Source organism: Manduca sexta, chromosome 17 (assembly GCF_014839805.1).
Source record: "Manduca sexta isolate Smith_Timp_Sample1 chromosome 17, JHU_Msex_v1.0, whole genome shotgun sequence".
Classification (NCBI taxonomy): Eukaryota; Metazoa; Arthropoda; class Insecta; order Lepidoptera; family Sphingidae; genus Manduca; species Manduca sexta.
In genome coordinates this window covers 4,127,378-4,241,385 of record NC_051131.1, presented here as the reverse complement: position 1 = coordinate 4,241,385, position 114,008 = coordinate 4,127,378, and the positions used below count along the sequence as shown (strand labels likewise).

Sequence of the window (114,008 nt, the reverse complement as noted above, 5' to 3'; positions counted from 1 at the left end):
CGACATAATTGTGTCGACTGTCGAGCGGTAATAATCTCTCATCAGTCGACATTCTATTGGACCACATTCCACTTACTACTTACTATCAAGTGCAGTAGGGTCACTTTAGTGTGCACGGATGAAAAAAACACATTTAAGCGCCAAAGATTGGCAACAAATGTTGATCGCTATGCTTAAGTATTAACTACGCCACAACATGATACGGGTTATTAAAATATTAGGGCAGGGACAAACTAATATGTGATTTATGAATGTAAAATGAGCTGCGCGTCCTTACGCCCATACCTTTGATAAGGATATTTGTTATTATTTTGGCTTTTTCCACTTAAACATTCGTGTTCAATTCACATGTCATGACGAATCCATTTTGTTTTGCGATTTTTATGATAGGACTATCAGAAGGCATCTGGGTATAGATTTTGAGTGCTACCCAGCCGACGCAGGGTCTACAGTGTCAATACACCAGTAAAAGTCAACATATCAATAAGCAGGTAAGTATATTAGGTATCGCAATTTATTTTAAAAACTGAACTGAACTTTGTTACGTTGACTTTAAATTCATATTTGACGTTTATTTTTCTGGTGGTATTCGAGACTTACATACATAATTATATAGAACAACGGGTATACGAAGTTTTTTAAAAAAATAATTGCGAAAGGGTTTGAGATAAATAAAATATGCTATAATTATTTTATAAAACAATTTATTTTCTTTATAAAATGACTACGATTTCTACATAGGTTGGTGAAGTTGAGAGATTTATAAACAATAATGTAATTGTATAATTTATAAAATATATATATAGTACGTGAAACGAAGTATAACAATGAAGGGCATTCCAATTTGCAAGCCCACCACAGATGTGTATTTTAAAACAAAATACTACCCTGTGCCAAATTTTAAATTAAATATTAGAACTGCATTTTCACATAACATTTAACAGCTATTTTTTTGATTTTATAATTTAAATTTAGATTGAAGCATGTATAAATAAGATAAATAAAATAAATAACAATAACCGAAGACACCAAGCAACTAGATGTAGAACAATAAATAAATGCAAATGTATTTTATGTGAAAATTTCAGTTCTAAGCTCATTTCATCTGCCACAATAGAGTGCACATGAATTTTGCGAATATTAATACGATATTTAATCGATGACGACACAATAATCTAATTATATTGCAAACGTGGCGGAAGAATCAAGAACCGTAACAAATATTACGGCCTCAAGTTTCATATCGCGTAAGAAACTTGAGTTTTCAATGTACGATTTAAATGTAATTAAAATGAAGTAACAATAGCACCATATTCCGATACACTGTGAGCGATTAACGATATACAATATGTACGGAAAAGTTATAAGCATGCGGGTAGTCTCTCCAGCAAATCAAGATATGCCTTCGAAATCTAGAAAACCGACCGCACGTTTACATCTTGATTCATGCAATTAAATGTATATTTGCACTTAACCCATTATAATATTACTGTTTATGCTAAATCATGCTCTTAACCATCGCAGTAGAAATTAAATCTAATTTTATTTACAAAACTACAAAACGAATAACAAAAACATTCATCTAAACCATACAGAAGTCTTAAAGGATACACTCGATTTCTCCAACGATTATATGATGATAATCGATATCGACGTGGAACTTGGTCCTTATAAATATTTGGTAATAGTATTGATTAAAATTACTTTGGTCTTTACTTGATTGACATGAGACGTTGATTGGGTTCAGCATCTTAGAGTAACATTATTTACACGACCACTTCAACAATATTGTTTATCAGTTGTTATTAACAACTGAATAAAATATGGCATTACGTGTTGCTAGTTTTCGAGTTTCACTCATTATTCACAGGTTCTCATGAGGTAGACATATCGACGTTTCCCAAGTAGTAGACAATCATCACGAGTTACGTTTACGACGTGGTATTTGCGTGCGCCATTATGCGTCACGCAGAATGAATAGCTATTGATTTCAACAAGATTTATCGCCAACTGAAACTAATTTATTGCATTCAACAACCGGATTTTAAGATTTCGAATTTAGTTACAATTAACCAATTACATCGTTGTCTGTACTCGTAAAGTAAAACCATTTATGAAAGTATACTTAACATCTACTTTTAATCTACTAAGGAACCGTCGAGATGTTTGTATGCTTTCATGCTATCAGTGTATCGGATAGAAAGGTGGTGTTATTGATGGTAAGTGGTGACCGCAGCGAGGGAAGTTCGGCGGGACGGGCGGCAGGTCCCGCTGCGTCCCTATGTGGAGGATCAGGTTCATCCCAATCACGATGTGGTAGATGAAGTGGCAATGGAACAACCAGTATCCTGAAACGTAAAGTTTTCTTTTAATTTATTGTACTGCAAAGTTGTTTCACTGGATTCCGTGATGAGAAAAGTGAAGCCCAAGGTTAATGTTGAGCTGCAAAGAAGGTATCCCTTGACGATCCGCACAACTATGTCGGCATGTTTGAAAGCAAACAAAGCATGAAGAAGCAATTAAGACCCTATGTTTTGGGATGGAGAGACCACGTATGTCAGCTAACTGCTCCACAGCTTAATAGGAATTATTAGTTTCTCTTTTGACTCGGAAGCATATTTTACTGCACGTGTGTAGGAAGTACCACTAAATCATACATTAATGGATGCGCGTACAATGGAAATGTATGCTAATATAAAATATGGATGTGTTCATTATTTTTTGCTTTCCTCTGCGATTTTGTTTGACTTTGGAAAGTAACTTTAATGATGTTTCGTTTTAGCTAGTTAAGTACGTAAAAAATATTTTTCTACCGAAAATGAATTTCACGTCCGTCATATGTATTTTCCGTGAAGAGCCCCTTGGTACCTACCAAAGTACCTACGTAAAAAATTATGAAAAACATAGCTTTTATTTTTTTTAGTACCTTTTACGTATGGAGAAATTTATCTTCTTGACCGTACGACATTATAATAATAGGAATATACTATTGTATCGTAAAAGCTTTTTAAGTGTGTTTTAAAATCCAACGCTGCATTTATGATGAGATTTCACTTCTTAAAGATTTTACTCCTTTACGTAATACTGTAGAATTATACTACCTGTTTCAATAAAATTATTATTGTTAATAGTATATTTGTATCCACTCGAATAGCGACCACCACACACTAGGTTTAAAACTTATCATAAATCATAGTGACTCAAATAAGTGTGCCGTGTTCCATGATCAGCCTTCGTGATTGTTTCCAAGAGGCCAACATAATCAAGTGTCGATGGATAATTATCTCTCGTCAACCGATCCTCTGTCGGGAAGCCATTCCACTTACCATCAGGTTTAGTGGAGACACTTCGCTGTGCCTATAAAAAAATAATTGTGTCAAATTTAAGCCTACCAAATTTACCTGGATTATCAGCTTTTAGTCTTAAAACGACGTATCCGTTGTTAGGTACAGCGAGGGTGTCCTTGAATGGTGGTAGATTGTACTGCCTATGTAGCAGACCCTTCCTATCCAAGTCAAGAGCGTGTTTCAGATTGATCTTCTTTATGTTTTTGTCCGGCGATCGGCCCATACCGATGACGTTGTAAGGTGTGCCGTGCAGGTGGAATGGATGAGAAAGATTTGGTGACTGTACTGTAAGAAGAAAGCGTTACTAATTTAATTCATTTAGTTATTAGACCGCTAAGGGAACATTTACGCTTTTTTACAAATCCAGAATCTACTGGCTTTCAGTATATCGGCTACCAATTTGAGAAGAACAATAAAGAAATTTAGTTGTGGCTTGTTTGTTTCTTTTTCATTTACTAATTGTTATGAAATTGTATTAGAATGCGTTACTTCTAATATTAAAGATTCACATTAGATATCTAACTTAAAGTGGTCATTTTAAAATGGAAACGCCTGTCAATACGGTTTTAATATTAAGTACATATCTGTACCTTCATCAACCAGCACGATCTCAACGATAGAATTTAGAGGAACGTCAATCATATGAGTGCAGCGACAATCGACCGGGCAGTTAGGAGGCCTGTTGTCTCCATTACAGAAGAGGTCTGGGGATAGCTCGTGCATTTGTGATAGCGGCGGGGCGGGAGGCGCGCTGTATGATATCTCGTCGACCAAGCTCAGCACGTGGTCTCCGCCTGGTGCCACTGGAAATAATATTTAGATTAGTTGTAAATAAGTCATAAAATATTATTAAGATGTTTTCGGTTGATATTGTTAAATTTTGTAGTTATTTATTTAAGCTACAAAACAAACCACTTATTATGCAAATATAAATTTATGTTAAATACTTTATATCATTATTATTATGTGATAGTATTATGTAAATGTTAGATGTTTGTAAAATTTAAACATTAGTTAAGATCATAATTTAGTTATTTAACATACCTAAGAAGTTTCTGTACGTGTTCTCCTTGAAGAGGTCTTTTGGTTTGTAGAAGTGGAAACGGAACGGTAGAAATATTTTCACGTCTGGCCTCTCTTGCAGTAGCGCTTGGTCCACGGGTTTCGCTGATTTTAAATTACTCACACAGACTGCGTCATCCCTTTTTATGTGACACATTGCGTCCAATGGGTTCATTACCTACATTTAAAAAATACGTCAATTTCCTTCTTAAGAAAGATCACAATTAAAGCATAGCATATTTGTAACAGTAAATTATGTACAAGCAATTTAAATTAGTAAATTATGAAATGTACAACCTGATACTATTGTGCGTTCTGTTGTCTCTATGTAGCTATTCGTTTCCCTTTAACGAATCCAACCATGTTCCTCTAGCTAAAATACGTATACAACCATCGTGCTTGAAACAATATATTTACACAAATATGTACATAATAAGTGAAGTAACTTCTATGATACGTGCAAGGTTAAGAAAACACATTTTATTTTTCATACATTTTATTGAATGGTATAAAATTTCATACTCTTAAAATAATATGATATAATGTTATACTTTGCTTTTATCATTTTGCAATACATTATTGTTTTGATATATGTATGATTTCGTTGTTATTTTGTTTATTCGATAATTACAAACTAGGCATGGCCAATGTTTTATACAATTGCTAAAGTTTTGTTATTTTTTGGAAAAAAATCACACACTGTTTCACAAATAGCAATAGTACTAAATACAATTTTCTTAATATAACGGTAACTTGTGTGGTAACCAGTAAGTACGTCTACTTTCTACAAAGTTTCTAGTTATATACAGTCTTTATTTGTTTATGGATGTGTGACAGACTTCTCGAACTACGTTTATGTGTATTTACATAGTGATGCAGTTATTTACATCTTCGTTAGACATATGTATCGCATGCATATTGGTTAGAAATTTGACCAACATTTAAAATTCTAAAGCAAGTACATCTTATAAGTAAATTTAAAATATATACAAGTAATAAATATCAATCATGAAAATTATAATGGCAAGTTGTTAGTTACTGGGCGAACAAGACAATGTTACGTTAAAACATATGATTTACCAGCCTCGAAGAACATATTTTAGGCGATATTATTATTAATTACGTAAATATCACCGAATATGGCATAAAAAATTGAAATCAACACGTAATAACAGCGTATCACCGTTTAAATAAAATCACAAACCATCAAAAACTCCCCTAGAATCATTCTAATACAAAATAAACACAAACGGCGGAATCGAGCACTTCGAATCCACCGGACACATCACACAAAACAAACATAAATTTACACTTAGTTAACATTATTAAATCAACTGCGATGTACTTATCTTTGCACATGGTAATTGGGATGGTGTAGGAACAGTTTAGTGGAGCGGGATGGGGGGCAAGTGGTCTCCGCAGGTGGGGAAGCCGGGAGGCACTGGTGGCAGGTCGGCCTGGGTGCCCACTTGGAGCACGAGGCTCATGCCGATAACGATGTGGAACAGGAAGTGACAGTGGAGGAGCCAGAAGCCGGGGTTTGTCGCTCTAAAACGTAAGATGACGTAACCGTTGTTCGGAACTGCGATAGTGTCTTTCGCTGGGGGCAGGTCTCCTTGCTTGAGGTGACGTTCGAGCAAACCTCTTCTGTCGAGGTCGAGAGCGTGCTTCAAGTTAATCTTTTTAACGTTCTGGTCGGGCGACCGGCCGATACCGATCACGTTGTAAGCGTACCCGTGCAAGTGGAACGGGTGAGATAAGTTCGTTATTTGTACTGGAAAGTGAAAAGCGTACGATCAGCGATTTGCATTCTTAATATGAATAATTACAACATGAAAATTACAAGGAATTGAAACTAAATAATGATTACACAGGAAGAGATTCCTAGCGATCGTTACCGCAGCAGCTTTATTGTGTTTTACGATTTTATACGGATAATTGACAGCTAATAAATTGCAATTTCACTCGTGATGATAGAAAGTGGTAATTTTCTTCTGAGTAAAGATATAAAAACGTATAATCTATTTAGTTTCAGCAACGGTTACGTACCTTCATCTACTAATACTATTTCCACAACAGCATTCAATGGTATGTCCACTTTGTGTGTGCACATGCAGTTCTGTCCGCAGTTAGCCGGTCTGTTATCACCGTTACAGAATTGTTCGGGGTTGATGTCATCGTACTGACTGAGCAGAGGCGCGGGTGGAGACATGTACGAGATTTCGTCTATCAAACTTATCACGTGGTCACCGCTGGGGGCAACTGTCAAATAACTCAACTTAATACCAAAATCCACACTTACTACAATCTAAGTGCATATTAGGAAATTGACTTACCCAAATATCTGTTATAAGTGTTCGGTTGGAATAATGTCTCAGGTCCGTATACGAAGAAACGGAACGGCAAGAAGATTTTAATGTCAGGCCTTTCCTGTAGGATAGCTGGGTCAATGTGCTTCGCGTTTTTCAATTGGCTGACGCAAATCGCGTCGTTTCTTGATATATTACATCTTGCGTCCAAGGGGTTCATAACCTGATATTAGTGGGAAGAAAGGTTCGTGCAGTTACTAATATACGTGCAATATACACCGCCATTGTCTACTGTTCTAAACTACTAATTATCTACTAATGTTCCATTTTGATACGTGCGTCGCATCCGTGTTCAGTATCGATATTAAATCTAATATTCTCAAGTATGTTACATTGTAAAGTACTGATAGACTGACATATTTACAAAACCAGTTGCTAACCAGCTATTAAATTAGGCTGTACAGATATGGTCAAATTCATCAGCGGCTATAATTTGATTTTTAATTTATACGCCGCTGTGAAATTTGTTTCACATCGAGCCGATACCAGCATTTAAGTTTAAGCAACTGGGTTCTTAGCTGACAGTTCGGTTAAGTTTAATCGAGGCTGTCGTGTCGGCACTAAGAATCCAGTATGCAATATCCGCTGTTTAATAACTCAGGCGGTATCGAGACTCGTACCATACATTCTATACAACTTATGACAGAGGACACTGGGCGGAAATCCTGCGCCATTAAGGAAACATCCGTATGTCCTGATTTTGTTGCACAATCAGTCTATGATACATTTTTGATGGAAAATGTCGTGTGAGTTAAGTTATTATGACCACACATTTCCACGGCAAAGTTCGTAGATTCGTGATAGTGGCGAATATATTATTTGACTAAAAACATCACTAATGCATAAATTACATAATGCTGCTTTCATCTCACTTCCTTTACCAGCGGTATTTTGCAATCTAATATTTTCCATCAGTACTTTTTCTAAACCAGTTTCTACGCCAATATCTATATCAATATAACTTTTAGGTGATGATACTGTATACAGACTACAATTCTGATCATATATTTACACATCATTGATCTACTTTCAACTACTTGGTTTATATAATACAGTATTGAGTGTACATTTTATTGTACTTACCACTCCCTGAGGGATGCCGATGTCATAAGTAGGTGCTGGGGACGAGGGCTGGTAGGGTCCTCGTGCGTACCTGAGGATTCCTAACTGTTGGGCCCTCTTTATACCACATTCTCCGAGACCTCGGACCTGGATCCAATATGCTCCAGGAATATTGTTCGCTTCGATGACAAAGTCGTATCGTTCGCCTGTAATTTTAATATTTCGGCTGCTTAAACCTAATGACTCATTACTCGCACAATCTCAAAATATATATCTTTATATTCCGACTTGTCAAGGGTATAAAGATACTCTTTAATACTATACATATGTAGAATTAGTAAAATTCAATAGAATTAATATAACACCCAATTATCTTTACCTGTCGATATCCCAAAAAGGTGTACAATTAATATCAGTTTTACATGTGGATGAACTCAACTATGGACGGCCACGATTCTTTCCGCTGGCTTATTAGCTCGATAAATAGAAAATTAATGAATGTTGTAAAGAGGAAGCACGTTCAACGATATTATACAATTGTTTACGGATGAGTGAATACTTTACCCGGCCGAATGCATTATTACGACATAATAGATAGGCGTGTCTTGCAAACTAGTCTATTATCATGATTACTAAGACGGATAGCAAATTTTTTGCATGCTGATATGAAAATTGCAATAACAATGACGCCAGACCACGTAATACAATTGTTTTTTCCTCATATTTTGTGCAAAGAAAATCTTACAATGAACTTATCGAACGCGAGCATCAAGATGAAATTACTTAGATTATTATTTGGTAGTTACAATTTTAGCATAATTTAGTAAGTCCCTTGCATATATTACAATAAATTGTGTAGCAACTAAGAATAATATTTAAATTATAATATTTTCATGTGCAAATTTGAATGTTTAAATAGTTTTGTAATGGCACACTTGTGATTCAAATTTCCTCGGTAGTTCGAGCTATACAAATTTGTTTCACGTGGAAGTAAATTAATTCTGTTGCAATTGCTTAAAACTGGCGCAAACAATATTTAAATTAATTCAAAAAGTAGATATAATTTGAATATAGTTTACAACTTCCTGGTTTGCTTACCTGAGAACGAGATGATAGTGTTGACTTGTACAGGCTGCACCGGCTCACCGTCAGTTGCGATTACAGTTAGGTTATGGCCTTCGAAAGTCACTTGGGCCGGGCACACAGACGCGAAAGCATTGATCATTCTGAACCTGTAGCGTCTACCCGCTGTGATCGTGAATGTTTCGAGCGGGGTGTTCGTCATGAACCCGGTGTTGGGATCCCTGAATTGTCCTTTCCCGTTAATTAATACGGATTCGGGATCTTGACCGGTATTTACGGCGAGACGACCGGGATATCTCTCGGCAGCGTCTTCGTGCAGCCAATCGCTGATCAGCATTACGTGGGTGGTCAGATCGTAGTCGTATAGGTGACTATTGGGGTCTTTGGACGGCGGTTGGCGCACTACGATGCTGCCGTACAATCCGTCGAGTTTTTGAAGACCGGTATGAGCGTGCCAGAAATGAGTACCAGCGTTGCCTTGCCATTGGTACCTGAAGTTGAAATTATTATGGATCAGTTAAGTTGTTACTGTTTTATAATGATTATAACCTTGATTAACTGAAAACAAATAAATAAAAGCAATGAGTAGGCAACAGTGTACAAGTAGAAATAGAAGACTAAAAATTTAACATAGTTAAGATGGCAAAAAACGGGGTTCGAAGACAGAATATTTTACTCTATTTCGATCTATTTACAAATTATAAAAGTATGAGTAAGTTACTACTTCTCTGGCTCATAATATCGATTTTATTTACAGTCGATGTATATGTATCAACTGACCTGAACGTGTTCCCTTGTTGGATCGGACACTGCGTGACAAACGGCACACCGTCGTAGTACTGGGAGCCTCTCTGCCAAATTCCGTGCCAATGGATGGTCACCTCCATACCCTCCATGTGGTTCTCAACGTCGATAACTACTTTATCGTTTTCGCAGACTTGAATGGAAGGTCCGGGAAGCATTCTGTTGGCCGTGAGGATACCTCTCTCTACGCCATCAGCGAGGACGCATTGGCAATGAGACCAAACTACGTTGGTAGCGTTTGGAGTACATACTTGGCAGGCTCTGTAACAAGATATTGGTTATCAGCTGTGGCGTAGTAAGGGTGCCACTGAGAACGTTAAGAAGTGTCGTCTCACGAATATTCTAGAATATTCCAGAAAAAATCTTAAGGAGTATTTTAGGCATGATAGTTTCAATACATATTTAAATATTTCCTAAGTTTCAAAGAGCCCTCATGAGTCAGTGACGAATAGTATGACCTAAGCAAAACACCACATTATTTCTTTATCAATGGTTGATTACATGATTTCTTTCGGCTCGTTTGCATAAGTTCTGTCGTCACCTATCAATTACGTGCCCGAATGGTATTTGGCTCAACGTGTACTCAGACACGGCATTGAAACTAATATAGTTCGTGTGAAACAAAGCGTAAAATGTGCGAAATGGAAAAGTCGGTCGTCAGGTCACTTGTTTTAGCCACGTTTCTGCGTGAGCCTCTAAAAATACTTTTGATTGCATCTACGGATCGTGGCGGCGATGGTTCTGATTACGGGTTTATAAAATCGTTATGAAATTTGAAGTATACTTAAGATGTTGTCGATAAGTCGCTTGGTATTGTTAACGCGAACGGTTAATTAAAGATCAATTACATTGAAACTTCTTGAATGGACTTCCGAAAGTGAATTGATATTAATCCGCGATTCGCAAACATTGTTACGAAATGGCAACACAATAGCAAAGTCACCTGTAATTTATTAGTATAAAGCGACTTCCGACGACAGAAAAACTGCGTAATCACTTTTTGTGAAGACAAGATATTGTTTCAAGACCTCGTTAGCAAGGGTTTCCCGGGAAATATGCTTCACTGCCATTTTACTTTTACAAAATAAAGATTCATATGGAAAATTCAGGGTTACTGTTAAATAAAGAAGTGTACTTTACAAAAAGTAGTTCACTAAAGTGCTTCCGGACATTAAAGGGCAATTTAATATCGTTTAAATGTTACTCACGCTCCCAAAACAGTGTACAGTTCCAACGTAAAGTGGTAATAGCAGATCCTTGGCGGTTCATTCTCCCTGCAAGCTCTGGCGCACTCATCAGGAGCGGATAAAGCTGGGTTCCTCCTCAACTCAGCGGTTGCGCTGCTAGTAAAGTCAAGATGTTTCAAAGACAATTTTCCATTGGCGCTCCTTGCGATTGAGGGCAGGGGGTTGTTTCTTACACCCCCGCTGAGCGGACCGCTGCCGCTGTGGCCGTAGGGGTTTGATGAGGGTCCAATGGTGCTTCCAATGCCTCCGAAAGAGGAGCCGAATGGATCATCTGCGGTAGGATGGGTCTGGACCAGTCCGTGTGTGGAGGAGAATGAATTAGAACTCTCACGGAACGGCGTCGCTGTCCCTGCCTGCCACCATGATGCAGATGTCGATTGGTCGTCTGGCACGTTGATTGCCTCTGTAAGAGAGAAGAGAGAACTTGAAAAGTTATATTCGTCAGAGTTTGATCGAATTGACATCTATTTTAAACGTAGTGTCTGAGAATTTACATAGTCAGAGATTGTTGAAGTTCCAGAATAAATACAAGTGCAGAAAAATCTTAAAAACATTTACAAATAATCATAACTTTGCTTTTATAACAACTCTTGAGTCATGGCGCTATAACTGTCAAAGATATATTTTAATAAATTAATGAGTCAGAACGATTAAAAATAAAGGATATGCAATATCTAAACAAACCATTAGACTTAACCGTGGACGTGTTGAAATACATCCGCTTTGGTTATTAAATTATTCTAAATCTGCTTCAATGTTGTGGTCTATAAATCGTGATTCCCCAATAAAGATATGTGCTACAGATACATAGCCAGTTCGTAAAAACGGTATTGCTGCATACCCAATAACAGCGTGGGATATTTCGTGAATGTACAGTCACATTGCAGGTGCCTAAGCGATTGTGGTTACATTAATTCTTAGATGTTTGGTGACATGAGGCGAGTTCCGAGTAGGCACACAGCCAAACCATTTATCACAGTATGAATTTAGTTGACTTGCTAATATCAGATTTATACGAAAATATTAACTTTACGTTAAATAGAGCTTGTTTAGCATTTTTCCTATTTTCTATCTCTAATTTAAATTATTTTTCTTTTATTTCTGTTCCTGTAATATGGGACTCAGTCGGGGCCATTCCTAACATAAATTGGATCTTGAGTCCATAATTGGCTATAAATAGTTCAGATACCTGTGGTGTGTACACTAAACGTTCCTAAGGCGTCTCGTGGTAGCCGCATAATATATTCGCGCGATTAGTTTATTAGATAATGCCTTGTCTCAGCAGGTGCGTCGAAGCAAATTCCTGGCGAGTAAGCATTATAAACGTACACTGATTTTTCCTGTCACGAACATCTAAGGCTTGATCCATATTTGAGTTTCACTTCTATCGTTTCGCAAATATAACGAGCACAATTAAACATTATTATGACTTGACTAAGCGAGTAATGACATGCCTTAACCTGATATTGTCTTATTGTAATTCAGCTTCCATCTATTAGTTTATTGTGCAATGTCTATTTATCTGTTGGAGCGAGATTGTTTCAAATGCGGCTTGTACGTAGCCTAAATTTTCGCAACAAGCTCAACAGGGACTCCGGTTTTACGTCCTTAAATTAAAGGACTTTTACTTCCTCGTTCAGAATCTGTTACATTTTAGCGTAACTTTAATTGAACATTATGCAGTCAGATACAGCCGTCGTTTCGACACTATTATCCATTTTCTTACCCAACAATTTATTAAAGGCTAAAATTGTCTGTCATTGGTATTTTTTTGTGGTGTTAGTCTAGTTCGCGAACGGGCCTTGAACAAAGCGTACTTTTATTTCCTCGTTACTAAATTTTGTTAACGTTCGACACCAAGCAATAGCGATTGGTTACGCTGTCGATGTATAACAGTTTTGATGGCGACACCGTTTTATAAGATTACAGAAGGATCTTATTTTTAATTTGATTGTTATTGGTCAACCTTCTGAGAGAAGTGCAGCGACTAATTGAATTGCGTGATACGATATTAGAACGTAACTTCAGCGTTACATTGTTATATTATTTATTTCAACTTATAAATTTGCCAGTGTTATCGCTATTGTTAGATGTTAGAAGTTCCCATATACTTCCGATTTCATCACAAAATCACCCATTTTAATCATTGCTATAAAAATCTAAATACTACTTAATATCATTGATTTTCTAATATCTATCACAACAAACAACCATTACGAACGTAATGCTTTCGTCGTTAATAGTACTTGCGGTTGGAAGTTGTAAATAATAGTAAGCTGTATTTAACCACTCGGAAAATTTTAACTCCTTCAATTTTATTTAATGCCGTTACTTTATACAAAACCCAGTGATTAGCTGCATAAATATACCTCCGGTAAAGTTTGTGCCCGCCCATGCCCTTAGGGCTATCTGGTTCATATTTATTGAGATACCGCACTATAAATCGTATCCAATCACTGGGCAAGAATTAGGGCTTAGATAGACGGATTGCTTCCCGTTTCCAATCCATTGCGATTTGCGAATTATGTTTTGGGACTAAGGTTGCAACTTGAATAGTATTATTAGATCGGAACTCGGAAGGGACTTGTTTGTGTGTTTGCGGGCTTTCAAGGTTTTATACTTTGTCGACCTACCCGCAAGATAGATGATCTAAAACCTTGATGTTTATTTTGAAGCTAGTCGCGTGTCAGGTAATCAGCTACTCTAGGAAATGAATTTTCAAACCTTTTTTACTGACTACTTACTATGTGAGGAAGTAATTTCCAAAAGATCCTAGTACAGCTACTAGTTTTCGCTGTGCATTGTCTATGAGTCAGTTACTATGTGTATTATTAAGTAGAAGGTAAGTAGGACCAGAGGCGTTGTAATACGGGTTGTTTATTTAGTCCGTCTAAAAATAATTTTCCTTAAACCATCCTAATCACAATCTTCAATCCGATTCCGAGAATGAACTACTCAAAACAGTTCATTTGTAAGTATGCAAAAAATCTTTGTTCTGATTGATAAATTTTTGAGATAGATCGAAAAATCGATTGGAATCGTTTATTGAAAATAGTGGTAAGGCGTATATCATCATCGTGCGTTTTTGATACATACTTCCTCTACGTGTTATACTTTCCCTGTAAAAGTATACTATTCCCGACTGCCTTACGTTTACGCATCACACCAGAATACAAATACCCCGTCTGTACATGCCTTAAGTTGCATCGTACCATCGTCACGCGCTTTTTGTAATCACTGATTGTCTTCCTGCCGGTAATCTTCTGGCATGTTACGAACGTGTTTAACTGTAATAGTATACTAATAGTGTCGTTCGTAATTACGTGATGTGATGAGAGTCTCGTGTCTATTTGTGCGTCGATGTAATGACGTCGTTTATTATAACGTAGCATCATGTCCGTGACGGTTGTAGACTTTTACAAAGGTATGAGGTTGAGAAGAGAAAATTAACTAAATAGTACTTAGTAATTTCGTGGTTACAAAGATTCAAATGTTAATGATTTCTTATTTTTACGCGAAAGTTAAGACATTAAAATTAAACTAAAATATTAAAACCGCGATAAAATCCGAAAAATAGTTTAATTTTAATTAAAATGTTTTTAAATTTATTGTTTTCTTTGGATTTTTATTAGAATAAGTGGTCTATGGGATATTTGGTGGAAAGGTTCAGATTTATCTTAAAAATACAAAAATAATTAGAAACTCTTGAAAATATTACTTATCGTGCAGCAAAATGTGAATAAATATTATTGAGTCTACATTGTAAGTCAGGAATTTGTAGATGTATATTAGAATATTCAACACTCCTTTTAGTTGTTTTAATTTATTCGTGAAAATGCTGTTAAATTAAACAAAGTATCAATGATGTTGATATTCTCTTGATTGAAAAACGTTCAGTTACGTAATAAAATCACTAATAAATCTTCATAAACAAAATCAATTTGTCGCGAGGTTTGAGTTTATAAATATTTATTTAATCGATCCAACATTGCCAACATGTGTTGGATAAGAATGTATTTATGTCATTCCTTATAAGATAACAATCTGCAAATACAGTTGTATTTGCAACATGCTCCATTATATTTATGATGGAACTCTACGACCACAAAATTACCTTTGAGAATTTTATTAAATGCCTTAAAATGAAATATTCTTTATATTAAAGTGCGTAACAAAAAGGACTTGTAACATTGAAAAAGGCGCTGCGTGCTTGCGTTAGAACTCTTAGTAAGTTTTAAACTATATTTAATTTTCAATTTGGCTCTAAATTTATGTTTTAGACTTTAATTCCGATAGTTAAGACTCAAATTTCTGAAAATATTGTCTTAAAATATATTTTTGTTAAATGGGATCAAAAAATTTGCAAGAGAATTTTTTTTCTTTTCCGTTTGAAGCGAAATTGGCTTATCTTGTTGTCTACTAGTATTTTCACGACCTCGTAGTTTTATTGTATTATATAAAAACACTACTTCTTATCTTCACTTGTCATCTACACTAATCATGTCTTGAATGAGAAATCATTTGATCCAAATCCCACCAATGTTGGTGCCAATTTGACATTCAAATACTGTGCGCGAGAAATCGCGTTTGCATTCAATTAGGTGGTTTGCGATTCGTCGCGACTGTAATTTTACGCTGTTTCGTTTTGATCTAATCGCGGTACACGCATTACTTTTTCATTTTGAGAATTAGAAGAAACTTTTTTATTATGCTATGGATGATAATGTAATATGTAGAAATCTGTAACTGCTAATTTAATAACAAAATATGTCCATTATCAATGGTTTCAGAATGAAGCAATTATAATGAGACTGAATTGTTGTACTATGAAAAATTGCGCCTCAGTCTTCGTTAGGGATGGTAATGAATATACCTATCGTTCATCAAGCATACCTGACAAGTTCTCTATAGAAATTTTCAGGGTGTGTGAATTTTACCAACCGCACTAGGCTAGCGTGGTGGACTAAGGCCTAATCCTTCTCAGTAGTAGAAGAGACCTGTGCCTAGCAACGGAACCGTAAATAATATAGGGCTGACATTATTATTTTGAAACATATTTTTGTCCTATGATTTGCGAGTTCTTTACTGTAATAGAAGAGTCACAATAATTTTATCCTTCTCCTTGGTCGCGTTCTTCATTATTTAAGGTCGTGTCCTTGAACGGCCATCGTGGTTTTATGTATTAAGTCTTTCCATTTTGTTCTGTTTTCGGCTTCTTGTAAGGCAATAAGGCAGTTGCAACAGACAATCTAGTGATGGCAGTCACTTGATCTACCTAACGGCTAGGTGTTCGGCCGCGAGGTTATTTCCTTCTTCTTTGCCCCCCCCCCAACAAACAACTTGGCAACGTTATTTGTCTGCCGGCGGGCATTATGTCCAAAATAACCAAGAATTAGATATCAATGTGTAGTAGTGCTACGTTATATATCACTATGTCTATCACAGTAATACCACACTTTACTAATGGTAAGATCATCAGAGAAAATAAACACAATTGTAACAGAAAAAGACGAACTTTCTTTTGCCTTCCTAGTGATTTGGATTGTCGATGATTGATCGAAGTGATTAGTAACTGAGCATTTTCTAGGGCATTCTACATGAACGGTATTCCCTTGTCCTTAGTCGACATGGTTGCTCACTAACCGTTTAAATACTCAATTGCCCATACTTTTTCTTCGTAGGTGGATATTATTCGAGGAAGTAACGCACATTATTGTTACTGATTGCTACCCACATGTATTTAAAACCCATACGCATTGTTCGAAGGTCAATTTAATATTAATTAGTGTTTAATGTAAATGGAAAGGTTCCGCCACGAAGCCCGCGGCCTTCCATCTATTGGGACATTTTTTATTATCAACCGGATACTGAATAATAGAAATAAAAACTGCGTGATTAATACTTTAGTTTGACAAATCATTAGAATTTGTTGAGAACGCTCTAGCAGAAGCGAGAAATTTTGCCGTCGTAAGGAAAAATAACGTTTCTATCAACTAACATGTTTGCTTAAAATTTACTTAAATACATTATTGTCATCAATAAAAAAGGCAAAACTAACTTGCTTTTTCTCCTTATAATTTTTTTGTATAAACGTCTTTGGTGCTTATGGCGACAGAGTTATGTAACATAAGTACATTCTTACAATACTACGATACGAAGAACATCCTTCTTAATATTATAGGTTGTAAAGTGAGTTAGATTGTCCTTCTCTCTTGCTACAATTTATTTATTTATTTATTTGGACAAACAGTAGTTGTTACATTGTAGCATGGATACAAAAATCGTTACAAAAAATATAATTCAATGTACAACACTTTAAGTTGTCACAGCATGCACACACAATAGGGTTATAAATCGATATCCTGTTATATAGAACTGTTGGGTGAAGAGCAATATGCTTCATCCTGCGTAAAACCGTTTTGTAGAGCGATGTACCCCCAATTTTATATTTGAGAAATGAGTTTATCTTGTTTAAAATGAATTCAATTAATTATAGAATTACATTACTTACGCAGCACCTGATAGATATAGGTTAATTATGTCTTGTCCATGACATAGTTGTTTTTTTGTTTAATGTAATTCAGTACATTCTGGTTTTTATAACAATCCGGAACTTATATGCTGTTAAAGTGCCTAGTTAATAGATTTTTTTTGTAATTATTAAGTTCGTCCATATTTCAAAGAATCCTTATAGGAACTAACAACAATATATTTTTATACTAAACGTAAATGACAAGTAAAAAATAAGTGAAACGGAATGTAGAGAAAAAATTAGATACAGATTGTATTTTGTCTTTAACGTTTTTATCTCATTTAGCCTTTATCCGTTTAATTTATTTGTAATTAGGTGACTTAATCGATATTTTGTTGTATATTACGACATTTACATTGAACTAAATCGATTTTACTTGTCTGAGAACGAACAATCGGGAGCGCTGAGGCGGAAAACAGTGAAAGTAAGTCTTTAAGAGCGTCCGCTTTAGAATCATAGCGGACTCACTATTTACTAGAGATGTCACAAAAGCCTTGTAGAAGTAAGAACAGTTACCGATATCATTGTAAAAAATATAAAAGGTTATGAAACGGCATTGGATAACGCTTTGGATTTTCATAGTTTACTTATATACATTTTTTTTTCATTGTATCGTTTTTTATTTTTATGGCGATTCTGTATCTTCTATTGTGTACGATACGTTATTTCTTATTTTTTTTTGTTTTTTTATATTGAATTTCACGCGACAAATAAACATGAACAAAAATTAGAATGTTTCAGAAATTTATATAAAGGTGAACACAATTTTTTTATAAGATTTTTAATTAGTGTAGCGTTTAGAAGAGTGACAATTTTGAGGATTATAAATCTTATCTGTATATAACTTCGAATATTTCTAATAATGTTTGAACGCCCATTAAAAGTCAATGCAGAATTAAATTTGCTGAATGGATTTGGATGAAATGTGGTACACGGATAGACCAAGTCCTGGGTTTATATAGGGTATATTTTATTCCGATAGTTGGTCCCCGTACGAAATTTCGAATTTTATAATCGGTATGTATAAGTGGCGCTGTGATTCCTTACAGTGATTTTTGTAGCAGAAAATCGTTTTCACTAGCAACATAACATACAACAAACATAATATATTAGATAGTAATTTATTTCGATTAATATTTTCTGTAGACACACTAATGCGTGCGCCGAATGATGAATGGAAACTTGGGCGCGGTTTATATTGTTTTTTTTTTTTACGTGGATGACAAAGTGATCCAACCGCACCTGACGTGGAGTGGGGTCCGATAGAATGTCGACTGACATGAGATGAATACCCTTCGGCAGTCACAATTATGCCAGCCTGTTGGAACCATAGGCTCATCCCGGAACGCACATACGTGAGCCACTATGGCGGGTTTTACCTCCTTATGTACGGTGGTCGTTATCTGGGTGGATATAAAATATATTTATCACCAGCATAAAAAATGCTTAACAAGTTTGAAGCATTGACATTATAAATTCTTTCGACATGTTAATTACAGATACAATTATGTTGGCATGACAACTGATTGCTTTTGCTATTCACTCGGATCACATCATTACATGTCCGTAAAGAGATACGTGTGCACTGTGCAGTGTACCGTGTCGCTACGGTCATTGGCGACATTAAACGGGTCCCGTATCAATTTCAAACTCAACGCTGTGCGATTATTAAATTTTAGTTGTATAATTAATTTGATTTATGTGCTTTCATTGGTTATTACGTGATATTTTTGCTCTATTTAACATTTTGTTTACATTGTGAAAGTTAGAGATATTAATGCTTGTCATAATGTTTATTGTGATACAAATCATAATATTTTATTGACATAAAGTTATGCATTTTTTTTAATTTAAATACTCATGTGAATTCGAAAGTTTGTGATATTTGGACTATAAATGTTCAGATTGATGGAAGTAAATGTAGAAACTATTGTATAATGTATAAATGATATAATTTGGCATATAAATAGTCTAAGTCTGAATCATCTTATTCACTGGAATTTATACTGGAATAGTGGAATCTATTTTCCGGGAATCGCATTCAGCGTGACGGAGCTACGAGCTTTTGTTATTTGATAGAATTTAAATAATATGGATAAAACAGTACTCTCAGCTGAATTGTGAGATTGTATTAAGGTGGTTATAGTGTTGGTTGCAAATTTAAATTATCTAGTGAAGAAAACAGCAATTCTAGTGGCATTTTCATCATGAAATTAACGAAACAATATCTACATTATTAAAAAAAATTAAACAACGAAAGTGATACTAACATATTAAATAAATATGATGTTTGATTTGTTTTCTGTATGCATTCAAAATTTGAAATAGTTAGCTATTAAAATATGGTTGGCGTATCTTTGTTTGGTCCAGCTCTTCAAAGATCTCTTTGCTTTATCATCGGATTAGCAAGTCTGTAAGCTATACCTTAATTTGATTGAGTAGCGAGAGATCTGGCTTAACAACAAGTAATATAACACCAAACGCTACTGGGCGTATCATGCATTGGAGTGCATTAATCCACAGCCGAATCGATTAGTTGGATATTTTTTATAGAAACAAAGTGACATGTTCGTAGAAAATGTTTTGATTAATGTGTGATGTGATATGAATTACTAAGTTGTAATTACGTCTATAGGACTTGATAATGTCATTTTTTAAAAACTTTATATCGTGGCTATAAAGCAGAAAATTATTGTTTTCTGGTTACATACAATGTTTAGAATATTAATTAACAATACTAAACATAACGTTACTATGATTTGACGGTAAATATATTTTTAAGCTGCCAATATTACGCATAATATAATAGTTATAAAAACCCAGTTTTTTAGTTCCAATTAGGAAGCGGGAACAAAAAATATGATTAATGAGCTGGTCTTACACTAATTGCTAGTATTAATAACATCGGAAATGACGATGTTGTTTTGACTAAAATCAACAAAATCCATTAGCGACTACTGTGCATAAGTGCATAGCTACTTATATGGAAAACACATTTGCAACTTGGAATCTTGATTCAGATGTTAGATTTATAAGTTTTTTATACATTATATAAGGCATAGTGCATACTACCAATTCGAGTTAAGCACTTTGTGGTGCATGGCGCTCGTCACCTGAGATTATTTAGGCCTCATAATGCCTAGTCAATTACACTGGCTACAATGTTCTACAAATCGGAACACTACAATGCAAACAATGTTGCTTGACGGTAGAAACAGACATTGTGGTAATATCTACCCAGCCGAATCTAACATAAGATACACCTCGAAAATGATGTTCATGATATTACGTTATAAAGGTCGTTGAATTAGATTTAATATAAATACATATTAGTTAAATGTTAAATAGTTTTGATATATAATGAATGTTATTTTTGAACCCATTTATTTCCTAGTCGATTGTTTTAAATGTGATGTTTCGATACATGTTCGATTTTATCTCTGATTTGAACTGTGTACTACTTCCTTGTGTCCTTGTATTGCGTATCAATAATATGATCATGAAGTTTTATATTCGGCCTAAAGTTTAGGAATGTGTATAAGATACTTGATTTACATCAATACTAATATGCAAAGCTGAAGACTTTGTTTGTTTATTTGAACGCGATTTTTTTTTAACTATTAACCGATTTAGATTTTTTTTTCACTAATAGGAAACCTTTTTATTCCGGGAATATATTTATTATGGAAAACCTTTTCCAATCGTGTGGAGCCACAGGCCAAAGCTAGTCGTTTATAAATTAATTAAAATAATTAATAATATTTAAATATTTTACTAGTTGAAATATATGTTTATTATACTTTGAAATGAGGCTTGCAGCCTTTTTATACTTGAATAGGTTGTGTTCTGCCTATGTACATCAAGTTTACGAACTGCCACCATTTAAAACACTACATACTATTTATGTTATAGGTATAATTCAATTATCATTTTTTCGTTATATGTTATCTAAATATTTGTAATCATTAACACTTAGTTTACAACAAGTCAAGGAAGCCCGTGGACTCGAAAGTTGAAGCCAAGAATCTCGGGTAGGGCCGACACAATATTTACGTTACATAACCATTTCTAGTTTTACGCGCATTAACCATTAGAATCGATATGAACCTAACAATAGTTGACCAGAGAAAGTTCTCCAATAACTTTTTAAATAAGATTTGATTTTAATTATTTGGGTCTCGGTCCATTATAAATTATAATGAGATGTATTATTGTGGGTCGGTAAAAAGTTTCGTAGCGAGAATTTAAATTGGTTTTATACATTTTCTAGACTACGATCGTGACCTAATTATTTTTTATGCTGTGTGAGAGTGAATTTCGTTTGATATAGAGTGTTTTTCTCTTGTATTTCGATAGACATCAAAGATGCCCCGTCGTTGTAATCACAATAGTTTAATATTCTTCGTGTATTCTACTAGTTAGTTATTATCTCTATAATTCTATAATATGTCATCACTGATAGATACGTTAGCTAAATGAATCACTTGGAATGTACAGGGCCATTTCGACATTGCGTTTATAAATGAAACCACATACTCGTCTTTACCTCTGCCAACATTGTGCCAAATATCTATAAATAACGAATACTTTTATTAAAAATCCATGATTTACTATTCTGATTTTATGATCATACTGTAGTTTGGTGCGAATATATGTACTTGAGTTTAATTCTGAATTAAAGTGTTAGGTTGCCGCTGCAACGAATTCCCTTAGAAGAGTAGTTATGAAGTTAGGGGGTGTAAAGTCAAAATAACTTTTTATCGATATTTATTTTGTTCGAAACTTACTATTTTTTTTCTACGGTGTGAGTAACTTATTGTAAAGTGTTATTTTCAAGAAGATAAATATGTGGTTTCATTTAGCAACGCAATGTCAAAATGACCTTGTAATTTTTATATAATAATATCCACGTTGTATGCCATAGATTAGTCTCAATGTGTAGACTATTAGGGACTGTTTTGAATGATAATGGACCCTCCGGAAACAGTAGAGGTCTCATTAAGTGTTGCGTTCACCATCCGGCATTCGAAACACACACTGCGCGTTGTTAATTGAGTTAAAACTTCTCATAACATTATGCATGCACAACACTTGCACAAAACCCAGACAAGACGTAAGATTAATTGAATTACGAAAGTATCTGCAGTCAGAAACTATTTTCCAGACTTTATTAATATTCTAGTCGGAATATAGTGAATTAAATCTGTAATAGTCTGTGCGCACGCGCATCCGATGGGTATCAATGAACCACTTTCACTGTGATGTCTTGTTTTATTTGTGTAAGGAATTTGCTATTGTTCTCATAGGCTGTTTTAATCAATGGTTTATATATTTGTAAGAGTAACGTTGCTTATCTAGATTTATATTAAAAAGCTGAAGTGTTTCGTTTGTTTAAATGCAGTAATTATTGGAATTGTGATTCTGAGAATTATTTTACTAATCCGAAGCTACATTACTTAAATCTGTTTGCTTTCAACTAACTTTAATCTTGGAAACAGATTTTTATGTAAGGGAAGCTACGAGCAAAAGTTAGAAAATAATATGTAGGAGTAAATTTTTTAATAGGGGGTTCATTAACCAATAGAATGGTACACTTTTCCTAAGTGATATAAAATGCGCAAGGAAACGCGACCAAAAGCGAGTAGTATGAATTTATAAAATATTTTATAAAAAACAATCAAATAACGGCGCCTGCGGCGAATTCCGGCTTCGCGAGCTTGTTCCATGAAACGATTATCAAGCCAGCTGATATATCTTATAAAAATCACGACAGACGTTCACAATCCTCCTAATATATTTATTGTGCACGTTAATTGTTTTTGGTGCCAGATTTTTGTTAATACGCTACAAACGAGCAACTCGCTCGAAGGCTATTTTGCCTCTAAAACCACAATAAAACCTCCAAAATGATGTTTGATAGCAGATATAGACTTTGCAGTACCTAGCCGGACTCATGCGTATGAGACTTAGAAGTAGGTAGTTTTCTGTTATAATGAATGAATGAATGAATGAATGAAACTCTCCAAGTCAAATTTTGGCCACGGCGGCCGATCTCAGCGGAGATTAGCCAGGTGCGCAGGATATATTTTAGTGCACAAGTGTGTGTGCAATGCACAGGTGCACTCTCTGTTCGTTCACTCTCATATTGCGGTAAGATGCCGATTCACCATGACTACAGATTGATGGCGCAAGACCAACGTCTTTAAGTGCTTTCCGTGGCACGGGGGTATCACACCACCAAGTTCCTGACTTCGAGTTAAATAATATCAGCCCTGTATTATATACTTGCCCACTGCTGAGCACGGGCCTCCTCTACTACTGAGAGGGATTAGGCCTTAGTCCACCACGCTGGCCTAGTGCGGATTGGTAGACTTCACACACCTTCGAAATTCCCATAGAGAACTTCTCAGATGTGCAGGTTTCCTCACGATGTTTTCCTTCACCGTTAAAGCGAACGATAAATTCACCAAGAATACACACATGATTTTAGAAAAGTCAGAGGTGTGTGCCCTTGGGATTTGAACATGCATACATTCATTTTGGCAGTCCGTTCCCCACCCAACTAGGCTATCGCCGCTTACAGTTACAACTGAGTAATTTTTAAGGTGGAAAAATCCAGTCACAAATATTTTTGGCCGACCCGGGATTCGAACCCAGGACCTCAGCGCCGTAGTCATATCCGTACCGCATTACATCTACGTCATAGTGGCAGTCCAAGGCACTCTGTTATATTTTTTATGGCCAGGTTTCGCTCGCGACTTTCTTGGTGATTTGGAAATAACTTCCATACACGAAATATACGTGACATGTGAATGTCTTGGACAGCCATAGATGTTGTAAGAAATCGTGGTGCGATCGCTACACAGATGACCTTAGTTTTATCAAAAAGTTTTACATTTATAAAGTATCCTTGAATAAATGATAACGTAATGCCTAATTTATTGTGTATTATTTATTCTATTTGCCTTGGCATTGGTTTGGTATTATACGCACGCAAGATTTCTACTAAATCGAGCATTTGGAGTAGTTTACTGGTCAAGGGGAATGTAAAATTTAATCAGAATACTCGCGTTGAGCAAATCTTAGGTGTTTAATCTTACTTCGATTTTCGGTTATCCTTAGTTTGGAGTTCAGAGATCATTCCCCTTAAGAGTCGACACAATCATGGCCTGTTGGAACTTAACAGTTCTGCCAGTTTTTCCTTTAGCCTTGAAAATGAGTCAGATTTGCAAAATCACTCTTTTTGCTGTACATAGTTATCAGTTGCTATTGTTATGCAAGTTACATGGAATGCTAACAGCTAATTGCGAAACAATAAACCTCGCACCATCGCTCACCAAACCTAATTTCACTGACATGGAAAATATCGACTGACATCACCCTCTTTGATTCATTTAACCAGTTATTAAGTCGTTACGTATATACTTCAGCCCAAACCGAAAATACTAGCTCGCAAACTGGTTATAGAAATTTAACCTGTATTAGCTCTAACACGTAATAAGGGTTTCTAAGAATTCATCGTAATGTATTACTGTGTAATGTTTATTAATACGGTAATACTTTTCATAATTACTATTATTATCAATTATAAGGGCGTGAAAATGGTTTAATTTGACACTAAACATCTGGTATGGACGGCTTTTTCCAAATGAGTTGCCGTTACATTTATATTTCACGTCAATTGTTTTGCATTATTGTTTTCGCATGAAAAGTGTCGGAGAGGGAGCGAATTTCCGCTATTTGATATGTAATTCGCACCCCTTGGTTGACGCTAGTTCTATTGTGGAAAATGAAATCGGTATTTTCTTTACCGATTTGGTTCGAGTTATCATATAATGTTTATATTAGTATGACTGTATTTCTGGGTAGATAGATAGTGGAACTTATATAAGTATAGAAATTTTGTAAGTAAAATGTAGGTATCATTTATTCGAAAGAAGCAAAGCTAGAATAAAATTTGTGATATTATGAGTAATTCCACTGAGGATAAAGGGTATTTCTTCACAGCTCCTAAACGTTGTGTTTTGGCAAAAAAAAAAATTTGCGTTTATTTTTTACAAATAAAACACCGCAGTCTTGTCTAATGGAATCAATTATTTTTTAAACAATATGTTGCATAACACATTTTATAACAAATGTAATTTTTCATGCGCGTGTGCCAATGCGAGGTCTACTCAATGTTAAATACCAAACACATCAGACCCGTACGAACGTCAGTAACATTTCGTGCAATTCGAATAATTAGCGCTTGAATTCAAATCTGTTTTCCCACGGTTTCACATAATTAGCAGGGGCTTCATTTCAGTACAAATTTTCATTAAAATTGTTAATGGAGATGCGAGATTCAACTTTCCTAACTTCTACTTTAATCGTAGGTAATAACATCGAAATTGTAATACCTAAACATTCTGTATAAATTACATATTATTATGTTAAATTCTGTTCGCAAAGTAAGCAGTTTTTCTATTTATAGTAACTTTTAAGACAATAATTTATACAGTTGATTTATTTGAAAATTCTGTAGGAATAAAATATAAACCCTTTTATACACTGTTTCATTTCTCGTTTGCCTTGCAAATGCTAGGTCACATTCTTCATTTCTATCTGACTCATGTTAGGCAATTTTTAATCAAAGTCGAGCTATGTTAATGACCGCCTGAAGCAGTCCACCTGTCTGCGGCGCTGAAGGTCGCCAAATTAATGATTCTTCTAATAAAATTAACTAGTGATATTGTTTTAATAGCATTTAATGTTGGTGCTAAATAATCAGTCTTAATAGTTTGTTTACACAGTGCGAGTTTGTGAGCTGTTTAGTTATTGTAGTATAGTTACTTACCCTATATTTGGTATGCTAGTTTGTGTCGTGTGCGAGTAGTTTTAACAGCTATCTCTATAAAGTTAAAAAATAAAAGACATAGATGGCAGAATTAGCTGAATGTTTTCAAAATATATAGCAATATAACCATAGAAAGACACCTTTATAAATGCATAAAAATCCATGATGTATTTTGCAAAAATAAAAATTACTCAAGAATTCATTGCAAAGTTACTTTTTTATAGAATTGGTATTTTATTTAAAATTGCGTCTTGTTACGTGCAACCCTCCCAAGAAGCGAAACTAAAATGCTTATTAATAATAATTACCTTTCTTTGTGTTAAGTTTGTTAACATAATGTATTATGCGATACATTATTACAGGTCATAGCGAGGTAAATCTTCTAATGATATGTACAGACATTTAAAATGACCGCAGAAAATTTATAAAAAATGCGGCCATTGGTTTAAACACATTGTATGTGCAGATAAAAATATTTTCGTGCAATTTATTATGTCGGTTATTGCAATACTAATACAGCATGAAGCCTTAATAAATCGAAATGTTTATAACTGCACTAAGAAATAAAATTAGTATTTTCGTGTGTATGTGTATTGTGTAAATAGGTATGTGTGGCTTTTGGCATAACTTATAGGTGGTGTAATAAATATAACTTTTGATCGGATTTTAATTCGTTTTCGTTGTGGAAGTGAAACGTAATAACATAGGTGACGTTCAAAAAATTATATTGTAGACGTTAGCCCTCGTATAATTATTCTTTGGTTATAAAATTATTATTTTAGTTCTGTTCGTTTGAAAGTCGTGTCTTAAATATGTTTAATCGAGCAACAATTGTATTTAGGTTGAAATATTTTACAATGTTCTCCGTCCGCTCCGTGACCACGAAGGCTGCAAAGTCTTCGAAACGTCGGAAGAAATTAATAATATAAAAAATCGCGATAAAATCTGGAGAATAGTTTTATTTCAATGTCTAACATTCACGTTAACATAGGAGATCATTATGTTTTGTTTAACATCAGGCACATGTAATTTTATTGTTACCAGTTCCAATAGATCATTTGTCAGGTTGACGCTCGCTATTACCTGAAAAGAAAAACATAATAATTAAACTAAAATCGAATAGTGGATCTCAATAAATTATACGCTTAACAATATTAAATAAAACCTCAAAGTAAATGCAACTTTTTGCTTCGTTATGAAAATATAACGCTTAAGCGAATTTAATTTCAGTTTCATTATTTTTTATAACACAAAAACTACTGAAGGTAATAAAAAACTAATTGAGTTTATTTGTTTATACAAACGATTTTGTTGGTAAGGTCATTGGCATTGTGAAAGAGACCCCTTGGCTAATTGATTTTGGCATTGAGCTTAACCGCTTTTATAATTTATGTACATTTAAAAAAAATAAGTACCTTACATTGTGTATTGCAATATTTTTTTAACGAATGATGTGCAATTGCAGAGGACGCAGTCAGCTTCAAATTGTATAAATAATTATTATTTTAGCAATAAAACGTATCATAGTAGAAGAATGTTATTATTATTTTTCATTTATTATTAGTTTTAAATTCATTCAATTCAGCATACGTTTTACGTGCACCCGAATTTGATATATCAGACTTGACACTACTCTAAAATGTTGCTAAAATATGAATATAGGTATAAAATTAAATTTATTTTGTAAATCCGTTCAGTAAAGCATGTCGTTGCATACATATTCAATAAGATTTAGTATTATGTGACTCGAAAACATTGTCAGATGTCTGAAACTGTATTATTGCTACGACATGTCGCCGGATATGCTTGTAGAAACTTCTGGTATCAGTTTCGGTTTATTTTTATGTCCACTTTCCCCGATGCGGTAACTATAGAAGGAAAAAATATGATGGACAGATTTTGCATAGAAATTTAAAAAAATAAATATGTCTGCGAAGTTTCGTATTTCGTGAGTCGTGTCAAATTGGAAATTTAATTCTATATTTTATTCGATGAAACTTTAGGTTTAGTGTTTGTTTTGTATAAAATATTTATGACCTTACGTGTTTTGTATTCAAATAGAGACGTTATTTAAATTAACAGTCTTTTGCTGAATTATAATATTTTTTTAAATTTAAACATCTGTCATTTATTTTAAAATTATTTCTTTTATTTGCTTTAAATTATTTTTGTTTAGAACTGTGCTGTTATATCTCAAGATTATGAATGATAGAAATATTGTCTCATATACATATAAGTATAAATGGCATTTGCTTTACAGTATTTATATTTTATTATCCAGTCGGATATTCAAAGAACTTAAAAATATTTTATCGACAATGCATTTTCTCACAAAGGTGCGATTTCATGGAGCAATCATCTCCAACATTACTGTTCTCTGATAGACAAATCTAATATAATTTCAGCTAATCATAGACTTTCGAGTTTCACTTTAAGCTTGTGATGATTGAGTACTTGCAACATATAATTTGGTAGACTCAAACGGACGTAAACACAACATAAATGAATGTTGCCACATAAAAAACCTCCTTATAATTAGAATAATACCAACACGGACATTATGCCAGTTAAACACTTGGTTTTTTACACGCAAATATGTCCCAAGGTGCGTGTAAATATCGTGTAAAATTACAATATAATTATTGTTCAAAGTTGTTTGCAAAGGCCGGTCACTTTTTAATAACGACAAAAAAATTGTTTCGCAACTCGATCGCCATTGTCCCCAACCTTAATTCGGTGAATTCGTGTTTAGACAGGCCAATCGGGACAATTGTGTGAGTAAAAAGTTTTGAGGTAATAAATAAAATACGGTCAAATTGAGAACCTCCTTTTTTAAGTCGGTTAAAAACGGCAGCGTTATGCAAATACGTTCCTCATTGCGCGAACGGTTCACGAATGCACGCAATTTTCATTGCAGTGTTTCTTTGTTTATTTAAACCGAGATTATGGTAACGCATAAGGTTATTCGCATATGAGTTATTTTTAAATGGGCGCGGTGTCGTAAGGTATCGTTTCGGAATACGGTTGGCAAATAAACCGCACTTTTTTATCTAATTCGGTGTTATCGTTTTGTCACGTCGTGGATGGGCCTTGACACCGCATTCATTACTCCAGATTTCGCAACTCAGGGCCGCCCTTCTGTGTCTAGTAATTTGCACCAGTTTCACATAGCAATTAGTAAATTGTTACGATGTTAAGCGTCATTAATAACTGCACAGTTTATATTTCAGGGTTGGCCTTCGTTATACTATTCATTATTGTATTTGCATATCGTATAGTATTCATTATAATATGCATATGAACGAAAGTGGTTGTTATTAACTTTAGCTCGCAGCTCTGTCTGTTTGAAAATCTGAGTACTAAATAAAAGTAACCTATCGTAATCATAAACCATTTAGTTTTCTATGTATGAATTTTCAAAATCAAATTCATACTTTCATTTCAAAGAATAAAGTGTTAAAAATGAAAAGAATGCCTAATTAGGTATATTGGGTTCTTTCAACTTTCGTTTATAATTTAGTTTTAATTAATTTATGCTTTGTGGATAATCGTAAAAATAATTAGGCAAATTAAAGATAAATTACAACTTTAAATATTGCTGTAAAGGTTTAGTTTTCTCTGGCTGGAATACTACAAACTTCCGTTGAGCGGTAGCAGCCTTCAAGCCAATCAAATAGTAATTAAAATTCTGATAAAATATCGATTGTAAATGCGTGAATGAATGTTTGAGGCAATGATAGACTACTTAAGTTGTAACAAAGAACTGTACGCGGAAATAGTAGACTTATATAGAGGCTTGAATTTAGCCATAAATATAATATTATGTTTAAGAATTTGGAACTTCGGCGTTCCGTGTTGCGTAGATTCTTTGCCGAAAATATTAGCCTAGTAGTCTGCGTGTATATTCGAGTTTCTTTTTGTTTTTATGGCAATAATAGTTTGCCAATTTCAAGTTAGCAAAAAAGTATCTTGATATTTGCTTCTTACTATTCAAATTCTTTTATCTTCAACTGTCAAATTATTCAGCCGAATTAGAAATTCGACTTAGTCGTCGACATGTAAACGAAGTGTGCGCGGAGTCTAGACCTTTTTTTAAGTAATTATAATCAACTAGAGATACGTATTTCTCGATGTTTATAATTATGCCGGCTGTCATGCAATGCGATAATGATGGAATAATGTCACTCCTCACATTAAGGCCAATGAGTTGACATAAAGATCTACGTAATAAAATTCTTCACACTGGGGCCTTATTCTCTATCCCGCACGTTATTTTGACAGTGTGTAACAAGCACGTAACACAACGCATCATGTTTAGGACTATAGAAATTTGGCTTACAGAATACCATTCCACGCACATTTCTCGAAGATAACATGACACGGCCGCGTTACGCGTTTACACTATCATACACAATAAGGGCCCTGATTGACAAACCGTAAGAATTATGTAATTAGAAGAGTGACGCTAACGTAGAAAGCAATTGTATGGTTTATAGTATTTTGTTTGGTTATAATCTTTTTGGTCTAGTGCCAAAGCACATAGATTGGTAGGTCCTAAGATTGATTACCAAATCTGGCATTACTTTTTAATTTTTAGAACATTTATCTCATCACGTTATTACTAAGACGAGGTTGAATATAGGCAGGTGGTTATGTGAAAAAAATTATATAAGTATATTCTGAAAAATGTCTTAAATATGTCGATTGTCCCACCCCATACTCATGATAATGCTGAATTAATATATTTTTTTAAATAATGCGAATTTATGTACGATTTCTGTTCGATGAAAGTGCATTTGAAACAAACGTATTAACTTGTTTGTTATATAAGATGACATAATTTAAAAAAACGACATTGACCTCACGGCTTTAAGCACAACCAATAAATCACAGGCTTGTCAGTTTTAACAATATTGATGGAGATATGAGATTTATTGAATGATTTATAAAAAGATTTCTCTTTTGGGTAAATAAAGTTTAAAGTTCAAGAGCTCGTATAGCGTATATTCTAAAAAAAATGAACAATATGACTCATATTTGATAGATTATATTAAGCCTTATGCACTTTTACGGAACACCTTTTTTAGCATACCTACACAAGATAACTATTCATATTTATAGGTAAACAAGGGTTGTTTCTCACAAACAAGTGCAAAGCTATAATAATACAGTATGGTATATAAAAATTTCCTTCAATCCTTGTATAGGCTAAGGCGATATCATTAACCGTTTATATTTAGGTCAAAGCGTCTATGTGTTCCGACGAGTAGCCCAAGTTGCTCATCTGTCACGCAATTTCTTCGTACAGTAAGCCTTTGTTTACTTACTTAATAACAGAGCGCTGTAATGTAGGCGGAAACCAAACGATATATTTTATCGATAAATCTTTATGAGTATAAAAAATCGATTGCCATAAGTGGTTCCGAATGCATTACAAGGTCGATATTTAAAGTATTCATGCGAACGTAATGCTTATCGACTATCGCCATCGATTATCTTGTTCTAACATTGTAAGCGGATAGTGACAGCTCCGTCACTCAGAATAAAATCAATTCCTTTGCATACCATCGACGCCCTTGTCTCTTACGAAATTGTATTACAGCAATCAACAACAAAGTTCTAGTAATCGTTATCGATATCTGAATCGAGTTGCTTTGTTTTAATTTAGCATTTATTCGCGACACGCCTCGAGCGAAATGTTTAATTCAGTTCAGATAAGTCGATAGCGAATTAACGTCACAACTTCACCATATCAACTATCGATAAATTGCTGTGCAAGTTCGATAATAAAGTAATGAGTGCTTGTGGAGATATAACGGCATAATAGCGAAGGAGTTAGCCGGTGCAGGACTCCGGTTCACACGATTACGCCTCGCAGGCCTCCTTCAATTGGTGGTTTCGGTCAATAAAGCCTTTGGCACACGATGATTCATAACTTTATCGTAGTATCGAAGCCGTGGGCAAAATTTAAGACTGTAAATAGCAAATTAAGGTCTACCTTCCGCAATATAATAATATATAATAATATATAATATATAACCGAATTGTAGAAAAATCTGATTGTATTGACATATTTAACGACTCCCTTCCTATCTTCAAAAAGAAAATATTGAACTCGCTTGTTGAAACCTAAATTCAGTTTTATATTCAGTCTTATATTTAGAATATACTGCACTTATGGTGCAGCCAATTGTTAATTGTTATGTATTTAAAATGTTCATGCTGTGACAGCCTGTAATTGAAACAGCACTGCAGAAATTACTTACCGAATTCTTAAAAAAAAAAACTATGTAAAGTGTATGTTTTGTTGGCTGTACAAATAAATAAATAAATAAATAAATAATGTTGCGCGTTCATTAATTTCTTCTGTGTTTACATTCAATTGCAGCCTGAAAGAGTTTATATACCTGGGTTTAGTTGCATACTTACGTTGTGAGGTATCTCTTATAGAACCGGTTTTATCACCTACATCTAAATAATTTTATATTGCTCGTTAATAGCAGCTGAGATGTATTAAGTAAGGCTTACTGAAATCTTAGTCAAAAGCAGTTTTGATTTACCTTGTGGTACTTTTTCGATGTAAACTGCATTTTCGTATAAAAATAGTATTTATATGACAACATGATTAATGCAATATTTTAATTTATTTACAACAAAAATATCTGTCATGCTGGTGTTACAAGGATTTTTAAATCTGACGGAAAATCGACTTCAATAACTTTCTGATGCCTTTATCACTTAATCAAGTTCTCATAAATTATTAAAAGCCGTTTAAATATATAATGAACTTGCAATTTTCCGGCATAATCTTTGTTAATGTTACAATCATGGCAAAATAGTTTCAATGGATGTCCTTAAAACTCCTTCATAACTCCATCCTTAATTAATCAACAGGAATTGAATCTTGTTTGTTTTGACATTTACCACCATTGGCATATCCTGTTATGCCGCTGATTTATTATATGACGTTAATTTAATCAGTATTTTGTAGAATGTATTGAACGATAGTTTAGCGTTGTTTTTAATCATTTCAATTAGTGAAATGATATAAGATCTATATTTTGTAATTCTAGTATTTTGGGCTGACATTGTTACTTGGTGCCAGTTCTTCTTCAGAACTTTATCGGCGTAGTTTCTTTATCATTATAAAAAATAGTATAACTTTTTGAAATGTCTCTTCTCCAATCCGAGTCCAAATAACTTCCTATTACTTAAGCATCCTGTCAACTAAGCTCAGTAAAAATGTCAACCAAGCTCGCTTTCTCTTTGTGGAGTCCCTTTATGTTTCATATTGCATAAAAGATTAGCCGGCCGACATAACCGTTTTAATTGAATATATCATGCGAGTGTGAGCCATTATTTTGATCTGTCACATGTAATGAATACTCAAATCCGGTTCCGGTGAGAGTGCCAGTGACACATTGGATAAATGTGTGGTACTTTTATGTAATTTAAATGTTACGTCTTCGTACCTTCAAACTAAAATCAGGTTTAATGATGAAACTCTTAAGATTCACTTATACCAGTTAAAAAGTGCGTGAATGTAATTATGTAAAAATGAGTGTTTTTCCATTGAGTGACAAATACAGCAAATTACTTTCTATTTACCTACGTCTTGTAGCAGGGAATTTTACCCAAATAAACATGACTTAGAACTATGGTAAAGAGCACTTCTAATTCATGCAATAAATGTGAAACAATTGTCAAAAACCATTGGAGTACGCTACAGAAGCAGTTTCGTATAACCGGTCTTCTTTACCTCACTGAGTGGAGGTCAACAGTTACTTAACACAATCTTATTAAACCTACATTAGTCAAATGAGATGTTATCAATGCTTTATATTTTCTGCTGCAGTTGTGCACGTGATAAACATACAGATAAGCTGCAATTATCAAGACAAGTCCAAATAGTGCTGTAATTCGCACGTTTTACTTATACTTAGCATTAGAGAACACGAGCGAAACTGCAAGTCCATTCATGTTTTACTTTATTACGAAATAAAATTCTGTTTTCAAGTTTTAGTGTCCGGGAGTTTATCGAATCTAGATCTACATAAACTTAACGTAACCTAACGATCATAAAAATAAGGCTCAATTCTCTAACGTTTTATAAAAAAACGGTGCATGATGTTTAAGGGATCAAGAGAATTAATCACGTTCTAGAAAACTTATTATACTTCTTCTAAAATCATTAGGTTTTACTATGCTTATAACTCTTTTTATGACTAATTATATGCTTACTTGCAGCTAAAGGCGTGTTTTGTATAAATGTTTGAACTATCTGTAAAGGGAATAAGACTTTGATCTTCAGCTATACCTCATTAACGAGGATAGTAAATCGTCATTGTCGGACACCTCGTGATCATGCGTTCTCTTGGTCAGCTCCCCAGACGTGGACTCTGTATTTTATGTATGTGATGCCAGACTGTTTCGCACGGATCAGTAACCTATCTGGCAAGAGCGGAAGCTGTCATAACATTGTCAACACTGTGACACTAGAGCGTGACGCGCCGCGACCGTGGGCTCTTTGCGTGCCAGCGGAAACGCGTATTAGTTAATCTTCTGATTTACCTCGTGATTAAAAACAATAGAAGCAAGCAACGCGTGAAACCACGAACGACGTCTCTAAACGTTCATGTTTGCTAATAATTTGTTAAACGACCAGAACAAAGGATTATTAGCGTTTTCGACGTGTTACATTGTTCGAATGACTTACGTGGCTTTAATTAACGTGCCTGGTGAAATGTTTTTTTTTTCTGATAGTTTACACATTGTTAACATTTAGGTGAATCGGTGAATCACTGTAGTGGGCGTGGGATTGTTACCCGACCCGTTCTTACATAGATTCATAGAGATTCATAGATTTGAAATTAAATGCTGATAATTTTAGTACAATTTGTTATTGATAATAGAAACAAAAATTTAATTCTTTTTGAAGTATATTTATATTTAACGACTTTAAATTACATGTTAGTTTGAACATAAATTAGGAGTTTAAAAAATGTTACTTAAGCAATATACGCACTAAAGCTGTTACCAGTTCTTTTTAATTAAAAAATCGTGATATGACATGTGGCAAGTATTTCAATCACAGGATATGGATAATTCAACTTACTACTTGGATTATGGATGGATATTAAATGATTTTTGAGAAAATATTTAAAAAAATTTAAGACCATTGGATAAAATAATACAATGAAAAAGGTAATAGATAAAATGTCTTCTTTAAGGCGATACCTCAAGGTCCATTTTCATACATTTTGTTTCGGCTTTAATCTGGGTAACTAAACAAGTATTGGCAAGTAAAGAATTTAAATTCACGTCTAGTTAGTGATTAGTTCTCGCAGTTGAAAGAAAAACGTAAAAATAATTAATAATCATGGATATTTCGGCCTTTAAAATTTAATATGACGAAATTTTAAAGGCAGAAATATCCATGATTATTAATTATTTTTACGTTTTTCTTTCAACTGCGAGAACTAATCACTAACTAGACGTGAATTTAAATTCTTTACTTGCCAATACTTGTTTAGTTACCCAGATTAAAGCCGAAACAAAATGTATGAAAATGGACCTTGAGCTACCACCTTATTGAATTTAGTTCGAATACTATATACATACTGACATAAAACAAAATGATTTGATTACAATGAACTACTCTATAAATATTTAATAATTGAGTTTGGAATTTAGTAAGGCCTTAAGCTTTTTTAAGGCTTCATTCACTAGAAAAAAAACCTTGTTAAGTAAAAATGTGCCACGAAGGAACCAATTAGCTACACAAAATTTCCACATGTCAACGTAAAGTAGTAAGAAGGTGGAGTGTAATATTTTGTAATGGGATTCTTTATAAATACCAATCGTTCTATTTAATTACTACTATTTAGCTGAAACTGGTACGGGGAATAAGTAACACCAGGCGAATATTTTGTGCGTCGATCTTAGAGTGCAACAACGTATGAGTTGAGACGACGTGTACACACGTCACATCGTAAATGTAACGTCATAATACGTTTTTATTTCGACTTGACATTTGGTAAATATCATTAATTTTGTTTATAATTTTATTTATATAAATAGTATTGAATGGCAAAATTTTAAAGAAGTAACGATTTTAAAGGAATTTTACTTGTCTGATTATCTTACAAAATATTTTGTCAAAATAACGTTATACATTTTTTGTAACGTTATAAAGTAACGTATAACGTTACGTTTTTTATAACGTAAAAAACGAAACATTATACTTAAGCCTAGCAAATGATGTGTTAAGCGATACGTCATGCAATAAATAAGCTCATTACCAAGTGGCATTTAGATCCCCGATATCATGGCGATGCATGTGAAAGGACTTGACGTTAATAAATTTAGGCTAATGATATCTTAAACTTTGTTTTGTGAAAAGCAATTTGACAGAGATTGCTGTTGACATAACATTATCATATTATCCTCTCGATTAGACGAGGTCCTTTCATCGTATCTTGTTTTTAGCCGACTTCAAAAAAGGAGGAGCTTCTCAATTCGACTGTACGGTACCAACTCCAAAATTGGTAACCAGTATATAGGTAATGTTGTGTATGTACTTATTGTTGAAGACTTTTATTATTAATATGTTATTTATTAGTTTCACTCATACATAAACGTATTTAATATAAATTATAAAATAGGAGAGAAATGCAGTGTTGTGGTCATGCCTATAGTGATGTAACAGGTAATGTTAAATTGTTTTTTGGTTTTTAGTGGTTTTTGAAGGCGGTTTTATTTTTTGTTATATGAAGTGAATTTAGGCGTCGCGCTAACCATATTACTATGACTATACTATTATAAACTTGCTGGAGCAAGATAGCGTCTGCGCGGTGACTTGTGATGTACACGGAAACACTAATCCCGTATAAGTCAGTAAGTTTACTTATTATTTTGATATTAATTACCACACTTTATTATGCCAATTTGTAGTGCTATTTATTTTATAACTGAATAACAAATCGTATTGTAACATTGTCATAAATAGTTTAATATCGTATCCATTTATTGTTTTTATGATAAATTGTCTACACTTATTACGAGCTCGGTGTATACAAGTTTATTTCTATATGGGTATTAAATTTGCATGGTGAAAGCTAACTGTTCTTTTACGGACTGCGGTATGGTAAGCGTTTCGAATTATTACATCGCTTATTTAATAACTTTTATCGTATAAATGCTGGCGAGGCAAATTAATATAAACTTAGAAGTTTAGAAGTTATACTAAAGTTTTTATGTTAACCTAATACGTTCATCAGTTGGGAGTAAGTTGGCAGTATTTTACACAATGCAAGAAAAAGTGAATGTTCTACATTTTTGTGGGATTTGGTTAGTCCTAGCAAGTAAGTTCAGCGAATAGTTATCGGTATTAGTTGCAACTGTAGCTACTTTTTCGTGGTTAATATGATGTTTTAATGTTTATAGAAATCAATAAAATAGTTTAACAAATTAACACTTAATATAAAAGAAACAAACAAATACCTTTACACTCATATATCACGCATTTATCCCCAAAGGGGCATGCAGACGCGCAACCAAGGCACCCACTTTTCGCCAAGTGTGTTTCGCCCCATGATATGATAGGGGGCGAGCCTATCGCTATATCAAGCACAAATTCTAGATTCCGGGCTGATACTGAGCAGAAACGCTCAAATATTTCCAGGATTCAAATCCAGGACCTCAGAGCGCTGCCGTACTGCGCATGCAGTACAATTACGCCACCGAGACAAATACTTACCTTTAAATTATTGTAAATTCCATAATTTTGTTGCAATGTAGCACGACGAAATAACCAATTAAAATAGTCTACGGCGCTGTGCATACATTCTTTTTAACATGTAGATAAAAATCCAATTAGCAACCAGAAATGTATGGACGTTAAAATTCTAGTCCTAGAATATACAGTAAATACCAACAATGTAGTCTAAAGACACGAGTTATTTGCGGTCAACCTTTTCTTGGACATTGATTGTTATTTGTCTCAGAAAACAGGCATTATGGACTGACTTCTTTGGCTTGTCCAAGGTTTAAAATCAGTAACTTTATTTCCAATGATTTTTGATATTATTATACACTTAACTAATTTATTTAATTCCTGTTTTCTTTCTAGATAAGGTAGTTAAATTATTGTAATTCATATGATGTTTATTGTTACTGAATTGAAATATTAAAATTAAATTTAAGATAGTTCTTAATTAATTGAAAAAATTAAGGGCAAATTTGTTAATTGATTACAAACTATATTGTCAAATCACAATGACACGTTGATGGGTGAACAATAAGATTGTGAAATATTTCACACGTGATATAAAAATAACAAAGCGTCCATTTCTTGTAATGTATGAAGGCCTCGGACTAAGGTCTTTCGAGCCAATTTTATTAAAGGTGATGAAATGATTACACATGGTAATTGGCCATATTCGTTATTGTATTTCTAATTTAGGTATTTTTTCGGTATACTTTTCTCTGGCGTGGGAATCGCGGTACAATTGCTACGGCTATTAGTTTACCTTTTGTGGTGGCCTAGTTATTAGGCCTCGGAGACTTCGTCCATTATTTCTGTTAAGGCATTTTTTAATCTGAATTTTTGTCACGAGAGTTTCTCATGCCATTGTAGGAAGGAACGTATATTGTGATAATGCCAAAAAATAACGATTTTAGGACTTCAAAAATACGCGAGCTGTTTCATGTAATCATCAAAATTACGTTTCCAAAACTTATTCGTCAACAATAAAAATTCAAAAACATGTTACCTTACTTCATCAAGTAAGGTTTTATAATTTATTTTATACTTATTATTTTAATTATAATATATACGTTATAAGATTTGTACGATAATCGGTTTATGGTTGTCCATGTAACTGAGGATACGCAGTTCCGAAACGGATTTTGTAATATGAAAAGTTTTTCGACCATCACATTACGATGTCGGTTTAATTTATTCTTATTACGCAATATTAATAATCACGATACCACACTGAATTCGATTACAATGAACAATGATGCTATAATGTATTTCTTTTGTGGTAAAAGCGTATAAAATAGGTGTTAGCCACGTAACTTTTAAGGATACAATATTATAATGCCAAAATATTATTAGTTCTTAAATTATTTTATTTTGAAGGGTGTTATTTTGTTGGCAATTTTAACAGTTATTTATTAGTTATTAGACGTAATAACGTAACTAGTAAAATTAATATTACTTGAAGAAAACTAACAACAAAGATGTCAGCATTCGCTAAACCCGAAAATGACTTGCAAAAGAATTGATGACACTATTTTCATTTTAACAATTGCACACGCGTAATTATTGGAAAATACTGTATTATTTATCGATTACACATTGAACACAGAAGTATCAATTACTTGTTGCGTACTTGAATTACTAGCAGAGAGCTCAATAAGCATGAAACATACTTACAGTCAATTAGTTTACCAATTATTCATTGCGCCTGTATCATTTTGATTGATTCATTTACCGTTGTAATGTTAATGTTGACATTACAGAATGCAATATCAGTTGTTTATTCGCAAGATTACTTACAATTTGAATGTCTGTTTACCTGATATTTCAATTTGCCATTATTTGGCTTCTAATCGTGTCTAAAACAATGTTATACTTTGCCATTTGATCGAAATATTTTCCAGGTTTCAAATGTGACCCAAACGTTGTTTGTCAGATGTATTTTTTATTGTATTAATAATTTCATACCTATAAATTACTTTGGTCTCTTTTAAATATAATTTATGACATATTATAATTAAGTCAATACTACTTTAATTTACGTAAAGATTAATCAATCATTATTAAAAACGCATGTAATTACGTGGTTATTTTTATCTATGTTTCTGTAAAGGACGTCTATCTAGATATGAGATAAACAGCAATGAGTCAACGTTGATATCGAAAGGAAGTCGACTGGTTAATTGATGTAGTAGCCTTAAGTCCTTGTGATATCAGCATGCCTGAGTCCAGCAAATTATTAAACATAAGGTCGAGAGTTATTAATAATTTATATAATTACCATACAATACGGATTGTGACAAGATATTTTTATTGATGTATTCACTGGATAAAGCATAGTTTTCAACAATTGTGATAAAGTGTAACTATTTAAAAAGGATTTTTAATAATATTTTACATGCCTTAGTTACAAAGATAGTTAGTGAGTTAGTTATTGCGGCATCTACTTGCACCGTTTGACCGTATTATGCAAATCACTGTTTTGTCAGTGGTTCCACTGCTTGCATCCGAATTACCAATTGCTTTTTTTACCATGAGATACGTTTGTTAGCTTGACAAGGGTTGGATTATACAAACACAGGACTTTCGGACGAATGCTTTAGACGCTCGCAACCATTGGAAAGTAAGCGACAATGCTGAGGGTAACCTACTAAAGGGTTTCGAACCTCGATTCAGGACGGCCACTGGGAGAGGATGACACATCAATGATTAGGGACCAATTGCTAACATTATTTTTCTTTATCAATCATGCATTTCCTGATTAGTTATAAAGCTTAACTTGTAGATTATTTAACTGATGCAACCCAGTAGCTGTTCGGATGCTCAAATTTGATAGCTGTCTGGTAGAGTCAGCTTGCTACATCTACAGCAGTTACTTCTAATACTGCGACCAGTTTCTAACTAATAATGAAAGAAGCTCGTGAAAGTTATTTCAGCATTTAGTAACGTATGAATATGTCAATTGCAGGGCAGTTTTTGCCCATTAAATTTTCCCACATATTATATATACACTGGTAGGCTTTTAATCATTAGCAATTATTTGTTGAGAGCAATCGGATTATACAAATGTTTCTCTAATACAAAACGATTGTAGCTACGTGACGTAAGGTACATTTAATTTTGATTCGATCACTTAAATTCCTAGTAGATTGTCAAGCGAATTAATACTAAACCCACCGTAAAATAAAGAAAGACTCAATTATTTCTGCATCTGTAACAGATTCATCACAAATCTGTCAGCCATCAATCATAACAGCGGAATCCGGTGTTGTATGAAGCCGCGCTATATTTTTAACATAGCAATTAGATTTTTCGCAACATTCGGTTGCGTCAAGTTCTAACTAGCGTCAGACTAATCGCTCGCTACTTGTAACACAATCTTTTCTTTATGATGTGAGATAGTATTTATTATTACTAAACTAGTAATGAATGTTTCACACCTGAGTTGTTACTTGAGATGCGGATGTAGTCTTTTATCCAAGCATCATATAGGTGTGTAGGTAATTTCTATGCGAAAGTGGTCTGAGTGTCATCATTCTTTTCTATCAGCAGTAACGTTCAAGCGTAATTGTGATATAAAGGCCTTTGTAGCTACTTCACTGGGCATCATAGCCCATCTAGTGACCCATAAAAATCTGATCATCCTTATGAGCACTGACTGTTTTAAATGCAAGAGCTTTAAAGCAGATTGTCATATCATGAATGGACAGCTTTGCATGGATTAACTTCGCTACTTTACAGAAAACGGATACAGTTCGACTTATGATGTTTCTTTTATTCTGACTGAGATTTTTTGACGCTTAATCTCCTTTTCCTTTCCTTCTTTAGTGTCAGCGCGTCTGTGGTGGTTAAGTGTGGTCGTCACTTATCATCAAGAGACCCATTCGCAAAGTGATTATACTGTTGTATAAATAAGGAACGCTTTTTTCCTTTAATTATTTGTCCATGGTATTTAACATTATTCAATTTGTAGAGAACATGAAAGTGTTTATTTTCAATAAAAAGTAATAAGGTCATTGCTCCGCTCGGCTGGAGATCTTTTCCGAAGAAAAATAATAAATATGACGTGTATGCGGTATCATTTTAATTGTAATTGATTTGTTATATTTATACTCGTAAGTGTTTAATACCAATAAATGAATTTACATAATCAATGTAGATATTAATTATTCTTAATCCGCGACGTTATAAAGCAAACAATTTTTATCGAGATCAATAAAATATAAAAATATGATGTTTCATATTTAGTTCATTTATCTCTTGATAACTACAATTCTTTGGCCTAATATTTATTAAAACCTTGATCTATAGCTCTATTGTTGTGTGATAAATTGTTATATTATTGACGTTTCGAATGTAATGGATCCAATAGCAGCTTGAAATTTTGTTTAGACACGTATGTTCACACGTTGACGTCGCGCAACGTGACGTCTGTCGCGTGTACAGAACTGTAGGGTAAGCGGTACTGTAACGGACAGTTTAAATATTTGAGGAAATTATTTTAAATGTTTTTGAAAGTTACATTTTTGTAGCTATTTTTATGAAAGGTAAGGAATATGGGACCGATTAGAGTGTTTGCTAAACATCTGTTTAGGCCATCGGAAAAATCATTCGCCATACAGCAAGTTGTCATTTCGTGCTGGCTTTCTGTCAAATAATGTTATAATCTCGGTCGATCTGTCCCATGTATGGTGTAGACATGTCTACAGCATAGGTCTACTACTTTTAAAGTTCGTCTTATTATTTAATTGTTTATAAAAAATATTTAAAATCATACTGTCTAAGAAACACTTTTACCCTTAATACTTTAAGTTCCAAGTTCGCTCCACATTGACAGCAGGTTTCACTGTGTGTCACATTATTTTTGTACTAGAATCGTGCAACAACTTTCGCTAAAACTTAACATTATATTGTTTTTTCTACTCTGTTTGCCGCGTGAGTAATGGGCTGGCCCTGTTTTGGTCACTTGACAATATAGCTGTTATGATTTATGTTTTATCTTAAATATATCTATTTATGGGGATATTTATTTTCTTAGGGCTGTTTGTTGGTGATAATTAGCAGTTTTATTTATAAAGTTGTTTTAGCGTTAAGTAGTGGTTAGGAATTGCTTAAATAGGTGTCAAAAACATCACCGGTTTTCTAGTTTAAACCTTATTAAGAGGCGAGATGGCGAGTTTTGAGTTACAGCTGATCGAGTGAATTTGTGTTTTAACTAAGCATAGCTTTGCGAATTATTTATAAGTAAAACTGTAAAAGTATAATTTGTGTCTATTTGTAACAATATTAAATATGGAGTGTATTCGAATTTCGGAATATATTGTAGAAGTTATAATATTAATGAATAATATCAACCCTGTATTATAGTATACTACTGCTAGGCACGGGCACCCTTCTACTACAGAAAGCCTTAGTGCACCTCACTGGCCTAGTGCGAATTGGTAGACTTCACAAAGTCTCAAAATTCTTCCCCAAAAATTCTCAGGTATACCGGTTTTCTCACGATGTTTTCCTTAACTGTTAAAGCAAGCAATAATTCACAAAGAATACACACAAAACTTATGAAAAGTAAGAGTTGCGTGCCCTTTGGTTTAGAACCTGCAAATATATCTCTCGTTAGTTCGTTCCACTATCAACTAGGCTATCACTGCTCGTAGCATTGATTTATATTTATTGAAAATTTTTGGCTGAAACACTGAGCTCCTATTGATTTTAATATCTCATATTTTGTATAATGAACGGCTATTTATTGATCCATATTGAATTTAAACTTTAAAAGTGATTGGCCTAAGAAAGATTCACCTAAATTTAACTAGATATATACGTAAATACAATCCATATTAGTTCTAAAAGCCACAAATCTTTAAGTCCACAATAGTATAGTAAACAGTAGTCATGGGAACCACAAGGCATTTAAGTTTACCTATTCAAAGTAACACTTAGTCCTCTTTGCGACCTTCGCGGTAACACTCTATATTCATTCACAACACAGTCTTTGTAACTAAGTTTTAGTTATGTAAATAAACTGTGATAAAAATAATATTTCAATTATTTATAATTTTAAACTAACAAAAATATAAGTTGTGATTTTCATCATCATCATCATCATCATCTCAGCCACAGGAAGTCCACTGCTTAACATAGGCCTCCCCCAAGGATCTCCACGTCGACCTGTTGGAAGCGGCCTGCATCCAGCGACTTCCTGGACCTTAGCCAGGTCGTCCGTCCACCTTGTAGGTGTGATTTTACTAAAGTTTAATATAGTCTATTGCGGGACACGTTGGCAAATTGATATTAATCGTAATTATTATGTCGAACTACATTCGTAAAAAAATTTGTTAAATTTTATTTTATTAAGCAGACAGTTTTAAATAAGGCAATTAAACATTGTATTTCTAAGGCATTCGGTAGAAGACAAGTCATGAAAAAAGTTATAAATTATCAGATTTTCTAACTGTGTTCAAATTACTCGACTAAGGAATTTAATGCTATTCAATTTGTAGAAAATATGAAACTGTTTCATAAATTTTCAATAAGAAGTAATTTAAATAAGTTGTATCTCCGCTCGCCGAAAAGATCCCGGAATAAGCCTCGGTATACACTTTTCAAAAATCAAATGTACAATATTATGTTAATCCAGGAAATGTTCTAATTATGTCACAATATTCATCCAAAACTGTTCAAAGGTTTACGTGTTTACTTATAACAAACATCTACACAAACTTTCATATTTATTATATTACTAAGATTACGTGTTAAGCATAAAGTTAATTTGTATCCGCTTAATATAAAGCCATATAAGCAGATAATGAGTTATTAACAAGCCAATTTACGAGGAAAGTAGTTGTATAGTATATGCTACTATATATAAACATAGTATGTATAGAGATGTAGAGAGATAAGTCTTTTAAATGTATAATGCCAATTACCTTCACAATCATTTATTTAAATAACTTTGTTTTAAATATCTGGCTGGTTGAGTTGATTATAAAAAAGTATTTATTTGATTAAAAGTAAATGTGTTTATAATCCTGGCTGGGCAAATAATTGTAAATCATTACAGTACAGTTACAGTATTAACAACAAATAATCATAAATATAATGACGCAACAAAAAAAACAATTAATATTTTTATTATTACTTATCAGAGAATTGTAGCAGCCTGATATCTATACTTTATAGATATTGAAAAAAAAATGATATAGGGGGCTTTCTTAGAACAGCAGAAGCCAAAACAACAGATTTTAGATTTTTTGCTTGTTTGTCTATATGTTTGTACACATGTTACGCAAAAATATATTTTGGTAAACATAATCGATTGCTGGCATGGTGAATAATGTTATATGCTACCACTGGCGCGTGCCATAGGTACGCCACTCCTGCTCTAAGTAGGTGCCTTATACCATATTTTTCGTATATTAATGTCCTGTCGATGAAATAAATACTGACACCGTTGAAATATTATGTAAAAGGTCTCGTTTTGCCAAAAAAGTATGCACAGCCTCGATGATTGAGATGTTATATCATTTCGCTTCTACATTTGGTCCGCGGAGCCTTTTTCGTGATGTAGAATTTCTGTTTGGTCAGACATAATCTTTAAATACACTGAGTTATATTTCAATTTCGAATACAGTTGATTGTATTAAGATTTACTTAAAAAATCGTGAAAAAAGGTTGATAATATAAATTAAAACCTTTTTTAAAATTAAGACGGTATTTTGGATTATAAATAAATGGCAAATGTTTATTTAGACTTTAAGTAAATTATAATAAAAGTAAATAAACTGTATATGTAATATTTAGGTTATCGCGTAACTAATATAATTAAGAAGTCTTCAAAATTTATAAAACGATGGCACCATTTAAGATAATTAAAAGGTACTTACAAAGAATATTTTTGTTTCGTATTAATTGATGCCTCATTTAGAATACTGGCGACAAATTCGTGCACAAATATGATTATGAATGAATAGACCCGGTAAAGCTGTGTACACACTAGTATTCGTGACTAGTATCCTGCACTCAGCAAGTCAACCAAGGGTGATGGCTAAAGCGCGGTGAGAACCTGATATTTTCCACTAATGATCGTACCTACGAACAATTGTTTCACAGTATAACTTATTTAGAAGTAACTTACAGAAAAGCACAATTAATTAATGTTCCATGTATAGATAGAATTTAATCGTTGAAATAGCTTTATAATTTATAACATTTTAGAAATTAGTTCTTATTATTTTTTTTTTATATATTGTTACCAAAACCAAATTAAATATTCCATTCTTTCATTTCTTTGAAATCAGTAGATATAAATGTTGTCGACAATAAATGGCATTGATACCTAATAGTAATGAATTTAAGGGATATTTTTAATAAATTCTTCTTTCATTTAACTAATCAGTAACGACAGCAGAGAATAAATACTTGTACTTTAAGGATTGCACGTCTCAACGACACGGATGTGGTGCAAATAAAATCACATAAGATATTCTGAGAATACAGCTATTAATAAAACGATTCTTCATGAGAAAATTGAATAACAAATTCATAGAAGGGTTAAAACCACGGGAACACTGCATTAACATGTAATATGGTAATTAATGTGTGATTAATAACCGTACACTAATGATTGTTTATAGCTTAGACAGATGTGTACTTACAAATCATCATGTAATAGCATATAACCTGTTTCGCAATAAAACCTCAATGTATACCTTCCTCATTGGTTATACAGAATTTGTAATTTCTCTCTGCGACTTCGGTTTTACTTATATCCACATTTATCTAGTTTTTAAAAGTAGTGCACAATAATTAATTTTATTGGAACAATTAACATTAAAAAAGGCTTGTATAAATGTGTCAATAGCTCATACAATCTATTGCCATACATTACATTAAATAATTAACAGTTTCTCGTTTCGTATCAACGAATTAAAAGTAAGGACATAGCCTTCGATTGAAAAATCTCATTTTTAATTTATGAAATTACTTTTTAAATTTCTAGTTCATTTTTTTTAACATTCCCCGTGGCACAGCGAGTATTCAGCGATTTCGATTCTTCGAAACGAGTAATCGAAAGGGTCGATTTTTAAAAGTGGGATAATTTACAGGAAAGTATTTTCTTTATTTTGTGGTAAAAATACATCTTGATAATCAAGATTTAAAACTTTTTTATTCATATAGGGCCAGGAATAGTCCCGTATTCAGTCATGCACACATATTTGTGATTCAATGTCTGCTTTATTATAGTTTACATAAGGCTGCATTGTACGTATGTCCTTGGACAGTTCGTATAAAAAAATATTAGATTTTGGTGGGAATTTTGACAGCGCAGTGTTTGACTGTTTATCATTGAAACAAATAACTTATGATTTGGCCGTATGTTTTTTGACCTTAGCCAGTTTTCTATAGGACGAAAAAACACAATACATTTTATAAAAGTCGGATATTCCTAATTTGAAATTGGCATAAAAAAATTGAATGAACGTTCAATGAACACCAATAATTAGTCGCAGAGGAGTAAATTACACATAATGTATGCAAAAACATTCAAGTAACAGGTTTCATTCTTTGATTTTTTAAAAAAGGTATGAGATTTTTATTAATTTGTCGTAATTAGTAGATAAGATGTTTTACGTGTAATTACAAGGTATGTTGTTCGCACAATCCTGTCACAACTATTGTTCTATAACCATAATGTCATAACATCTCTGAAGAATTCTCACACAATAATGTTCTTGTATTGTTTCCGGATGTAATTATGTTTTTGTTGTTATTAATTTCTCCCTCATTTATAACATATGTACAACAAACTGTTGGGAAATGAACATACTTAACATACTTATTATGTAGTAATCATATCTAGGCACACTGTTATGTATGTTATACAGATCAACATATAGTAGAGCTATTTTAACGAAATGAAACATTGTCATATGTTTGATTCATTGGTGTAATCAAATAATAAATTATTGTCCAAATATAATAATATCCTTTCTGTTTTATCTACTGTCCCTCTGCTGGGCAATAATATCCTTTCTGTTTTATTTACTGTCCCTCTACTGGGCACGGGCCTTATATACTACAAATTCTTACACAGAACTTTTCTGCATATCTATGCAGATTTTCTCACGATGTTTTCCTTCCCCGTAAAATAATGACATAATTCACAAATACACGCATAACTTCAGAAAAGTCAGGTGCATGCCCTTGGGTTTTGAATCTGTGGACATTCGTCTGGGCAGTCCGTTCCACTACCAACTAGGCTATCGCCACTCGTCTTAATATATCGGCGGTTAAAAGGTTAATTGCATTAAACGACATTTTTTTGCGACACTAAATTTCATACATAATTAAAATCAGCACCTTTTTCTATGTTTTTTTAACCTAAATTAAAATTTTCGATAAAAATGTCGAGTAAGTCGATTAGCCTTTTAACTTTCGATATGTCTGCTTAAAAATGTATAATCGATTTAAATTGTAACAAGATCTGACACTATAATTAACTCATAGTTAATACTAGACGGATATTATAAAACATAATGAATGTATATGAATATGAGTTATGCAAACAGCCAAGGCTTTTAAGTAATGTACACATAATTTTAGCATATAATATGAGCAGTTCTACTTTACAAACGATATTGCTCAAAAATCGGACAGGCTATAAATATGTTGCTTAGTCGTAAAGTTTTAATTAATAATTTATTTTATACTTTCAAAGACAAATATCGTCGCCGTCGTGGGTATAAAGAATTCAATCGCATTTCGCAAAGCTAAACACGCCTATAAAAACTTACAAAACGTGTGACATACCACTATAAAGATTTAATGAATTTGTCTGTATGAGTGTAGATTTTTAATAAGTACCGAGTGTCCTAAGGCCGTTGAACTCGCTAAATCTTTTTGAACTTTTACACTATAAGCATATAAAAAGATGACTTAATTGAACGTTCTATAAATACACCGATTTAATTATCATAACAAGTTTTTAGATCAGTTGGGTAAAATTAGATATCGAGTTAGTTTCTCTGTTCTTACCGACTCATGCTTAACAAGTCAACCTTAAATGGGGATATGAATAGACCGGGACCTCAACACGAATAGTTGCGGGCGCGACTTAGTTTTTGCAATAAAATCAAACGCCGCGTAACTAACCCGAAACTTGCACTCGTTACAAACGTTCTAGTTTCGAATTCGATTGTTAATACAATTTGCCGCAAACAAATCATTACTAACGATACCTTTTATTCGGATTGATCGTGTGTTTCATTCGATTCGGCTGTCGTTGGGTTTTTGTAATCGAAAACTGGTCCCGGTGCGGTAAAAGTTGTTCCCATGACATCTATCAATATTGACAGCAGTCCGAGCTTGTAAACTAAGTATAATTTCACTTAGTACATAGTTATTTAGCAAGGTCTTATTACGTATATAACCTAAGCCAAATTCGTACATTGAATAAATATGCAGTCAAGTAGGTTTTACAAGTATTGTCGAAATGTGTTCAAATGACGAATTATAGTGAACCTGACCTCGTATGTCCATTTATAGTCGTTAATGACAATCGGCTATAACCATTGTAATTGATGATGCCTTCAAAGAATATAATCAGTCCGGTAATTTCTGATTTAAACGCACGAAATGGTAATGCTGTGGTTCATTTATTTATCAGGGTTATAGGGACTTAATATTGAGCAAGGTGGACTATTGCCGTAGATGGTGTGGGTAATGATATGATGCAGACACACCTTTAAAGAGGTTTAATAGAAATTGAAGTCTGTGCCATTAAACGTATTCATTTCTATGTAATGTTGCAACAGGCCTCGTTTATTTGTATGTCATTTACCGCCATGTTCAATAACCAACGGTTTTTTATCTTAAAAATTGTCTGATTGGTTAATTTTGAAGAAAGCTTTTCTGACATGCTTATAAATGACCTATTTTGATTGGTTCATTCTCGGATTGAATATTGAGATTGGAATCGTTTATTGAAAACGACTTTTAGAAAAACTATGTTTTTTAATTTCCAGGAATTCTATAATCTATTTAAATTTAGAATATAATTTATGTAAATTAATATTGATAAAATATTTTTAATTGCTTTAATAAATTATTAAAGTGATTGGAAATTTAAAATTGTAGCCCTAGTGTGATGAAGTTAGTTGAGTGATGAAAATTTTGAAGAATTATAGTAAGTATCATATCCAGGCATTATAATCTAAAGTCTCAGGATGATAAGAGTGGTGCAGTAGGGATGAGTTATGTGATATAGTAATAACGTAACGATTTATTGCTATAATTATCGATAGAGGTTTTTAAAACGAACTATTACTTTAAACTCATTCGATGTTAATATTTATATTTAGTTATTATAACAATAGCATATTTTGACAGCTATCTATGATACACAGCAACCTACATGCAAAACTTTTTAATTGGAACTTCTTGTATCTCTGCCCGTAACAGGCTGTATAGGCAACACCCATATCATTCGTATAAAAAAATAACGAAGTAATTTACTACGCCACTGGCTTGAAGACACGGATGATCGTATTTATTCGCGTAATGCGTGTTTATTGAAGTGAATTACCGCGCCTTTATTTGGTTCGAACAAGACATATTGAATAACATTTCTTGTCTTGATAATTGCTGATGTAACGTGTTTGGTAAGTGATGTTTTTATCAGTATTTAATATAACGATACAGATCTTCCTGGTGTTATAAAAATGTTAGCTAACTTGTTATAGCATAACATTAATAAATGATATACTAAGAAAGACCTTTTTTCGCGGGAAACAACGCGTTATCGCTACAACCACTTGGAGGATGAGTAGAATGGTGATGTCGGTTTCACCGGTCTTACGGTACAATGTCGACGTTCGGGAGTATAGCATCATACCAAGAAAGACCTGAGTAATAGATCTATAAGATAGCATTAATAAATATTATAAAATTAGCGAAATCAGTTAATTAATAATCTTTGAACATTTCAATTTAATTTGATAGCTGTCATTCATTTTAGACCAAACACGGTGTAAACTGGCACTACGAAGTTACTCCATACTTAACTACGCGAGGTGCGAGATTTTTAGTAGGAAATTGCGGTCCTAAAAATTATCATGAAGTAATAAATTCACCTCCTGTCAAGTGAATTAGCTTTTCAAATATGTAAGTTAATGCGAAGAGAACTAAGCCTGTTAGATCTAAAATTAATGTAAGTAGTGCACCATATACAGCCAAAATCACTTTGATTACGTGATTACATATTTTCCGAATTAGAAAGCGAAGTTGTCTTATTCAGCTGTTCGTAGAAAATTTTATGTTGGTAATTTAGTTTGTACAGTCAGCGACAACAATACCTTTGTCATCGACAATTTTTTTTTCCATTTTAAGTGATGTAAACCTTTTGTAGGTTATTTAAGTGATAAAATATATTGGTAAGCAAGAGTAGGAATACTATTTCCATTGATTTAAAGTTTTAAATTTGTTAAGTTGTTTTTGTAGCCGACTGTACTTCTAATCATCATTTTAATCGCATGTCTAAATGTCACTCGAATGCCATGTTTAAAGCATTTTGTAACTATTGTATAAAACAATGGTGTTCCAATTTAAATACAAGGTCGGTCAAGTAATTTGGTCATTGGCAAATCTTACGCTCCGTACCCATTGACAATTGGGGTATTTAACTTTATAAATGTTTTTTTTTCTTTTTTTTTTTATAAATGTTTGTGTAAGCTCGGTTTTGTTGATTATATGGTCAATTATGTGCCTTAAGGCCTTGTGTTTAGACTAGTTTCAAAATTGTCGTGAAATTTGATGAGTTCAGCAGTATTACGAAGTTCATTTTGGCTTTTCAAAAAGTCAATGTTTCAGTTTAAATAAAAGAATATCAATAATTAGATAAGATTATGGTAATATTAATAGTAAACAAGTTTGCACATACTACTATGCTTTGATGTAAGCTCATGGCCAATCAGAAATAGAGTGAGCAAAAAAAATTACGACAAGGTGTCGCAATTATGATTTTATCTTTGATCTCGCGATTAAATATATCCATCTTAAATATTTTTTTAAACATTGTCCTTCGCTACGTTATGCTATGTATACTAACCTTAATTTTATTTATGATTTAGTTTCAATACAATATTATAAATTGCTCATTGGATACGAAATCAGTAACCCACTTAACATAGCGTTAAAGTACTGATAATTTGTCATTTTGTGACAAAAATGCAGTAAACAGCCCTGCCCCTTCGCTCTGATATCGCCCAAACAACTTGAACAAGATAGATAGCTGTATAAAGCCGAGATAACATTAATTTATGCAAACAAACGGCGAGAACATAAACAAAAACGATTGATTTCGTACGATATAAACAATGGGCCGGGTTTTAATCACTGGATTGGTGGAGTTTATTTGCCTAGTGGGCAGTGGTCACGTCTTAACTCGACAATGTTCCGTTTCCATAATGAATCATAACAATTATCAGTCAGCCTCCGGTTTTCCATATAATTGATTCTTATCCTTGTTCATAAATTGTTAAAAGCAATTGTTACTTGCTTAAACTAAGTTAGATGGTTTGTAGAGAATGATCAGTGACTCGAGTTATACATATCACCTTTATCTACATATGGTAAAGAATAAATACATGTGTAATAGATATAAGCTCCGTTATGAAAATGTTATTCCGAGCAAAGGTCAATGGTAGTTGTAGTCATGTGAACGTGCGGACCGGACTTAAGTTGGGATTAGTTTGCGTGAGAAATATGCATTGTTCATTAACAAAACACGCGTGGGCTCGGAAAATTAAGAAACGTTTTCCATACTTTACGGCGTTAAAGTGTCTATCTATTGCAACATTGTAAATATAGTAAGCAATAAATAGTTCGCTCTAGATAAAACCGAGTCAGGGTGCTAAAACCCTATCTATAGATCGAAATACGGCTATCAATAGCTCTATGACAAGGGCGTTGTCGACATCCGTCTTTCGGTTTGTTTGTGATTTGAAATCGATTTGATTCGCTTTTAAAATTGTCATACAACGAAAGGTTTCAATACCGTGACCGTGCTGCGCCGTGTCGTAATAATTTTAACTTTAACACCTGGGGCCGAGTTGCTAAATTCGTTCGTGCAAAAATAATGTGGAATGCAATTGTCGTGAACCGAGTCGACACATTCACGGTGCGCGGCCTTGTCCACAATGAGGTGCACCTTTAATGGTCCGGAAATTATAAACTTTTTGTAATGTTCAGTAGATTTGATATAATATAATTTGGGTTTCTGCGGTTTTCCCTTCGCTCCTCACGTCTGCGCCCGCGCCGGAATTGGATAGTTGATTTCGTAACCGCACAAATAATTACATTAACGCGGTCTACACGCGTTTTGCGTGGTTATTAAAATTCCTTGAGGCTTATCTTTAGTCGATTTGTTATAACATTACTGCGTTTAGACAGCTGGTTGTTACCTGGAAGAAAAAGAAAAGTTTGTTACATGACTGAAACGTGGCGTGTACGTCTTAAGTTTAAATAATATTATGTTTCGGTTATAAGTAGTTACTTAACGCTTAGATATTTTCTTTAAAATTTATAGCCATGTTACTACTGGACAAGAAGGTATATCGTTTGACTCTCAACATTTGCAAATACTCTGCATTCGTCTGCGAGGTTTAGGTTCATGTTATGTAGTGATTTCATTGTTGTCTAATGAGAAATCGATCATAAAGCTGATTGTTACTCTTTCGACAAGCAATTTATATACTCAAGGACTCATTTATAATTAAAGTCTATTAACGAAGCAATAATATTTAAAACTTAAACGCTCACTACAATTTAATGGTATACGTGAATGTACCACGTGGTTAACTTTTTGCTATTGATTGTAAATCTAAAAGTATATGAGTGCGTAAGACCTGTTCCAAGTTATTTCTCAACCTTGTCACCGGTGCTCCAGTGAGCCAGGCAAACCCGTTGCACCACCAGTCAACGCACTCAACTGCACTAGTTTGGCGAAAGTAAAAGTCCAAACGAGAACGCACTCGGTCTTGAACTGGTGGTGCGATTTTTTTACGCAACCGAGGAAACGCACGCCGACAGGAACCAGGTGAGATGAAGTTAACTTCCACTTGATTGATTTACGGCGTATCTATTCCTGTGTAAGGCGCGACTAGAAATCGTTACCAGTCTCGCCTTGCGTGGAAAATAAAAAGCCACCCCACCGGTCAATTAAACACTTTCGTCTTCTAATTATCCGATCATTTAAAGAAGAAGCGAAACGTGACATGGCATAAGTTAATTAACGATAGCAAAATAGTGAAAATTAACTTTTGATAACATTCAGTAAAGCAGGCACGGCGAGAAAATGTTGAATTAAATTCTAAAAACAGACTTTTATATCGGACAGTCGTTCATAAATTTTATTTATTTTATTTTATTTAAACTTTATATACAGTAAATGTATACAGGTGGACTTAATGCCTGAGGCATTTTCTAACAGTCAACCTTTGGGTGATGCAGAGATGAGACAATGTGGGTGTAGGTATATAAAAATAAATAAGACAATACATATATTATATAAAACAAACATTCTACTTAAATACAGATATACTTATACTATAAAATATATACTTAATATAAAATAAAATAATTTCCAGAGACGTTTATGTTTGAGAATCTGCTACATTATTGGCGAGGAGCATCCGAACTTTAGATTTGAAAGTGAACCTGTTAGTGGACGTCCTGATTTCCGAGGGGAGCGTATTCCAAAGTAGTATAGATTGGTAGTATAAATGATTGATAGTATAAATCTATGTAATTACTAATTATACATGAGTTAGTTTAGTGCGTTAACAACTTTAAATAAAAAACAAATAGTTATTTTGCCTACAGAGCTATTATATTTTATTTTAATAAAAAAAGCGGCGAGTATTTCAGTAATAAAAATGTTTTCGAGAATTTTTCATTTTTGAAATGTAAATGAATTGTTTCGGTTTATTATTTGGGTATGATATGGTGAAAAACTCATCCACAATCAGAAGAAATAATCTCTGTGAATAGGATACCGTTATTGTGACCACTACTTAGCCTTTCGTGTACATGTGTGAACTTATATTAAAAACTAGCTTCCGCCCGCAGCTTCGCCCGCGTGGATTTCGGACTTCAAAAATGGAGCCGGTCGCGAACGTTCGAGAATGTTCGTTTTACGAAGCTACTCGCTAGGTGATTCGCTAGCCTCTAGGTGCCAAGCAAGCCGCCTGTGTGTGCGTTCGCGACCTTATATATATACAAAAATAATCATTATAGCATGATTCAGTATTCACGCGTGATGGCTTATTATTAGCGTATTTCCTGTATAACATTGGTGTTTCTATACCGATTTCTATGATTCTTTTTTATGGAATATTTAATAATGTTAACTTTTTTAATTAGGGATGACTGAGAGTGTTATAAACGTAAGAGTAGACAAATATAATGAGAAAGCTTCGAACTGCTAAGCTATCGGGAGTTACATGTGTTATTGTGAGTCAACCATAAAAGATAGACATATGCTGTCGTGGGATATTTTTTACATAATTTTAAGGAGAACATTTCCGTCATACATGATTTCTGTGTAGCTTTAACCATTAAGGTTGCACACGCGATGGAAGCTTAAAAAATGGAGTAACTTTTCCCGTTTTCCCAACATTTCCCTTCACTGCTCTGCTCCTATTAATTGTAGCGTGATGAAAAGTATACTATAACCAGCACAGGAGTATGACAAATAATTGTACCAAGTTTCGTTAAAATCCGTCGAGTAGTTTTTGTTTCTATAACGGTTATACAGACAGACAGACAGACAAAAAATTTACTAATTGCATTTTTGGCATCAGTATCGATCCCTAATCACCCCCTGATAGTTATTTTGGAAATATATTTCATGTACAGAATTGACCTCTCTACAGATTTATTATAAGTATAGCTAGATAATTAAAGTGTTTGTCTTAAACATTATGGTTTAGTCACTACAAATGTGTACATGTACTTAATCATTCCTCTCTCAGTGTATTTAATTGTCCTTTTCCCAACCTTGGCTGTTTTGCAACTTTAAAAGTACAAAATTGTTTTAAAGCTGCAGTAAGTAGCGTTTATTGTAACACGCTATTGTTATTTCGTAATTCCACGTACGGCGTAATTAGGGCTATTACCACATGATTTATTTGTAATAAGAAAAGTTTACAAAAATACATGTTGGTTGTATTATTTTTGACCGTGACGCCGTCTACAGGATTTTGGTGTGCAATGTACGCGGTGATCATATTACGTTTACCCCTTCTAATATAGCTTGAATACGTGAAGTTAAGTAGCATCCAGACTGGTGGTGGGTCTCTCATATGTAAGATCCCGCCTGGGTAGGTACTACCGTAATGTCTATTTCTGCCGTCATGTAGCAGTGTGGAGTCACTGTTGTGTTCCGGTGTGAAGGACATTGTAGCCAGTGTAACTACTGGACATAATGAGACTTAACTCACGTCTCAGGATGGCGAGCGCATTGGAATACCGAACAATACTTTGTATTTCAAGGTGTTGGATGGTGTTTCTTCTGTTTAGGTCGTATCGCTTACCATAAGGCGAATGGCAAGCTGGTCTGGTCATTCAAAGCAGCAATAAAAAAAAAAACTTCACGTACCCGTCCCTTGGTGTAATATAGGGGCGAAGACAGCATATCAAACCCAGCTTACGTGTTTTTCGGATCTTTATTTTTCGACGTGTGTATTGTAAATAATGATAATGTTAATGTGTTATACGAATTTATAGTGCTGTCTGAAATAGAATTACTCAATGTCTGACATAATTTATAAGCTTGTTTGATTATAATACGTGTTTAAAAAACTGACTTCGAATAATGGTGTTTAGAACATGCTATTCACATAAAGAACTAAAACCGGACAAGTGTGAGTTAGACTCGCGCGCCGAGAGTTCCGTACATTGTAGGTGAGGTAGCTAAGTATGTAGGATCCAACTTCACATCGTTAGTAAGTAGATTTGTTTTTTTTTGTTAGTAAAGAACTATTGCATGATCCATATTTTGATTTTCTCTGAAATCGCAAAATACGATATAAACGGGCATATCGTTTGACTGCGATGACTTACAAGTTTGATGTTTTCACAGCTATAAGAAACTGCAGACACAAGTTTTTATATAAATTTCAATTGGATGCCATGTCACGTTCCTGAGAATAAGGGTATTGATAGACAGACTACAAAGTGATCTCAAAGACGTTCCTTTTAAGGTACACTCGGTATATTTATGTTTACATATGCGGAACTCAACTGAAAGACGATTTTAAATGAAAAAAAAAAAACATATCGTACTTCATTGAGATATCATTGTCAACGTAAGTATAAAAAAAAAATGTTAAAGAAAACAATAGTCTTACAGAATAATACCAGGTTTTTAAGTAAATTTGGCGAAACGATACCAATTCATTGTTTTATGAAACAATTTTATTGGTTTAGTAATTTCATTGCACAGAGTTTCGTAAGGTACTCTCGATGCAAAAATCGGTTGCATTACTTTCAATTTTATTTGTACATTGACGCTTGTTATATAAAAACTCGATGGTCTCACTTTCTGGACTTAGCTGATGGTAAAAGTACAGATTTTCATATTTAAATATTGTATTTTTATTTATTCACTCATTGCCAAAAACAATTACATGAGGAACAAACGTTCCGCTTTACAAACTGTACCAAAACCGAAAGTTTTGCATAAAAATAACAAAAGCCAAGCGCTGTTAATAACAGTAACATTAATTGTACGGTCATTATAAGCATTGAGGTTATCCGAGCAGTTTTTACAATGTTTGAGGTTATGCTAATGCGTATTATCCAAGAGGCGATGCGCACGCTTGGTGAGGTTGCGAGAGCGGCTGACCGTTGCCCGACCGGCCGCAAGGTCTTAGCACCGTTCGGGAAATTTGAACTTGATTCTTCGGCGATTATAAATATAGATTAATCTATAAGTTTTTTTGGAGATCTGCCGTGTTTATCACCGGGGGTACCCTGACAACGGCGTACAAGCGATCCCCCGGCATAGCAACCACGGCAGGGAGGGGAAATGTTCGCGAACCCTAATAGGCTTTAATGTGTATTTAGCAACCGTGAGGACACACTGAACTCTGTTCCTAGGGTCGCAGGAAATGTGCTCCCATGCATGGGCGTGCATTTGGTGTGGAGACCAAGCGCACAAGAATTTCCTTGGGGAAGTATATTCTATATGATTGTTATAATACTAGCCCTGCATATACTAACCGTGCTAGGAACGGGTCTCGTCTTTGTTGAGGCATTAGTCCACCACTTATAATTATATAATTGATTATATAACCGAATTGTAGAAAAATCTGATTGTATTGACATATTTAACGACTCGCTTCCTATCTTCAAAAAGAAAATATTGAACTCGCTTGTTGAAACCTAAATTTAGTTTTATATTCAGTCTTATATTTAGAATATACTGCACTTATGGTGCAGCCAATTGTTAATTGTTATGTATTTAAAATGTTCATGCTGTGACAGCCTGTAATTGAAACAGCACTGCAGAAATTACTTACCGAATTCTTAAAAAAAAACTATGTAAGGTGTATGTTTTGTTGGCTGTTCGAATAAATAAATAAATAAATTTTGGATGTGAAATACATACTTCACTTCCAAAATTAGTTTTACGTAACGTTTCTCATATCATAAGAGGATACACTGATTAATACTTCACTAAGATAGTGGGCGTATAGTGCCTAAGATCGTTAGTTTATATTACAAAACACTATTGTCTTCAAGTTTTTATAAACCAAATGACGAAAGCTTTTACCGTGTACCGGTAATGTATTGCTGAGCTGTAATATTCAGCCTGGTTTTACTGTTCAATAAATGATAATGATCGTATGTTTATTGCTTGTTTCCTAATATCGATAGTTTGTAAACAAATTATAGGACAGTTACATAAAGATAGTGAAAGTGTTAATAATCTAGTGTGTAAGACAAGTAAAATTGCCTACGTATTGTCGTGGCATAGCAAATAAAATCGAAACCTCGATATAATAGCAGTCAATAAAGTAATAACGACTTTAATTAACGTTTCGCGTTCACTACGCGCCTTGCTAAGATGTCTAATTTTATTATTGAACTATAACGTCAATGTAGTATTTCGATATTCGATTTATATGTTTCCAGTTACTCGTAACGAGCATGAGAACAGTGCGTTCTGGTGCACCAGCTGTTCTCGATATTATAAAGCAACTAGATCGGTCCAATAAATTCCAAATCACATTTCTGAATTGAATTTATTGCCATTTATGTGTCGACTAGATGCCGGTTGCGAAATATATGTAGTGTGATACAAATACGTGATTTTTTCAGTACAGTGTATGGGCTGTAACCTGCCCAATTTGGTTTACTTTTAACTGTCAGAAAAAGTGAGCATTCACGGGAAAAACTCGAATACTAACGTATCTGAGATATCAGTGCAGTCTAAAGAGGCAACTGCATGAATTGACATGTCCATTTTCTGAAATGGCCAATTGACAAGCCCGTGTGCTGGATTTTTTCGACGGTTTCGTCGACCGCTATATGAAGTAACAGAAGATATATGATGATTTACGCGATTAATATCCAACCAATCTAATCGCGGTTCACTAATTATGCTGTCAAATCGAGTTCGATGACAGGCGAGACAAGAAGTATAGCTATTGGATGCCACGGTCAACCGAGTGGTCTTGACCCGGCCTTGTGTCAGCTGAACCGATGTAGGCAGCCACCATAACAAAGAGAAACCACGGGATGATTGGTTCAAATTGTCGGAGCGCTTTCTATGAACGTTTTAATCGTATTTATCTATTGTTTCTCGTTAAATATTGAACTGGCTGAAACCGCTTTTTGTTTTATTGGGATATGGTTATTCGTGACGCAATATCTGATTGTTTGATTAATGAGAATATTTTAGCGACTTTAACTATTTCCTGGCTTTATTTGTGACTGGTTATTTAAAAGATTAATTATGCATTAAACGGTTATTAAACCATTACTTATTGGCTTTAAAAATATTATGTAATAAGCAACATCTATGTACAGACAATTGAAATGTGTAAATGTTTGAATATATTTAATACTGGATAATGATATAGCCGAATTTACGGATAAATGAGTATTTATCTGGCTATAGTATCTTCTTAAGGCCCGCGCAAACGACCTTGAGCATTTCGTGCTATACTTGTTGCACACGTTGGCAGCGCAGAAGTTAAGGAATATGCAATGATTTACAAATAAATCTTGAAAAAACATATTTTAGGTCTTTTTAAAAATTGTATACTACCAAAATATTCCTTATTAAATTGGCTATCTAATAACATTGCTTTCAAATTAGAATAGTGTTTAATTTAAGAGAAAATGGACAGAATCAAAAATTTTAGTGGCATTTTCACAATGAAATTAACTGAACAATATCTAAATTATAAAAAAAATATACAAAGTAAAGATAACAAATTATAGTTATATTATGATCATTTTTTGTCTATACGTATTATAAATTTCGAATAACTTCTAATAATACGGTAGCGCGGGATTTTGCGGGGAAGCGCCTTAAGTGTTTATTACTTATTAGCATTAAAGTGTTAGTGGTTAAATACAGTTAACTAGATATTTTAAATATTGCAAATTACTTTCAAACGGAAGCAATTTTTTTTACTTATTTTGCAATTATTATCTAATTTAAGTTTAACCGTGCAATTAAAGTCGTATTACTTCGTTTTATTGTTTAGAAAATTTCGCCTACTTCAAACCTTTTTTTTCTCTTTTTATTTGTAAGTAGGTTCGCAACATCAAGCTTCCTGTTTTGTTTTATTTGGTCTATAGGCGTATGTCGGTCACTTTCCATGATCCTCTATGACAATTTAATTTCGGGTCTATTTTTTACTGACATGTAATTATGTATTGACTTTCTTTACAACGCAATGGCGTGATTACATTTTCAATCATATAAAGTTATTAAGGTTGAAAATAATTCATGATTCTTTGTCATTATTGGTTACTGAAAACTATTGTTGTGTCGTGGTTCGCACGGCACAGCATCGTGCTTAGAGGTCTGTTACGGCCTTGAGATGCAGTCTAAGGGATTTTCGTTTATTTTATTTTTATAAAATAATAGATTTTTGTACTTATTTATAATGTTAATGTTATTTTTTTATTTAAGCGTTTGTACCTTTGCGTGTAATATCTGTGACAAATAAATTAATTTTCTTTTGTCTTTTTTTTAATAATCAAAAAATATATAGAAGTTGGCTGACTTGTTTTACATTAAGTAAGATATTTAATAAGGCAAGGAATTATCGTGCAATTATCGTGTGTATTTGTTTTTTATAAAGAAGAGATATAGATTGTCAGAATATATTGAGTTCTCGATTAAATGGCTTTTCCTTGCGTAATTAATAATTAGAATTAAAATATTACGGTATTATTAAAATACATAATACAGTAAATAATTTTATCAATCACTATAACAACAATAAATGCACAAAACAATAACAATCCAAGATTAAATCAGCAATGTTCAAGCATTAATACGGTTAAGTGTAATAAATATGTTTACCTAATAGTAACAATAAGTTAAATGAAGCGTCAACGCAGGAAAGGGAAATCTGACCGCCAGCGGCCGCAGTCGTCTCTTAGAGAAAGTTTTAAATTATACAGCGTAAGTAAACTGGTAACACTGATGGCAACAAGAGGTAGACATGATACAAACTTAGCTCACATTAAGGATGGTAACATGGTACACATGTCATACTACTCTTCGTGGATTGAAATGATTTATTTGAATCCGTAAAATGTTATACATTATTTAGATTCCGTCAATATTAACTCTACCATCAGTTCGGAAAGTATTTCTCACCAAAGAAGAACGAGCAAGAAACTCTGGTGTCGCTCTCGCCCATTTATCTCCAAACAGAGGCTCAAATGGTCCACCAGTTTCTGTCGTGTGAATTTGTCCAATGATGTGATAGGAGACAAGCCTACTGCCATATTGGGCACAAAGACCAGACTCCGGGTTGATACTGAGAGAAAAAAACAAATATTACTTTGCCCGACCCGGGGATTGAACTCGAGACCTGAGCACTGCAGTTATACGGTAATACAACTACCCCATCGAGGTAGATTTGCACTCGGTAGACTGTGGGTTTAAAAGAATAAAAACTGTTTCATTTCCTTAGTCTACTTAAATCTGGAGCACATAGACTTTTGCATGATTGTTGCATATCTGCTGAAATGATTTGGCTGCATTTTAGCTAACCGTCTGGCGTTAATTCCCTTGCGGAAAGAGGTAGGAAGTAATATGTACAAAAACTGATGTCTAAAAAGAAATTTAGTTTGAACCCGGTCTCCAAAAAAATAAGCTTCTTTGTCTACTCTACTTTGCTAAGTCAACGTAATATTACGTTAAGCAAAAGACACAAACATTTAAATTTACTCATTAAACTAAGATAAAACATTGCTCCACATGCTTTTACGATTTTTCATACATAATTTAGGACAGTTTATATTGAAATAATCGTGTTGAATTTAAAAAGTCGCGTACCGTTAAGTGCAAAGTTTGCCTTAATTTTCGAACATATTGCGATGACCGCTTGCATTGACACTTCCAAGTTCGCACTTCTAGCGAAAGTGAAATCATTGTGCAACTTGGATTTGAGTTCGACGTAAAGCCACACATGGTTATATCATGTCTATCAGTGATGTTAATTAGGCGCCTAAAATGTTTGTACAATGCATCTTTAGTTGCGTCATTAGGATTTAGATAGTACATTTTCGTAGTGTGAATAATAAATTTGGGAAAGCGTAATTTCTACTCGTAATTAAAGAGTTTAAGCAAGCGTTGAAGTTGTGAAAACTAAAGTAGAAAATAATTTCATTTCCGCTTTACTCGATTACATATAAATTATGCACGCAATTACGTCGAAAAATTAATTAAAAATTACGAGATATTGTAAATATTTACAGTGACGATAATAATTGGATTTGGAACTGTCATAACTAATTCCAATCCGCTGACATTTATCCTCAATTAAATTATGATTTCAAGAACTGGTTTAAAAAGTATTCCGTCAGACGTATTTGATTTATCGAATCATCACTAATTTCTCATCTATACAGTTATAGAAACTGGTTTGTATAAAACATGCGACCCACAATCAATAAATGTAGACGCATCGATTATGAATGAAGTGCTGCGGAATTTCAGAGTTTATTATATATTACCTGTTTGATAAATAAGATATAAATTGAATAAGACTTCCACGTGCTTTAAAATAACAACGGATATTATTAAACCATGTTGCGAATTAAAGAAATTTACAAGGAGACACTTCGAAACATGAAGCCAATCATATAACAAGACATTATACTAATTCAACCATAACACCTTGTAAATAGAGAATTCTTTCTGGTTATATCATAAATAATGTAAGAGCGCTGCGATTTACAAATTAATTAACTTTTTAATATGCTTTAATAGTTACCGTATTTAAGGTTTATCACATTATCAGAACCCTCAATTACTCAGAGAAGCAACAATTTATCCACTAGACTATCACGGTCTATATATTTTTTTATTACAAGCCGCGTGTTGCGCAAGAGATGTTGGCACGCACCGGTAGCAATGCTCTCTTATGTTAAGCCCTATTGTCCATTCATTCTTTGTACGCAGAAGTGCTAATTAGTGAGTTATTTTTCTAGGAAATGTTTATTTCAAGTCTAGATAGTCTTTTGTTTTCTTTTTGTACTAGCGCAGTTTTGTTTCGTTTTCTACTAAGGTATTTTCGTTCATTTCTGTTTCACCGCTTTGTAGACAATTGTTTATTATCAAACTCATATTTTTTCCTCATCAATGCTCTTGAACTGATTACCTTGCTGGACCGTTTTCTATACAATTGTCACGTAATATCGCTGCATAAGAACCGAATACCTTTATGATGTTTGTTTTATTATGCTGTAATTGGTAATTAGATTGTGTTAAATTCTTAAGGCATTGTTTATATTTTATAATCAAGTTATTTATAAATTCAACATACGAGTACAATTGCAATGTGACTGCAATTAATAGTTCTAAATCACGATATATCGCAAATAAATAAATATGTACAAGTAATCAGTTTCACACGACCGATATTTACGTTTTTTTTCCTTGCATAACATGAACATTGGTTGTAAACTGTCGTTATCCTAATTAAAATCTATGAACATTCTTTTAACATGCTGCAAATTAGTAATGCATGCTGCAATGGTTTGCTAGGCAGGAATTAATGGTTCTTATCCACTTGACGAAATGTTTCACGGCTCAATGCGCTAAGGAATTGGGATAAAAATAATTATAGGATATGCTATATACGTTGCGACGGTCGTACATACCGTCAATAGATATTTATCACGAAATATTGAATGTTATGTAAATTGCTCTGAATGATAGCTTCGTTTTGTAATCTATAATGATATTAAATTATTTGATATATTGACTATAAATTTGTTGCATGTCAATCCGTTAAATAGTTTATAAAACTCGCAATCGTATTTATTTATTTATTTAGTATATATCATAGAGGTCTGTTTTATAACTGCAGGAGATTTTTTAATGTTAAGCTTTTTGTGTAACGAACTATGTTGCCTTGATTATTATAAGTATTAATTCAATTTACGATATGTTGTTTTTAGATTGTTAAAAACTGTAGATTTTAAACATATTGTCGTAGAATTAGCAAACGCATACTGTTTTTATGATATTTGTATAAACACGACATAAATGATCACAAGTCATTATAGATGCAAGAATCGCAGTTATTAGAGTAATCATACGACGCGAAGACGCAATAGAAATTTTTGATAATTATATACACTGGAAGGTCTTCGACACGAAGATTAACGATCAAGAATTTGCTTAACCGCATGTCATTTGAGTTGCTTCAATCTGCTTCATGCAGATTACCTTTATGATTATGTGTTCTGTCTCCGTTAGATTATCGCCTAAGTAGGCAATAGTTGCAGATGTTACTTGGACTATTAAAGAGTCTAGTAAATCAAACATTGGATGAAATACTGATACTTTACTGATGGTAGGTCTCTTATATGTGAGAGTCCGCCTGGGTAGGTACGATCAGCAACAAAAGTCGATGAACAAATACTAATTTACAAAACACCTGAACATTGAAACGGACCACAAATCACTTACCAAAGACGAGTACAGATTAAGGTTATCATTTCAATGTTACAAAAGTCGCTAAACATTTTGTAACTTGACAATGCATTAGTTGATGAATCTCATTATTGAATCTATACTTCTATACTATTATATAAAGCTGAAAAGTTTGTTTGTTTGTTTGACCGCGCTAATCTCAGGAACTACCGGTTCAGACTGAAAAAATATTTTTGTGTTGGATAACCCTTTGTTAGTGGAGTGCTATAGGCTATATATCATTACGCTATGACCAATAGGAGCGGAGCAGTAATGAAACATGTTGCAAAAACGGGCAAAATTTATTAGTTTGGAGAGCTTCTGTTGCGTGCGCTGCTTAAACGGTTAAAGTTATGCAACAATGATGTATGACGGGATTGTTCCTCTTAAAAAGTTCTAAAAAATATATAATAAAACAAAGTCCCCCGCTGCATCTGTCTGCCTGAACGTGTTAAAAACTACCCAACGTATTAAGATGAAATTTGGTATGGGGACAGTTTGAGACCCTGGGAAGAACATAGGCTTACGAGAAAATATATAGCGTGACTTTTATAAGGGAAAACTTTAGCCTGAAAAACTTTATATCGCGGGTGGAGCCGCGGGCAATAGCTCGTACACCATTAAAAAATATGAAAAATAAACTGACGTTTACGTTGAATCCTTCGAGGAGAATCTCCTGTCAGAATAATTTTGAATTTACACATTTGTTTTTTAAACCGGCCAGTGCTCTATAAAATAGGATGTTTAAAATGTAACGAACCTATTCCTATTAATGTTATAATATTACTTTCTAATATATTATGATGGTTTGTTTATACTTAAAAATTTATAATTCTGGTTATTAACTTCAATATATACTATTATATAAACCTAAAGGGTTTGTTTCTTTGAATGCGCTAAACTCAGGAACTACTTAACTGATTTTGAAAATATTTCACTAATAGGAAGCTACATTACTCTTAAGCCCTACACGCTACTTTCTATCCAGAGTAAATATAAAGCACGACTTTTATCTTTGAAAAACTTTTTCACGCGGGCAGAGTAGCGAGCCAAAGCTAATATGTTATAAAATAACAATTTAATTAACATCCTGGACTGTTGTATTTATTCGACAATGTTTTGATAGTAAAAAACGCGGTGCGCTGCGCTTCGCGATATTGGTGTCTTGAAGCTTGATGGGTTCAATTTAACGAATAGAAAAAAAAGCTTGCATATAAAACAAAGAATTTGCTAATTTCAGCCACATTTGTATTTATTACAGATCATAAAAATTGTCGCTAGTAATGTTTAGCAGTTAATGGTTTGACAGCGTTCAGCTACTTTTGTAGTTCAATTATGTCAAGTTGTTTTGTTTTTAAATTAATCAGCAACTTATGGTAAATGATAATGATTAGGAAATATTGGAAACAAATTATGTTCAACGACTTCTGTTGCTGACTGTACCACCGCAATGTGTATTTTTGCTACCAAAAAGCAGTATGTAGGCACTGTTGTGTTTCGGTTTGAAAGATATTGTAGCCAGTGTAACTACTGGACATAATAAGAGTTAACATCTCAGGTCTCAGGATGGCGAGCGCAGTGGAATACCAAACAATACTTTGTAATTCAAGGAGTTGGATGGTGTCTCTATTGTTTATGGGCAGTGGTATCGCTTACCATCAAGCGTACAGCAAGCTTGTCTAGTCACTCAAAGCAATAAAAAAAAACTAGATACAATATTAATTTCTAAAAAAACTGCAATGACGTAATCACTTTCCACTTAAGACGTGAGTCGTGTCATATGACCGCGCAAAACGCATAATAAAATGAACGAAGAGCGATCTATCCGTATGTATATAGCATATTCTATAACACGACTAGCTCCCGCTCCGCAAAGGTTTAAAACCAAACGGCCACAGAATTAAAATAAGTCAATAGTGTCAATGTATAGCATGTGAATGGATTAGAGAGTTTTCGAATGTACATTTTCGGTGAAAATAGCGTGTGATTAGAATTTAGGTGTAGGTGACCACGATTTAATTATAATCTAGTTTTTGTGGTGGTTGTGGAAATGCCTTGATTGTAATCCGACTTCACAGGAAAGTTTATGCGTAACCTATTTGTAAATGATAGTTAAATATAGGGTAATTTAATTATTGTCATTGTTTTCTTCGTTCCTTTATACAGTGAAATCCATTTGAGTACCATAATTATAAGAGTCTTATCTCTATTTCTACAAAACATAAAATAACATTAATTGATCTTTATCAGATTTTTCTAATAGCGTTCCAGATGGCTACAAAACTGTAATAAAAAATCTAACGTAATCTTGTTTTTTAATTGTTCATAATGTAACTCATAGTCGTTAATAATTATTAAAACCTTTGCAATTATTTATACTATTACGCAGTTTAAGTGCTATGATATACCTTATAACATAAATCTTGCATAAATGGCTCTTAAACAATTACGACTAATGTGTTTGTACGTGTCTCGTAAAAATGCGTCTACGTAATTGTGCCGGAAAAAGGAAGAACAATTTCTTTGGCCCACGAGCGATTGTGCAATCGCGGACTAAGTCAATCTATTTCAGGCAAAAAGCCAACCATAATGGTATGCAAAAATATCGAATTATTTAAATAATTCGTATTTTATATTTTAAATAAATTTAGATTTTAATATGTCTGCCCGAGATAAATGTGGCTTTCAACCTCTTGTGGATCTATTTTTGACATAAAGTTATCAAAAAAATATTGAATTATCTGAATAATTTCATATACTTTTTGGTCCTTGGTTGGTTGTGATAACTTGTAAAAGTTCAAAGTATACTAATTAAAGTGATATTAGGTTTTTTACTCAGTATCAGTCCGGAGTCTGGAATTTGCGTGTAATGTGACGATAGGCTCGCCCTCATCATATCATGGGACAAAATACACTCAGCGAAAATTGGGTGCATGAGTTGCGCCTTGCCTAATCCTTTAGGTATAAAAGGCGTGAGTGTTTGTGCTAGTTAAAGTGTCCAACAATGATATGTTTTATTATCATGCATATGTTGCAATTTTTAACGACTATGTAACTTATCTATTAAATATAAAAATAGTTTTGTGATTATTCATCGTGTAGTTTCTAACCAGGCATTCGTTACGCACATATTCTACGGCGAGCAAACAAGAATTAAAGTTACCTTGTATAAAAGGATTTTCCTCAATAAAAATTTAATACTTCAATGTCTACGATTAGATCTCTAAACAATTCCGAAGTAGTCAAATAATTCTAACTCGCGACATGTATGCACGAACTGCTTTACTTAAATGAAAGATAAAACAAAAATATATTTGTAAGTTGAAAAATATATCCTTTAGGTATTTTCCTAAAGAGAATTTAATATAAATTAAGATCGATATACATAATACTTTCCTTCTTCTTTGTGAATTATCGCTTGCTTTAACGGTGAAGGAAAACATCATGAGGGAACCTGCATACCCGAGAAATTCTCTATAGGAATTTTGAAGGTGTGTAAAGTCTACCAATCCGCACTAGGCCAGCGTGGTGGATTAAGGCCTAATCCGTCTTAGCAGTAGAGGAGGCTCGTTGCCAGCAGTGGGACAGTATATAATACAGGGCTGAGATTATTATTATATATATTATACACATATTAAAATGGCAGACAGATGACGTATTGTATACGTGCCGATGACGTTCCTTTTTCATGCTCGCGAAGTCTACGCGGTTCCTGCGCGTATATTTGTTTGTAAAAGGAATAGTTCGGTTACGCCCTATTAATTGCGAATTTATAGTACGTTTGTAGCTCGTCGTCGGCTTTTTAAACTCGTCATGTTCAAAGGCTCTCAACACCTTCAAGGAAGCATCCTATACAATGAACCATTAATCAACATTTACAAAAGTTAGACAACGGAATAATTTATTTACAGACGTGTCAGCATTTCTTGTGTTATGTAAATAAAACAATTTTATTGAATGCAAATAATGTTTGGCATTTAAATAAAAGTTTTTATACCTTAGACTGATTCATTAATCATTAGCTATTTTTTTACATAATTTATTAACACAACAGTTTGCGGTTTCTGTTATAAAAAATAATATCGTTTAGTAACACTGTTTAGATACCAATACACAATTAATTATGATTATTATTAGCGTTGAAGCTTGGTATGCGGAAACACATTTAACACAAACGTGTCAATTACGAATTGCACTTAATTAAACAAAGATTGCCTTCAAACCGAACACGATCGGTTAATTAACGCGAAAAGTTTGATTGAAATCGGAGTGTGTCTTGTTACGTGTATTTACGTAAGAAAAAAATGTTTTCAACTGGGCGTGTTACCTACTGTTACCTATGCATTCATTATAACGGAAACCGGTTGTTGTACAATTGCACGGACCGTTTTAATTGTATATAGATGATAGCTCTATTAAACAAAGTTTTGTTGGAACTCGTTTTTTTGTGTTACGTTGTAAAAAGGGGTGTTATTATACTAATTACTGATAACTGTAGTTTGTAAATTTCTTTTCTTATTACAAATGTATAGCAAGTTTTTGGTGGGGACAGTACTGAGTTATAATATAATTTTAATTACACTACAATTATAATAAGATATAATTTGATTGAAATATAACTATTTTATGGATTTTATGGCTGTTTTTTATATTGTTATTTTCTCCCGGAGTTTCGAAGACTGTAGTCTTATGTCCCTCCGTGGCTATGACAAAACTTCCAAATGGATTTCGATATGGAGATAGTTTGAGACCCTGGGAAGGTCTTAGGTTACTTTATTCCTACTATATCCTTTTTTATTAATTGAGACCTTTATCCTGCAAAATTGTTCACGCGGGGAAGTCACGAATAAAAACGAATGAGTTATAATTGGTTCTAGTTACTTTATAAAGCATAACTAGCATAAAAAAGAGCTTTTTGTATACATAAGAGTAGATTAATCCGAGAACAGGCAACGAGGCGATTTGCATGTCGTTAATGTACATTTTCTAACTGTTAAAAACTAAAGGAAACATTTATATAAAGCCGGTAGTGATATGTAGCTAAGATATATTAAGCCAGGTTTCCACTATAAAAAACGGAAGCGACTTAAATATTCAAGCTTAGTTGTTTTAATACACCTGTTTTAGATGCTGTTATAATGTAACGGATTTTTTTTAATAATAACAAATTATAACACACACACACACACATACCCACAAACATCACGCTTTTATCACCGAAGGGGTAAGCAGAGGTGCAACCATGATGTGATTGAGATGAGCCGATCGCCCATATCGAGGACTAAATCCAAATCCCGGGCTTATAGTGAGTATAAAAACCCAAATATCAGTGTAGTCACTGTTGTGTTCCTGTTTGAAGGATTAATCGCCATATCAACTATGGGACATAATAAGATTGAACATTTCGTGTTTCAAGATGATGAGCGCAGTGAAATGCCAAACAATAATTCAATATGTTGTCAGTGTTTCTACTGTTTATGGGCGGTCGTATCGCTTACCATCAGGCGAACGGCAAACTCGTCTCGTCATTCAAAGCAATAAAAAAAAGTTAGAGGAAATTATATATTGGACCATCGACTGTTCATTTATTAGCGGATGTCTGTTGATCTAACAAAACTTCCTATTAGATTATGGAAAAGGAAGTATGTACGTACTTCCATATAAATTTGTTAGACAATTAGGATGCTTGTAGCGAATGCAATGCTTAGGAGAGTTGGCCTTGTACCCATTACTAAATGATTGTTGTGGATAAACGAATGTATTGACGTGCAGTTTAGTTATAGACTATGAAGTTTGACGACTATTTTATATACTACTGTTTATTAATAAGTAACATTTGTCATTGATACTAATTATAAAAAATATATTATTAGGGTCAAATCGTAATGATGTTAGTCAAATGATTAAAAAGAGGGGTAAACTTTCTTAGATATAAAAGGAAATAAAAACTTTATGATCTTGTATTAGTACCGGAATTATTGCAAAAAAAATTTGGCTCTATTATCGTAAACCTAGAGATTTCGCATATCAATTAAACAACAAAATATTCCGAAATTGTTTTAATTATACTAATCTGATTCGCGGAACTTTCTTATTGGAATTTAAATATAACAATACTACTAGACGTTGTATGCTCGTCGTAAATAACCGAAGTACAAATTGCGACCGACGATCGTCCATACAAATACATCTAATGCCAATCATCAATGAATAATGCATGCAGGTGGATTTAAAGGCGCAATGTTACGTCGTGATGGGAATTTTAAACAAATTGTACTACGACTTCTTGGTATGGAAATTATTTGAGACTGGGTATTGCTCGCGGCTTCGTTTGACGATTCTTTCTGTTACAATAATCCCAGAATCATTCTAGCTATCCACAAAGTCATCTGTAATACGCAAGCGCCTTAAAAAAATCGTAAGCCATCATGGGAGTAAATTATAGAGATGAAAATAGTCTATATGTAAATCCAAGACATGGTCTATTCATGTGCCAATTTTCACCTAATTCCGTTCAGCGGTTACTGCGTCTTCTTCTAACAAACATCCAAACATTTTATAAACATTCATAATATTTGTAATTAGTAGTAATGATATGATCGAAGTATATTCAGCAAGTACGATCAGATTAAAGTATGTATGAATGGCTTGTGAATGTATTGATGTTCATATTAAATTATGTTCGTAATTTTGATCATCAATCAATCAAAATTAAAGTATTGCTAGGGGCTACATTTTTTCTACCGTTGAAATTCCAATAAGTTTGAATAGTTACGTGTTCTTAATTAAAACTGCCAGTAACTAAATTTATAACATGTTGTTTTACTATTTAGTACAAGAAGTGTATTTATGCATATTTTAATTGAAAAATTTGTACCTTCCCGCATTGAAATTGACCACATAATGATGTTATTATATTAGACTTTTTTTTATCAATAAAATATCAGACAATTGACCTTATTTATTATCTCGATAAAAATTAAATTTAGAACTTCTAAATTTAAACTCACATCTTCATTATATTCAAGTCGTAGGTACAGCTGTCGTTTCAACACGATCTTAATGTTCTAAGCAAAAAATAAAAGTGAGCATTGAAAATGGAGCTATTTACCTACATTATTGCCTATTTATATTTATTGCGTAAACTAATGATACATTAAAGTTCGTAACACAATACTTCAGTTTTGCAATAATCCAGAGCAAAGGTGAAACCGTCTGGGTCGTAGATACGGAGAAGCAATTTTAAACTGTGTAAAAAGGTATATGGGATAATTATGGTCAGTGGCGAGTAGTTATAGCGTAATGCGAACAAGTACCAAATTAAGAATAAACTAGTTCACTATATTTAATTCTACATGGTGGTAGGATATATTTTATATCCGCCCGAATAGCGACGTACACACGCCGTTAAAAACCGTCATGGTGGCCCACGTGTATCCCGGGACGAGCATGTGGTACATCCGGTTCCAACAGGCCGGCATAATTGTGACTACTGTCGAGGGGTAATCATCTCTCGTCAGTCGACATTATATTGAACCACACTCCACTTACCATCAGGTGTAGAGGGTTCATTTTCCGTCCCCGTATTTAAAAAAAAAACATTTCGCGTATTACGATGTTTTGAGTAATGATAAAATATATTACTTCTCGTACACCTGTCCTTTATCGACATCAAAGTAGTCAGCGCAAGCTATTACAAGCATATTGCAGAAATGATTTGGTGACAGTTTTTGCGACCGGCCGTCACTCTGACGTCTTTGATGTGACAGGCAAATCGTTTTAGAAATGGCCACACAAAATGTTTAACGATTTAAGAATCGAACACAAGAGTTTAAAGGCCATAATACGGCCTTAAATGGGTCTCAACTTTGAGTAGCATCTCAAGTAGAGATTTTATGTTTTTAATTACTCAATAAACAAAGCATTAGTAATCATTTAACCCGGCGAGCGTGTGGCGGGGTATGTCATACCCCCCATGTTAATTACTGGCGTATATTTTTTGTGCCTGACTTTCAAACTTATAGTCTCTTTGAGTAGCTGGAGTTACAGGGTTGCGGAAGGTAATAGTGGGGTGATCACAGTGTCGCGGCAACCTGCATTCGAGTTACACGCTTGCAAACTGAGTTCGGGTACGTGATACCCCGCCTCATAGCTGGTGTGACAAAAACTAAAATTGCTTTTTCTGCTATTTTAACTTATTTTCTTTGTTTAATTGTAGATTTTAATAGAAAATGAATGTTGAAAATAGAAAAAAACAACTTCGGTCCATGATAGAAGATGTACTTACTAGAACAGGGTTTCGCAAACTTTTATTTAGTGCGGACCACTAATGCCACCTGATGCGACCAAAGTCGTAATGTTTGGGTTGATGTTGTTCAGTTGGATTCTTAAATTTGTTTTTACTAGCAGTTTACTTCTGTATTTATTTTTTAGATATACAAGAGTGCAAAAGCGTGCACTTTATAGTTTTTCTTTTAACTTTTATTTTACTTGCGGATGCCCTGAGAGGGGCCCACGGGCCCCCAGGGGTCCTATGTTTCGTGAAAATCAGGGCAAAGACACTAAATGGACCGATTTCATCCGTAACTTAGGCTTGGCTTTAGTTTACGAACACCTGAAGATGTGAAATGACAAAAATATATATTCCGATTTATATACGTCAGAGAATTTCTTCCCAGATCAACGAATCACTTTCATCGACTCAAAATGTTCCTGGTCATTTTATTAGATGTAGAGATTACCCCAACAAAAATAATCATAAGACAAAATACTCATGAACAAGCTGAGGAAAGGCTATTAGTGTGGAGCATGCAACGTTTTTTTGCAAAAACTGCACAGATTTTATCTCCAGTTCCTAAGATGTTCCTAAATTTTTTTGTGATTTTTTTTAGTTTATAAAGAAAATTATTTCATATTCTATCATACGATTAAGTTTTTTTTATCATAAAACTGGTTTAACTTTAGTCCATTTTAGTTTTTAAGAGATTGAAAGTGTTTGTTTGAAATTCAAACTGACTTATTTCCATCGAGGTAAAAAAATAAAATTGTTAAAATGGCGCGATTGTTTTATTTCCAATGCGTTATGATGGTATTGTCTTATTATACCAAAAAATAAATAGTATAATACTTCTTCAGAAACAAGTTTTATAGCCAATTTTTTAAGGGGTATGTCATACCCTGCCTCATACTCCTTGTTACATTTTTTCACCACACGCTCGCCGGGTTAAGAGCTTCTTCTCAGCTGAGTTAGTGTTGTTGAAAAAACAATGTAAGCTATCAAAATCCGTCATATGCTGCGACTTAAGATATGATTTAAGATGTTGATATCTGTTTACAAAGTAGCAGTGCTTAAGATGCTGACTTTAATTTGACAGCGTTTCAGCTGATATCGCTTCAGTGCAAAATTCAGTTGCATCTATAAAAAGGGCTCTTAATAAAACATTCTGTAACTCGACAAAGGAGAAGATAATATTTCATGATTATTCATAAGCCCCGTGTGAAATATGGTAATCCAAGACATAATCTGTTCAAAAGCCAAATTTAATTCGGACCCGTTTAGTGGTATCTGCTCTTACCTATTACAAATAAACAAACATACAAATTTTCATACACTACCGTATTTTTAATATTAATCATTTTTTTTCTGATGATTCAATGTGATGTTAAGATTGTTATATAAGTAGGTACATCTATTAAAGGCGAGTACGTCCAAGATGTTATTTTCTACGAAACAAGATTTCTAGTTAACGCCTTCTAAACCGCATCACACTTGATCGATAGAAATTACGGTTTATCGTTTCTGGGTATTGGGAGTATGTGTGAATTGCAATATTGGTTTTTTATTCTTCTTTCAAAAAATACTTTATTCAGGTGAGCGGATGAACTATTGAGCTCATTATGTCAGTAATGTTAAGAAGGCACCAAAACTTCCCTTAATATGCAAAAAACTGAGGAACTATTTCAGATTCTGTACCTTGAATTCACCAAAGAGTAAGTGGTACTTACAACACGGGAAATATTTATCACTATTCTGAGAAGGTCGAAATATATTTTTTTAATTATTTCCACAAGCTAGTTTCAGTATTCCTGATTTGTTCTAGTCCTAAACAAGACCGTAAAATTTAATAGAGGTTATTTCATTCTAGTTTTACGAATGATGCATAATCTTTAGTTTAGTTCATTGTTTAGTATGTCGGACACGCAAATCTCCGCTGTCATACCACGTAAAACGATGCAAGCGGAATTTATTAAATTTATGCTAGGTAAACGTATCTAGGCCTACAGATGCCGCTTCCTTTGAATTTCACTTTCGTTTGATTCTTTGCGTAATCGTGTTTTCATTCGTGCACTACTTTCTGACCGCGACTTAGTTTTGTGACGTAATGGCATAAATTTGCTTCTATTAGTATGTTTCTGTTATATTTACACTGTAATTCTTTATGCAATATCTTGAATGCGTAGAAATATCAATCAATTTAAGGCTTTATTAGTTGTAAAATATGGTGTAATATACGGAGATTCCTCTTTAAGATTTCTAACATATTAGTATATATTACACGCATTAGTGCGATATTACAAATGTCGGCCATAAAACCTCAAATGCATTATGGTCTATTTTCCAATGTATGCAAGCGAAGATGCAATTTGTACTAATTATTTGGAAAACAGAAAAACGAGCGCGCACGCGATCGCAACCGGTCGCACTCTCGCTTATCGTTCAATCTCACTTTTTATTTAGATTAATGGGTACATATCGCACTCGAACCATTCCTGTTATTCCTCACGTATGAGTTAAATGAAAGTGCGTTTCATCCAGTGTAGTATAGAAGAGAGTATTTTTTAATGTTATTACACACAGCGCTAGTTAACATTTGTCACTCATAGCCGTTTCCAATAAAAGATCCTAATCTTAATATTCAATCCGATGTCGAGAATGATCCAATCAAAATAAGTCATTAGTAAATGTCAAAAAATACTTTGTTCTAATTGGTTGATTTTCGTGATGGATTAAAAAGAGCGATTGGGATAAGTTATTGAAAACGGCGGTTAGAATGTGATCGTTCAAAATGTATGGGTTATGAAAAGTGCTTTGTTTATTTTACCTTACTTTTTGTACTAAGATAAGCACTAGATAAATATTAATAGCAGCAACATTAGCGTATGATGAAACCCCATATAGAACGGTAAGGTGCTTGAAATCGAAGGTTTTTGTATCAGTTACCCGAGATTCGTCGAGTAACGGCTTAATCGATCAATGCAGGATGTATGTGAATAACCATGAAACTTGAGAAATCGGACACGTTACAACATTTACGTGTAGCCTTGCGGTACACGCGGTTAATGAATGAAAATTCGGACAACCGAAATTATTGTTGAATGAAATGTTACTCACACGTGTGACAGACGTTTTTAATATTAATTATATATTTATAGGCTTTGGAGTAAAAGTAACAACTAAAGTATAAGCCATAAATGTTGTCCAATTTGAAACTTAATAGTCAGGGGGTGGTATTCCGTTTACGAATGCAAATTTGTCTTGCAATGATGGGTATTGAATTGATGATAAGCTTTGATAGCCGTCAGTGGCGAAAGGTGAAGTTTCCCGAAAGGGAACCCAAGATGATATATTGGTACCAATATGCATAAATGCAGTCTGCTAAGTCGTCGTCAGTCGTTCCGATGATAATAAGATTCTATACAAATGAAAGCCGGTAGGAATCTGACTATATGGACTCTTCAGCACTGATAGCCATATAAGTAAGAGCAAAAATCAAAATTTATCCTGCGATTACAAATAGGCAAATTTAGACTATTTTCTGATGACTTTTATCTATATTAAGTCCAAATTTGTCCAAGAAGGACCGATTAAAAAAATTGCATCACTAGCAATGTCAGATGCATATAAATATGGACTTATTACTTTCTCGCCGGTAAAATAAAAGTGATAGTTGGTGAAACGCAATGTCAACAATGATTTTTGTAGCAGATATACGTATCCCGTTACGTGCTTTCGCGGGCTGCATATAAGGCTCTGCATATACGATGTTCATAAAAAAAAACATCATTTTATATTGTATATTGCTCTTTAGCTTCATTTAGTTTTGTCTCTGAATTTAATTAGGATCTTGCAAACTAGACTACCACATACACTAATAGGCATTTTCATAATAGACTATAAAAATATTGTACATATATTTGCACTGTTTTAACCGTCTTCAAAAAAAGGAGGAGGTATATTTGTTCATGGCAGCAATTTTAATTAGGCACCAACTCCAAAATTGGTATCCATACCTGTTATGTGAAATTATTTTTTGCTTTTAAGTGGTTTTTGAAAGCGGTTTAATTTTTTGTTAAAATGATTAGTAAATTAATTGAGCGATTTATGTCATGAAAATTTGGCAAAATTGATAGTAAGTCTAAGCATTTGACAATGGTGCCGCACAACTTCGCCATTTGCAAGCTTTGCCTATCACTCTGTAGTTTCTTTACGAGGTGTCACAAACACGGAACCAGCCTTTATTAACTGAGTCACGCATTGTGTGTAAAAACTCTTTGTGCCGAATTTCTATGGAGTTTCTAGTCTCGATACCTTTTTTACGAACTGTCGATTTCTTCGTTATTTTCATTTTTTTTTTTAATTCTTATCAAAGTAAAAGTGTTTGTACGGTAAATGCAACGGTACTACAGTTTAAGAGAGGTTCTATAAAAAGTTATTTGTAAAGGAATGTTAACTATTAATTAAATCGGGCTGTCGGAAATTCGGACTTGTAACGGGTTTTTGGCGTTAAAGACTATATTGCCGTGCGTGATGATTGTAAAATAATGATTAATAATTAATGTGTTTAATAATAAATTATATTGATGGATAACAATAAAAATTTGCCACCAGGATTATATCTCTCCAATTTTTAATGTTAAATAAATAAAGCATATTTTTTTCAAATTAAATAAAATTTGCATGTAGTTACTTAAATGATATGTGCTCTACTTTTACATATTGGGCTTGACTATTGAGTTTCATTTAAATTTTAGTTATTCCAAAAAAGCAATTTATTTTTAAATCTTTTTATTCAAAACATTTTAATAAATAAGAAATATTTTTTTTTCACTTTCACTTCAAACAATCAATTTTTATCTTTATTATGTTGCAATTATAATCAATTTAATACAATAATATTACATTTATTGTGAATGTAAACAAACGCAAACAATTAACGCGTCAACATCGTTCTCATACAAATCGCGCCCAGCCTTGTCTCTACAAACTAGTATAGCATGTACTGTACGAGTTTGAACCTTAAGTACCGCCCGTTGCTGGCGGTATTGAGTTTCATAAATATCGTGTGAACATTTTAGGCTTCGATGATTGTTTAACGTTCCGTTAAATTCTTATAAGGTATTACGAGTATCAGGGAAAGTTATGTGACAGCATTATTAACTTATTTATACGGAAAAACTACGATATCATGCATGTTATGAATCATCAATATCGTAATTTGATCCTTATTGCATAATACATAAAGCACATCGCTATAAGACAAAAACGGAATCATGTGGGTAGTCAAATACTATAAAGCGATACACAGACTTTACTAATGTATCATAACATTGTGTAAGACAGACACCGGATTTAGCTTGCGGTCGCACAACGCGAACCTTATGTGTATTTTGTAATACTCTTGGTTTATTCGTTAAGGTAATGTTATATGGGTTACCTTTCTTCCGCTTGGGCACCACTCTGACACCGAGAGCAAGCTCAGTCACTAGACACAAGAATAGAGTCAGTAAACAGTATCTTCCACTGCACCCCATGTTATCACACAAAGTTTATCGCCTCGATGTCGTTTGTATTATAAAGCCCTCCAGCGGCTGCGCATTTACCCGATGGCACAAGTTTTCTGGTGTAATCCTAACTGACACGAAACACGCGCACTGAAAATTATTTAAGTCGACGACGGTACCGACGAACGCACGCTCGGCGAATGCACGACGAACGAGTGAACCGCCCGACTACCCTATATTTTGACTTATAGCAATTTGGAAGTGCGAATTCCACTTGTATATAAAACCTTTCGCCGGCCCGGGGCGGGCGGTCATTGGTCGCGCGGCGGCGGCGCGTGGTGCGAAGGTGAAGGGAGCTGGAAGTGGCAGCCCCCTCCACGCGGGCGAGGGGGGGGTACGGAGCCAGGGTCGGCAGACACTTTTGCTATCGTGCGCGCGCGATGGATATCATTCTCTGCAGGCTGTACCGTTGCGCTGCGGCGCTGACGTCACACGCGCGCCCGCGCTGACAACCGCTGACGCGCGGCTATTCCTATTGTCGTGTTTCTTATGAGGAAAAATTGTTAAAAATCATGAAATCATTTACTCTGTCATTACGGTTGTACTCACATAATACCCAAGGTCTTTATTAAAAAAAATCTGAAATATTAAAAAAATCAAACACGTTCATCCCTAGCTTCCTTCGTGGGATGATCACACATCATTCGATGGTCATCTTAATTACTGATTTAAAACTCGGATATAGCGTTCTACATCTTTCTTTCAATTAACATTGAAATAAATGAGAGCATTATCACTTAATGATTATATCGAAATGATGTCACCATATCATACGAAGTATGTATACTTTAAAGTTACATTGAAATTTTTATCGGCTTTCGAGTTTCAGTGCAGGAAAAATGACGATTAAGTTTAATGTTAAATAAATTCGTTAAACATTTTGTTTACGAGGAACCCGCATTTGAAAATTCACTTAAGTATATTTCGATCCAATAAAATTAAAAATATGAGTTTTTTAGCGTGTCATGTGAACAATATTATGTAGGTAAGGGAAATTGGACTTTTTTTAACGTGATCTAAAAGTTTACTTTTATCTGTGTTTATTTATTGCAAAATTGATGGAAGATTGTCCTACGTCCCCTGTAATCTATAGTAATGAACTGAAAAAATTTTAATTAACAAAATAACAATTATTATGTGATCAAATTTATCGCCTTCGTGGACAAATGGTAACATGTATGTGCTGTGAAACGGAAGGCCCTAGATTCGATTCCTTGATCGACCAATACTTTGAGTAGGGTAAACTAACATGGTAGTCGGATACACTTTTTTTCAAAGGATACTGGATTACCTGTGGTAGGTCTCTCATATGTGAGAGTCCGCCTGGGTAGGTACCACCGCAATGTCTATTTCTGCCGCCAAGCAACAGTGTGTAGTTACTGTTGTGTTCCGGTTTCAAGGACATTGTAGCCAGTGTAACTACTGGAGATAATAGGACATCTCATGTCTCAGGATGGCGAGCGCAGTGGAATACCAAACAATACGTTGTAATTCAAGGTGTTGGATGGTGTTTCTATTGTTTGTGGGCAGTCGTATCGCTTACCATCAGACGAACGGCAAGCTTGCTTAGTCATTAAAAAAAAAAAAACTTTAAATATTGTAGAACAAAGTCTCCAGCCGCGTCTGTATGTCTATGTATGTCGTGTGTATGTATATATATGTATGTCGCGTAAAAGTATTTATTGCTTAAGTATTCTTTATAATGATTGTGTTATGTAATAACAAAAATAAAAAAAAATAAAAAAAAACTGCCGTATGGATTTTGATAAAATTAGGTATGGAGATAGTTTGATATCCAAAGAAGAACATAGGCTATTTTATCCCGGAAAAACGTTTTTCATACAGGTCGAGCCGCATACGAAAGCTGTAACAATATAAATAAAAAATATCTGCTGTATATGAAATACCTGAATTGTTAATATTTATAACATTAAGTCTAGTTGTAGTATTTTTTTAACCTGCAGAATAAAAGTGATTCTTTATTAAATTAATGATACATTATTTTAGGGTCCCACGCTCGAGCAATTTAAATAAATCGGTGGTAATGGCGCCAAGTTGCTTAACTTTGTCAATTTTAAGGCTAAGCAAGGTTTTTATTTATTACTAATTGGAATACCTTATAAGTAAAGTAATAAAAACGGTAACTGTTATAAAAACTTGTGTTATTTGCTTTATAGTATGTTATGCGGATGAAAGGATGTTAATTTTATATTTGAGTTTAATTACATATTAAAAAACAAAGTCCCCTTTTCTGTCTGTCTGTATGTTATCGATTTTCTCAAAATCTACTAAACGGGTTTTTATGAAATTTGGAATGGAGATAGTTTAAGACCTTGACATATTATAGGCTACTTTCTATCCCGAGAAAATATATAGCGGGACTTTTCCTGGAAAACTCCTTCACGCGGGCGAAGCCGCGAGCAAATGTTAGTACGAAATAAAGTTGTCGAAATATTTATATAAATCAGCATTCTTGACTAGGGTTGAGGACTCTTTTAAAGAGAGTCAACCTATATTAACGTTATTGGAATAAACATTAGTAATATCCTTTCATACTTTAATAATCAGGTCGACTTTTGATACATATATCATAATTTTTTTAAAGAAATCACGAGTGATGAAGGTTTGTGCATATCTGAGGAGGATTGCAAATTTTTTACTGTGCACTGTTGGTAAGAAGTCCTTCCAATGAAAACAATTTCCAAGGTACAATGATTAACGTAATTAATGGAATAAGGTCTAGGTTTCTCCACGTATTTATTGCAATATAGATGCTGTAATAATTTGGACACTGAAGCGATTTTGAAAAATTATCTATGGGACCAATCTGGAAGCATATACTTTCGAATAAAGAAAGAATTTTCCAAATCGGTTCATAAATAAGCGAGTTTTGAGGTAACAAACATTACCAAAAAAGAAACATTCCCGTCGAATTGATAACCTCCTCCCTTTTTTTGAAGTACGTTAAAAATCCACGTAAAGTACTATTCTACATATTTACATCGATTTTGTATGATTGAGTTGATGGCTATGAAGCTATGTGACAGCGTTTCCTCCGATCACTGAGATTGCCGGAAGCCTATTTCCCCTCCATATAAATCTCCCTTCCCTTTTCTTTATAGGCAACGCAGTCTGAATTCCTTGAATCTAGTAAGTGTCCATGGGCAATGGAAATTACTTTTATGGTAAATATAATTCTTGGTAGTACTATGACCTATTGCACCATCAAGTATAATGGTGTTACTTAGCCGTGCTTGGATAAAATAAAATGTGTCATAAGAAAAAAAGCACTTTAAGAGCGCATAGAGCGTTTTATAAATGAGCTTATGAAATACTTTAAATACGACTAAAAAGTGGTGAAGTAGGAACTATGTAATTTTATATCCAAAATATATCATAACTAATTGACCCGACAATGTCCTGTCAACTATGAATTTGCAGCGCGCATTCTGTCAATCGCTGAAATTAAATTTTCTTAAATTTTCTAACGTTCCGCTCAACTTCCTTATTTTTTTCTTTCATAAGATCCTCATCCAATAACAAACACAACAAAAAAAAATGTTTGTAAATCGGTCCAGCCGTTCACGCGTGATGGCGTGACCAAGGGAAATAGGGATTCATTTTTATATATATAGATATATGCCCTTACAATACAGATGGTCACTCCCTTTGATTCTCAATAAGACTAGTACCATAGTACGAACTAAGCTTTTCATGACGCATTGAGATAATAAGATTCAGAAACTAGACTACTTTATAAACAGGAACAGTGACCTTGGCTTTATATATTTTTCTGAAAAATTCTCTACCATAGATAGCGAAAAAAAAACTAAGTACAAACAAATTCTATATTAAAAAAATACGTAATATATTTAGATATAATGTAGGTCTTAAAACTATTATTTGAATAAAAGCTATTATTTGCAGTTTTTAACCTCCGACGCAAAAAGAGGTTCTAAGTTGGGTTTTATGAGTTTAACGTGTGTATCAGCTGTGTGTCTGTCTTTGGAATAGTTCTAAAATAAATAGACTTATTTTAATGCGGTTTTTCTTGTTTGAAAGCTGATCGAGAGATATATTATTTGAAAAAAAATTGAAATATATGTTTAATTAAAGATTTTAATTACATAAAAACCTCTAAAACCTCATAAAAATGTGTTTGTCATTTAACTTTATTATAAGTGCCTTGTAATATTTTGACTTAAAAAGCCTCGTTACTTTTTATGTAGCATAAATTATATTTTGAAAACGTTATGAAATAACTAAAATTATCCATTAAAAATATTATGTAACAAGGCTATGGCGGGGACTTTGATTAGTTAAATTATAATATTTATAATAATTATTAATATTTAATAGTGTTATTACGGTATTTAAAATCGGCTGTCTTAGCATTACTATGAGTAAAATGAGACACAGGATAGTATGGTGTTATTTCTTTCAGAGGGTTATGTTATCTATGAAATATATAAAGGGACTTATTAAAGTTATTGGGAATCTTATATTAGTGTATTCTAAATAAAACGACGCTACAATAGCTATTACAACTATACTATACATCATTAAAATAAACGTATTTAAAAAGGAAAATCAATGTATATATCAGCCCTGTATTATATACTATTGCACTGCTGAGCACGGGCCTCTACTATCAAAAGGCCTTAGTGCACCACACTGGCCTAGTATACTCATAGTACGCCTCTAGAACGACAAAATCATAACGTGTTTTGAGTTATGAAATTAAAATTAAAAGCGCTTGCGCAGGTCAGTACATTCACGAACGAATTCTCCATTAAAACTTATATAAAGCAACTAACAATATGAGATAACACTATCTTACTCAAATCATAGAGAGCTAAATAAATATAACCTGAAAACAATTTGTAACAATAGATTTCGTCATACTTCCGATAGGGATATCTTGTTTGTACCTCTTGGTATTCCCCGTATTAAGTTGTTTTCATCTATAACTAATGCTGAACTAAATATTTATCTGAGGTGTTTACCATTTTCTTGTTTATGTCGTACAATACGCATGCTAATTATGTAAATGTTTTGCATTAGGTAATACACAATGTTTTATTACGCTATTGTTCTGGAATTCTTGTTTTCCTGAAACGCATCAATTAGATTTGTTTATGATTTTGTGGTTCGAATGTATTATGTGTTACATTGTACGTAAACAATAATTACATCAACCTGTTACTTTTGGGTGATCAAAAAGTTTAGTATAGAAAATTAGTATAAAAGATTACAAAGAATATCTGTCATATAAATTGCTGTAATGTATTTCGGATTTAACTATGCACTACTCCCTTTGCAATACTGAATGTGTAATAAATTTGTATTTATCTTTATGCGAGACTGCCTGGATATTTTTTTTTATTGCTATGAATGACGAGACGAACTTGCCGTTTGGCTGATGGTGAGCGATACGACCGCGTATAAATAGTAGGAACACCATCCTAACCTTGAATTACAAAGTATTGTTTGGTATTCCACTACGCTCGCCATCCTAACATAACATGTTAAATCTCACTATGTCCAGTAATTACACTAACTAAAATGTTTTAAAAACCGGAACACAACAGTGACTACACAGTGCTCCGTGGCCGCAGAAATAGACATTGCGGTGGTACCTACCTAGGCGTATTCTCACATATGAGCGACCTACTACGAGTTTCCACCGCAGTCTATTCCTGTCACCAAGCAACATTAGCAAAGATTATTATGTGTGAGTTGAAAGGACATCGTATTAGTGTCATTGACGTATATTCATTAGTGTTAACTAAAGTAACAAAAACTAAATTTATAAGAATTTTCCTTTTACTTCTCAGTATTCGGTTATTCATTGCGAGCCAACCTCTTTTGGGATTTTACCATCGCACTCATGCCATGTTTTATTCTCTTCTTTTATTTTTAATTTCGGTGCCAATAAAGGAAATCCCTGTGTCCATTCTGTGTTTTGGAAATCGGAGTTCCATGGGGAAGGATGTAGATGTGATTTTATTATGTAGTTTTTTATTACGGTCTTTTATTACCACCATATTTGTGGACAGCGTCAGTTGGCCGGTTCGATCAGTAATAATTACGAGCTGTATTAATAAACAGAGAACTCTGAAGTGCGTTGTTGGATTCGGCCCGACCAACGAGAAAAAAATATATTATGAGAAAGAGGTAGAGGGCCAAAGAACAGCAAGGCCGACCAGGCACTACCTGTGATGTCCTCTCAAGGGAGGAGGACAAGGGTTACTAGGTAATACTTCGCAAAATTACTCACTGATCTTGCAGCCAAAGTCACGGGACGCACACCGTAGAGGAGGTCCGGGATGCCAGGCGATGCTTCAGTTACCGTCCACGGGCGATGCGGCAGGATAAGGTGCAGGATCGGGGCGGAAGGGGTGAAATTAAGAGGGAATTAGGCATAATGTGGATAATATGAATGTGGAAAAAATTTGACGAAAATATTTTTTATGTAATAATAACATTCGTATGCCCGTTTCAAACAATCAGAGCATAACGTCTAGTATGTCCTAAGAGGCGGCATCTCTTAACTAAGCTAAAAAGGTCGGATGAGATATTCCAAGGAGAGTTTACCATCGACTATAGCTCACGTTGAGAAGACACGAAGCGGCTCAACCAGTGCGTTATTAGCTGAGATGATGTCAAGTTAAAGTCGGCATCTTAAGATAGTCGCCATTTATTTGAGATATATCAACAATGAATCATACAATATCATAATTCACAGTATGTGACGAATTTTGGGCTGAGATCTTTTTATTAAACAGCACCAGCTTAGCTGACAACAGGTGCGAAAATGACGGCTCAAGCTTTATTTATTAAATAGTTCAATACCTTAAACGTCTACTTAAGATTTTACTCAAAGATGGATTACTTTATTAATACGACTCTTAATATTACAAATCTCACAAAATCAAAACGATAACGTAGGGTGACAGTTTGTTGCCTTAGGTATGATGAGTGGTATTTTACTCCCGTTACTTCCTTTGAAATTAATGGAAATTAGATGCCCTTGCCTAATACCTATTCTTTTTCTTTAAGACTTATAGAGTTTCCTTTATAACAAGTGACTTACTTACTCGTTTGCCTTTTTTCTTGTTAGGTTATCGTAATTTCCCACTAACATCTACAATATCAAAGGTGTTTGCGTTGTCGCCTTGTATAGAACGGAATGGAGTGTAAGCCGAAAGGGAGGAGATATTTTACGCCTAAAAATTGCTATGAAGATTTAATGAAGTTAATAAATGAATCTCAAAGCGGATGCTTTCTACCGTCATTGACTTTTAGCAGACATTTTCAATGTCGAAAAAATCTGTCTTTTTTGCAGCAATGCTATCAGCTACTTACGCTAGGATTCATAATAACACTGTAGCTAGCAATGGGCTAGCTGCGGAAAAAGGAGCCCCTCAACATAGAACACTATAGCTGTCAGATATTTTCTTTTGTAATTATAATGACAGTATTGTATTTTATGTAAGAGTATGTGATTATATAAATAAATTTTACAAAAAAAAATACTAAATACAAATTGGTAATTATGATTATCAACGGAACTACGTGTGTGTTCCGTGCAATGACAAGTAAAACTACTTGTAACGTCTGTGCGCTAAAACACGTCTGAAAGTTGTCGTTTGCAATTAACGTCTAGTTAGTTGTTAGTTTTAGACACAATTTGAAATTAGTTTTTATCTTAATAGCCCGGTAAAATTATGACACCATTTTAGGGTTCGGTATCACCAAAGGAAACCTTATAGGATCACTTTGTTTCCGTCTATCTGTTAACACCTTTTTCCTCAGGAAAGTGAAGATCAAGTAAAAATGTATATGAACCTTGGTGTTGCTCGCGGCGCACCCATGTGAAAAGCCTATCCTGATACAAACGTTTCTTAAACGCTGTAGCGATTTATAGCCCCATGTGTGTGACGGCACGACTATCTATTTAAATAAAAATAATTTTAACAAAAAATTAAACCGCCTTCAAAAACCGCTCAAAACCAAGAAATTATTTCACATAACAAGTATAATATATATTGGATACCAATTTTGGAGTCGGTGCCTAATTAAAATTGCTAGTTAGCTATATTTGTTGCATAGTCCATCTATGAGCTAAATTTCTTTCAAATCAATTAAAAGGAGTAGGTTTGCGTGTACTACTAAAAAACTTAGACAGTGAAAGGTGTAATACCAAGCACATGTATGGTGTTTTATCTTTTTATTTCCTCTTTTTCGAGGCAGAGAGTGTTATACACCCACATTTGACCAGCTATATGTAAAAGAGGAAGAATTTGGGTAGTGTACAGTTCACAAATTTAAATATTTCCTTAATAGCTTCCATTTGCTGTGCTGCGGCGGTGTGTTTATCTCCGGTGACGATCTGACTTGTTGACTTTGTACGCTGAAGCACACTGTTTTCGTATATTCGTTAATGTATTTATCTAGCTTAACTAGCAATTTTAATTAGGCACCGACACCAAAATTGGTATCTAATATATACTTGTTACGTAAAATTATTTCTTGGTTTTGAGTGGTTTTTGAAGGCGGTTTAATTTTTTGTTAAAATTATTTTTATTTTTTGCTTTTTTGTGTTAGTCAAAAATAGACCGTCTCAATGGCATAGTTGTGTTTCGCTCACGATACCACTATCGCGCTGAGGAGTTACACCTCTGAGTACCACTGAAAACGGGAAAAGGTGTGATGCTATATATATATGTATGTAAGAAATTAGATTCAAGCAAACCTAACGCAAAAACAAAACTGATATATTTGGCTCACAGTACAACTATCGCGCTGTGGTGTTACACCTCTGCTTACCTCTGAAAAGGGGAAAAGGTGTGATGCTATATATATGTATGTAAGAAGTAGATTCAAGCAAACCTAACGCAAAAACACAACTGATATATTTGGCTCACAGTACAACCATTGCGCTGTGGTGTAACACCTCTGCCTACCCCTGAAAAGGGTAAAAGGTGTGATGCTATATATATGTATGTATGTAAGAAGTGGAGTCAACTAAATCCAACGCAAAAACACAACTAATGTGTTTCGCACGCAGTACGACTATCGCGCTGTGGTGTTAGATCTCTGTCTACCCCTAAAAAGGGGAAAAGGTGTGATGGTATATACATATATGTATGTATGTTAGAAGTAGAGTCAATTAAACCCAACCCAAAAACACAACTGATATGTTTCACACACAGTACGACTATCGCGATGAAATGTTACGCCTCTGTCTACTCCTGACACGGGGAAAAGGTGTTATGCTATATTTATAAGTATGTGAGAAGTACAGTCAACCAAACTTAATGCAAAAACATAACTAAATACGTCACAGGAAAGCTAAATTCGCGATTTTGTTTTCCTGGACGACACAATTATTCTAGTTTTTTTAATTTTAAAACCAAACTACCGAAGCGATGTTGAAAAAAAATTATGGGACCAATCTGGAGAGATATTATTTCGAATAAAAAAAGAATTTTCCAAATCGGCTCATAAATGAGCGAGTTCTGAGGTAACAAAAAAAAAAAAAATCACGTCGAATTGATAACCTCCTCCTTTTTTTTGAAGTCGGTTAAAAATTAGATGAAAACATTGCATTATTTTCGTATGGATAAATAGAAGACTAAGTGATAATCTAGGACATAGTCTATCCATGTGCCAAATTCCATTCAAATCTGTTCAGCTTTTTCTGCATTTACTTTTGTATATTTTCGCATGTTTTGTGATTTCACAAGGGGATTAAAACCTATAGGGAACCTAGAATAGTTAAATTAGGCAAGCTATGTCTTAGAGCACATGTAAAAGAAAAATCCGAAACCTGTAAATGTGTACTTTGATAGCAGAAAAGTTAGTTTTGTATGGAACCCTTGGTACGCGAGTCCAACTTGCACCTGTTGTTTTTTTTATATATATTATTTGTTTTCATAACAATACTTGTAATATACTAGATGTTTCCTAGTCGATCCTGGAACAAGTGACTACAGTAGGCTTTTCACCATTATGGTTACTTTAAGCTTAATCCATTTCCATAGTTCATCTAAAATAAATATTTTATAAATGAACTTTAACCTTTTGTAATTAGGGTCTTGTATTTTATTAGGCCACAATTACTAAGAGAGTGTTACGTGGGAATTAATAAACAATTACTAATATTATAGTAAAGCAGCGTGGATGTTCATTATTCTCAAATGATTAATCTTAACTTTGTTAGAAGCTGATTAATGTTGCTTGGGGTTTTTTAACCGCGTAGGTGCTTAACAAAATCACCGATTTTACAATCGGCCTACGCCACATGTATTAATCATACCTACACAGAATTTATTCTGTAGAAATATACAGTATGTATTGAGCATAGGCACGTAGGGTCATATCTATACTATTATAAAGCTGAAGAGTTTGTTTGTTTCTTTAAACGCGCTAACCTTTGGAACTACTAAATCGATTTTGATTTTTTTCACTAATAGAAAGCCACATTACTCCTGAATTCTATAAGCAAATTTTTGTACCGGAAATCTTGTACACGCGAGTGAAGCCGCAAGCAAAGTTATTCGCAAATAAAATAACGCATTTAATTACAATGTTTTATATGGTAGAATTCTTATTCTGTTTTTCGACAAGTATTTTTTTTTTATACGAGCATGGTAAAGTAATTCCACGTTACCTGATGGTACGTGGAGTGTGGTCCAATAGAATGTCGACTGACGAGAGATGATTACCCCTCAACAGTCGACATAATTATGGCGGCCTCTTGGAACCGGATGTACACAGATTGATCTTGAAACGCGGTACACTTACGTGAGCCTCTATGGCGAAATATATATCTATAAATAAATTAAACTTTTTCTAGTGTAGTTCATTGAAACCTTTATTATATTATTTAATGCTAGAAAATAATGATTTAGTGCTGCATATTAAGACGAGAATAGTGCATATCTATAGAAAAAAAAACTAAGCAGTAATAAGCGTGAAGAAGGAATAAGAACTTTGTATGATAGATTTAAAGAGTTCCATATTGAAGACGACGAGTCCGTTTCCCGTAACAATCAAGGTCTTCTGAGCCCGTGCTATCATGAATATCAATAGTTTCGTGACTTCAGGATCCGCCCATTTTTCCCATGGAGTATCGTATAGGTCTGGCCCTATTTCCTCGCCTACCTAGAATTATGTATTTTTTATTACTTTTCTTTTATAATACAGTGACATCAGATGCCGCCATTTTGTTATATGTAAAATTTTCCATGATGGAGGTTTACATCTAGTACATGGGTGGTTGCAAATATGCTACTATCAGCACCATCACCACCACATAAATTTATGTTTGTCTGGAATTGTTTTCAAACTGTCATTACCATGGGCGTTACTAGAGTCACGTTCCAAAGAGGGGAGAGGTGCAGGGTCTGTGGCCTAGACAACATGTGGTTGTTTCAAACTTTACAATTGTAGGCTTAGAATCCATAAAATCTTGTGAGTGGAATGCAATTCTGGTGTGATCACGAAACAATCGGCCTTCTTCTATACACACCTATGGTCATTACTGTAAAGAAACTAAGAAAGACAGCATTAGTAGGCACATAGTTCTTTTAAATTCAAGGATTTTAATTTAAATATAAATAAGTGACTACGGATAAGCCTCAACGCGTTGAAAGATAGATCCGGTTCCCGTGTATTCATATTGTTTATCTCAATCACAATGCATCAACAGTCAACACCTATCGGCTTAAGATCCTATTACCCTTGTCAATACAATGGACAGGACTTGAAACACAAGAATTAATTTGACCACCTGCATTATTGGATTGTCGCTATCGGCTATAAGCAGGATGATAAATTGAAATATAGAAATTAATTACGTTACCTTAGTCAAGGTGCTCGCGTAGTGACAAGGCAAATATATGTGGAGCACGCCAACGAGTCCGAACAGCGTATATTTCGGATCTACGCGTTTCAAAAGATATATCATATATAGGTTGAATGATATCATAAAAGATGTGAGCATAAATACAGCAAAGAGCCACGGTCCGTACACATGTTGCATTTCTTTATAAAACTTCAGAGCATCTTGGTGATCTTGGATAGCTTCGTTCACCATTTTTCGGAGCTCGTTGGTGTTCTGCGCGTGCGCAAATGCTCTGTGCACTTTATGGGTCATCAATTTCAGTTTCATACGCAGATGAGTTGTGGCAATGCAAAACGAACCGTCGAATCCACAATAATTTGGAACCAGGACAATGCATTGGCAACAGTTGTACGCAAACATGCATTGAAAGAATGGCGTCTCACTCTGAATATCCTCCACAAACAACAGTTCCATATCGTGGACCATCAATCTGGTGAAATTGTCTGTTTTTATGCTTTCAATGGACATACAAATGCCAGCATATATCGGAAACTGAGCGCTTAGAACTATCGGTATTAGTAACCACGATATTTGACCGACTTTACCTTGTCTTATATGTTCTTCGTATATTGCTTGATAATCTTCCTCCAATTCGTTCGCTGCTAACAAATCATTGGACATTTTGATCAGAATTGGAGCGAAATCTTTTGTTGCATAAATAACGTAGTATGTCTTGATAAAAAATAGAATAAGAACCACAGCTAAAGTCATGTTCCTTGCGAAATTAAGGATATCCAGTGTGTATAGGCATTTTAATGTGTAAGTTATGAACCAAAACAACTGACCGCCGTTGAATAAGATGATAAGAGTAATGATAACAGCTCTCTTGACGGCGTTGGTTCTGTTTGGATATAGAAAAGCGAAAGCCAGTGCGAAAGCGCATAGTGAAAATGTTTCGTTAAATGTCTTGAATTTTTTCTCTCGCGGCTTATCAGTATTGATCTCCATTTTAGTGTTACGTCGATGCTTCCATAACCGCGTATGACAATGTTATGCGTTGAAATTCTACTTAATTTACTACATTTTTTAAAGGCACGGAACGCTAATCACATTGTAAATTGCTAGGTACTGCATTATAAGTGTTAAATTACCATACACATCTGCAATACTTGGTAATCATTTTGCGATTTTCCTTTATTTTCAGCTGTCTGTTACTCACCATAGCTAGAATTATTGTTCAATTGCAATATTATATAATTATTTATAATAATCCTTCGTTAACTAGTAGCATCTCTTTTTTTGAGTGGTCTGTACCTTTTCTCATTTTTGATAGGAGTCAACTCCTTAAAAACGTTGTTGGATAACCTCTTACATTTAATCTCTTCGTTTTTTCGAGTAAATTTATATTATCTTTATTTCCAATTATTTTTTATATCTTAAATCCAAGAATTCAAAATAAAATTGACTTGAATATAACCGGTCGTGGTTAACTTTCGCATTAGTTTTATTTATGGTACAATTTATAATAGCAACTTGCGATCGAAGTAGTATATTAGAAACACCAACGGACATAAATCTAGTGTTAAACTAAAGGACTTCCTGATCGATCTGACTAAAGAGATATGTTACTGCATACTACAATAGTAATTAGTGTCATTACACTGAACCTTAAGTGAATGTTGTTAAGCCTGATTTTACGACATGTGAGCGTAAACACTCACTTTCGACGAGAGTGCTCGAGCTCACCAACTCAAGTGTTCGCAGCAATTCGGTTTCGAAATACCATATTATAACTAGGTGACACCGACTTTTAAGAGCAAGGGCTTTCGAACGGGCGATTTCTTAATTTTTTTAATCAATGTACGTTAATGTAAATTTCAGCGCCTACTATCGTAAAAATGTTTGTCTCGCACGTAATTACGCATGTTTCGTAATTTTACCGTTCCGGTTTAAGATATTTTAAGAACTGAAATGAAATTAGACCAATGGAAATGCAAACTGTCGATATGGACTGCTTACTGAGAACGCAATAATTTGTAGCGACATACATATTCAATATTGAATGTAGCTGTCAACATACGCACTTGTCAGAAGCTCGACATTCTATTATTTATATCTATGTATGCATACATAATAAAACTTATATGATATCGCATATAGGGTTTAGATTTTCTCTTCGCGCGATCTTGAGTTTGATGTACTAATTTCTTTATATTACTTCCATTAATATCCCAATGCCTTATTATCGGTTTAACTCTTTCTATCTTATCGGCTGCTATCTCTTTCTCACGCATACAGCTTTATGATCGATGACAGTCGGTGACGTCACAGTTTGCTATTACTTTTATTTCAGAGCTACCCCTTCCACCAAATTCAAAGTTTAAGAACTTACTTATTATTGCGTACGATTTTGTTTTTTTTTCGTGTAATTTTGAATGACGTACAGTTTTAATAAAAATATTTTTTATTTTAAAAAGTATTAAACTATAGGATAGTTCAAGATGTGTATAAAAAGATGATATCTAACAAATTCTCAATACAAGTGAAGTGCACGCAACATCGCGTGCGACGTGTTCCTGTGCGGCGGTCAGTTGGCTAATGCGGAGGAAACTCTGAAATTACACGACCTTACCACGCCCGTGGCGCCGCCTTTACTAGCAGCGGTTCCGTATCAAACAAATAGGGCTGTTATAATTAAAAAAAATATATATATTTTATTTTGATATGATGATAATATTAATTTTAAGAAATTCCTAGCATAATCTATGAAATATCATTTATTTTATTCATTGGATATATTAAGTTAAAATTTTAAAAACTAGTTACAAATATTTTAGAAATAAAACAGATAGGTAGGTTTTTTTACGATTTGTTATTTTATAGATGTCTGATGGTATATAGTTTAAACTTAATTAAAAAAAATATTATTAAGGCGTGCCATCCTTCATCATAAGGAAATTAATAATTCTTAACACCTGCTAAAAGTAGTACTGCTTAACGGACGTCGTCATTTTCGGGGCTGAATGTGAAAACTATTAAGGATCCGTTCTAACACGGACTATAATTATTTAAAAGGTTTTTACATTAATTCATCTATATACTAAAAATAATGTATCACATCAAGTCATTCTATTATATCGTACCTTCGGCGAGACAAGGACACAATTGGATGCGCGCGGGCAAAGCCGCAACTGACCAATAAGATTTTGGCGCGCCATGATATTATTTAAAAAAACGCAATGTGACAAAGTCAGTATGGCCCTCTGGCGAAATGAGGCTGAACTTGATGGGTGACTTTGTTCCTCTAAATAAAAGGATGTTTTTAAGGCGCATTGGCATACATAACTCATTTTAAGAATTTTTAACAATTGTGCCCTTCTTTCACCGAAAGTACGATATGAAATAGCATACTAATCTTTATTATGTAGAATGGTTGATGGATAGGTTTTTAGTACATTTAGATTTGCAGAACATGGCAAAGATTGATTAAATGCATAAATTGACGGCGTTAAAAATTTCCTATATGTTGAAGGAACTCGGGAGAATGTAAAGTATTTGGTTACACCACCAATAGTTTTGACTCAATATACCATAGATCGTCAACTCAATATGACTTTCGACGATTTTACACGCCATCATAGACAATATAGTTGTCTCGCAGCTGTCAAAGTGACAGATAACGAGGTTTGCAACTCGTACGCAAGATTTGGACGCAATATATCTCGTCTTATACGTTTTGCAACTACGAAGATCGAAATTTGACATCTATGCCTAATATGGTAATCTTGTGGCAATTAGCCATAAGTTGGGAATAACTATGGGCGTTGCAATATGTGGACTCCAATTATGGTCCATTTATATCCTAGAATATAAAATAGCTAAGTTTGGGTTTTGATTTAGGTCGATATTTGTCCTAAAATTTTATATTTCTGATAATTGATGCTAGGTTCTTAATTGTCTGTACGCAATAAATCCAATTAAACTTAAAAATTGTAAACTAACTAAACGCCATTTTCAATAGACGATCCCAATCTTATTTTTTATCTATTTTATAATTGGACCAATCAGGCCTTAGATTTTTTTGACGTGCTTACAAATGACTTATTTTGATTGGTTAATTTTCGGAATCCGATCGAAAGTTGAGATTGGGATCGTTTAATGAAAACGGCTGTAACTCATGGATAATAGTGTTTTAATGAGATTTGGTTAAAGAAGCCCAGATAAATGTTTCGACTATTTACGAGTAATTCCCGCGGATATTTCTATGGAACAAAAAAAATATCTTAACACCTATCACCAGATCAATTTAGAAACTTTTCCTATCTCTAATCTATCAAAAAGCGAAGCGGGAGTATTGCGATTTATTTTATTTAGATCAGTCCATTTCCCCAGTCGAACCAGAGATTTCGACAATAAAGTGTACATGACATAAATTATTTTTTTGCGATAATAAAAAAGGTACATTTTAATAAATATCGTGGACAGTGGACATATTTTGGGCTCTCCAAAATTATTGATATCGTTTTGAGATTGGACTCAATGTGGTATATACGAAGATTACTTTGCAGTCGTAATATATTCCCATATTCCTTTTAAATTGCTTTTAAAAAAAAAGAAACAAAATTAAGGACCAAGGGTGGGAATTTATGGCTTTTCCGCGTGCCTTTATCTCAGTCCAATGTGGGTTCGACGTTATTATATTTCAGACGTTATGATACAGAAAGTATTTGACAAATTTTTAATGGCCAGTCACTCATCTAAACTCAAGCCCCTATAAAGTCATCCCATGTACAGATAGTCTATATCAATAAATAGTTAGGTATTATTCCTTCACACTGCTGGGAGGTGTATTGCGTTTGAAGTACGATTGGCGTGCTTAGATCTTAAGTTTGATTCCCGGTTTAGTAAAGGGACGTTGAGTTTCTTTGTTCAGCACCAACTCGGAAACTTTATATCCTCACTCAGAACGGCCTATATTTGCCATTGGATGGCGAAAGTCTGATTGATATGGTATCATCAGCCCGGAGTTTGGAATTGTATGCCGTCAATAGGAAATATGATCCTCGCACTTGTTTAGAAATCTGCCCTTACTCACCTCACTTATCTAGGACTGCCTCGGTGGCGTAGTTGTATTGCATGTCCGGTACAATAGCGCTCTGAGGTCCTAGGTTCTAATCCCGGGTCGGGCAAAGTGATATTTGGGTTTTTCTGCTCAGTATCAGCCCGGAGTCTGGAATTTGTGCCCGATATGGCGATAGGCTCGCCCCCTATCACATCATGGGACGGAACATACTTGGCGAAAAGTGGATGCCCTAGTTGCGCCTCTGCATACCCCTGCGGGGATAAATGCGTGATGTTATGTATGTATGTATATACTTATTTAGAAGAGCTGGTGAAATTAGTTTGAAAATGGTAATGAAGCGGTATGTGTATTGCATCGTCAACCTTCACTTTACATTAAAAATCATAGTTCTATGTGTATTATTGCTAAAGTAAATAAATTTCGAGATACGTAATCTATTTATTCACCGCGACTGATTATTGTTTACGGAGCTGTTATTACTCCAATTTGTTTCACATAGGTCACACACTGCTTTGACTATCAAACTATTAATTAAATCGAAAATGTTCACAGATTACTCATAGATTTCAAAGGTACAATTTCAATTTATTGTTCTTTGAAGGCTGTGTCAGGCACGTATTCAGAAATTGTTTTCTAAATTTGATAATTATATTGGTATCAGTGATTGTATTCTAGTCTTTCTAATCCGTGATCTATAATTTTATTGCACGAATTATTAGTCTAAATAGAGTTTTATAGGTTATGGAGCACGTAATATGGAAATTAGCAAACGGATTAAATACTTAGATGGCATTTAAATAATATTAGAAGTTAGTACAGGCTTGTTGTTACTTAGATATAGAAGATTTAAAGTCGTTAAATGATAGCGGGCCAAGAAGACCGGGAAATACGGTAATGATCATAAAAACATACTTTTGATAAAAATTACTAACTTAACACCATATAAATATTATTGGATAAAGGTAATTTATAACATATGCTAAATCAAAACGGATAGGGGATAATGACTCCCTGAAATTAATTTCAGTTGCGTGTCTGTACGAAATCATTACGCCTATCAAGCTAATGAATGTACTTACCGCAATTTAGATTTCTCGTTATTATAGGTGTCCGATTAGTCGATATGCGTTTAAACCGCCGAAACAGTAATTAGTGTCATGATATGAGATGTATGGTCTTTCGGCTGTTATTATTGACAGTCGATAGAGATAATGCTTGTTTCCTATGTGCGAAGTGTACGGTAAGTTAGTAAAGCGATCGCAGCGCATGCCGTGGAAGTAATTTGCAACAATTCGGGATAGACTATCAAAATGACCGACATTTATTTATTTAGGATGACAAATGGTTACACATTATAATATAACATCTAAAAATTAAAATTAAATTAATTATTTAATTTAATTTTTTTTATAAATGCGCAACCAGCATAGTTATTCACAGTAGCAATAATATAATTTTCTATAGATTGTTTGTATTTTGAAATGTATCATAATTTTTGTAGTGCAGTGCAAGGCAGAAATAAAGGCACGAATTTTGTATATCATTATGTGACTTATATTATTAACCCGAATAGTTACGAGTGCTAGATGGCGCTACTGTCGCACACTTAGGGATTAACAGATATCAGCCGGATCTTATTAGGATTTATAGAGACAAATGCGCATGTATTTTGGAACACGTGTAGTTCCCTTGAAGTCCGTTAGGGGCGCTGAATGGTTCTTTCATACTTAAGTATAAATTATTGTTCATTTGACACGACTGTAACAATCTTTTCTGGTGTAATGATTTAACTTAAAATTGTGTAAAGTTATAAATAATCTATGAAAATTGGCATTACTCATAATCGTCTGCTAATGCTCAGCGACTTTCAAAAATAATGCAACCTTGAAGCAATTTTAAACAAAAATTTGATTTATTAATTTGGCATTGGATATTAAATCTGTATTATATTTTTAAGATATTAGGTTAAGTTTACGACATGGGATATTCAATTAGTTTAGTTCCAATTTCTTCATGCATATAATTCTTTAGCCTTTTTGTTACTACATAATATTTTTTATAATATCTTCTACAAATATGCTTTGAAAAAAGAAGACTGGGTAATTGTGTTGCCATATAACTTTAATAAAAATATAACGTAACTTTCTACTGTATTTACTTTAATTACTAAATGCATTTAAAGCGATAAAGGCCTACAAACTTGTGCACTGATTATGAAATCATGCATTACAGTTGCACTCAAAATACTTTCGGAGTTACGTATTAACTAAATGCTTAACGAGTAACAGCTTCCTTATTTTTTTGAGTGAGTTTGCATGTCGAATGCAATACGGGTGTTAAGTACAATATTTTTAATTGTATAAGTCCTTGGAGGGGAGTTTTGAATATTGTAATTTTAATTAACTTATAGAGCCTATGACGACAAGAACACATACTGTAATGCCATTTCCCCTTTTTCAAAGCTATCTATACGCATCTTTTGCAAGCGATCTTAAGTCCCATGCAATAAAGACCATATCCCTTTATTTAAAGGGAACATTTCTACATTCTGGGCGGACACTTCCTTAAATACTATAAAACAAAGTACTCAGCTTCGTTTATCTGTCTTACTGAACGGGTAAACTTAAGAACTCTCCAGCTTTCGGCTATGTCTATTCGTCTGTCTGAACGTGATAAACTCAAATACTATTCGGATTTCGACGAATTTTGGTATGTAGATAATTTGAGACCTTGGGAAAGACAGATTACATTATAAGTTAGGAAAATATACAGTGGGACTATTATGCCGGGAAACTCGAGCAAGCTAAATCTCGTTGTAGATATACCCAATGTCTTTATATCCACGGTGGTACGAAGAACAAGAAATCAGCACGGCAGTAGTTCCTTGTTTGTAACACAACTATTGACTATTTTCAATTATTATCTATTAGCTGCTAAATCTCACAAAAACAAGGCATTTCACCGTTTAATTGACTTAGTTTCAAGTACGCAGAGTCGAATGTCGTGCAGTCAATTTTGGTAAGGTTGTCGGCTCAATAGTATAATTTGACGGTACACCGTTGCGTGATACTAAACCGAGAACAAAGGCGGGCGACGGTCATATTTTTGTATAGATTGCACTTTCATAGGCATAAGCGATTTTGTACTTTTTAGCATAATTATATTGGTGTAAGTTTCTCGGGACTGGATCAAGGGGGTAATTTTAGGCAAGTGACTAGTCGTAAAAGCTAACACAAGTCTTATCTGTGATGTGCTTACAAAATTGTATTGCGCCGACCCCAATGTGACATGTCATAAAGGCAAGTGAGAGAAGAATAATTAATTTCGACGTAAACAACATTTTGTTTCTTTTTTACATAATAAGATAGTTTCAATAATTTTGTGTATGCTTACATTTGTATTTTATATAATAATATAAGTTTTTAAGTATTTGCTATTCCAAACATAAATTCTGATTAATACCATCCAGTGCTTTCTCTTTCTGAATTATTAATTTTGTATTTTTTTTAATGAATATAACTGATTGTATTATGACTTTTTTACCTAATCGCTTCCGCGTAAATAAAGTAAGCATGGCATAATCCGAACAATTTTGCGTTAACGATTGATTAGCCGCTGTGATTTAATCGTGACCTCATCACGACAGTATCTGCGCGTGTAAATCGCAGCTGAGAAAATTATCTCAGGCCTTTGTCAGTTCCTTATGTCCGCTCAGTTCAAGGTCTTGATCTTAGAAATTGATCTAGAAAGATTTGACATTCACGTCTTCTTAGGGTTCGTTTTTGAATAACACATGGGTGCGATAAGTTTGTATCTTTGTAGTTTTAAATCTGTATTTATATCGACCATCTTTATACTATTTTCCAAGTTTACATTATTTTTACAAAGGGTTCAAATCTTCTTTTAATATTCATCTTTATCAGAACAAGTTATAATTTAATGCAATTATTATTTATATCTCTACATCTTTCATTTGATTTCTTTTGAATTTTGATTTTATTTGTTCATTAGATAATTTTACTAGTTTAAGATACATCGAATGACAATATTATTACGAAATATTCGTATTACGTCAATTGAGCATTCTCAGTACCTCATACTTGTTTTTGGAACTAGCTGACCACTACCACTAGGCCACATAAACCTTCATGTAATTTTTTTTAAATTTCAAGTTTAGTTCATTTGCATCTAGCTTTTGTAAAAAAACAATTTGTAATACATGAAAAATGCAGAGGTTCTCGATGAATTAGTTTTATATTATATTAGATTTTAATAATCTAAATTGCCTTGAGTTAAAATTAAATTTGTAAATGGACAGGAAACATGCAATAAAATATTTTATATATTGTATTACTAAAAAATAATATTTACATAATATTTTATGGTAACTATGTTTTGTAAATTTTATCTAATCTCTAAGTACTGTCAATCATAGGCCATAAAAATAATTATTTATATCTCAAATATAATTTAGTAGTTCTAAGGAAATGATTACAGCTTGTTCCAACAAAAGCTCCATTGTTCTCGTCAATCTGAATTATCTACAATCACACAGTAGACTTAAAGTTGGCAAATGAGTTTCCATTATGGTTTTCCGGCCCCCTAGCGTTAGACACCGTAATCTCATTCAGAGGTCAACGAGGGGGTCAAACATTGACATTTATAAATATCGTGTTCACAAGTACCTTATCAGGTCGAAATGGTATTGTTACCGTTGCCGGTTCGATATAGGGCAGGCCTGCATCTAAGTTATGACTGGGGTCGGTATGTGGCTTGAATCTAACTGCACAATCGTGGATACCATTGTTTCGCAAATCAATAAATAAAAGTATTGGAAAAGGGCTAGTTTATTTTGAACTACGTGGTTGCTCGCGTTAGTATTTCCCGCTTCTAAAGTCTAAATTACCAGTGATTCATAGCGCCATCTATTTAAAAAAAACGACAATACCAAGTAAAAAAAAAAAACTCGTGGGAGAAAATTACCAGGAGAGAAGTAGCCTATATGTTGAGCTAGGACACGGTCTATCTGTGTACTTAATATCATTAAAATTTGCTCAGCGGTTTCTGCGTTTACTTCTAACTAATACTTAAAAAAAATAATTCCAAAAACATTCGCATTTATAATATAAGTAAGTGAGTGAGTATTAGTAAGTATGTCAGAGTAAGATAAGAAGTAACATTGAACTCTACATGTAGAGTTTTATCTAATGCACCTTTTATGTTAGTATTTAGTAAGGTGAAAGACTAAGTTTTATATTTTCCTATTATTTGTCTAATTTTTCTTGCATTTTGATGTAGTGTATTTGCTAAATGTTCTTAAAACCAGCAGTTTGCTTGTCAACCGATTATTGGCAGGTAAAGTGTTTATTATAATTATTACTTTGTAGGACTATGGATATTCATTAGATTACATTTATCAGATATAAGCCGACTTTTATGACAGCTAGAAATGTAGACTATAATATTTTATAACCCTAAAATTGCAAATAGTAATTAGTATAGTCCAAACGCACAATATAATGAAGTAGTAGCCACATAAATCTACGTTCTTATGTAAATGGTGACTGTTCCGGTTGCGTGGTTGTAATGCGTGCGCGGTATGACCACTGCTTTACGATTCTGAGTTCGATTAACGCGTTGGGCAAGTTGTATTTTTTTGGTCCAGTCCGACATGGCAATAGGCTCGTACCCTATCGTATTGTAAGATGGAACATAAATGGCGAAAATCGGATGCCCTAGTTGCATCTCTGCCTACACCTTCGGAAATAAAGGGGTGATGTATGTAAATATCTGTAATATTTGTTAATAAATTAGTACTGTCACTGTAATACCGCCCTGGTTCCTGTAGAACACTTTTGTAGAGCATGTTTGCGTTGGTGTCCGACCGCTGCACGAGTCGTGATTCGGCCAAACAAATGTGGTCTGTCATTGTCTTTGTCTAACTAAATTCCGTCATAAAGCAATAATGACTTAATGATGCCAAAATGCTGCGAAGGCGTTTTAGGAATTTTCGGTCACGGTGACTAGATAATGGTGCAATTTATAGAAAATATACTTATTTGGCCTACAATTTTTGACACAAATTAAGCTGCACATACTTCATTTTCGTGACCAATACGTTAAAGTATTGAAATCGAATTATTTTTTGGATTTAATCGCGGTTTTTCTATTAAATTTTCTTCCGACGTTTCGAAGACTTTGCAGCCTTTATGTCAGTCCTCCCCCGTGCCCATGAAAGCTGCAGAATCTACAAAACGTCGGCAGAAAATTATAATAGAAAAACTGCGATAAAATCCTAATAATAGTTTTATTTCAATGCCTAAAATTCGCGTAAACATAAGTCATCATTATGGGAAAACTACTGTTTATATTCGAATACGTTTTGTATGCTGGCTGAAGTGGACTACATTCACATGTTTTAACAACTTACATATATGTCAATAGTAAATAATAAGTATTAATATTGAACTGTGTTAAACATGAAAGTTTTCTAGAAATATAATTAAGAGTACCTAAAGCGGGATATTATAGACCACACAATTAAATCTAAAATTGTTCAGCCGCTGGTGTGTACCTAGCCTTTTGCTTTTAAAAATAACTTCCTGACCACAAGTACCTACGTGATTTGCAACAATTATCCAACTGTGGGTAACGTGATAAATACTTAGTGGCAATAAAAATGCGGTAGGTAATTACGATTAGGAATAATTGAAAATATAAAAAGCAATGTATAAAAGTTAATTTTAGTCGTTATTAGGCTGCATGCTTTGTTTTCAGAATAAGTTATTTAGAGCTGTTATATTGTTTAGCAATTCGAATAGCACTTCTTTATCAGAAAAAAACTACCCAACGATTGAATTTAATTTCTGACGTTTAAGGAAACGAAGTTTAACGAACCAGCGAGGAATGAATTTTGGCGATGATTCAGCCTGCCAAGTGTTGCAGTAGTCACGTCGTAGACAGATTTTGTATGGTATATTCACGTCTGTAGTTTTGTTGATATCAAGAATAAATAGGCTCTATCAGGACGGTACTAAGATTTCACAGAGAACAGAAGAGAAGCTATATATCCGCTTCATTTGAACCGACATTCCTTATTATTTATTTCAATGGTTCACAATTTTGCTGGTGGTGGGATATATTTTATATCTACCCAGATAGCGACCACCGAACACAAGCTGTTATAACCCGCCATAGCAGCCCACGTGCGTCGCGTTCCGGGATCAGTCTGTGTATATCCGGTTCCAACAGGCCAGCATAATTGTGTCGACTGTCGGAGGGTAATCATCGCTCGTCAGTCGACATTCTATTAAACCCCACTTCACTTAAAATTAGTTGCAGTGGAGTCACTTTGCAAAACATGGAGAGCCCATGTTCGTCTGCCAACCTTCTGCTGTAAAAAATTCTTAATGGATATCGAAAAGTTTCTACAGCTGACAATGTTATAATAAAATTATCTTATAATCTGATTCCTTATTGTTGTTGGTAATATTATCTTTTGTGACATACTTTCATGTATTTGTAAAATAACGATAGCGAAGAGTCGTTGCATTTTTTATTGATACGTAATGGACAACACCGTGTAATATGACGCAATACAAAAACTGAGGAAATTATTTTTTGTGGCAAATCCACGTTAATTTCGTATATAATACAATTTTATAGAAAACTGAACTAAAACTGATGCGTTCTTGTTATGTTGAGATTGTTTAAGGGTTAATTTATTGTCCAAGTTCCAAATCCACATGCTTTTACCAGTCAATAATCCACCCATTCCATTTCAGTCGCCTCCTCAATCAAAGCAATAAAAATTTCCGACCATAACTTATAATCTAAAATTTACGTCACTCTTTAACGAATAAATGCACTTGCTATCTTTAACATTCTCTCAAACAAGTTCAAGAGTAATGTAACCCACTGGCCACTCTCATGGTCAAAAACTTCATAACTCATGCCTCACTGGGGTCACATTTTATATAATAAGGTCTTTGTGTCTGAACAAAAGCGGTGTCGGTGCCTCAAGCATCGACAAGTAGATTACTGCATTATTAATCTTGCTTGTTATTGTAATGTATTATCCGGGACCTCTGGAAGACTTATTATATAACAAGATGTTATATATCTCTTAGAACATTTGGAGGTTGAAATGTGTATGTGTGCGTATATTTTAGTTATAATAAATAACGTATATTATAGTATAACGGTAAATGGATTAAGTTTTTTATTCACACACACATCACACATTTATCCGCGAAGAAGTATGCAGAGGCGCAACTAGGGCACCCACTTTTCGCCGAGTATGTTCCGTCCCATGATGTGATAGGGGACGAGTCTATCGCCATCGGGCATTCAGACTCCGAGCTGATACTGAGCAGAAATAACCCAAATATCACTTTGTCCGACTCGGGATTCGAACCCAGGACTTGAGCGCTGCCGTACCGCGCATGGAGTACAACTACGCCACCGAGGCAGTCCAGTTTTTTATAAATAGCGATAAATATGAGATCATGTGTTTATAAAATTTTGTACACCATTGAAGCTCGTCGAGACGAAGCGGTGCCATATTTGTTTGAAGGTAATTGCCGATACTTCTATTCAGACGCCTTCCAAATGTCTTTAATGCCATCCATTTATTTAGCATACTGACGATCTAAACTGCTTAGCTAAATCTATGCTGCCAGAATCAACGAGACATCCTTGATGGTCGCGGTTTTTGCATCCACAGTCGTTGCAAGCCCGCCAATATGTCTATTTCGATTTTTTCCGAACGTCGGTTTTAAAACCGCATCCGATTTCGACATTTATTGGAATGTAGCCACGCCATATAGAAGGCTCGTCAGCGGTGTCCTTTGTGCCCGAAATGACAAATGTAACTAGAATGAAAAGCTATCCTTCAACAGGCCAATTTAATCTATTTAGATTTCAAAATAATATTACTGACTGCATAATGTATCATTGCTTTTAATGTGTATTTAGGTTAGTATTACGGAAGACGGATTGCATCTGGCCAGTCTTTACCTGCTGTTGACCACATGGAGGGCAGATTAAGAAGCTATTTAACTCTATCAATTAATAACTGGGACCTGTTGCGAGAGATTGTCCATAGTTTTGATCCGCGCTTACCGATGATAAAGTTACAAAACCACTTTCTCGAATTATTGACGAGTCCCGCTCTTCTTAAAGCGTTGTTAGTTGCTGTTGAAAATAATTAATTTTAGTGCTTCAGGCTATATTTCCTGCTCTTTAATGTCAAATTTTTTTATATGGAATTTTAAATTTTTAATTGACGTGAATAAGTAATTTTATTGTTCGGGCAATAGTTTGTCTTAAGTTCTTGAATGTTATGATTTTTGACGTCATCAGATCTGGAATTCTATTATAGTTATTGGTCTACATTCAAGGCCTACTTAGTTTTTTTGCAGCTAACTGCCGTGTACCGCCGGACGTGAGGCTGAGTCATTAGTATATGACCTATTAGTTAGGTGACTGTTATATCATTATAATATTGTCAAGAATGTTTTTTTCTCCGCTGGGTTCCCACGAGTTATCATTTCCCTATTCTTGTGCTATTATGTTAAGACTGTTTACCTTTGTTAAATGTTCTTAGAATAATCGACTATAACATGGCTTAGGATGTCATTGGTTGTAATGGTTCCTGAAGATGTGGCTTCCAACGCCTCCACATTTTTAGATTTAATTAAATCGGACTTTATTTACATTTGAAGAAGATTAATTATTTATAACCTATAAAAATAACGAAAACTAAAATAATAATTCAAAATTTCATGTATGTTTGGCAATAAGATGCTTTTAGTTTATAAACAGGAATGAATTTGTAAGTGCTTTGCTTATAAAAATAAATAAAAGGTTTCGGTGCATTCATCGCCTTAAGTGCATAATATATTAGAATAATGCGTGCTGCGATTGTGAGGGCATTAAGATAGTATGATGTAATATTGTTTATAACATAAGGTCGTTTTTCGTGTAAACATATTTGTTAAAAAAGAAAAATGGAAATCGATCATAAGAAGATTTTCTTAAAAAATGATACTGGTGTGAATATTTTTGTTTTATTATATTCATTTATGTACAGCCTTTCACAAAAGAACTTAAACTAATTAAAAATTCCAAATTGGCTTTTAACTCAGATCTGCGTATCAAAGATTGTTTTTTAATCACTAAAATAAACTTCAAAGAGTTTACTTTAATTAAAAAAAAAAAATGTTTTGACGTTTTTAATTTCTTTAGCATCTTTTCTTTAGCATTCTTTCTAACTCGTCTTAAAAACTCATTTAAAGTCAATAAACTTTAACTTAGTTCCTTAAAAACAGGAATTTTGCAAATGAAGTTATTTTTGGTTTGATCTTTTATTACGCGAATGTTAGATATTGAAATAAAACTATTATATCGCAATTTTCTATATTAAAATTTTCTCCCGATGTTTCGAAGACTGCAGGTTTCGGGTAGTTTTATTTCAATATCTTCCATTCGCGTAAACATAAGAAATCATCATACATAAAAACAGTGCATTTTGCGGGATTTGAAAGCATATTATGTTGAAATTATGATTAGATAAGAATATAAACTTCAAGGCAAGATAATTTTGCGATTTGACAGTTACCTTATATACTCGTTAATATTTACATGCAACATGACTTTTTGCCCAATTGTCTGGTAAAGTTGGCCAACATATGTTTAGGAAATGACTTAAAATCTCATATAATATAGATTAGTATAATATTAACGATAATCGATGTGTTCCAGATTTATGTTTTTGCACAAAACCGAAATTTAACTGGATAATTTATCATAGTTTCATGTAACAATAAGACAGGTTAGTGGACTACTGTCAGCCGAAATTAACTCTTATTTACTCATGCAAGTTAGATTTATTATTCAAAATACGTGTACAATTTCCTGGTAATTAAGTTTAGCAAAGGTTAAGGTTTTTATATAATTCAATGAGTTAGGTAATTACTACCTTCCTTTTCCACGCAAATATGATTTTGTAAATGTAATTTAAAAAGCGAGCGTGAAATTTGCAAACAAAAAGTGGCCGCACTCCTTTCGTAAATTTTTATTATATAACATCTCATTACTCGAAAAGAGGTCTGTAAAATCTCACATAAATGCGTATTAGTACATTTCACTTGTAAAACAGTTTCATTTTAAACATTATCTGGCAATCTTAACATAACGAACTGATTGTGAACTTTTTTTTTAACAAAGCAACATTGTTCTGTGGGACTCTCTCAGCGTTTAAGGGAAGTGCGCACGTAACTAACTGCGCAGAATGCACCATATTAAAAACATGGTGAATTGTTGCGTCTTAATTATCCCCTGCTTGCATTATGTGCCTGATTGATATTGTATTTGTGATTGTCGGCATCGACTAGTGCTTTGTATGTTTTAAGTCAGGCAATTTGTGTGTAATGTAAGATGGTGTTTGATTTTAAAAATACATAGCATCACCAACCTTTCCTTTTACAGGGGTAGGTAAAATCTACCATATCAACAATTCCCATATAATAATAAATAAGTAAGTAAGTAAGTAATAAATAAAAAAAAAATAAAAAAAGTATTTACAATAAGTTTTAATTAATTTCTAAATTTTACCTTTGCATTCGGCAAAGACGTCCAAACTTGCAAATACAAGAAGGTATTCTTAATTTGCTTATTAATATTCGTGACTGTTTTGAAATTCTCGAATGCTCATTAAATAATCTTCAAGATGGCTTTTTCTATACATTCACTTTTTTTTACAGAAGATCCAATACGCAATACGCGTGCGTAACCACTTTACATATACAACATGTCCAGTCCCCAGAACGTGGGTTTAACAGAGATTTTTATAATGGTTTAAATTTATAAACCTTGTGAAATCACGACTATTGTTTATCCATTAGATAATTTATTACCGGTAATAAGTAATAAAATATTTTATAAAGTAAAACTTTAAAAATGTATCGTGACATATTTCACGTTATTGTTCAATTAGATTATAATCAGTGATTGGACAATTTTAATTGTCCTTTGTTTAATTACAGCACGATTATAGCACTCAGCATACTTGGCAAAAACTTTTAATGAATACAGGTATATCCTGAACGAGTTTTAGCCCGCGGTACCGTCCGCGTGTTTTTCCGGATTATATTTGTCATTGGCAAAAAAATGATTTATATTTTTATTTTTGCAGTTATGTTGTTTATTCGAATATGGATTGTAGTATTTTTGCCCAGGATAAAAAGTAACCCCCTTATTCATAGACGTTATTTATCTAAGGACGGAGCATTGCTGTGATAACAAGTCTGTTGACGGCATGGCAGCCTTCGCAGTGCGTAGACATAGGGCCATGGTGATGGGCTAATATTGAGATACAACTTGAATCTAGTTGGCTGTCAGATAATCAACGATGAACAAATAGCAAGCTGTCAGATAAACAAAGCTGAGAAATAGACTTATTATCACAGCAATGCCACATCCTTAGAAAAATAACGTCTATGAATAAGGGGTTATCCCCTTATTCATAGACGGCCTAGCCGTAAGCTTATGCCTATAATGTAGCTATTAGTAAAAGAATTTTTAATCCATTACGTAGTACCAGAGATTAGCTCTTACAGACCTACAAACTCACAAACATTTCCTCTTTATGATATTGGTGTAGATTAGATCTTTTATTTCTTGAGCAGAAAAAAATGTTAATAAATTTGTCTTTGTAGTTACATTTTTTATTAGAATATGTGTTGTAGTATTTTATTGAGTGTGAAAATAATAGCGTCATGTTCATGCGCAGACTGCGGTTTTAATTTGTATTATGATGGCATACTAATAATAATTATATAAAATTAGTTGTATTTTTATTTATTTGAAATATGGGTTTCGAAAAGTGAATTTTAACGCAAATAAAATGATTTAAATAATTGTTGATATTAATTTTAATGTATAGTAATTTTATAAAGAGTAGTTTGTTAGATTGTTTGTAGGGCCTAATCCCTGGAAATATTCCGATTTGAAGATTGCTTGACTAATAATATATAATTAATCTATATTATTCCTGAGTGCTACAAGCTATTTTTTATACCGAAAAACATTCACACGGGCAGCGGCGCGGGAAAAGTTAGTTAAGTGTATACTTTATACAACAAAAACATGTTTTTTTTACAACTGATTAAAATTTTAAGCATTTTATAATATGCAAAGATAAAATTTATATAAATCCCGAACTAACAATTTACATAATGCGCCTGTTCATCAAACTAAAATTATGACTGGCCGCTCGTTTCGTTCCTAGTTATTTTAAATCCATTCAAAGATTGTCTGGAAGACATCGCCGATAGCGATAAGACTGCCATTTGTACTTTCTGATTTCCTCATCTCATCTGTGTTGTATATTTACTTTTCTGTACGGTTTTGATGTACAATAAAGAGTTTAAATAAATAAATAAATAAACTTTGTAAGTCCATTCGTCATTAATAATAATACATTAACTATTGAAATTTTAATGGACACCCTCACATTACCTAAAACGTTAACAAAGAAAGGCACAAATAAGGAGCGAATGGTAGCAAACTAAAGTAAGCTTTCGGGTGTTGGCCTAAAGCCTCATTTAGACGCAGCAATTAATTAGCGTAATTATTGCATCATACCGTTCAGATCCAGGCGAGAACCAAAAACTTTTTTGAATAATTAACAGACTTGTATACGATTATTGTTTAAGTTAAGCAATAATTGCCTGTAAACGTTTGTGTAAATTGCCTTGCTATTGCGCATGTTCAGACGGTTCAACTTTATGTCCTACCAAGTACCGAACGTGAGACGCAAGAAAATCGCTTCATCAAATTGACGCTATAATCAACGCGATACCCACAAAATAATAACTATAATATATAATAATATTAGCCATGTATTTTATGCTGTTCTACTGTTGGGCACGGGTCTCCTCTACTACTGAGTGGCATTAGGCCTTAGTCTTAGTCCATCACGCTAACTTAGTATAGATTGCTAGACTTCACACACCCTCAAAAATCCTATAGAGAACCTTTTAGGTATGCAGGTTTCCTCACAATGTTTTCCTTCACCGTTAGCAAGCGATAATTCACAAATACACACATATTTTTAAAAAAGGCAGAGGTGTGTGCCCTTGGGATTTGAACCTGCGGACATTCGACTCGGCAGTCCCTTCCACAACCAGCTAGGCTATCGCCAAACAATATCTGTTGGTTACATTACAGTAATTATGCATATAAGGTCATACTACTTTGTGATAATTAAGGGGCCTGTTTCAATTGCGGAGTTCAGATAAATCTTTGGTCGCACGAAAGACACAATTGTTACAGTTGGTCACGTGACATTGTGTTTCGTAATGGGTAATTTTTACATATTTTGACTGATATTCTATTGTAATAAGTTCTTTGTAAAGATATGATCACGGATTTTAAGTGATTTCGCTAAAGTGTATGACGGAGTATTTTTTATTTCTAGGTGGTAAATACTGTTGTGGATAATGTGTCGTAAAATTGTATTTAAATTATAAGTGTTATGTTTTTTCTGTAGTTTTCCAAATAAAGTTAAATAAAGTAAAATACTGAAATTAATAATATTTATTACGTTTTGAACACATGCTTGTAATTGGGCTTCTTTATATGGGAAAACACGGTTTTATTTGAAAGAAATTATAATATGAATATCTCGATGGCCTAGTTGTATTGCGTGCGCGGAACGACATCGTTCCGTCGTCCCGAGTGGGCAAAATGATATTGGATTTTTCTATTCAATATAAGTTTGGAGTCTGGAATTTGTGCTCGATAGAGCGATAGACGCGTATTTATACATCATGGGAACACTCATGGCGAAAAGTGGGTGTTTTTTGAACCTCTGTCTACCCCTTAGTAGATAATGCCGTAAAGTGTTTCGTTTTTAATATGAATATTGTAACTAGATACAAATTTTTGAGAGTCCAGGTTTGGAATTATATCCAAAAATATTTGAAATAAATAGATATAAAACTGTATATTTTTTCAGTGATAAAAATATCGCAATATAATTTTAAAATGTATTAAATTATATTTTTTTTATTACGAGTCCTATAATTACTTAATGCTATACGCATGTCGGCCCTGAAATGTAACGCTAGTCTTAATGTATTAATAATTATGTTAAGTTCTTGGGGTTCCTTACCTAAATATGAACCCTTTTTCCGGCTATTTGTCAAGACCCTGTTTCTAGTTGCAAATTTTGCGATTTCACAAAGGAATCAATACCTATGGGGTCCTATTGACATAGAACTATAAAATTTGGCCAGAAGGAATGTTTTGCAGCACAAAAAAATCTGAAAGTATCTATTTTAATAGCAAAAAAGCGAATTTATTATGGCAAACTTAGTGCTTGCGGTTAGTACAATAACTGTGTCTAAAGACCGAACGGCAAAGTTCATTTTGTCCCTTAGCCTAGTTTGTTTTTAACTTTATTATTGTAAGAACACATTTTAGGGATTGATTTTAAAGGGAAATATATAAAGTAGGTACTCGAGAAAGCTGCAAAAGTCTGGAGGCGAAATAATTAACGCATATAGTTAGATATTTTATTTATAATTTTGTACGAAACCAATTGCGCGAACGCAACACGCATTTATCCGGTTTTTGTTAACGATCTATCCATATATTAGTCTTTTGGTTTCAAGTTAATGTTTCCGATATACTAAGGACACTAATGGCTGTTACTTTTAACTCATAGATTAATATAACTACTTAGATTGTTTTTTAAATACAGCTTTTTTATTCTCGTACAATTTATGACTTGGGAATAAATCTACACTGAATCATTTTTTTTTAATGGCTTTGAATGACGAAACGAGGCTTCCCGATACGACCGCTGATAAACAGTAGAACAACCATACAATATCTTTAATTACAAAGTATTGGTATTTGGTATTTGGTATTCCACTGCGATCGGCATCCTGAGACATGAGATGTTAAGTCTTATTATGTCTAGTTGAACTGGCTATAATGTCCTTCAAACCGGAACACAACAGTGATTACACACTACTGCTTGGCGGCCGCAATAGGCATTGCATTGGTAGCTACCCAGGCGGACATTCAGAGAGACCTACCACCAGCACAAGTTCCAAACTCCGGGCTCATACTGAATAGAAAAACCAAATATCAATTGCCCGATCCGGGGATTTGAACCCAAGACCTCAGCACTGCAATCATACTGTAATATAACTATGCCACAGATACAGTCAAGGCAGTTAGCACTAAGCCAAAATACTCGACGTAAAATTACTATAAATATGTTATTGATGTATTGTTTTGGATTTGAGATCTGGCTAGATATGGTATTTTGATAGCTAATTTATGTGTCCGATGTAATGCTATTTTAATGCTTGCTCTACTTGCGTGGCCTTACTATTCTCTGAACAATTGTCGACCTTTACATCATCTTTGCGACACCGGGGCATCATTTGCATTTATGTTTGGATTTTATGAATTCTGCAGTTTGTTTTGTATGTGATTAGTGATTTGGATTTTGATGTATGGAATTAGTTTCAGGAGTTAGAGAGATGTAGATATTTGTCCAAAATTCTATAATTGATGTGTTTTTTTAAAATATATATTTTATTAGGTGTTGATCACGGTTTTGCTTGCGTGTAAAACCTTTCCCGCTATAAAAGTCTCTAAAAGACTGTATAACGCCAGCACCGTCGATTTAAAAAAAATATATTTTTCATGGGACCAAATAATCGGTATCTACAGTTGTCTATGTCGTAATCTATGGTATGCTCACTCTGTATATTAAATTTCATATAAATCTGTTCTGTTGTTTCTGCTTTTCCTTCTAACAAATATCCGAACGTTCTCACAAACTTTTTCATTTATAATGTTAGTAAGATAAGATTATACAAGGTATAAATATATATTATTTTATTGGGTATTATATACCTGTCTTTTTTAAGTAGTATATTGTTATAATAAGTAGGTACACTGTAGAGAAAGATACGTGGTTAAATTTATGTAATGTTAAAAAAAATATGTTAAAAGGAAACAACAGAAAAAACTTTCTCAGAACAGTTTTATTCACTCAAGTTTAATATTATCTGTTTCTATAGCACAAAAAGAGACAAATAAATTCTAAGGTAACAGGAAACTCAAATGATTTCAAATAGACACAATATTATTAGTCAAATGTAATGCAAATTTGTCCGTTTTTATGTTAAACATAGCGCTACAAGTCACATAAAACTACAAATTCTGTTTTTTCCACGCAGCGGCCGTATTCGATTGCGCGGAATTGTATAAAATGCAGCAAATCTATGTAATCACAAACCCGTTAATTTAGCAATCTTAGCATTTTATATTCAGACCTATTGATAGTTGTTGCGGTTTATAAATTGGTTAAATTGAAATTTTATACAAAAAAATATCGTACACAAGCACGTTTACTTTACGTGAAATAATATTGTATGAACCAAATTACTGCGGTTATACAATATTGCAGAACTTTTGTTTAATTTCAATATATACGTTAAACAATATTGTATAATGTTTGACTTATTAGTTCTACATTAATTTTGTTTAAAATATTTAACGTCTTGACCATGAAGGTTGCAGTCTTCGAAATGTAGACAAATTATATTATAAAAAAACCGATAAAATCCGTAAAATAGTTAAATTTCAATGTGTAAGCCGATTGGGAAATCAATTCTTATTGATAAGAAACAACATTTGCCCCGAGTGCTATAAGCTACTTATACTTTTTTTCTCACGCCTTGAACACCTTGATGCTAAATGCTAAATCCAGGGAGAAAAGCCTGAGCACACATATACGTACACATTCAATGGTACTAGCCAGCTTTTTGTTGTGTGATGTGCTAGATTCTTTAAGA

General features: G+C 33.8%; 3 protein-coding genes across 3 annotated transcripts; all 3 read right to left on the bottom strand.

Moving 5' to 3' along the window:
* Positions 1–970: 970 nt before the first annotated feature.
* Positions 971–4,864, bottom strand: LOC115442329 (laccase-10-like). The gene is made up of 4 exons (XM_030167333.2): positions 4,392–4,864; positions 3,938–4,150; positions 3,402–3,632; positions 971–2,348 (listed from the first exon to the last, which is right to left on the bottom strand). The coding sequence occupies exons 1-4, from the start codon at positions 4,582–4,584 to the stop codon at positions 2,185–2,187; spliced, it is 801 nt and encodes a 266-aa protein (XP_030023193.1). The 5' UTR covers positions 4,585–4,864; the 3' UTR covers positions 971–2,184.
* A 23-nt stretch (positions 4,865–4,887) lies between these two features.
* LOC115442328 (laccase-5) lies at positions 4,888–79,448 on the bottom strand. Its single transcript, XM_030167332.2, has 8 exons — positions 79,060–79,448; positions 10,936–11,377; positions 9,704–9,988; positions 8,939–9,414; positions 7,862–8,046; positions 6,746–6,941; positions 6,459–6,671; positions 4,888–6,183 (listed from the first exon to the last, which is right to left on the bottom strand). The coding sequence occupies exons 1-8, from the start codon at positions 79,154–79,156 to the stop codon at positions 5,795–5,797; spliced, it is 2,283 nt and encodes a 760-aa protein (XP_030023192.1). The 5' UTR covers positions 79,157–79,448; the 3' UTR covers positions 4,888–5,794.
* A 10,599-nt stretch (positions 79,449–90,047) lies between these two features.
* LOC115442359 (odorant receptor 46a) lies at positions 90,048–92,060 on the bottom strand. Its single transcript, XM_030167374.1, has 2 exons — positions 91,059–92,060; positions 90,048–90,358 (listed from the first exon to the last, which is right to left on the bottom strand). The coding sequence occupies exons 1-2, from the start codon at positions 92,046–92,048 to the stop codon at positions 90,152–90,154; spliced, it is 1,197 nt and encodes a 398-aa protein (XP_030023234.1). The 5' UTR covers positions 92,049–92,060; the 3' UTR covers positions 90,048–90,151.
* Between the last annotated feature and the right edge of the window lie 21,948 nt (positions 92,061–114,008).

Coding starts and splice junctions, on each gene's coding strand:
- LOC115442329 (XM_030167333.2), bottom strand. CDS start 4,584: ATGAACCCATTGGACGCAATGTGTCACATAAAAAGGGATGACGCAGTC. Junction 3,633..3,937: donor GATCGTGCTGGTTGATGAAG/GTACAGATATGT, acceptor TTCTTCTTACAG/TACAGTCACCAAATCTTTCT. Junction 2,349..3,401: donor ACTAAAAGCTGATAATCCAG/GTAAATTTGGTA, acceptor TTTACGTTTCAG/GATACTGGTTGTTCCATTGC.
- LOC115442328 (XM_030167332.2), bottom strand. CDS start 79,156: ATGGGGTGCAGTGGAAGATACTGTTTACTGACTCTATTCTTGTGTCTA. Junction 6,672..6,745: donor CACTTATAACAGATATTTGG/GTAAGTCAATTT, acceptor GTTATTTGACAG/TTGCCCCCAGCGGTGACCAC. Junction 6,184..6,458: donor AATAGTATTAGTAGATGAAG/GTACGTAACCGT, acceptor TTCACTTTCCAG/TACAAATAACGAACTTATCT.
- LOC115442359 (XM_030167374.1), bottom strand. CDS start 92,048: ATGGAGATCAATACTGATAAGCCGCGAGAGAAAAAATTCAAGACATTT. Junction 90,359..91,058: donor ACGCGAGCACCTTGACTAAG/GTAACGTAATTA, acceptor ACATAATTCTAG/GTAGGCGAGGAAATAGGGCC.